This window comes from Haemaphysalis longicornis, unplaced genomic scaffold, assembly GCF_048455015.1.
Source record: "Haemaphysalis longicornis isolate Haplotype H1 unplaced genomic scaffold, Haemaphysalis longicornis Haplotype H1 scaffold_2, whole genome shotgun sequence".
Classification (NCBI taxonomy): domain Eukaryota; kingdom Metazoa; phylum Arthropoda; class Arachnida; order Ixodida; family Ixodidae; genus Haemaphysalis; species Haemaphysalis longicornis.
The window spans coordinates 193,385,358-193,529,536 of record NW_027526295.1 but is presented as its reverse complement, the minus strand read 5'-3'; the positions used below and the strand labels follow the sequence as shown (position 1 = coordinate 193,529,536).

Here is a 144,179-nt window from a genome sequence, read left to right as displayed (position 1 = left end):
GCGTAACAAACGTTATTGCGTGACCATTGGCTCCTAACGGTGTTGTATTACAATATATGAATATTATTGTGGTTGTTTCATTAGTATTAATATTATTGTGGCTATTCTCATTATTACTATATTAATATTATTATTCCCCACCTCAGTATATTTCCATCTTGAAGCCACCGGTCGTCGTTGCGGTCGCACAAAGGGACAACAGACCTTCAACAAGCTTCTTTTGTCGAGACGCTAAGTGAATGAACAACACACAAGACCCACGTGCAATTCACCCGTGGTGTTTCTGACCCAGGAGCTCGTTATCGCGGTCCTGCCTCCTAACTTGCGGAAACTGACAAGTTGCCGCAAGATAAGCGTTTGTTTTCAAGTTGACCCCGGAAACCACAGCAGCCGCTTTCTCCCCCTATCTTTCACACTACGCACGCTGCACCTGCTGCGGGCAAACAACTAAAAACTAGATTTACCAACTATGTGTGCAACAGTTTGTGTTGTGTTCTCATGGTCATTTTGACTGCTTGTAGGAACCTTCCTTTTGCATCTTCAAAGAATTTCAATGCTTCATGTAAGCTTTACGCTCCTGAAATGTGCAGACCGATTCCACTGGGATGTCTGAACATTTTATCAGAACGTCCGTGTCCTGCGGAACCAGGCAGCTGAGCTTTTTATATTGTTCGTGCATCGAGTTTTTCACTATAATTTTTCTTTGCAGAAACCTGACTTTCCTCGTGACCTGCCGCGGTGGCTCAGTGGCTATACGGCGTAGCGCTGCTGGGCCCAAGGACGCGGGTTCGACCCCGGCCACGCTGGCTGCTTTTCTGATGGAGGCGAAAAGCGAAAACGCCTGTGTGTCGATATTTTGGCGCTCGTTAAAAATCCTCAAGGGGTTGAAGTTAATCCGGAATCCTCCACTGCGGTGCGCTTCATAGTCCATGTGCAGCACACTAAACCCCATGTCACGACTCCTTTCTTGCTAGCTCGCGCAAGACAAGAGGTGCGACAATAGTTATTATTTTAACAGGGTGGTCCACCCGTGCGTGTGCACGATTGCCGAAGTCGCCGAATGTCGAGAGAGCCACACGTGCTCAAAGTTCGGTTAAACATTAAAAAAATACAGTTAATATGAAGGCATGGGAAGACGCTTACGCTTTGTGGGGCCCAGGATGTGAAGTCTGTACAGCCTTGTGACTCGCGACGTCGACGCGAACTGGATCCTGAAGCCTGTCACAGCGGGTCCCCCTAGCGTGATGAAGACGTGCGGCTTCAAAGAGACTGCCCCTAGCTGCAGGCTTCGTTTTCTTAACAACAGGATGTCCCGATCCGCCTACCGAACCTCAGATAAACGGCTGCGTTGACCCCATTGGCCCCTTTCCTTTTGATTCCCGATGTCAGCCCAAAAACCCACCACATGCGCGCGGGAGATCCCCCGCTCCCCCACCCCTCCGCCGCTGGGACGAAGGAAAAACAAAACAAAACAAAAAATAAACAGGGTGACTCAGGTGTGAAGGCGGAGGCACCAGACCACTAATCACTTGTACTTGTCACCGGAGAACTCGTCAGAGGCCAACTCGTCCCACCGGCTTTTTGGTCTGATGCCATCTCGAGATAAGATTCTCAAGGAGGATGCCTCTTCGTTCCTCGGATTTCCTTGCTCCGCGACTATGCCAACAAAAGCCCGCATTGGAAGGGGGGATTCGAAGGGGGTTCTGAAACGGTTTTCACAATGGTAACGACGAAAGACGGAACCCATCCTCAAAGACCGGTACACAAGGAGGGAGCAGAACAAAACACACGCTGGGACCAACAGTTTGATTAATGACATTGCGAAGGAAAAACAACGTCAGGGCATGTGCCGTAAGAAATAAAGTATTATGGCTGCTTCTGACGCATTTCATTATCAACACTCTACCAAATAAGCGGCCTGTTTGCCTGATATCGTTAGTGAGGCTGCACTCACGCACTCGGTATGACTGTGCTTTCGTATTTGATAAGCTTCTACCAGCTCCCCCTCGCACTTTGTGCTTCGTCTACAAATAATCTCAGTTTTATCAAAGAGCGGGGTGCAGCCCCACCATCGGCAATGGACAGGCAAATTGTCCCTCCGCCTGACGTGAAAGATGTATCCGGTTCTTTTAGAGGAACATTGAGACACCGTCCCGTCTGCCTTATATACACGTTATCGCACTTCAGCGGTATGCGGTAGATAACATGCATGTAGTGCACTTCTTGAATTTTGTGACATGGCAGGTTGTACACATGCTCTTTTATCATCATCATCATCATTTATTGTACCCTTAAAGGCCCCTTGCGGGGTATTACATAAGGGGGGGGCGAAATCATAGTACACACATAGCAAGAATACAGACAGTAGTACAGGAACAATTCCGACATACATTCGTGTAAAGTGAAGACCTACAGGCATGAAAAGAATAAAAAGGGGGGGGGGGCAAAACAATAGCACACACATAGCAAGAATTAAGACAATAAAACATAAACAATTCCGACATACATTCGTGTAAAGAAAGGGAAGACGAACAGGCATGAAAAAAGAAATGAAAAGAGAGAAGGGGGAGGGAGAGAGGTGACCAATTTTAAGAAGTCAAAGTTTCCTTAGTCCGCCAAAAAAAAAAAAAAAAAAAGCTAGAAAGAGCAATGAACTGACTGAGGGCGTCAACCGTATGGCATTTGAAACGCGTGCCAATGCCCTATGAACGAGCAGCCAGAAGGGCGCCGGCCCGCCGGCCTGAGTACGCTCACACGGTCACAAGCTTTTGGCGTCAGTGGGCCGGCTAATCCCTTTGCCCCAAGGAGCATGCAACAATGGGCGAAGCACTCGGAGTAGAGTTCCCCACTCTTTGCGCTCAGTACCCCAAAATATTCCCGGGAGGACAAGGCAGGGAAAGAACGACGACCGCAGACAGGTCAAGGAACGCAGCCCCCGTCTCCGAACAATGCGGGGCGGCAGACCAAAAAGCTGACCCTGCCGGAACTGCCATCTTCGAGAAAGGGGCGAACTGGAGGAAGTGCCTTTACAGCGAACCCCACGGAGCCGCAATGGCTCGCAAGGGACTCCCCAGTCTGTGTAAACACACGAGCTGCGTTCCGCAGGGCGGGGTTCGTGGAAGGCCGGCAGCGGCGAAGGGTTGCAAGGCGGCGTTGCAATGTAAGCCGTGTCACCTCTGAAGAAGGAGCCTTGCCGTCATCGGGACGCAGGGGGAGTAATTACATTTTTCAGACATGAAAAGAAGCAACCAGAGGAAAAAGCAGTTGGAAATGACGCTAAAATTACGCGTAGAAAAAGAACGAGAAACAGAATATTGTAGGTTAATTAAGGATATAGGAGCTTAGTAACTCACGGAATTTCGAAGGGTTATGCTCGGCAACGACAGATTCTGGTAGGGAGTTCCATTGTTCTATTGCTACGGGAAGGAAAGATTTGTTGAAAGCGTTGGTAGAACCGTGAAGTCTCTGAATGCTCATAGAATTGAAGAGGCGATGTGATGAGCGCACGGGTGGAAATAAGAGCGTAGAACGAAGGTCAGGGAAGTTATAATACAATTTATGGAATAGGCAGAGTAGTGAGATTTTACGTCTTGATGCTAAGAGTGGCAGTCCGACAGATGCTTTTAAGTGGGTGACACTGGTAGAGTGGCCATATTTGGATGAGATGAAACGGGTAGCGCGGTTTTGGACAGCTTCTAGTATATCAGCCAGGTACGTTTGGTGCGGGTTCCAAATGGAGGAGGCATATTCCAGTTTGGTGCGGACGAAGGTCTCATATGCTATTTTACGGATCGATGGAGGGGACAGGTATAACGATCTTCTAAGGTAGTTCAGGGACTTCGAGGCATCGGCGGTTAATTTTAGAATGTGGTTAGACCAGTTTAGTTTGTTAGTGATGGTAACGCCAAGGTAGCGGTAGCTATGGACCTCAGATAGATTAACTGTGCCTAAGCAGTATGGGAATGTAGTTATGGAGCGCTTCCGGGTCACATGCATGAACTTACATTTACTAACATTTAGACTCATCATCCAGCGTGAGCACCATTTGGCAATTAAGGTTAAGTCCTTTTGGAGGACGGATTGGTCGTCGGTGCTTGTGACACGGCGGTAAATTACACAATCATCGGCAAAAAGACGGATTGGAGATGAAATGCCAGTTGGGAGGTCGTTTATAAATATAAGGAAAAGAAGTGGACCGAGTACTGATCCCTGAGGAACCCCGGATATTACTTTGGTAGTTTCTGAGCAGCGATCACCAACACAAGTGAACTGAACGCGATCTGTTAGGAAACAGGTGATCCATGATAGGATTAGCGGGTCGAGATGAAGACACGAAAGTTTGGACACTAGTCGTTTATGAGGTACGCAGTCAAAGGCCTTTGAAAAATCTAAGTAAATGACGTCTGTCTGGAATGAAGAATCTAAGTTTAGGTGAAGGTCTGTGGTGAATTCAAAAAGTTGAGTTTCACATGACAGGCCTGGACGGAAGCCATGCTGATTGCTGAAGAAAAAAGAATTTCTTTCGAGGTGGTTAGCTATGTGCGAATATATGATATGTTCCAAAAGTTTACAGGCAATACATGTAAGTGAGATCGGGCGATAATTGGTTGGGTCGGAGCGCTTGCCGGATTTGAAAACAGGGGCTACTTTGTTTATTTTCCAGTCTTTCGGCAGAGTACCCTCGCGTATGGACTGGGTTTGTTTTCGCTTTTAAGTTTTGGTACAAAGGCTTGGCAGCGTACAAGGTGCCGAAAACACTACGTGCATCCCATGCCTGGTGGCCACTTTTAACACGAAAGTGTTTTATTCCGGTGTCGACCAAGATCTGACCGTCACGGAAATGACATCGCCAGAAAAAGCTCCGTTGACGCGGCGGCGCCAGGATTCGAGCCGTGGTCTCCGTCGCCGCAACGAGATGGGATAGACGCTTTACCCACTGCGCTATGAGCTGAAACGCTAGAAGATGTATGAACGCGCCATATATCCTTCCAATAACCTGCTCCATTTAGGTGGCGCTGCCGTCTAAGAGAGGCGAAGCGAAGTAGTGCATCACGATGCTAATGAACGCCGACGACGATGACTACTACCACCACCATGAAAAGCGGCAACGGAACAGGTTAGCAAAAGGCCCCACAAGATTTTTTGCTTTGGACTGGCCCGAATGTGTATTCAGTGCAGTGAAATAAACATTATTATTATTTAAAAAACAATTTCCCACCGCGGTCCAGTTTGTTGACATCAGAAAAGCTTACAAAGCAGCCCTCGGCCTCCCAACCTACACATCTAACGATCGTCTCCTCAAACTCGGCCTGCATAATACCTTAAGTGAACTGTTGGAATCACAGCGCGCATCACACCTCCAGAGACTCATATTGACACCAGCAGAAAGAAAAGTTCTCCAGGACATCGGACGCACTACCCCTTGTTCACAGCAAGCACCGCAACGTATTCCTCTCACCATCCGTCAACGCCTCAAGGTCCATCCTGTTCCAAAACACATGCATCCTACCTACAACCGGGGACGTCGAGAGGCCAGGGTGAGGCTCCTTGAAAAACGACACAGCTCAGACCCTCACACACGGTACACAGACATTGCTCGATCTACAGACCACAAGCGCACAACCCTGGTAGTCCTCGACTCAACTGGTAAATTAGCAACTGCAGCCTCCTATCGGTACCTACCTGTAGCAACGGCCGAAGCGCTAGCCATCGCTCACGCCACCACTACCCACCAACAAAAACCCTACTTGACCATCATATCGGATTCCCAACAAGCCTGCCGCCTATACCAAGCCGGCCTCGCACCCCCTCAAGCCATCCAGATCCTACAACACCTCCCCGAAGACATCGACATCTCTATCATCTGGACACCAGGCCACACCGGCCTTGCAGGGAATGAGGCGGCCCACGCCGTAGCCCGCGACCTCCTCAACCGGGCACTCCCAACAGCAAGGCCAGGAAGAACAGGACAAGCCCCACCTGTCCCACAGGCACTGACCCCACTCGACCTCACATACAGCTCCATTCTCTCTCATTACACAAACACAAGAAGGATATACCCACCTCCTCATCACACTCTTTCCAACCATCAAGCGTATATCTACCGGCCACTGCAAACCGAGACATACTACAACCACACCATCCTGTCCCACATCTCCCCATCTCTGTTCACCTACAATTGCCCACAGTGTGACATCCCACTCTCAACTTACCACCTAGTATACTCCTGTCCCCACCACCCTCACCCCATCCCATCCCCGTCCCCTGAGCAGTGGGAGTCTGCGCTGACCAGCTCGGCGCCGGAGCGTCAACTCGCGCTGGTGCAACGAGCCACGGATGCAGCGCAGGCCCGCGGTCTCCTGGACGAAGGAGGCTGGCCACACCCCTTTCCCTACTCCTTGAGCTCAGTAAAGAACGTTTTTCACCACCACCACCCGCCGCGGTGGCGCAGCTGAATATATGACGCTGTGCTGTTGAGCCCAAGGAAGCGCGTTCGGTTCTCGGCCGCGGCGGACGCTTTTCTGATGGAGGCGTAAAGCGAAAACGTCCATTTGTTCGAGATTTCGACGCACGCATATTAAAGGGGCCCTGAAAGGCATTTTGAGCACACTAAATGAACTAGCGCAACCGCTAGATTGGGTCGTCAACGTCCTCTGTGCCAAGTATTACTCTTTTACGCGCAGCGGAAAGCTCACACTTTTGTTACAAAATTTGTCGTTTTTTTCTCACCCTTTCCTTCGTGTTTTTGGACGCCGCCATCTTCACATGTCTACATCATCGATTCCCAGATGTTCGTCATGAGCTAGACACCCTGCTATTGGGCGGCTTTTTCACGTACTTCCGGCAAAGAGACGAGTCGTCTGCTCAGCGTCGGCTCACCGGCTTATCTGCCAGCGGAGGGCCGGAGTGCTTGGGCATTTTACGACAAACGAAACAAGTGTAAAACAAACGCTTAACCGTTTGTATTGAATGCAACACGGCCATAACACGACATTGATATTCTGTTACCTGAGTACGTTCCATAAAGAAAGCGTTGAAGCCCCGTGGCACTTCTTTCGTGCAATCGCAGAGAACGCCCTGAGCCGAATTCCAGGGTTTGACGCATACATTTTATTCAACTTCAAAACAATCCAGAGATGCGTTTCTAACGAACACAACGTCACAACATGCGTTGAAAGTCTGAACCACGATTGGCAGAGGATGGGTTGCCTCCTGCCCGTCGTAAATTCGGTACTCACCTCGCGCGCGCTTTGCGGGGACGAACAGCAAGTCACTTAACTCTGGCGCACAAGCCGATGGCTTTTAGCCACGCACACTGCACATACCCCATGCGAGGTTGAGTCGTACGTCGCTCGAGAAAGATAATCCAGACCATGGGAAGCACTATCCACTCGCAGAAGCACAGCGGCGCATTTCATCGCGAAACAAAGGCGTCCACAACACACACACCATCGCCTCCTGTAATGCCAAACGCATCTCGCACTTCCCAATGGGAATGAATGATACGCCTGCAGTGCCCACATGTCGCGAGGTGGAGCCCCGAGCTGAACCGGGATCACGGAACCGTAACTGACTTCTAAGCGGTTTGGGCCTTGTTGCCAAGGCAACCGATGTTTGAGATTGTCAAAGAAATGGCGCTCGCGGCCAGCGCTAGAAAGCTCAGAGCCGCGGCGGACAATGTTTTGCCAACGTTGCCGCTCTCCACCACGCGTCGCCCCAAGCTGAACTGGTCATATGATTGAAGCGTTTTGTGCACGGGTTCTGTATAGGTTTAATACGACTTTTTCACATGACGCCGGCAGGAATCACCACCGCCGCAAAATAAGACCCGGCACCAGCGGGGCAACATCTGATAGGGCGCTTTTTGGATAAACAGTGCGCGGTGCATCAAGGGAACGAGCGCACTAAAGTCCGATAAACGCCGATCGAGGGACTTTAGAGCGCACGACCGCACGACCCTCCCCGTGCGGCTGCGAGTTCGCCGCCGATAACAAGTCATGTGCCGCCAGCAACGCACACCGCGAAAGGGCAAGGCGAGGCCGCCGCATACATGCGGCCAGATTTTTCGTTCGCTTTTCCAGCCTTGAGCGGCGGAGTGCGGGATTCATGGTGTCAACAAAGCTTGCCCGTAGCAGACGACAGTGATGATCAGCGCAGTAGCGGAAGTACGTCACCGCTGCGGAGCGCAGCATCATGGGAGGCAAGGCTCGCGCGCCGTAAACAGCGGAGAGTAAGTCGAAAGGAGGAGGAACCGCGAAGCGACGATAATGCGCAGTTTTTTATTTGCGATTTCTCAGCTAATAGTCATCGCTTTAACAAAATTTTTGCGGGAGGAGATTGGAAATACATTGCTTTCTTTGGGTAGATGTACATCCATGCATCGGCGGAAGGTATTTCAGGACCCCTTTAAACATCCCAGGTGGTCAAAATAATTTCAGAGCCCTCCACTACGGCGCGCCTCGTCACTTGTCGGCGCGTTAAAACCCCACAATCAATCAAATCAACAATTTCAAACCTAATGCAATGCCTGGTGGTGTGTCCTTCAGTGTTTACATAGAAATAAATCATCCAGCTTAGCTATGGTTCAAGCCATGCGCGAGTTGGTGCAAGCTTCGCCAATTTTTATTTTTTTTATTCGCAGACTGAAAGTAGGGGTGCGGGTTGTATGCAAGGGCAGGTTATTCGCGCGAAAATACGGACGTACACCACCTCAACACCGCTGACGATCAGCACTTGAAGTGCAAATCGCGCTGACCTCCACTCCCCCCTCCCCAGCAAAAGAAAAAAAAACAGCTCCTTATGCACACCTGCTGCTCACACAGCCGTAACGAATTTACCACTGTAGAAACGAGCCTGAGACCGGCTTTAAACGCCAATTTCCGGTCAGGGCTTCTAAGCTTTTGTTCACACGGCCGCGGTGTAACGAAATCCATGTGACGAGAAGGCACCTGGCACGAGAGTTCCTATCTCGAGATCGCACTGTACGAAAAGGCCGGTGTGACGAGTTGGCCTAGGACGAGTTTTGCGGTGACGAGTGGGCTTGTGACGAGTGGGCTCGTTCCCATATGAATTGTCTAGGGACCGCTTTTGAAAAGCTCTTAGCACTAGTTTTCCGCGTGACAAATATTCCGGAGGCGCAAGATTTCCTTCTACGGGAAGGCCTATAACAAGTTGACATTCCTAACCAGTTCACCTGAGGGGCTGGGAAGTGGTTTGTGACACCCCACAATGAGACTTTCCTCGCGAATGTCTTCACAATTATTTTACCGAGAAATATGACAGTGACCCTGTTTGCACAGGCAAGTTCGATCACCCGCGCTTGCGTTTGTTTCAAGCGCCCGGTGACGTAAATATTACCAGCAATTAATATGCCGATGCTCTTGTGCATAATTTCCCGCCACCGTTTCCACCCGTTCGACTCTCAAGGGTCCATGGGCAGCACGGATGGTTATCACGGAGGGAGGGGGGGATGCATTACGCCTACCGGAATGCACGCACGGAAAAGGGACTATCGTGAATCAGTTATCTGCCCCACCCGAATGGATGCCCTGACTCTAGCAGAACATCACCATTTGGTGCGCCCAGACCATGGACCGGATAAAACCCAAGAACTTCGATGAAAGGCGTTCTGTTACTGCGCACGAGGACGCGGGTTCGATTCCCGGCCGCGGAGGCCGCGTTTCTGGTGGAGGTGAAAAGCACAAATGCCCGTGTGTTCGAGAATTCGGCGCACGTTAAAGATCCCCAGGTGGTCAAAATTAATCCGGAGACTTCCACTACTGCGAGCCTCATCGCACGTGCAGGTTCGGCGCGTTAAGCCCCACAATCAGACAGTCAATCAATCAATCAACTTCGATGCAAGCACGTGACGGTAGCGCGCATGGATTTGGGACAAGGCGCACACTATCATTGGCGTTTTCGGTGAGCTTCCCACCGCGCGTAGCTGTACTGCATCCGGGACGGTGACCTCGCTTTCTAAGTACATCCCAACTCTCTTCCTATCTAATAAGCACGGAAGCTACGAAATAAACGTAGTCTCAACAATAGTTACACAGAGCAAAAGTTGCCCTATAGAATATTCCTCGTAGGGAATTTCAGCTTGGTAGCTGTGCCTTCTACGATGCATTGTTACCTGATACCCAAATTACGATTTCTTATCAAGGGAGATTTCAAAGAACCTGGTACAAATTGGACGCACGGCATTGATTGATTATTTGGGTTTAACGCGCCGACGCTTCACAAGCGATGAGGTGCGCCGTAGTGGAGGGCTCCTGATTTGTTTTGACCACCTGGGGATCTTTAACGTTCGCCGAAATCTCGAACACGGACGCACGGCAGCGCGTAATGACAACCCTCAGGCCACGAGGAAATAATGCAGTCTGCAAAATTTCGTTTTATTTACTGACCTAAAACAAAAGGATTGCAAGAGCTGGAACGGGAAAACACTTGATTACGTCACTGCTTCGCAGTCTGACGCCCACCTGTCGTATCTTGACAAGTGCCATCCTCCCCTACAGGCCTATGTATACCTCGCCCGCCTCAGTCTTTTTACTTTTCCTGTTCCTATAAGCGACGCTCAGCCTTTGTCAAAATTTTCTAGGCCAAGCCAAAGGCTTTTGGACCGCAAATAATTCTAAGATCACGCTTAACCTTTAAATGTGACCAAATCATTTTATGACAGTACGAGAAAAAGGTGTTTTCTCAAGCTTTTTGGAATGAAATGTTCCAGCCTCATTCGAGACGTAAGCTTGTACATTGAATTTTTCGCGGCCTATGCACTTTCGGCATAGCCTAGAAAATTTTGCAAAGACTACCTATAAATTTGCCACTGTGGATTACACCTCAACCTTAATTTTGAGGTTGTCTTGTTTGAGGCTTTCGGCTGAAACAAGGTGGGAGGGGGGGGGGGGGGCGTGTTCATAGCTAGACGTAGGGGGCATATAAATAGTCATGGCAACTAGAATTTGCATACTCAAGAACCCGCGCAAGAAATTCCAGAAGCGGGACTCGTCGCAATACAGTGCTATCGTCGGGAATGATGCCAAGGCCGCTACTTCAAAAGTTGGAGTTGAATGTTTCCGGCTATTGGTTCTTTCCTGCTCAAGCAAGAACATCGGAGAAAATGTCAGCCTCCTGGATTCCAGAAGAAATCGTAATCCACGTGTTGCTGATTCTTCTGCTAAGCGATTCCGCTCGGTCATTGGAAGTAGTATATATATATATATATATATATATATATATATATATATATATATATATATATATATATATATATATATATATATATATATATATATATATATATATAGATATATATATATCCGACCTCCGACCACCTTCTACGTGGCGGCCGCTGGGAAAGAAGACGTTCTACGTCTCCCGCGGTAGTCGAGGGGCGGCGCTAGGTGACCGGCCTCAGAGCTCTTGCAAATATAAACCCCCGCTTTAAAGTCGAGAGAGAAGCCGCTGTGGGGATAGCGTAATGGCGAACGCACCGCACCGGTTATGCGGAGATGTGAGTTCGAGTCCCGCTCCCGGAAAAACGGCGGATTTTTTCTCGACTTATATTTTCGCTTATTTATCAACGAATCAAAGAAACGTGACAAGCACACGTCATTCGGCCCTATTAAATATTTCGAAAAAAGCCGAATAGCACTGGCAATGACGACTGCAACCTTGATATGTATCTTTACCGAGTCCCTCGTCCCGTATCTATATATATATATATATATATATATATATATATATATATATATATATATATATATATATATATATATATATATATATATATATATATATATATACGCTAGCCTGCTCCCAGCACCAATACCTACCTCCGTTTCATTTTCGGAATTCTGAATCATTCTCGTGTGCAAGGGTGGTGCATTGGGGCACCTGAACAGCTAAAACCGTTTCTTTCGTGTGATCTACACAACATCCGTCGTATTATGGTAAACGAATAAGGGAGTTATAATGGCTCCTATACTTCCATATTTACCAACTGCATACATCCGCTGTACGTATGTGTCGTTGGAACGCTGCAAGAACCGTTACTGCTACAAATATGGTAGAATTCCCAATATAGAAATGTATACAGGTCAATTGCTATCTTCCGCCGTCGAGCAAACTGTTACAGACTATTTCACACAAGCTGCAGCTGTCTTGCATAAAAACACACTGTTCCATGAACAATCCGGTTTTCTACGCGGTTGCTCAACGACCACAACTTCGGCGTCGTTTCGACAACGTTCCGGGAAACAGCTTGAGGATATTATACTACAGTCGAACACGGATATATCGAACACGGGTATATCGAATTATTGTCTATATCGAACTGATAAATTATCCCCTTGAAAATTATGTGTAAAAGTATAGGAATTCGTACGTTTATATCGAACCATATTTTTCCCGACATTGGGTATATCGAACGCCGCGCGAGCTGGAAGGTGCTCTTCGGTTGAGGTTGAGCAGGATGCGGAGGAATGCGCGGGCATGGCGAAGACTGGCTCACGGAACTAATCTCCCCTACCGGAACGAATTTGCGCTTGCCCAGTCGGGCCCCGCTACCGCCCGCCGTAGCGTTAGCGGACGGAGCCCGGTATGCTAAATCTCTCTAGGCACACAAGCCGGAACGCTCGGAAAATGTGACAGTGCGAGGTAGGGATGTCCTGACTGCGCACGTCCTTTTTTTTTTTTTTTTTTTTTGCCTGCGTACGTTCCCCGGCTTGCCGAAAAAGAGTTTTTTTTTTTCTCTATCTCTGGGTCTGTCTTCCCCCGATGTCGTTGCGGGAAAGGGAAGAGGGAATGAAGGCGCTAACGGCATCCTCCTTCTTTTGCAATTTGCTGCTGTTGCTGCTGCTTGTCGAGTTGTCCCGCACCTTTCGGAGATCACTGTTTCTCTCGGAGATGACCATCGCGAGCGCTTTGTTGGAGTCCGTTCAGAGAGCCTTGGAATTGTTACCTTCAAAGTTCTTGTGGTACGTGCGCGCTGTTCTTCTTTTGCGTGCGTGTTGTGCATGGGGTGCGAAGGCGCAGCGTACTGCTGGAATTTTCTAGTTGTGCAGCCGCGAGAAGATCGAGACCAGCGTCTTTAATTTCATTTCCAGGACGAAGAAGCAGGCCAAGATCAGCTTTTTTTTTTTTTTTTTTTCACGGAAATAAAGCGTCCTGTTGCGTCGTGAGTGCGGAATTAGTTGTCATTCTTGAATGCGACGATCGGTAAGTGATCGTCTACCATAGGTGAGGTCTCAGAGCCCATATTTTTTATATCGACTTTTTCATATATCGAACTATTTCGCGATCCCCTTGGAGTTCGATATATCCGTGTTCGACTGTATCAGTGTGTTCTCGCAACAATGTTTTCAACGGTAATGCGTCTCTTTAAGCTTTAAACTGTTCCTAAATAATTACGCAGAAGTTGTTACTTTGAAAGAAGTGTCTTTATATGGTGAATTTTATGGGAGCACATTTGAGCTTCTTCGTGGCCAATAAAATAACTAAGTTTCTCCCTTTATATATGTAATATATATATAGACACAAATTGTAGCGGAAACCGTGCATGAGCGCGGGGAACGCACAGTATATTAAGCTCATTGGAACCAATTTTTGCGGAAGAATTCTCATGACCCGCCATCCCCTTCTCGCACCGGATGCCGCTCCGAAAGGAATAGGACGAATGATTTGTGGAGCTTAGGGCGGGACGAGAGCGCGTTCATTGAAATCGCCCTGGGACCCTTGCCAGGGGACGTTATCCCCTGGAAGTCACGCCACAAGTTCAAACGTCATTACAATATATAAAGGCCCAGTTTTGCGTTAGCCGATTCTCAACAGGACTGCAGGGCATCATCGATAATTTTGCTACTATGGATTTCTCGGTTCTGATTCAGTTATTTAGGGTAGGGATAGTAATATTGATCGTTTTGCATCTCTGCCCGCAAGTCTCGTAGACGCTTTTTAAATGCCGGGTCGAACCGCCTGAAGGTTCTTAAGTGATCAAGATACACTGACACCATGAGGTGTAATCCGAGAAATCCTCCCTATGCCACGGTCAGGAAGTGGTTAAAAATATTGTATAACGCGCAGCTGGGCGGCATGAAAGGGTCCGTTGGTACCTATACAAACAAAGGTCGGCTTCTCTCTCATCGTTGTGCTGCTGCACTTTATGACCCGTATACCCTAAAAAGCGTTACTGCTCCGTCAAGGCTCTGTGTAGCAACGCATCTCAAAGTTGGCAACAAAGATGCGTACACTTAAAAAGTGACTCGAGCGTGGGGATTAATGATCTCTGCGATACCGCACATCCTAGGAAGAGGGGCGAGAGAATAACACGCAAAGTCCACCTGGAAAGTTAGAAGGAACGCTGCGGCGACGCTTAGTGGGGCATTGTTAGCCTGTTGCTGAGTAATACCACTTCTCGACGAAGTTAAGCGATGCCCTCTTGAATCAGGATGATCAATGGCCTGTTTTAAAGTGAACAGACGTGTTCAGCTGAATCGCTAAACGAGAAATGCCAGCCCAAAGGAATAGATTTATGCCAACGGCGTGTATAGTTTGTACAGCTGGTCGAATTTTGTACTGGCGTTAGCTGGAGCCGTCAGAAGGTCCTACAAACGCCGCCTCATGTTGTGGTATGGCAGAGGAAATTTAGGTGCGTTAACTGTCTGTTCTGATTTGAACGCAATGCTCCATACCCGTGAGTGTAATCACGCACGTTCCCTTAACGCAGTGGTTAAGTATTTCGGCATCCGTACACAGCACAACGAGTTCAAGCTTTGGCGAATATGGTTTACGAAATTGCAAAAATTACCAGTAAAAAATAAATAGGATGAATAAGGAGCTGAGGGCGTCTATTGAAGTCTTCTTCATCAATGCTTTAGTATTCTGTCTGCGTTATAAATGCGGTTAGAGCAGCGGCGATAGAAAAAAAGTAATTGCGTACAGTATACGTTCGGCACCCCATAACGAATTCATCCTACACACAGGCCATCCGAAGAAATAATTGGTCCGCTATGAATTGACGTTACCAGGGCCCTGCAACCAGGAACCACGTGATAATTAAATCGTGTATACAGATAGCCACATTTCATTTCCTGATTAACAATGAGGATTACAGAAATAGCTTACAGTATGGCGCATTTTCGCGAGGTGAAGAACCACAAAAAGGCTTAACGACGATGGGAAACCGAGTGCCCTTCGAAATCACAAGTCAGTGACCGGGACGTGCGTGTAATAAATACCGCCTTCATTGGTGTAATATTCAACACTACCCCTGTGCACGTCGCGCAACTGAGGGCAACATATACGTACAGTGCTGCTGCTGCGGGAATCGAACGAGGGCAAAACTATTAACTTGATGAAGGCATGGAATAAGAAAATTCCGAGTCAAAGAATGGTCTGGGGCATCGAAAGACAGGAATGGCCGGGGTGTATATCCTTCGCGTGTATATCCGCCATGGGTATCGATATATGCCACAAACATGACCGAAATGTCGTCAGGAAACGGCCCAAGAGCGAGAATGTCTACCTCGGCCTCCTGGTCAAGATTTACCGTTTCTTGGCTCGCAGGACTAACGCCAGGTTTAACAGGATCGTATTGAAGCGTCTCTTCATGAGCAGAATCAACCGGTCGGTGATATCTATCGCTCGTGTGTCCAGGTTCATGAAGAAGCCCGGGCGCGAAGGCCTCATCGCTGTCATCGTAGGCACTGTGACGGATGATCTTCGCATCTACGACCTGCCCAAGCAGCGTGTGTGCGCTCTGCGGAGGACCGAGCGGGCGCGTGCCCGCATCCTGAAGGCGGGTGGCGAGATCATGACCTTCGACGAGCTGGCCGTCAAGGCTCCCAAGGGCCAGGGAGCCGTGCTCATTCAGGGCCCCCGCAACGCGCGCGAAGCGTGCCGCCACTTTGGCCTGGCCCCTGGCGTGCCCCACAGTCACACCCCGCCCTATGTGCGGTCCAAGGGACGCAAGTACGAGCGTGCCCGTGGCCGCAGGAAGAGCCGTGGTTACAAGGCCTGAGCCCCCTCCTGATCCTCCTGGAGACAATAATGGGAGATGCCTTTGTCGTGCTGTGGACACTACGAGGATGCTTAAGATTAAGACAGACGTCTTCGTTGTTACATGCGCTCTAAGAGCAGCCTGAAATGGCAACGTTTAATATTCTTCGCCAGCCTTTTAACTGTTTGCGTGCTAGTCGATAGCTTGTGCAATGACACGAAGTGATTAATTGCCGCAGTGCAGGCCGGATTTCACGAAGCAGTCCGGTAAGAAGCGTCTGTGCAATCCGTGCCTTTCGGTGGCCCAAATGGAACAGTGTAATTATGGGGCGTTGAGTGATATATGAGCAATCCGGAACACTTTGAACACCGGTGTGTGGAAGGTTGGGGATGATGATCGAAATAGCGTGCTGTAGTCACCCATGGAAGTAAACGGCAGACACCCAGACAGCACTTGATAAAGAATCCATTGAGCAGTGGAGTCAGTCAATCAGTCGCGAACACACATATTCTTCTTACACTGCGTCACAGTGTAGTTCAACCTGGTCACAAGCTTCGGGACCCATTGATTTTCGTCCACACCTGTCCCCCGTCACTTCCGTACGTGGTCGAACCCATGACCACGTGGCCAGCAGCAGAAAGGCTCTCCGAGAAAGCCGTCGGGGTAAGTTCAATCAGTTATTGCCCCGCAAACAAACACGAAAAAAAAGCGCTTTATCAAGGGACAATGAAAATAAGTAAGAGGTATTCCGGCATCGGACACGAACCTGCTGTTTGGCCGAAGCTCTCGTAGTGTGCGCACAAGTAGAGGCAGCCGCAGTCTCACCGCATTTCCCACTGAAGCTATCCCGGAAGGGACGGCGACACACAGGGATGGACGTCCGCGCACGCGCAAGAGAACGACGGCTTCACGCAGCTTTTCGCTTTCCTCTCTTTATATAGAGGCCTATAGTACCACCGCGCGAAATTACTCGCGACGGAAAGAGAAGAGAAAAATCTGGAAAGGGAATTGTTCGAGAGCGAGGACGCTCCCTACAATGAAGAGTGAGCAGCTGGCTGAGACAGGCCGCTCCGGGCCAGAAGCTTCTGCTTCGACAGGAAACAGATAGTCACAGTCCTTTTTTCTTTTCACTTTTGCGGCCCATGGGGAGGACTGTGACGTAAGTGCGACCGCGCGTGCTCGGCGACTGTGACCGCGGTCCATGTGTGCACTAGACAACCGCGTCGGTGTATTATGCGCACATGCGTTTCCTCTATCTTTGCGCGCGCAAATAAAGATTCCCGTCAAACGACTTCGTCGTACGGAACCGCGACAAACGGCTCTTCGGCTGGGCGAGATAACTGTGTTATGCGCGGCGCGAAGGGAAATACCACGCGGCGTTGCCAGTCATAACATGCGGGTGACCCTGTGGGAACCGGCGTGCGTCGGTCGGGCGATCGAGGTCGTGAGGCATCCATTGGCATTTCTGCCACGAAGAGCAATTTCTATTTTCAACATTCGACCGCATTTATGATCCGCCTCGGCACCCAAACTTTCACACATATCATATGTATCGACGCATATCGACGGTAGTGATATTATGAGTCTGTGACTGTTTTTGCCGTGAATGTAAAGGCACCGCCAGAGGTAATTGTGACAAGGATTTGGGAATATCACGAAAATATTTCGGTAAGTGGCTTGATGGCAGCCATTACCGGTTTGCAGGAAGTTCTTCCTATTTGGGAGGGCCCCTTTGCACGCGCAGCAGTGCACCCAGGCAGCCCCCGGAAGAAGAAATTCCTATAAATTCTTGAGACCATGTCTCAATTAATTTTGGCGGCACCTGTACTTTGACCCTTTCCTTCCTATAGAAGCCAGCGTCCTCCGCCATCCGGGGGGCGACTTGTGCGAGCACCGGGAATAGGGAAAGCAACTCCACGGACTTGGGCCTCAACTTACACCCGTTTCATTCGTTTAGGGTGAAGTCCACTCAAGCGACATCCTATCAAACAGAAGCGGTGACTATACTCGGGGACAACTTTCTGTGGCAATGGAGACAACACTACGGCGCCAAGTGAAATCCCATTTGAATCGCGCTAATAAGACAGGCCGAGAGAAGTTTCGGTGATCCGCAGCTCGGAAAGAGTATAGAGGAAGCTCGCGCTGCAGAACCCATGAATCCTGCGCTCAATCCCCACCCCTTCCTATTCCAATATCTTTGATGAACATCGTGCAGGCTTTCGGGCGTGTGTCGCTATACTACGTGGCGCAGGTTTCATACCTGAGGATAGCAGTAGTACTGCATTGGCTAAGTTGCCTATTTACAGCAGGCGTGTCGGCACTTGGACGGCTGAAAAACGTAACGCTGTCTAAACACCTGCACAGTTGGCGCTGGTCGTAAAGTCTAAAAACATTTGGTCACTAACCATTTTTCCTGTAATGTGGTTACTGACACCGTAAAGTACATTGCATTAGCTAACTTTGCCAAACGCCGATGTATAGACCCATTCTCAGATTGGTGGTTAAGCCATCCCCTTTTCATTTTTGCTGACAGGACCCCAACTGGGCCTGTCAGCAAATTTTCAATTGGCTTCCAAACCAGGCAACAGAATTCGTGTTGGCTGCGTGTAGCCGCTAACTCCTCATCAACATTCCAATTGGCTACAACAGCCTCCTTTCTTTGTCACTTACATCAATGTTGTGGGAGCATGGCTGGCTTTACATTAAAAAAATAGCTGACTGGTATTCACGGCTGTAAATTTGATGTTGGCCTCACCTTGCACTTACTTGTTTCCAAGCCCAACACGTGGGTTGACCAGTGATGGTCCTGCCCGTCCAATTCACCAATTTTCATTTGGCGGTGACATGACACCCCGCCATCGCTAAAGTGCTCAAAAATTTCGCAAAAATGTGAGATTTTGTGGCTATGGCCAGGATTCGCACACACAATTCCAGAACCAGCAGTAAAACTCCGACAGTCAGGGCTGCCACGGCCAGTTGCAAACAGTTTGACATCGGTGCACCGTGAGCATTAGTCCGCAGGAATAATGTGTGCTACGTGAAAAATTGAAGCCGAAGAAAGAATGGGTTTTGTTTCATTTATTCATTTGGCGGTGACATGACACCCCGCCATCGCTAAAGTGCTCCAAAATTTCGCAAAAATGTGAGATTTTGTGGCTATGGCCAGGATTCACACACACAATTCCAGAACCAGCAGTAAAACTCCGACAGTCAGGGCTGCCACGGCCAGTTGCAAACAGTTTGACATCGGTGCACCGTGAGCATTAGTCCGCAGGAATAATGTGTGCTACGTGAAAAATTGAAGCCGAAGAAAGAATGTGTTTTGTTTCATTTATTTATTTCCTGCATAATCAGCTGGGAAAAATCTGGAAGCCACTCCAAGTAGTCGCACAACCACAAACATGCAAGCGAACCCCAGTCACAGGAGTAAACCTTTAAAACCGTGGCCGCATCTTTCAAGCCCACTCCAGCACTCAAAGTCACGCAGCCACGTACTTCCAAACAACATTTCGGGCTCTGTTAGCCGTTATTCGCAGTTCCTGAGTACGCTGCACAGTAATTTGTTCATGATAAATGTGAAAACAACACAGATGTTCCAGACATTGCACCCCAAACACGACAAATTGACACTGCCTATCCACATGTCAGTGAACATTTCTGTAAATTCTGTTTCATGAGAGCATGCCGTTACCTTTCGGGTGTTCGACCTCATATCCCAGGGCCTCGGGAAGCTAGTATTTTTACAAAAGCTAAGGCTGGTAGCAGGGAAACCCACAGCGTTTCGACATTTGAAAGTGAGGCACTGACTATTCGTATTACTCCTCGCCATTTTACCCTGTAAATACACATTTAAAAGAAGTTATTTGAGCCGGAAATAATCTTTTACTTCAGCAATCCCCCCTCTGTAGTCGAAAAGACCAGCAAAACATGAGCAAGTGAGTACAAATGGTTACTAAACATACAATGTGCAACTGACGGTAGTGTATTTTTCCTGATGACTGAAACAATTACAAATGATAGACCACTCAACAATGAATTTCTGGATGACTTCACTACCATCTCGCAGTTCTTTCCAGATCATTCTTCCAGTCTTGTCATTTCATGCACAGGTAACTGCTATTTGCAAAGGCTACAACCTCTTGGGTTGTAATCAAATTTTCCCGTTGCATTTCTTCTGGGTGATGCAGGATACGCGACGTGCCACTCCTCACCGCTTGCTAGCAGAGTTCGTCCTCAGGTTCCATTTTATGCATGACAAAGGTACAGCAAGTGCATCTTAGCTGCCACCCACAACCGACAATCTGAAGACTAATTCACATACTGACAACAAGCACTCCTAATGATTGCCTGGTGCTGCACAAATCCAGCACCGTATGAGCAGCTACCTCCCAAGTTGCTGGCAATCAGAAAGGTAAACAAGGTGTCCAGTAAGTTGTTGCACACAAGCAGCACCACATAAACCAACAGAGCGTACTTCCAAGCTTCTGGCCACCAGAAAGGAAAACATAGTACCTCGTCACTTGCCATACAAGGCCAGCACCATATACCTAACAAAGCGCAATTCCAAGCTGCTGGGCATCGGAAAGGTTAAACAGGGGGTTCCGTAAGTTTCTACACAAAAGCAGCACCACATAAACCAACAGAGCGTACTTCCAAGCTTCCGGTCGCCAGAACCGTAAACAAAGCACCTCGTCACTCGCCACACACGACCAGCACCAAAGTCAGCGCACACCGGTTTCATTACAGTTCCTCTGCACCCCTCATTTCGCTGTCACTGCAGTCACTGGAGCTGCTGGAGTCGGAACCTAGTGGAATCACGACATTGTCGATTCTGGTGTCGATTGCACCATCCCGCTCCCAGGCCTCTTTCTCAAGACTCTCCACATGAGCGCAGTCCCGGACCCAGTCTTCGCGAGTCACAAGGGCGATGGCTTCGTTGAGTAGTCCTTCAACTTCAGCGAGACTGAATGAACTGTTGTTGGCAGCAAGATACCCCTTAACCTGGCTCGATACCATTTCAATAGGGTTGAATTCACAGTGGAAAGGAGGAAGCCGAACAATATCATGACCAGCAACTCTGGCCAGGGCTTCAATCCAGTATCCAAAAAACTTGTGTGTGTTCTCATTAACCAGCCGAAGGAGTTCGGGCTTTAACTGGTCATCACACCGCGGGATGGTTTTTGCAGTCAACCAAGACTGAATGTCGGCCTTGCGCCACGACGTCGATCGCAGTTTTTCGATCTGAACACCGTGGTACTGAGAATGTGGTACTGAGTCCATGACAATAACACTCCGTGGCTCAATGTTGGGTAGAAGTTGTTCTGCAAACCACTTCTCAAAGCGTGGACCATCCATTTCACTGTGGTAGTCAGTGGAAGCACTCCTTGACGCACGGAAAATGAGACACGCCCTGTCCACAAAGCCCTTCTCACTTCCAGCATGAAGGACGATGAGCCGACCACCTTTGGCACTTGGTGCACGAAGACCAGTAGTGTACCCTTGCGAAACGCGTCTTCATGGGATGACACAGTGGGGTCCTCCCACACCGTTCCCTTGGTGTTCCCAGCATTGACCCAAGTCTCGTCACCCGCCGCGGTGGCTCAGTGGCTAAGGCGTTGCGCTGCTGAGCACAAGGTCGCGGGTTCGATTACCGGCCGCGGCAGCCGCTTTTCTGATGGAGGTGAAAAGCAAAAACGCCCGTGCGTACGAGATTTCGGCGTACGTTAAAGATCCCCAGGTGGTCAAAATTAACCCGGAGCCCTCCACTACGGCGCGCCTCACCGCCTGCGTTGCGTCGGCGCGTTACACCCTAAAATCATTCAAGACCCAAGTCTCGTCGAGGTAGTATATAGTCCTGCGAAAATGAAAGGAATACGTGTGAGTTTTTCCTTGGGTAGAGGGGTTAGTTAAGACAGAGAAGGAATTTATTGCTTGCGCCTAACATCATTCTACTACGCAGGCAGGTATGTTTAGTTTTTGGTTGCACCGCAAAATACCAAAATAAAAAAAAAGTTCGCAGAACGTACACCACCCACATGGCTAAAGAAATTTAGTCAGTGTGTGCTATTAGAACATGTTGGTACCTGTCCCTTACAAAAATGCTTTTTTACATTCTGTAGACGTTCTGTTGACATCCTACCAACTTTATTGCTATCCTACATACTCTTACATTCTATTGACAGTCGTCTGTAAAAAGTCTACTGAATGTATGTTGACACCCGTCTGTTGACTGTTGTATGTAGAAAGTCTACTTAATTCACGTTGACATTTGTCTGTTGACGGTTGTATATAGAAAGTCTACCTCATTTTTGTTGACATTTGTCGGTTGACGAGCTTCTGTAGGATGACCACTAAAAGTGTTTTGACACGCTTTGTCTCAAGTTGAATTTAACGCAAACATCTTTTTCCTTCGTCCTGGAGTCCGATTTCAATTAATTCATATTGGTTTTTGCTAAATACCAGGACAGGTTCACAATATTTGGGGACAAACTATTTACTTGACTTTAACCAAATTACGTTACTTTGTTTGAATCAGGTTTTAAACACACACACACACACAAACACACGCGCGCCCGAGCGCCTGCACGCACGCACGCACGCACGTACGCACACAGACACACATACTCTCTCTCTCTCTCTCACACACACACACACACACACACACACACACACACACACGTATCTTTCTCTCTCCCTCTCTCTCTCTGCATGTATCTTCACACTTGTGCAGCCCGAGAAAAAAAAAGTAGCAAAAGGGAGCAACTTTCACTGTTCGTACCTCGAGCCGCGCAGTTTCTCCTTCGGAACAACCAGTTCGTCCCTCAGCCGCACGGGTTGGTACTTCACGACCCGCTCGCTTTCACTCTTCACGGTGATCAACATGACTATTCAGCGGTTCCGAACAAGCGCCAGCCAGCGGCATCAACCACGCGCAACCGCTCGTCACTGTGTTTTGATTTGCGCAAGCTAAGTGCCATGCATGGTTGAAAGGAACGAATTATGCCAGTAAATATTTCCCGACAGACTACTGGACGTGTCTCCAACAACGGCGATAATCTAAAATCGCCTGCTATGCCCACCTAATACGGCCGGCGCAGATGTTTTGGTCGCTCTCGGCCAACCGCCAGCGGCGCCCCTCCCTCTTTGCGTACCTCCGGGAGAAACGCGTCAATCACCGGAGGCAGCCGAAACGCGGCGCGCAACCCATTCCAGATTTCCGTTTTGTTTAGTTACAGCTTGCAACAATAAAGTAAACATGAAGATATGTGCAATTGCTTACGTTCCAGTGTTTCGCGGTATTATATTTTGGAAATAATAACGCGTAGTTTTGTAAACATGCAATGAGAGGCGCGCCTCACCGCGGCATCGGCATCCCGCGGCTGGCGGGTATATATACATGAAGTGCACTGCTAGCATTTGCGCGGTGTCGGTGTCCTGCTTGCAAGCGCTTGTGGTTTTTCGGATGTAGTACGTTTGTGAGCTGGGTTTGTGTTGTTTGTTGCGTTGTGTTTCAGAAAGTGCGCGTGTGGATGTGTGGCTCCGCAAAATGTGAACCCTCGCAGACGAGGTTCCCGAGGCCTGATCTGTTTCTGCTTTCTTTTTTTTTTTTTCATTTTTGCTCCCACTAAACGATCTTTTAAAGGGCAATAATGACGACATTCTATTAAGCTGTATTGACACCACGGTCTAGGAATGGCCGGCTTTTCTCACTGCATCACGTTTCGAATATCCTGTCAGAAACGCTTCGGTTAGCAACAGCGATTGAGTATAAAGTCTACAAAAAACTTTCTGTAGAAAGTCTACAGAAACGTTTCAGTTCAAACACGGTGGCCAATGGTTGACAAAAAGTTGGTAGGCTGTTGCTAGGAAGTCTATAGACAGTAAGTAGACAGTCTACTCAATGTTGGTAGCTTTTGTCGACTTTTGTCAACAAACATTGAACTCAATGTTGGTAAAAATTTTTATGAGGGGTACCTTCCCTTGCTGAACCAGAATAACATGCAAAATACGAACAAGAGGCAGGTATCCAGAAAAACGCCAGGAAAAAAATAAAGTGAACGCCAGTATGCATGCGGAGCGGTGTTGATAAGTAACTCTCAGCAATAAAATATTTGGCTGTACGAGAACTTCCATCGAAATTTTTCTTGTTACATTTCAACTGTCAAATAATGTTACATACGAAAGTTTTATTTTAATCGCCGGAATTGACATTTATCTATCTGCCCGCCAAATCGAAACAGTAACCACGTAGCATTTCTGCTTTCGCATTTCTCGAATGGTCCGCAGATATTTCTGCCGCTACACGATAATGTCCTCGCTTTCCAGTAGCGCAGAGTTACGTTTTCGCTTCCGAAAAGCAAATCTAATGTCATTCAGAAGCCGACGCATCGTTCTGACCAGTGCTGGATTAAGGTGGGGGCTATGGGGGCTGCAGCCCCGGGCCCAACAGCTTCCAGAGGCCCCCTGCATCCGCGCCCCGCTCGACTATTTGTAAAAAGAAACTGCAGCAGGGTTTGTAGTTGGGCAAGTTGGTACATAACTTTAACAAAACAGCGCGAAGCACGGGACAAAGGGAAGATTTGTCCGGAAGATTTGTCAGCGCTTGTTTTGTCTTCATCTTCCCTTTGTCCCGTGCTTCGCGCTGTTTTGTTAAAGTTGTAAAAAGAAATGTCAATGAGCATGTTTCGTTGAGGGGCTCGGTTGTGATCCCGGCCATCGGATAGAAATCCGACGGCCGGGGCCTCAACCTCATCTCCACACAGATGCTGACAAATCCGTGACGGGTAGGGGCGACCCTGCGCAGCCCCGAATCTTATGGTAGACAACACTGGCGTTCATTTAAATGCAATTATTTTATTTTGCTCATACGTTTCTGAGAAAGCTTCCCGGACTAAAAAATATGAAGGAAACTCCCACTAATGTCTAAGACTTGAAAGTAGCGAGGCTGAACGCAACCTTCACGAACATCCCAACGGTTTAAGTCCACGATCGGACTTAAACGAACGAACCGAACATGAGATCTTAAACTCGGCTTTCGAATGTGGGCTAGGCTTTCGAATCTCGTTTTTTTTTTATCAAAGCAGGTGCCGTAATCCTCGCCCCACAGCCACAACCGAGTGAGCAAGCCGTTTCAGTCCCGGGTAAGTAATTCGCGGTCATAGCCGAGTGGGTACGACGACTAACTCCGTTGATCTACCTGACACAGGTCCGAATTCTGCCTGTGCCGGTGATTTCTTTTATTTGCACTGTTATGCTGAGTTTATTGAAACACTGGAATCAACGAATTGCTAAACAGCCTCGCTGTTTAAAGCTTTGTACACAGCTTGACGGTGTAAATGAACCCACTAAAAGGCGCCCCAAGCCCTCCGACGCTATTTTCGGTTAAGGGCGTTTCGGTACAGTCTTTTGGTTACACGGACGTTTCTGTGCACGGATGTGTCGGCGCAAAAAGGGGTTCAGGCGTGAGCATAATTGACTTATTTCCGCTGAAGGTTCCTTACTTTTTAAACCGAAGGTACATTCAATGTAATAATTGACAACTTGAGCACATGCTTACTGGCTGGAAAATCTGCGTACAAGGTTTTTGGCAGAAATTTCACAGTACAGCGCTTGACAAAGACTTTCATAGCTATCACAACCTTGTCAGTCAATGTAGTTGGTTTTGGAAGCGCATCAGTGCGATCTCGACGAATTTTTTTTACTGCCTGGAGAATTGCAGTTCCCAATACAGAAGCACGGGTGGTCGTCTCAAAATGTTACAGCAAGAGAAATGTGTTTATCGTAATGTTTCTATTGCTCTAAGGTTATCTATTTTCGAAACGAACTCTGAGACCAAACACTGCTTTCCGAAAACTGTTTTTAATTACAAACTGCTTACGCTGTACTATCTGCAAGAAGAATTGAAATCCTTAGTCATCATGTCGATTGTAAGGGAACTGCTGAAAGATATTCCTTTTGATGACCCAATATGTGAATTTCCGATTGCGAAAAGCAATAACAGGACGTTTTAATTTTTTTACTTATTCGTGTTTTATCTCATCGCTAGATTGTCTCATTTTTTTACCAATGTACAGTGTGAAGGAAGTCGTTCTTTGTTCCCATTTTATCATAAGTGGTTGAGTCAGACGTGACTGCATTTCCTAAATGTATTGAATGTAAAGGTTTATTTAGACGCGAAGTCAACGTACATGAATCGTATGGCTATTTCGATGTTAAAAGGCTGCGACTATACATGTATTTTGTTGAATTTTATGCGCCTATAACAAGGATTAAAGCGTTGCTTTAGAAGAAAATGCTCTCCCGTTCTTTGGCCAGTCATGCGTGGAATTGCGGCATTTCAGTTATTGTGAATTTGTAATGGACTGGTTAATAAACCATACTGACGTGCACATCAGGTGACAACCTTTAAATAATATTACGAAGGAAACTAAGTGAGTTTCCGGAAACCATTAAAATTATGTATAGTTTTTTCACTGATCATTGAGCGTAACATGTGGTATTCGAAGAGTTCAATGTCTTAATCCAGTCATCATTATCGTCATCATCGTCATTAGGGCCCTCACAATTAACTCAATGGGCCCCAAAGAGGTAGGTAGCCCCGGGCCCCGAAAATTCCTAATCCGGCACTGGTTCTGACACTCAGCTTCGGCAGCCCCATGTCGGGGTCACTGTTCACACCGCTGAGGATCTTTTCTGCAGTTGGCGCCTCGTTGCGAATGAAGTACTGGTGCACTTTCCGTCGGAGAGTAGCAAGGGTGAAGCTGTCGTACCGCTGTACTCTCGTCTTTTCCTTAACTGCAGGCGGTTTCCCAGTCGACAATCGAAGCCTTTTGCGCTTTGGGGACTTCGGGGTGCCACGCAAAACCTCATTCTTGAGCCGTACGCTCGCTTACGCCGGTAAGCTGGCTAACCGAACGAAATGCGGAAACGACGGAGAGTCCTGGTTGCGTCAGTCTCACTTGGGCGTACGCGTTGCGGACAACTTGCTTGGTCTGTTTTGACAGCTTTTGGTTGTGAAGCTTTTTGAAAATCCTTTGCGGCGAATTAAGTGGCGAGCTATAGGTCGGAAAAGTAACTGCTCTCGACCATAGAGGTGATCATGGAGATAGTACTGCCGACGAAGACGCCATTTTTTTTCTGAAGAGAACCTTTGCGCCACCAGTGGTAATTTCCGCTGCCAAACAAAACCGAAAATTTAAAAAAAAGTAATGCTAACTGGCGATTATAGTCTGACGATTTATTGGCATTGTCAATGCAAGGCTAAAAAAATAAATAATTTCATAGGTTATGCCCATTGAATAATGTTTGTAGAACTACCAACTTCGCAGCGAAATGTCGTGGTTCGGCCGGCCACTTCGCCCCCCCCCCCCTCCCGTAGCTTTGTCTCCATTGCCACAGAAAGTTGTCCCCAAGTTTCAGTTCAGTTCAGTTGAGTTTATTCCCAGAAGCATCTGGACGACTTCCTGGCTAAAAGCTGCTCGAGCAGCTTGACAAAGGCGCAGGAAGCCGTTACAAGGCATGGAGGACGGACCACGTAACACAGATGTAATCATAACTAACAGAAAAACAAAAAACAAAAATAAAACACGATTTCAATTTAACAAATCAGTTCTACAAATTTCATCAAAGATAATCAAAATTAGATGAAGGAAACACAGATTAGAGAAACAGGCCACGAACAGAATGAATAGTTTACATTATCAATAGGAGATTCAAGCACACTGTAAATAAAAATTAAAAATAATACGCTAGAAATATGTAGGAAAAAACATGATTCAGAACACAGTGCATAATCGATTCCAAACACACAGTAAACATACAATAGGACAGAAAATACAGAAGTAAAAACCAGTTAGGTTCAGTTACAATAGGCCAGGAATACAGAAGTAAAAACAAGCTAGGTTCAGTTACGATTGCAGGATGTATGTTCGAAGTTGTTTTCTACTCTACCCAGAAGTATGTTGGTGTCTATTTAGTGTCAAGGGAACATTATGAGATAATGACTGAAACTTGTAATTTGTACGAAAATGTGGTATAGCCCATATATCGGTGCAGCGTGTTTTAACAGTCGATGAGTAATGTTGTAATGATGCAAGAGAGGACAGGTAATTAACGATTTGAGGTGAGGAGCAATTAAAGATCTGTAATAATCGAAACTCATACATTTTATCGGCGCGAAGTACATTATTCACTAGAAATGCCTCTTTTGTCGTGTCGGTGCGTTTAAGATTTGATATTTGTCGTATAATTCTTTTTTGTATAGTGACAATCCTATTCATATTTCTTTTAGTTGTGGTAGCCCAAACCAGGTTGCAGTAATTTATGTGTGAGTAAAATAAAGCATAGTAAATTTGAAGCTTTGCTTGCTGCGGAAGAATACTACAGCAGCGCGACAGTACCCCTGTCACTGCAGATAACTTTTTACTAAGAGAATCAATGTGAGTGTCCCAATTCAAGTTTGAAGAAAAATATACCCCTAGAATTTTGTGGTCACTGACAATTTCCACAGGCTGATGTTCATAACTAAGGTGGTAAGACGAGGAAACTTGTTTGTTTTTAGCACGGAATAGGATGGCCTTGGTTTTATTGGGATTAATTTTGAGTTTATTTATTTTGGACCACAATGATATCTTATTCAGAAGTTCATTGCATTTTAAAATTATCCGATCTAAATTAGAACCAGAGACTGTAAAAGTGGTATCGTCGGCGTAGATCATAAATTTAACTTCGGGATCAATCAGGACAATGTCATTAATATAGGTATTGAATAACAGTGGACCCAGTATGCTACCCTGAGGTACACCGTGAGTAACAGGTAAAAGAGACGGTTTGTGGTTGTTAATAACAACACATTGCTGTCGGCCGCGCAGGTAAGACTCTAGCAAGGCTAAAGGGCTCCCGCGAATCCCGAATTGTTTAAGCTTTATCATGAGAATGTCATGGTCTATTAAGTCAAAGGCCTTACTAAAATCTAAAAAAAGACCTACTGTATATAAATTTTATTCAATGTTTCCAATGATGTTTTCTTTTAAAGTTAATAAAGCCAATTCTGTGGATTTTCCCGCTCGGAAGCCAAATTGAGACTCAGTTAGCACATTTTTTGCGTCGAAGAAATTTGTTAATCGTGAACATATAATTTTTTCTAACCCTTTAGAAAAAACAGGTAGAACAGAAATCGGTCTATAGTTCGATGGATTGTTCTTGTCTCCCCCTTTGTAAATCACTGATACCCTTGCTTTTTTCATGGCGTCGGGAAAAATTCCGTGCTCAATCGCCAAGTTAAAAATATGAGCAAGTGGGGAGGCGATGAAAGGCAAAACATACTTAACCGGTTCAATTTGAATGTTGTCAATATCCAGTGCCTTACTGTTTCGCAATAGCATAAATGTATTGTTTATTTCAATTTCATCTGTGCTTGGAATAAAAATACTGTCGGTAGAATTGCTAAACTGAGTGCTGATATCGGGTTGGTTATTATCAGCCACTTTTACATTAACAAAGTGAGTATTGAAGTAGTCTGCAAGTTCTTCGCCTGTAAGTTCACGGTTGCCTACGGTTAACTTTTGCACACCAGATCTATTGGTGTTACGACCAAGAACATCATTTATCGTCTTCCAAGCAACATCAGGGCGTTGTCGAGTGATATGCCCAAAGATGTTTTGATAATAGTTTATTTTGGAACGTCGCAATTCTGTGTTCAGGTTATTTCTAAATCTTTTAAACTGCTTTAGCGTTGTTTCCGAGCGTGTCCGCAAAAACGAGTGATAGAGGAAATTTTTGTTTTTTATCATTTTTATGTGCTCTTGAGTCACCCAGGGCTTCCGTATCTTTTTCGATGGCTTCACCACAGTGAACGGAAAATGTCGCATATAAATGCGCACAAAAGCCTGCATAAACTCCGTGTACGCATCGTTTACATTGCTTATATTAAGCACAAATGACCAGTCATGGTTCATGACGTCTTGATTAAATGATAGTAGCCTGTCTTGGGTGACTCGCTGAACAATCAACGGCTCAGATCGAGCATCGTTTTCCACGCATTGGGAGTGGTAAATGAGAAAAACTGGACAATGATCGCTTAAACCCGATGCTACTGTCCCAGCACTATGGACGGTAGTTTCAATATCGGTAATAAGCAGGTCAAGTGCAGAAGAGGTAGATTGTGTGACTCTGGTTGCACTTGAAATTAGGTTGGCAAAACCATAGGAAGAAAGCAGAGTGTTGAACTCTCGAGTAGACCAATCTTGGTCCAGGATATTTAAGTTAAAATCTCCGCCACAAACAAGGTAATAGTTGTTCTTGCTTATGTAATCTGATAGCCCTTCGAAGAAATCGAAAAATTTCAGTACATTCCCAGTCGGAGGGCGATAGATAACGCAAATTGCCTGCTTTTTGCACATTACAGTGAGCACTTCATAATCATCGGTGACACTAGTAAATTCTGATACAATTTCACAGTGTTTCCGATCTGTAACATAGGCGGCAACTCCACCACCCCGTTTATTATTCCTATTTATGTAAAAAGCATTATAACCCGGCAAATTTAATATTTTGGAATCGTTTTGATACCAGGTCTCCGAAAACATGATTATGCTAAAATTGAAAGAGAACTGGTCGAGAAGGAGAGCAAAAGAATCCTCTTTGTTGCTGATAGAACGTATATTAATATGAAGGACCGATTCACAGGATGAATCATAAAGCTTAACTGTGTGTGGCAAGCAAAACTCGTGGTAGGTCATGGCGTACATTGCGGTTTTATGTAGAAGCGTTAGCTTCTTCACTGCTCTACGCAGTCTGCAGGCGCTTCTGCACACGCTTCATTTGTTACTGGCAGCCTGCTTAGCAGAGAGTTTAGAAAGCTAATACTGTTTCGTGTATTTATTTATTTAGATTTCTAAAGAAGGAATGCCTTTAGCGGTAACGAAACCATCCTCAAATTTTGTGTGTAGCTGTCTGCGTGCGTACGTGCGCGCACGCTCCACAAACAATGCTCCGGTCAGCACTGCGGATCGGACTCGCACTGCAGTGATCTCCGAATTGGAATAATAAGCATTCGGCTGCGGAGCTTGTCACGGGGAAATATGACTGCATCGTTTTAGGTAGAAGTTCCGAAATCCAGGGGGCGAAATATTATTTCATCGTGGTTTGGAGCTTTAGTTACAGTTGGGTAATCGCCTAAAAAGAAGGACCAGACAGTTTACCAGACTGAGCTGACGCACCGTCCTGTGTCAAACCGGTCGTCGTGATTTCATTATTTTTTTTTTTACCCTGAAAGAGCCAACGGGAATTTGTAATTAATAGTTCTTTGCTCCCGTGTGCTATGTTGCGCCGCAAATAGACAGAGGTTGAAGAATTTCATACATATCCTAAAGTTGACATATATACCAACCAACGTCATCAGGCTTGTGCCTAGGACAGCTTGGCAGGGTTGTTATATTCGTTCCATACCCACAGAGACAGCTAGGTTTCCTGCGGTCATTTAACAACAACGCAGCCACCTTGAGCCGTGACAGGCACTCCAGTGTAAGCTCAACTAAGCCCGTCCGGTGAGCGGGGTCACACGGTGACATGAAGGGAGAACGCAGATACAGATAAAAGCTGTCGGCGAGTTGAAAGGTTTAGTATGTAGCGCCAGTGGCGTATCGTTCGCTCCTTAGAGCGGCAACGAAACTAAGCCGTTCGTGGCTTCTTATGCACAGCCGCGGCGCTCTCCCGCTTCCTCTGACAGGTAGTTTAATCTGAACGTTACTGTCAGATTAAAACAGCGAAAGGGCCAGGTCTAAGAAGAATGACCCTCGACCAGGGTAAATGTTTGCAATATAGCATGCGCTGCTCCGAACTAAATCCCATTCGATTTCATTAGAACGCGTGCTGCCGCAACGTCCCAGCAATATACAGTCGACTCTCGATAATTTAAAGTCGCTTAATTGTAATTTTCGTTTAATTGCAAGTTATGTGCTGGTGCCGGTAATTTTACACGTAATACAATGGGAGAAATTGTTGGATAATTCGAAGCTACAAGCCGGTTAATCGGCTAATTGCAAGGTATTTTGAATAAAAAGCAAAGATGTTACCATCATTTCTTGATAAAACTCAAAATTCTCAAACGCAAAAACAGCGCCGTGTTCTGTATTGACATCGGAGCCATCGCAACTGAGGCAGAGTACAGTCAATTGATAGAGCGGCAGGCCAGATGACACTCGCGCCAGCGTATGCATCTCTCTCTTTTAAAGTTAGCACCTTTTTTTGCTGTTCTTGCGCATAGCTACGAGTGGAAAGTTTGTGTCGGGGACGCTTCAGGGTCCGATTGTAGTAATAAGACACAATTATCATGGCAACCCATGTCCGCTCGACTTGGGGATGGAAGTCGAGATTCTTAACGGAATCAAGAGGGGGGACGTGCTGCGGATTAGTAACAATGCTGTCATTGTGGTCATTTTTTATTTGGAAGTTTGGTTAATTCGAAGTTTTTTGTGGACCCCGTGGGCTTCGTATTAACGGGAGTCGACTGTATAACCAGGGGATGTACCCAGGTATGCTGGATGAAGCAAATATCACCCCGACTACCAGGGGGGCTATACACTGCACACAAAACATTTTACACCATGTTTGACCGAAAAGGGTGTGAAAATGTTGTTCCATGACGAACACTTTTAAAAGATGTTTTGGCTAAAAGAGTGCGTAAGAATGAAAAAAAGGGTGTTCCTATGAAAACCCTAAAACAAGGGTGTAAGGTTGCTTAACGCCCTAAAACAAGACTGTGACCAGTGCAGCTACGCGTGTCAATGTGGAACGGCTGAGCACGCAGCATGACGTAATGACATATTCAACACGCACAAGTCCGACTTAGACCACGAATTGAGCAAAAAAAAACACCAAGGGGATGTATGAGGTGAGCGAGTACATACGTAATGAGGAATACATCTGCTCTTCTTGCTTTCATAGCCAGCAGAGGAAAGTCCTCCATAAAGTCGGTTGCCTTGTGACAAAAATGAGACATTTTAGCGCTAATTTTAGAATTATGCATTTTAATGTCAGCATATACAAGTCAGCATGCGGATTTGCATTTTTTAAAATCGTGCGGTAGTAGCTATTATGTTCAAGAAGTCACAGAATTGTATTAAATACTAAACACGTATTCCTCGTCATTTCCACACCAACAAAGAAGGGTGTTCATTATTTGAACACCCTTTTTCTCACAAGAGAAAAAGGCCATTGCTAAAACACAGTAATGCCTTTAGAGAAGCTGCCACATTGGAATGGAAAAAGGTTTTGGCCAACAAGTTCAGCGTGTAAAGGCGGCTGGTTTCCCCCATACTGTTTTGAAGTCGGCACCCGAAGCAAAGTTAGATAACATGAAAAAAGAATCGGATGGGAACGTACATGCACGTGCTTTTGAGCACCGTAAGAAAGCGGAAGTAATCCCGTAAATTGACAAGATTTCGCACATTATTAATAAATTTGCCACCAGGCATGGGGTGCACGTAGTGTTTTCGACACCTTGTAAGCCGTCAAGCCTTCGCCCCAGAACTGAAAAGCGGAAACAAAAGAGCACGTGCACAACCCGCCATGCCACAAAATTCACGAAGTGCACTATGAATGTTATCTAACGCATACGATAAGGTGTGCGATAATGTGTATATAAGGCAGACCGGACGATGTCTCAATGTTCCTCTAAAAAAAATTACGCCCACCTCCCCTCGCGGGAACCCTGGTGTGACGCGACGCTGAAGGGGGTTCCTTTGGCGTCGCATCAAGCAATCGTCGGGTACGGCAAGAGAGCAAGCGCAAGCGCAAGCGTGGACGACCGTCGACTGAGAGACCGGACGGAGCGCGGCACTCCGCTTCTATGCGCAGCGCGCCCGAAGGAGAGGAGACCGCGGAGAGAGAGAGAGTACTGCACATGCGCACAGTGCGCAGCCGCGCGCAGCGCGACCGCAGATGTTGGGAGAGAGTGTTCGCTATCGGAGAGAGGAGAGGAGGCGAGCGGAGGAGAGACGCAGCGGAGGACGACGGACGCACGCAGGACAGGGCCGCCGGCAAGAGATGCTCCTCTTAGCGTCGCATCTAAAAACATGAAACATATTTCACGTGAAGTCAGGCGGAGAGGCAAACTTGCCTCCCCAGTGCCCACAGTGTGGCTGCACCCCCTCTTTGATAAAATTGAGATTAGCTGTAGGGGAACCACAAGGTGCGAGGGGGAGCTGATAGGAGCAAATCAAATGCGAAAGCATAGTCATACTGAGTGCGTGAGGGTGCCGTCACTAACGCTATCAGGCGAAGATGCCGCGTATATGGAAGAGTGCCGATATTGAAATGTGTCATAAGCACCCCGTCATACTTTATTTCCTACGGCGCACGCCCAATGTTCGTTTTCCTTCGCAAGTTGCTAGTCCCAGCGTGTGTGTTGCCCCGCTCCCTCCGTGTGCGCGTCTTCGAGGCTGGGTTCCGTCGTTTTATCATAATCAACCGGCACAGACCGACTTGCTTTCGCACTTTTGTATCCCTTAAAATGTCGTGATGATTTGTCCCCCTGCACTGCAGTTAATCCGTAAAAAAACGTCGAATAAAGAGACCATTTGAACAAAGCCGTTTAGTGGTAACGAGGGTTTACCTATGTTAGGTGATACCCGTAGAACCCGCTGCTCTCTCCGTCCACAATGGACATAGGAGGGTTGGATCACGCTAGCGAAAGCTCGGGCCCATGAAACCTCGTATACGAAACCTCGGGTGGAAGGGTGGAGCATGCCCGGGCACCAAATGAACAAATGAGTAGATCTGCCCGCGTTGGTTAACATTGATCAACATTGATCAACATGTTAACCAATGCCAAGTCATGTCACGTAGGAGGAGGCAGGTTTTTTAGAGGAACAAAAGTTTATTACAGGGAGTAATTTTTACGAGAGATGGGACAGGCGCGTGCAGTCGACATCTTTTTTTGTTTTTACAGAAATCATATATATAGCTCCTTGTGCACAGCGGAAAACATATCTGAAGTTATTTTGTGGAACAAAAATTTTTCCTTCCTCGAAAAAAAAAAAAAACATTCCCAAAGTGGGCTGGGGTAACTGGCGCGTTGAGCGGCTTGAGAAAAATTTGAAATTTCCACCCTTGTAACACAAAACATCCTGCAACTACCTCTCCTAGTTATTTTTATGTAGACTTCGCACACTGTGAAATGATTTAACGTATTCGTGTTTGGAGTGCAAAGCGAATTTTTTTAAAATAGTAACTCCCGAATCGGAAATTCTTTTTGAAAATTGCCCAGGTGTGGGGCCTTTTTATTGTGCATACAAAAAGCTAGGAGATTCAAAATTTTCAGTGTTGTTCTACTATTCTTGTTCAATCTTCGTGCCCATTTTAATTTATGTGGTCAAGACGGTTAAATTAAAAAAAAATCGCTCTACTGCGGCTTGGTGACGCATTTTGGTATATTTTGAAAACCAGTTATAAAAAGGCCATCCTCAAGTGTTTTTAAACTTTCACAAATTACTGCCAAAGTTACTTCGCATCACCTACATCAGAAACATGTTGCACTATTTTTGTTGGTTTGCAGCTATAAAGCTCCAAATATGGTCTTGTGAACAGTATCGCGGTGACGTGCTGCAGTGGATCGGAAGAAACTTATGTCTACAATGTAAAGCGATAAATAACCGATGCAAAGAGAAAATAATTAAAAAAAACATTGCGGTAAGCATGATTTTTTTGTAATTGGTCCTGTATCGAGTATATTGCACCTAAATCTCATGCTGAAGCTCCGGCTTTCGAGCCCATGTTTGGTCATTATATATATATATATATATATATATATATATATATATATAGCAGGTAAGAAGTTCCGGACTACCGTAGCAATAGGTCAAAACTTGGGTGCAGACACTTGGAAAACACTGAACAAGGGTTTTATTGTTCCCAACAGTTGCGAAAGGAGAACCTTTCTTCTTCACGGGTTATTTTAGAATCATTTAGAATCATATTTTAGAATCATAGGAACAGATAAAGAATTTGGAAAGAAAGAAAGAAAGTGGAGAAAAAATGCCCGCCAGGTGGGATCCGAACCCACGAACTCCAGAAGTTGTGGGAGGTCGTGGGTTCGGATCCCACCTGGCGGGCATTTTTTCTCCACTTTCTTTCTTTCTTTCCATTATTGTGCGCTTTTGAGCCATTATTGTTTGAGCCATTTTTGTGCGCTTCGTCACTTTTATGTTTTCTTTTTCTTTCTTTTGCGTCAAAAGTGTTAACGTCACCGTTGAAACTCTCCGCAAACGCACGCTTGTGCATGTACGAATGAACCGATCATCTATCATATCCAATGCTCTTGAAAAAGGAATGGCCCCCAGCTTTTTTCTTCCCGGATTACATGCTACACCGATGCCTAACTATCGTTTTGCCGAAACCTCACTGCGGTGAGTTAGTTGGTACCTGCGAGTCAACTTTTCTCGGATGGCTGGGAAGTAATTGTGCTCCCCTGGCGTTTGTACCCTCCCTTTGATATTCCTGAAGCCACGTTCAACGGGCCACGCGGCGTCACTACACATCGCGAACCTGAAATCGCTCCTCTTACACGTGGTTTGTTCTTCTCCAACTATATCCTGTCTGTGAGGTGACGTGAGCCATACATAAAACATTGCGTGTTTTGTTATAGATGAGCGAAATCTTGCCGCGGTGGCTCAGCGGCTAACGTATTGTGCTGCTGAGCCCCAGGACGCGCTCTCAATCCCGGCCCCGATGGCTGCTTTTCAGATGGAGGCAGAAAGCGAAAACGCCCGGCGTGTGTCGAGATTCGGGCGCACTAGCTTATTTAGTGGCTCTAGGGCGCACGTTAAAGATCCCCAGATGATGAACATTAATCCGGAGCCCTCCACACACGCGTCATAGCCCAGTTGTAGCTTCGGCGCGTTAGACCTCACAAATAATTGGTTCGTTCGTAAACCGGAATACTAACGCTGTGCTGTGACTTCTTGCGGCTATGGTGTTCATATATACTGGTGTTGATATATAATCATCTGGTGTTCATATATAATCAACGTGTGAACCACAGTGCACAGCCATCACATCGCGACAGCTTCGTTTCACCCTTGCACAGGGCTACAATGATGTCATATAGTAGCAAGGTACACAGTAAAGGTGCGGAAGTTATAAAGCTAGTAAGCTAGTGGCATACTTCAAAGCAGATGCGCCGAATCTTCTACCGCGCAGGTTTGATACGCAAATACACTATATTTGCGCATACGTAAGCGTTTTGCATTCGCTGCACCTAACGTCCCTGTACTACGTGCCGCTATACGGCCCATTTGCATACTTGGCTGACGTTACAGCTTCGTGCCCGGAGATTTTGTACAGCGAAGCTAGTTCGTTCTGCAGTGACAGGAAAAGCAGAGTTCTTGCATGCACCAAACGGTCTCGCCGTCAAAGATCCGCGCTGCACAGAACATATTTTCCGGGTGCCTGTACAACTGGTTGCCTCAGCGCTTTCAGTACTAGGATGAAGACCGATTGTGGGCTGTCCCAACTAGAGAAGTATTAAAAATCGGCAAGTGCAAATCGAGAAGCCTTGTACCAGCAACCTTGCATGTTTTAGGGGCGAAGCCCCTCACGGATTCTGGCTGCTGGCGTCTCATGTCGACGTCGTAACCGTCGTCTCATGTAATCACAGTACAAAAACACCGGGACACTCGCTTACGCTTCGCGCTAGAACGCTTCGTGCTTCAAAGACGTGATACTTTTACAGCAAAGCTGTATACCTGTGGCCCCAACGGTTTCATCTCCGTTGGCAAAAATGGCAAGGCGCCGAGAATACGCTTATACACTGCATGCTTCGCCTTTCCCCATGTTTCACATTAGTGGAGATGGCCCGAGATTGTCCGTCTTAAAGTTTGACGAGTGCGTGATCACACCGGTCGCTTTCCCGCTCCGGAGACAGTCTTCGAACGATCTCTGCCACCGCGGCTGCGTCTGTTCTAAAGTGGGTTCAAGCCATTATTCAAACGTATTTTTTTTTAAACCATACTAGTGATTAGTCGCGAGGGAGCGAGATAATTTAGAAGGCTTAAAGCAAAAGAAAAATAACCTCGGAAAACAAACCTGCTGACAAGACGCCAACAATGGTGCCAATATTTGTTGTTGTTGGTTGTTGAAAATACGCCTGAAATCGCCAGCTCGGTGATCACCTTCTGACAAATAGTGTATCTCTTAAAGCGTGCTGCAAGCAATGATGAGTCTGCCTTGACCAATTAAGGTCAACGGCTTTAATTAAACACAACTCTGCTTGCTAACTAACTAACTTGAGGCGGCGCAGTCAAATATCTCCAACAAGCAAACATTTAAGGCTACTGCCTGCTAACTGCTAGAGAAAAAAGAATGTAACGAACTCCCATGTCGTTGTTGGACAGATGGGGGGAAATAATTAATTCGTTGTGTATTAGGACGCGGCGAGGGGTCGTTTGGCCTCGGTTGTATTAAAGCTGCACCGAAATCTTGCATTATTTTTCTAATTTTTCCCATTCAGCCGACTTGCATACAGGCGGCCCGCGTAAGCGAGGATGCACCGTCAAGAGGAAAACAGGCAATTCAGTTGTGTGACGTAAACCACCAAAACCATGCGCCGTAGTTCCTGGCTGCGTTGTCGGGTTCAAGTGACCGGAAAATCCGGCGCCCTGCCGCTAGCGCTGTCAACGGCTGTGGCGCCGTCAGCTACATTTGCCCACGTTGTTCTTTTGATCCGCGCAAAGAGAGTCGAGAGGGGAACCGGTTCCGGGCAGTTTAAACCCCCGAACGCAGTTGGCACAGCTGGAGCCGAGAGCGCGAGTCATTGTTTTTGTCCTCATATTTTGTTTTGGCAGTGTCTGGCGCAGCGCGCGACAGCGCAAAGGCACTCTTTTAAATGCATGAACACACAGTTATTAAAAAAAAAGCGATAGACATTTTTGTGCTATTTAAAACACGAAAATTTCGGTCTGTCTGTCCGTCTGCTCCTCGATCCAGTCACCCGACCAATGCTTTACAGAATACTTGAAAGAGAAGTTTGTATAGGCTAAACTTTTACAAACCACTGAGTTTGGAGACGCACCTCGTGCTTGTGGACATTGTTCAGTAACAACGAACCATTAGGGATGTTTGAGAGAATTCGGGAGAGAGACCGAGAGAGAGAGAGAAGGAGATAGATAGATAGATAGATAGATAGATAGATAGATAGATAGATAGATAGATAGATAGATAGATAGATAGATAGACATGAAGAGAAAGCACAAGTTTGATTCAGTCGAAAGATTGCCTCGTTAAAATCATACTGACACCACTTTTACTTAAACTACGCTCAAATAAGTTACATTATTAGAAAAAAGGGGAATGGCCATGCGGCCCACTAGCTCATTTTCCACAACAGAACGTATGACGTCATACCAGCCAGCTCTGCGATTGGCGAACGCGGGCAAAATCAAACGCAAATTAGGCAGAGCTTATAAGCTTGCCGAACGAGCTATTTGCGCTTAAATTTAGGGCACATTCTTTTTAACGCTGTAAGAATGGTGGCACGAACAATGGAAGTTGCGAAAGCACACGTAAACATAGAAGTACCGATGCGTACTGCTGTTGGTACTGCGCGCACTAGGCTTGATTTAGCTGCACAGGACTGCGGGGCTTTGGGGTTGTCCAAGGCGACCCTGGCCGATTGACGCCAGCAATGGTGTCTTATGCGACCATATTTGTCGAGCGAGCACTCTGTTTCACGAAACGATTTTTTTCACCCTGAACAAAAACAAGCCAGGTTTAAATACGGTCAAAAACAAACCAAAGGCAGAAAATGGCTTGCCACGGTATGGTGGCGCCATCAAGGTTCACTAATGGTAAACAAGGCTTTCCAATCGGCTGCGGAGCGGTCGGTTCCTGTGATGTCATTCCAGACCACGAAAACACACGATTTAGCGGGGAAATCAAAATTTTAACGTAAATTGATTAATTTCTCAGTGAACAAAACATCGTTTGCATCCGGCAAGCGCAGGGGACACTATATAACACGAAATCTATCGAATAAAACAAAGTTTTATTTTGTCTTCATGGCTTGTTTTTATTCACTGAAAAATTAATCAATTTACGTTAAAATTTTGATTTTCCCGCTAACTCCTGTTTTCGTGGTCTGCAATGACAACACAGGAACCGACCACTCTGCAGCCGATTGGAAAGCCTTGTTTACCGTTAGTGAACCTAGATGCCGCCACCATACCGTGGCAAGCCGTTTTCTGCCTCTGGTTTGTTTTTTACCGTATTTGAACCTGGCTTGTTTTTGTTAAGGGAGAAAATAATCGTTTCATGAAACAGAGTGCTCGCTCGACAAATATGGTCACGTAAGACACCGTTGCTTGCATCAATCGGCCAGTGTCGTCTAAAACTACCCCAAAGCCCGCAGTCCTGTGCAGCTAAATCAAGCCTAGTGCGCGCAGTACCAACAGCAGTACGCATCGGTACTTCTATGTTTACGTGTGCTTTCGTAACTTCCACTGTTGGTCCCACCATTCTTACTGCTTTAAAAAGAATGTGGCCTAAATTTAAGCGCAGATAGCCTGTTCGGCAAGCTTATAAGCTCTGAATAATTTGCGTTTGCTTTTTCCGGCCCCCGCCAATCGCAGAGGTGGCTGGTATGACATCATAGGCTCTGTTGCGGGAAATGAGCGAGTGGGTCGCATGCCCTTTCCCGTTTTTCCTAATTATACAGCTTATCTTAGCGAAGTTTGCGGTAAAAGTGGTGTCGGTATAATAATAACGAGTCAATCTTTTGAATGAACAAAGCTTGTGTTTTGTCTTGATGGCTCCTTTAAGGGTCCGAGCTGCCTAACGGCGCCTCCCAGTGCACCTCAGAAGAGATGAGAGGGAATGAGTTGTGAGGACATTGCCAAATGATATGAGAGACTGTTTAGGGGGCTCCGGAGTTGCCTGTAGTCTGGCGCGACAAGGGAGGGTAATGGTTTGGAGGAAGCACCAGTATCGTTCCTCTGAGCTAGACAGTGACCAGTGGGGTGGAGGGTAGCGCCGGCGAGAGAGGCGGTAGTGGCAGCTAATTTCCTGGAAAGTCAGAAGGCTGTCGCGGGTTGACTGGGCGCCATGGGAAGGGGTGCGACTTGACCCAGCTCGGACGGTTAGCTCTCGAGCTGCAAGGGTAGCATAGCGTCTTCATTTCCTTCCAGCCCCGCATGGGCAGGAGTCCAAATCAGCTCTGCCTTGGAGGTGGGAGGATTTCGAAGAAAAATTTTGAGACTACCGTGAAACAATTTCCTGAAAAAGCTGTCGCGTTGGTCGCGCGTCTACATCACAATGAAGCCAAGCCATGCGCGGGCGTCCAATACTGTGCATTCCCAACAACACGACACTGTCAAACGGCACACCGTCTTCTCTATCAATGCGCAAAAAACGTATGCTGTGTGGGCTGAGATGAAAATTTTTCTGATGTGTCCTTTGGAGGACATTCCCAAGGAACACTGCGGCCCAGCAATGAAGAAGACACGCTCTTCAATTTCGGGTTGCTTACAGATGGAACAGTCGCTTCCCCATGACACTGAGAGCCCCCTTTCCTTCATCCAGGTTGCGACTGAAAGTGTACCAGTGTGCAATTTAAAGAAGAAAGACTCTGCTCCAGGCGACACTTCCATTCGCTTAACTCGTTTTAACACCTCTTGTCCTGCACAGTAAATGAAAACAAGCCGGATGGGGAGTTTCATTGGGTGTATGTTCCGGCAAATACTCCAGCCTTTGCTCCGTACTGGGCAGTCCATACAGCACTATACGCCTAAACACTCCGTCAACCAAGTAACGGTCTAAAGAAAAGGGCCCTGTACACGCAAAACCAAAAGTCGGTTTAGGAGCTTCCGTACAAACAGGTGAATCAGCCCCAAAACACCGTGAGGGATTCACCGAAACAAATTCGTCCTACTGCTCATCTCCCTTCTTTTAATAAAGTTATCTCTCTCTGTCCCCCAAGTGAACCCCCCCCCCCCCCAAAAAAAAAAAAAAAAAAAACGCGATGCAGCGTTTTCGACATTCAAACGTGAACAATGCAGTACTTGCATCACAAACCAAAGCTTTGCCACAAGGAAAAGATTACAGGTAGGGGCTCCAGCGAACACTGACAGTCGACTTCTTCCGCGTTTCTCCCTCAGTGCTTGGTCCTGCCCTGTCGCGACAATATTCCAGTGGGTTTCCCAAGTACCTTACTGGGGCCGCTGGAGTTCACAGCCATTCACCGTGCCAAAACCACAGGCGTTTGCTCCAATTCACTGGACTCCCCGGGACCTCACCAAAATGCTTCACTGTTTCCACGGCGAACATCACACTTTCTCTGTTCGAACAAACAACGGCAATGTCACCAGCATATATACGCCTCGAGATTCGCGATCGCTGCGCCGCCTGCCGCCGCTTCTCCGCGGCGTTTGCGGGATTAGCGCTGCGTGGCTGATAGGTGGTCATGCAGTGTTTTGGTTCTCTTTCGCTTCTCTTTGCCTTTCCGCGCTCTAAACAACTTGTTATGGTGACGTCTGTAAGCTAACTGCACATTTAGGGCACCTAAATAAAACAGCTGCGTCTTGGTAGAGCGCTCTAACGCCAACAAGAGCTACCCGGGGAGGCGGTTCTGCGCGCTTCTTGGCCGCTCTTGCGGGCGTCGGCGATGGCAGCAGCATATCACCGCTGTCACCTTCGAACACGTCAGCACAAGTGAATTCTATTTATTGTCGCCTCGTTTAGGCCTGATATTGGCACTGTAAGTGGTTAGTTCGTTTTGCAGCGCAGACAACAAATGCGGCTTTGCTTCGAATATGTACGCCGTAGAAAAATATGTTTCGGGGACGTGATAACCCAATAGCTGACAAAAACTTGTGCCTTTTATGGGAATATAAGCCACGCGAAAATGTTAAGTAGACTCAAAGGCTGTGCATTGTCAGATATGTGCCCACTCATGCCTTATAGTAAGAACCAAGGTATATGTTAATGAAACCACGGGAAAATGAATGGTCTGCAAGTAAGGAATAAATAGAATAGTCGTACGGGAATGAAAAAAAAAGAAACGAGTGCAGCTTCTGAAATGCTAAAGACGTTTGTTAGAGCAAGGTAGTATTCACCAGACCAACTAGATGCGAAATGCACTGATATTTCGCTAGACATGGGGGGGGGGGATGAGGAGGAGGACGCTCAACTATCGTTGTTTACAAATGCGGAGCGGGATCAACGTATGAACGTTTTAGTAATCACACACACAAGATGCGTGTTCACTTTTCGTTTGTTTTTCGCCTTGAAAAACGGCTGATCACTCGGCGGACTCATTTTTTGAAGAATACAGGATAGGCAGTTCACAAGCGATACGAGGTGTCGTTGGAAGAGTTGATTGATTGATTGCAGGGTTTAACGCGCCGACGCACGATGAGGCACGCCGTAGTGGAGGGCTCCGGATTAATTTTGACCACCTGGAGAGCCTTAACGTGCGCCAAAATCTCGTATACACGGGCTCGTTGGAAGAGTGTCGTATCTGATAAGGGCCTCTGATTTCGGTTTATGCTAGATTCTGCAGTCTCCCTGTGTCATGACTCTTACGACGATGTTTCGAAGAAGAGTTTGGTCACGGACGCGGATTACTCTATAAGCCCATCTTCGCGCTTCTCGTGGATGATAAATGTAACAGATGAATCTTTGGGAGCGCTCACCTCGGGACAAGACGACCCAGCATTAAATTTGCCGTCGTGTGCTGACTCTGGAGAGTAATTTTGCATTATCCGTCGTACTTCTTTGGTACAATGTTTGTGAAATTTATGCCGCATTGGCTTGTTCATGGTACTGATCAATATCTGATATGTGATATTGGCAGGCGTAACTTGCGTGCTGTCAGGTATGAGTGCTCCGCTAGATTTTGTAAGTGCACAAAGTCGATTTACATCATCGTGTGTATGGCCGCAACATGACCATCGGAGGAAACACTGCTTACGGAGACACTGCCCCTAAATTTCAGGGCAGCGGAATTGCAATCAGCTGCATGCAAATGTTGGCTTCGGGACGCCGGACTGTGACACACGCCCGGCGCTCATTTAGATCTCACTAAGATCGCGTCATAAACGTTTATACTCTCGTGAACATGCCACGCTTGCAAACAGAGTGCCTGCCCCACGTTATTCGGTATTTCGAACACGGACAAACGGTAAATCGCTGTCTTGAACGAGCCCCAAAAGCAACGGCGACAGGGGGGAGCGGGCCGGGGACTCCCGCGCCTGCTTTCGAAACGGGCCGGTAGGGGGATTTCAGTGGCGCCCCTACAGGCCGCGCTCGAGGCGTATAGGCGAGTAGTTTGACCTCTGTCTCCTGCATTTTAAAGCCGCTAATTTTACTATTATGAATTATACTCAGGCACAGAGCTCAAATGTATACACAAAGCATAAAGGGCCGAGGGGGCAGCGCTGGCACTCCGAACCCTCGATGACCGCTTCCAATTTCTTATTCACTATCAACCGTGTAGTGCGGTTCCGGTACGCAGCGCCACTCCCCGTCCAATGACAGAACCAATGTGGATGTTCTCTAAAGTATAAAACAGGATCTTATGAGAGACTCAGTTAAAGGCTTTCTCCAGGTCGAGCTGGAGAATCGCCATGCCCGTGTGCATTGCATCGCAATATTCGAGCAAGCACCTCGCCTTGTAGATATTCGAAAATATATTACGACCCCTGATGCTACACGTCTGATGTGGACAGACAATTTGCTAGATTTCTATTTAAAGGGGCACTGACACAAAATTTTGAAGGCGAGATAACTTCGGAGATAGATTGGTGGGAACACACTTACATCATCTGCAAAATATCAGCGGCGAATACAGCCTAGAACATATTTAAAATCAATTTTAAAGTGTGCGAAACGCAACCGAGCAGCCAGCCGAGGACCACGCGCAATCGACATCCCGAGGATATTGTGTAAATAAACAACATCCAAACACGTCACGAGTTTGTGTTTGCCGCTTCCGCACTGCCGGCGTTTTTCGCCGGCTCGCCCGGCTCGCCGCTCCAATCGGAGGGCCGGAGGGCGGAGCTTCTGCTCTCGAGAACGAACGACTCGATCGTTGGCGGCGGAGGCGCCGTGATTTCGTCAGCTCATCCGGCAGCTGGCCGCGACCAAAGTTCTACAGCGATTCCAGGCACTCTGTTTCTATTACTGTTCATTACCATTGGATGCGAAAACGCGCCGGAGGCACGAAAAGCCCACTGAGCTAGCCACACGGTCGCTGTGCAGACGGCGGCCACGGCCGCGAAGTGGCCCAGGCCGGCGCAGGTAGTTCGAGTGATAGCTTGTTACCGCTGCACGAAATTGTCCCCAAGTACCGACCATGGTGGCTTACATGAGAAAGGAGTTAATGATGCGATGGCGGGTTGCATTAAAAATTGTCACCGGCACAGCTTACGAAAGCGGCACTCGAATATCCGCCGCAGTGCTAAGCCGAACACATCTGTAGGCGGACCTGTAGGCAGACCGGCCGGCTGCTCCCAGCGCGCGTCTTGCCACCCACCGTCTCGAGCGTCGCGCGTCGTTCTTTAGCCGCGGTAGCATTTGCACTCGCAGCGCCTGCGTCACATCCACGGTCGCTTTTTAATTAAGCGCCTCACGAGATCGGTACGTGGGGGCATTCGCAGAAACTGCCGTCGATGCGGATTCGACAGTGCTACGGCGGCTCTGCTCTGTGATATCCCTCCGACGGTCACGTGGTCAGCTTCGTTCACACAAAATCCACAAAATCCATCGTTTCGCGGCACTCGCTGAAACCGAAACTGCGACTGGCCGCATTGAAAATGCCTCTAATTAAACAAACGTCGCACGCTGAAGCAAATGAGGTTTCAACAGGTTATAAGTATGTCATTAGCTACTTATCGCAACAAAAAAAACAAGATGCAAAATTTTTGTGTCAGTGCCCCTTTAACCTGCTCCCTAGAACCTTCACAAAAAATTGCATTCAACGTTTGTTAGCGAGACTGGTCAGTATGCCTTAACCTCCCGTAAGTTTTCATTGTCGTCTGTTTTCGGAATTAATATTGTATGAGAGGCACAATAATATGGTGAAAGCGCTTCAATTTTGTAAGCTTGATTGTACATGTCGGCAAGAACAGGGGATATCAAAGATTTCAGCCCGTCAGGACCCGGCGACTTGCCCGGATTTAGGTTTTCGATGGAACACTTAACTTCCTCGACCAAGAAGGGTCGTTCAAGCCATTCTCTTGTTTCGTCATCCCTGTGAGGCAACGCGCCGATAAATTCCCGCGTGAATTTTTCGAAGTCAGTTTCCCTGAAAGCGATAGCACTAAACAAATTTGCCCTCCACCTCCTGTTTTTCCGAAGTTATACAACCGTTCGTGTAGAACCGCTGGTTCTAGCGCGTGCTAACGCGGTCCACTTTGTGGGAGATGTGAAAGGCTGAGGAAGAAACGATCCGAGCCTGCCAGTCATGGAAAACTTTCAGCGGCAAGTTCGGAAATCCATGTCAGGTGCAACAGCCGGGTCTCCGATGAAGGGAGTGGGGCCGCCGGGTCTGCTGTTTCAGCATCCTTGCACCACTGGTGCAAGCTGGGACAATTTCTTTCTTTATTTTTTTTAAATACCGATCCGGCAAGAGTTCTAAAAGAGAGAACGCTGTTTGTTCTTTTATGTACTTGTTTTTGCACTTTGTTTGGTGAATGTTTCCTTGCGCTGGACAGTGTTGACATGTACGAGCCATGCCACCAGTTGAAGTAGTTTGAATCCTGGAAAGGTCTCGGCTCAATGTACTTTGTGTTTGTGCTCTTCGTCCAGGCAGCAATGCTTTGGCAACGGGAGCTCAAAACAGCTTCAAAGAAGTGATGCCACAAAAAAAAATGGCGCAAACAAACAACCTTGTGGGGGGTTTGCAAAGATACGCATCGCATATCTTGCTCTCAATGTTACGGCCACCTGTGACGTCAATGCCCGTTGCCCCATTTGCGGGGCGGATCGTTTCGCGGACAAATGAAGGCCGTGAGTTGCCTTAGTGTCAGTGTTGAGTCCTTAAGCGAATGTTGTCCTACGTTACAGTGTCCGGTCACAAATTATTTTCATCGTACACTGACCGTAGCTTACCATTTGGAGTACTGCTGCTACAAGTCCGCAGCATGCTACAACGCTACCGAGGAGCAATCACGGGCATTCCCGTGAGGTAGCAAATTGGGCGAGTTGAGGTGCGTTCATGATGGTCAGCGCAGAGGAAAAATCGGACAAGAAGAGTAAGGACGACAGAAGCGCTGTCTATCAGCTGAAGTTTTATTTAAAAAAAAAAAACATGTGTTATAAAGCAAAAAGGTGGGATTAAAAAACAACAAACGTCTCAAAAAACATGTGTCATGCAACCACTTAAACACCCCACTTATCTAGGAAGACGACCTCATCATTTGTAAGTGAAATTGAAGGATGGCTCACGCACGTGTCTCCGCTCTGTATAAGCTTATAAGCTTCGGATATTTCCTGCGTGCGCTGGCTTTTGCTTCTCATCACCACTACTGTCCGATTAAACAGCGAAGCGCAGCCACACTCTTTGCAGTGGTGGGACAAGTGCGAGGCTGGCACGCCCTTCAGTGAGGTGGCATGTTCTCTTAAGCGGACGTTTAGGCATCGTCCCGTCTGGCCCATTTACTTGCCACCGCAGGGAAGCAGCGGAATAGAGTACACGACTCTAGAAATGCAGTTGGTGAAACGTTTTTTGTGCTTTATGGTGCACTTTTCACCACCACTAGCTGCTCTTCCTTCCTGCAACTTTCTATCAGTTCCGGCACACACACTCCCCAGCTTCTTGCCTGAACGAAAGACGACATTAACGCTATACTGGCTGGAAATCTTTTTCATGCGGTGCGAAGTAGAATGCAGATAGGGAGTAACAGCGATTTTAATTCGCCTATCTGAGAGCGTTGCCGCTGCGTTTGTGCTTGCTTCCGTCGTTTCAGCAATCGCTGCGACGCGGAAGCAAGGGCCAAGCGCGGGAAACCTGCCGCTGTTATTACGTATCTGCATTGTGTTGGTCATTAAGGGTAACAGAGTGGATCCCTAGAGAAGGCAAGTGTGGCAGGGGGTGGCAGAAAGGTGGCTGATAAGATCAAGAATTTTTCGGGGATAAATTGGTCGCAGGTAGCACAGGACCGGGATAATTGGAGAGCCATGGGAGAGGGCTTTGCCCTGCAGTGGGCGTAGATAGGCTGCTGCTGCTGATGATGATGATGAACCCATGATGAATTCAGACGGACATGTTGCTGGCTTGCCCGCAATGCCCCTCAGTATGGTCAGAGATGACCGCTCCACACACCAATATAAGCAAGAAGCAGGCACGGCGACAGTGCGCATTCCTGCTCGCTACTTAAGCCAGCAAAGACGTGCACAGTAATTTCCCTCTCCGCTGAGCCCCCCATCTGTTCATTCACTGCGAGTGAATTGACCCAACGGCCCTGGTATGCTCCTCTGGAATTGCGCTGAGACAGCCCCACACCTCCCTGTACACTGTGAAGCCACACAGTGCGCCCGCTTCAGCCAGCCTGACATAGCCACAGCGGCTACCCTATCGGACCAGTTCACCTCCTGGCTCACATCTGGGCGTGGCGGGACCTGAGCTACCAAAAAGAAGGCCCCATAGTCTATGGTTTTTCATGCCACCTTTGCTTCAAGAAAGCTTATCATCATCATCATCATCATCATCATCATCATCATCATCATCATCATAATCATCATCATCATTTATTTTACCCTTAAAGGCCTCTCTCGGGGCATTACATAAGGGGGGGGGGAACAATCAAAGTACAAATGTCAATGAAAATACAGTTCATGTATACAGTTTTTGAATTAGCAATACATACAGGTAGGAACAAATAACAAAAAGAACACAGAGCATGTAGAACGAATTATTAACAGTCAATTCGCAGTCCAAAATATACCGGTGGCAGGAAACAAACAACGAAAAAAGAAGAACAGCGATTAAGAGTCAAGGGTGGCTAGTAATAAATCTCTAAATTTAAAAGCAACTTGTTCGCTGACAATAGCATCAGTCAATCCATTCCACTCTTCAATAGCCGTAGGAAGAAATGATTTGTTAAAAGCGTTAGTAGAACCAAACAGCCGTTGAATACTCATGGAATTAAATAAGCGACTCTCTCACTCTGTCACCGCACACAACGCTGAGCTCAAGTAGATGGCCAGACATCTTTGCACACAGCACCACATATTATTTACACAGGTACCGGTGATGTTTACAATAGAAGCCTAGTGGGGCAGAACTACTAGCACTTTAACAGGCATGCCAACATTATCACACCTGCTGACACCCACCGCGGTGGCTCAGTGGCTAAGACGTTGCGCTGCTGAGCACGAGGTCGCGGGTTCGATTCCCGGCCGCGGCGGCCGCTTTTCTGATGGAGGCGAAAAGCAAAAACGCCCGTGTGTACGAGATTTCGGCGCACGATAAAGATCCCCAGCTGGTCCAAATTAATCCGGAGCCCTCCACTACGGCGCGCCTCATCGCCTGCGTTGCGTCGGCGTGTTAAACCCCACACTCAATCAATCAAATCACACCTGCTGACGCTGAGACCCTAGCGGGATACTCGTCTTCCACACCCAATTCGGCATGTCGTTCATCTGAACGGTTTGCAGAAAGTGTGCCGCTTGTTTTGTGACAATGTAGGCTTGGCCAGGCATTTTCATACCCCCATTCGAAATTACCTTGGCATCCACTCTTCCCTCCACGGTTTATACATCAGCACACTGAGTCCCTGGACATGATGACACAAAGGAGAACATTACGAGTTCAAAATATTACGAGCTTAAATATATTCTCGGGTATCCTGTCTTAAGACTGTACGTACATTCTTCCTCAAAGAACTTCGCGCCAACGCCGCACCTGCCTACTCCTCCTTCATGCCTTCTCGCGAAATGATATTGCCGTCATCCCTAGACTGGGAAATTAACGCATTCGAGGTCTTTAAGAGAGAGAGAGAGAGAGAGAGAGAGAGAGAGAGAGAGAGAGAGAGAGAGAGAGAGAGAGAGAGAGAGAAAGAGAATAAACTTTCATTCAAAGCAAGCGCTGATGTTTGGGGCGCCAGTCAGGTGAAGGGCCTCCTAGTCAAGGTAGCCGTGGGCTTCACTGGCCGCTGCGGTCCTCGCCGCCAGCCGGCGCTGGTGGAGATTTATAGACGCCACTGATTTTCTAGATGCAAGACTGCAAGCCGTGCTCGTCTGTAGAACAGTCTGTGGCTATGGTAAAAAAACAGAACACCACTGACAATTCACTTTCCCCCAACAACCCCTCCAGTCTTCTGCTCCCTATATTCACTGATGGACTGGTGGGTGGCGCGCCCATTGAGAGCTGCAGACTTTTTTAAAGCGAAAGCTTTCTTATTGGGACTGACGGCGCCCTGTAAAAAAACTAGTGCATTTCCCCATATACCGCGTGGTCGACCGAATAGCTCTGATAAAATCTCTGGACACACGACGTGTGCGTGAAACCGGGCTTCCATTGTGTCAAAACGGTTACTTGAAAATCGCAAAAAGGAACGCTTCTAGATAAGACAATACAAGCATCGATCATGAAGAGGGAGTACAATAGTGTACCTTTATCTTATAAACCTCGTATCGGTGTGCATCTAGATCGTTCATAGATTCGTTTACTGAGTGCGCGAGAAATCTTCGTGTGGGTTCGTTGTTCGTTTCCGATTTCGGTCTTTGAAGTTAGACGATCCATCGGACGCACTTTTAGCGAACCTTTGACGAACTTTTAGTGAAAATTTTGACGCAGTTTTGACGGGCTTTTGACGTCAGAAAGCTTTCGTGCTTATCCCAACTTTCTTTAGGAAGGGATGTTAAAGTGCTTTATGTGATTTTGAAGTTTGTTAGTTTGTTTGCATATCTGTACAAACGTCGGCACGTTTCTCCGCGTTGGCTTTTTGAAGCCGCCTAAGGCTCTCAGAGAAGGAAACGCTATGAAACATTGCTGCCACAACAGTGGGCGTACGAAGACGAAGTGTCTACAGTCAAACAACGTTCACCACGACTAGCACCGGTGGCACGGTTCGTAGGTGTCAACATGCTACAAGGTCTCAAAAGTCTTATGTGGTTATTGCATGTTTGTTTAAAAGGTCAATGCAGCTAATAAACAATACAAAGCAGTGCCGTAGTGGAGGGCAACGCAATTATTGATAAAGCGATAACGCGTATAGGGCAGCTCTTATACACACACAAAACTTTGTGTGACGCGCTTTCGGGACCTCGGTAACGTCCAAAGAAATTGGTTGCTCGTAGTCTGTCCTTCACCCCCTCACCACAACCTCCTTTCACACATGCACCTCTCCCCTCCTGCCGGACGTGCACTAGGGTCTACCCATCGATCAACATCCGTGGAAACGCAGTTTTACAGCAGCGACTTCCGAGCCACAAACTCTAGTGTTAAAAGTAGACATGTGCATAAGATGTAGATTAGTATATGGTCCCTTGGGCTGCTTTGGGGGAAGGGGGGGGGGAGAGGGAGGCGCAGACAAACTGTACAAACTTAGCAATGGGGCGTAATAAACTCACTAACTACATTTATTCCCGTGATTGGTCGCCTCGTCATCGTTGCTTATAGAATACATGTAATTGAAGACACTTACCTTACGCCGCCCAGTCCTTCGTCCCTTGTTAAAGTTCAGAGTGGCGTCACTTGTGTGCATGAGATATCGAAAGAGAACGGCTGGTAACGGCACCTAGGGGCCGCAAACTAAACTACATAGCAGTTGTTAGTAGAATGGTTGCGCGCAGCTAAGCGTATTGTTCCATAGCGGAGCCACAAATGAGACGAATTTTTCGCGCATGGCTTCGACAGACAGCCGTAAGTCAAGCACGGCAAAGTAGTCGTGCGATACAGCCTGCTGTGCCAGACACTGAGCTAACCCAGCAGACAGCCACGACGAACGCATAAAAGTAAGAAGCGAACGTATATACGACCGCCTTTACACGCGGAGGCGAACATCTGTTGGCCCATCTACCGGAATGAGGCGTACACGGGCAGGTGATATGCACGCGCAGACGTCGAACTGCCAAAGCACGAGACATCAGCTCACTGCGCAAGACAAAGGACAGATGGAGAACTTTGTTCATTCCTCTCCCTTGTTGTTTAGCGCCGGGGATGAAAATTGCCAGACGGTTGGTCGACCCGATACTGGGAGAATACCGCCCAGCTGCATGATTGTGCGGCGACATTGCGGCGATACAGGTATACCGCAGAGTGCAGTTTTGACGGCTGTTCGTCAATATTTTAAATGCAGAGCATTTCAGTAACTCACGATGTCACCCGCGTTGACGTCCGTAGTCGTAGTCCGCACCGTCGTTGTCCGCACCCCTCCCCCTACACTATATAAAAAAAATACTATCCGGCACCTGGTTTCGATCCCTCGACCCTGCGGGCGGAACGCAATGTACATGGTGCTCTACCCACTGCGCCACAAAGCCGACACAGAATGGGAGGCTACGAACGCGCCTTATATCCTTGACTCATTCAAACTACGTCAAGAAGCTGCTGATACAACGCATTCACTACCACCAACTCCACAAACACTAAACGTTAACGCAATACACCCACCCCCTATGCTACGCATTTACTCGAGTCCCCCTCGCGGGGAGATGGACCCAATTTTTGTATGAAAATTTCCTTTGTAAGACCCTAGTATTTCATGTGCATCCTAAGGCGGAAATGCCCGCTTGTTTAGGCCGCCCGCTCAAAGGGAAAGAAGGCTTGATCACGAATTATATGTAGGCAGGACCGTTCCCTCCTGCCCTGCTAAAAGTGCTGGCATGGCTGATGCATGTTCACATTATCAAGCGCATAGGATACCTCAAGCACATTTGGGGTGAAATATGGGTACATAAATGGGATGTACTAGCGCTATTATAATTAACAATATGCGTTGGATTGATTTTTACGATGTAAAAAAAAACTACATATTAAATACCTTTGGTTGGGAGGCTGAATCGAGGGACAGACAGACAGAACGAACTTTCTGCCTTGAAGTAGCCCAAGAAAGACGATCGTGTATACAAGTGTCTAAAAGAAGTAAATGAAGGGTATGATAACATCCCGTATGAGCTGTTTGAAAACGTGGAGGGGGAGACCTTAGACGCACTACTCCATTCATCGAACGATGCATAGGCTAAGGGCGTCATTCTACTTGAGTGGAAACACTCCGCCTGTCTCCAAACCGGGAAAACAACGCACAGGTATTTGCGCACTTATACACATTTTCTTGACTCCCGCAATATGCAGGATATTTGAGCGAATGGTGGCCACTCGATTATCCTGATGGCTTGAGCACAACGGGAAATACCATGCTGCTCAGATTAAATTCAGACCGCACCTAGGTACGGGGGATGGATTGCCTGTATAATGGCCTGTATGATTCTGGCTGCATCTTGCGTATTTCACCCCGCAGCGACCTTTTGCGGATTGGGGTGGCCATTGACATTTCCACCAATTACAACGTAGACCACATGGGGCCTTGGGGGGTTTCACTTCATATAACCAAAGTTATACACTCCTTCCTATGCTAAATGACGTTTTCAATACGGGAGGACGAGAAGCTTGTCGGCTTGTTTACATCGCATTGGGGGGTACCGCAAAGTTCTGTGCTAGCGCCTCTGCTGTTCAATATAGCATTTGCACCCTTGCCATTGAAACTGCAAGATATCCGCTTTGTGAGATTAATCTCCAGCAAGACTAGATGTACACCATGCCTTTGCGCAGTCAGCAGGTTTGAAAATCTCAGCCGAGAAACCTTGCTATGTGCAAGTGGCTAACAAGGAAGCGAGAACCTTAGCCTCCAAGGCTAAGTCTCGACTTAAAATTGGTTCAGTCGCCATAACAGCCAAGGAAGGAAGAGCTGCAGGTGCTCGGACTTTAGATCCGCCAGTCGGGCTCGGGTATCCACTGGCTCCGAAAGATATTAAAAGACTCCTCGAAAACCTTGCACTTGATCCGGCGGATTGAAACGCGGAGTGTAGGAGCCCGCGCGGAGGACGCTCGACGACCTGTACGCGCTGTTCTTTAGCCGCGCCTACTTTACCAGGCACAGTTCCACAGGCTCACCGCGCAAATGGACAAAACTTGAGGGTATTAACAGAGAGGACATGCCCACCGTCACGGCGCTTTCTTGTCTTAGCCCCATTGCCACCTTACACCAGCACGCCCATCTACATACTATCACCGAGCTTGTAAACCAGTACGAAGAAGCAAGGAAGCTCAAACATTTTATATACCAATGGTCGCCGAGCTTCATTCGCATTTCTGTAATGAGCCTCCCGTGACTTCATTTTTAAACAACCTATTACCATCGCGTTATACAAATATAACAACCAATAAGACAACGAAACTTCGTCGCCATGGCCAGCCAGGGCCGACCCGGGATACCACAGTCCTTCAAGGTAATTGCGTAGTGTACACACTGCTTGCTTTCTTGTTAATGTCACACACCCGGAACTTAAGGGGTCATGTTTTTACTCAGTAGGGTGGAAGCTTGGGCGTGTTGGTAATTCATTTTGGAAAAAAGTTCACAGCGCGGAAAACGAGGACGACGAAGAACACGTAAAAGCGCGGTCAGCGCTTGTCCTGTGTTCTTCGTCGTCCTCGTCCCCGCGCTGTGAACCTTTTTCCAAAACACGCTGTTACGCCACAGACACTCCAGACCCCCTGCTACTGGAGCTGCAGGTCGTACATGATGCATATAAAGCCGCAAGCGCACTCCCTAACATCACGGGGGCGCGTATACACAGACTCACTCAGCGCAGTGAAGCCCCAGAAGTAAGTGAAGAAGACCCTTCGAATCTGCCAGAAGATCCTCGACAAGGCAGCACAGCTAATGATACGTGCACATTGGGTACAGAGGCATGGTTGGAATATCCTGAACCCACTAGCGGACTATTTTTCCCTCTCTAATTCCCCACCTGAACCGTCCACTAACCCCTTTAATTGTGATCCGCACTCCCGCCTATTAGGCCGAAAAGCCCCCCTTCCTTGTTATCCGTGCTCCCGCCTTTTAGCCAGGAAACCTCTTCTGAGACGGGACACGCGTGCCCTGATTCCCCGTGTGTCTGCTACCTCCTCTGTAATCTTTCCCGGGGGGAGAAAGTTTCCCTCAGGGGGCTTCGGGCTGGGGTGGCCCTCACACCTTCAGTCACCTGGACTTAGAGTCCCTCACCAGAAGACCCAGGAACTTGGCCCAAGTGTCCGGCTCCGGTGGCTGAAGCTGATGCCAAGGACCTTCTGTGGATGTGCGCGGAAACAAGGACATATCGGGACAACGCGCTCAGAGGGGCTGCTCTCCGGTCAGATAAACCGGATGACTACAACCACTGGGTGCTGCAAGACAGGTATTGCAGGTTGATAATTAACTTATCACAGCAGAGCTGTTTAAGCTTTCGAATCCGCCGCCCAGTGTTGCAAAAAAAAATACAAAGAAAAAATACCGTGCGCCTCGTGAGGAGCACCCGGCGTTGGCCAGGCTTGCGCGTGGGTTCGCGCCACGTGAGGAGCTTGCAAAAAAATTAAAGGAAAAAAGACCGTATGTGTAACCTGCAGGGATGAACTCTTTAAACAAGACCGGCCCATCTCTACTAACGTGAAACCTGGGGAGGGGCGAAGCATGCAGTGTATAAGTGTATGATGCGGTTTTGGTGATGCGGTTTCAAAGTTATGATGAAGTGCGTAATGCGGTATTGAGGGTCAGCGCTCGACATCTTAGGCCTTGGCGCGTTGGCGCGTTGGCGTTTTTCGCCACGGAAATGTAACCGTTGACGGGTAGAGGTATACAGCTTTGCTGTAGAAGTTTCGTGTCTTTGAAGCACGAAGCGTTCTAGCACGAGGCATTGGAAAACGAGTGTACCGGTGTGTTCTTTAAGTACGCGTTTTTGCCCCCGCAGGTGAAACGTTCTAGCCCGAGGCGTTGAAAAACAAGTGTCCCGGTGTGTTCTTTTATTACGCGTTTTGTTCTAGCGCGAGGCGTTGGAAAACGAATGTACCGGTGTTTTCAGTAGCGTCTCTACATGAGACGACGGCGACAGGAGACGCCGACAGCCCGAGCCACTAAGGTAATTCGCCCCTAACATACCGAGCGTGCATGAGCGTGCGCCTCGTGAGGAGCGCCCGGCATCGGCCAGCTCGATCTTCGAAAACACTTCGCCCAGTGTTCGTGGCGTGATCTCTCACGTGCTGTTCTCTTCGTCAGTTCACGCATATTTGTGCCTGAAGTGGGGGGCACAGTCGCCAAGTTCGCGCTACAGACGCTGAGTTCGCGAAGCTTGTTGCCTCGGGTTCTATAGCGTGCTAAGTCTGTCCACTTTGTGAGAGATGTGAAAGGCTGCGGATACAACGATCCGAGCCTGCCAGTGATGGAGAACTTTCAGCGGCAGGTTCGGAAATCTACGTGAGGGGCAACAGCCGGGTCTCCGAAGAAGGGAGAGGAACCCCCAGCTCTGCTGTTTCTCCAGCCTTGCACCAGTAGTGCAAGCTGCGCCATTTTTCTTGCACAAAACTGGACACCGTATCTCTCCACCATTGTTATCACTTTTCTTGCTATATGTTATTTTTGTACATACTCTTTCTCCTACCTCTCCACCTTCTTCTCGCTTCACCTCTTTAAACCTTCTTAAAAATCCAGAACCGCCAAGACCCGATGGCATGTGACCAGACGACGACGACGTGTTCCCAGCCCAGTAGTCCGACGCGGTTCCGGTTACCTTAGACGTTTCGTCGGTGCCTTGACGAGGTCGTGTCGCGGGACCAGGTATCACCCACAGAGTTTCTTCGCCGTCGGAGGCTGGGACAACAGAGCTACGCTGCGTTGGCCTCTTCATCGTCTTCTCATGACTATATGCCATGAAGCAGAAGCAGAGCGAAAAAAAGAGAAGCGAAAAATATGTGAAACTGAAAAAAAAAAAGCTTTCGGCTCGTGCTGCTTCAAGCAGAACGAAAAAAGACACAAACAAAACACGCACCCCATCTTTTGGTCGTCCTTGCCTACGTTGGGGATCAACTCTACGAAGTATATGGTATACCGTCTAGGGCAATTTATTACGCAGCCTAAACAGATGGCGCGCGAGCCGCGAGAAAATTGAATGGAACAAACCCTCATTGCATTAATCGCGGGAGGAAACAGAAGGGAGGGGTGGACCATGAGAGGTGGGAGGGGAGGACAGGAAAAGCAGCTACGTGGTTGGGGCGGCAGCAGACTACCGTCTTTAGAGATTTGCAGCGAAGCAAGCTATACGCCGCCAGTTTTAATGCGTAGCATTTTTGCCCAGGGAACTAGCCCAGTCGTCGCAAGCCCACTTGTCACCGCAGAAGTTGTCACAGGCCAACTCGTCACACCGGCCTTTTGGTTCGATGTCATCTCTAAATAGGAATTCTCGGAGACGGGGCCTTTTCGTCATTTGGATTACGTTGCACCGCGACCTTGGGACCAAAATACCTGAAGGGCTGACAGGGAAGAGGGATTGCGAGTGGGTCTGAAACTGTTGCCACAATGGTAAAATCGTTACAGCTAAGGGTCGCGCTAACTGGAAAGATGCCAACGCGTCGTGCACCTGTGTTTGACGCGTGGGGCCGATATAAGAGCAGTTTTGCACAAGGAGTTCGAAACGCATATATTATGCCCATGGGGTGTGCCTTTTCGTTCTTTTGATTTCATTGCGCCGTGACTTTGTGAACAACAAAAAAGAGCCCTGACCTAAAAGGAGCATGGGGAGTGCTATGGTCAACTGATGCCAGCTTTGACAAAGGAGCTTCAGGGTATAATAGCTGCTGTCCCAGAACCATCCTATTCCTCATTACATTAGGTTCTTGCGATTTTTAGCGGTTGGAAAATCATGGAGATCACAAAACTCAACCCTATCCACCGATGCTTTTGTAGCACGAATTTATTTATTTATTTCCAGGGTACTGCCAGCTTCATTTAAGAAGCCCGAGCGGACAAACAATGATACAAAAACAGGGAAACAGGAGCAGTTAGACAACTGCGGGAAATAACGCGCATAGAACAAACAGAGGAACGCATTTTGTTCGCGTGGCAAAATAAAACAGCAATAAAGAACGGGGAACTTCAAAGACGACAACTTTGTCGCTCGGCATAACATCAATTGAACACGCAGATCACACAGGGAAGCAAACAAGTGGAAAACACAACTGCAAATAATTTAGAAAGAACCCTGAATAAGAAAAGCATTTTATCAGGCGCAGCCAAACACTACAAAGATACAGGGGGAATGTCGGACTGCGTGTGGTCGTTGATTGCGGACATAAATGATTGTACATTATCACGCTCTACAATTTCCGCAGGCAGTCTATTCCATTCGCGGATGGTACGCGGGTAGAATGAATGTTTAAAAGACTCCGTTCGACAAGAGAATTCCCTAATCTTTTTGGAATGTTGCGCACGCGTGAATCGCCGAGTAACATGTTCAATTTACTCGTTTTTACTTGCCTGTAGTTTGCCATGGTACAACAAATACATGTACTTATGCCGCTCACGATATCGCCTGAGTTGAAGACTGTCTAAGTTATCGCTTCGCAAAAGGGTGCTAGGCGATATTTTCCAGCTGTAACTGTTATGAATAAATCGCGCTGCTTTACGTTGAACATTTTCAAGTTTGGTGATGTTAAGTTTCGTATACGGGTCCCAAACGACAGAAGCGTACTCGAGGACCGGACTGATGTACGTTTTGTAGGCCATCAATTTTACTTCACGTGTTGATCTTCTCAATGACGGTCTTCGGCCATAATGGAATTTTGGAAAAAATTCCATGATGGAAAAATTCCATGATGCCATGACGGAAAAAAATTCGCATTAGGGAGTACAGTAATCGCCAGCCATTTTTTTCTTCTTTCAATTACTATGACTCAGCACAGATCCACATCAGCATCCCCAAGCAAAAATGACATTCAGCGGGGAGATACTTTAGTAACCGCTTGGTAGGGGTAATTAGCATGACCCTGCGATGTTACTCCACGGGAGGGGCCACGCCCTGTGCGTTTCATCCAGCAGCCGTGCACAGACCCTTGAATGTTGCTGAGTGCTCCAAGCCTGCTTAGGCGTTCACGCATACAGGGGCGACTGCCGGTAATGATCACGTGCTGGTTGGGAACGACGTTGGCCAAAACGTCAGTCGAGGAGCCCTTCCAGAAGGAGACAACACCGAGCCTTTGAGTTGTCGGCCATTTTAGGCGCGAAGTCCATTAGGTGCTCGGACTGTCGGCGTCTACTGTCGTCGTCGTCGTCTCATGGAGTCACGATACTTAAACACTGTGACAGTCGTTTTCGAACGCCTCGCGCTAGAACGTAACCCGTACTAAATGAAAAGTGTATAATGGATAAAACCGGTTCAAAATAAACTAACATGATTTAAGATTTGCGCTTTAGCAGTCATCAAGCACAAGCAGCTGACTGTTTATAGACGGGTTATAATTTGTGTTACCTTCATATACCCACCGGCTCTCGATGCGAGGCCTGATCGTGTCGGGTGTTCGTTTGAAGCAAAAAAAGGCGAGGCCCCGGCCCCCAGGACGCGGCGCGGGCATTGCACTGCGCTCGCGTTGACCCCTGCCACTACCCCAAACGGGGCAGATGGGGCATGCAAATTGCTTAAATACGGTTCAATGCAAAAGAGAGCGCCACCGTCTGAGAAAGCGCGCGATATCTCCTCCCACCGATGCTTCTCCGGCGCCCAATCAGCGCGAGCAGTGTGGCAAGAGAGAGGCTTGTTTCATGTTAGCGGAGATGGCCTGCTTTTTTTTTCTGTGCCGTCCTTCGACCAAACTTTTGGTACCATGGACGCCACCTTTCAGATCAAATGGGTAACTAGTGCTTTCATCATAAAATGGGGTTATGATCGCGGTGGTATTACGTTATTGTGCTACTCGGAACACACATTGACATCATAGCCGAACACGTGTTAAGGATGCAGGGCAATGTGCAACACGATATTGCATCATCGCAGGCATTCTCGAAAAACAGCCTGAGAGCGTATTTCGTAGAATTGCTTTGTCTTACTTTAATATTGCTTCTAAGATGTAATGCTCTCATAAGGATACTTTTGTGAACGTGCAGACATGAAGGTCCTTTGGTTCAGGGAACGGCGATGCTTTTTCCCTCACGGCTCGCGCACGCTCGCAGATTTCATGAGATACTCCGGATTTTCATAACAATTGTGATTCACGCGTGTCATTCGAGCAGCACGAGCTCTTGCCGTCACAACGACCTCGCTGGCCACGCAGTAACCAACACGACAGAGCCGCCGCTATCATGATGAGGGATCTGAGCGTGGAATAAACACCTGCGGTGTTTTAAAACAAGTACAACCGGAGTGGCAGATTGACCAACGATTCAACAAACAGCTAAGGTCGACGAAATTGGGAAGGCTATACCTAGAAATCAAAACGACGCAAACGCATGTGCGCCTTACCATGTTTGTTCAATGGAAGCTTAATGCGTGCAGGACCATGCAACGCCTTCTTGGCGAAAAGGAAGCAACTGCATCGGCTCTTCGCCTCGGCTCTTTCGCCGAGGGACTTCATAATTGCCCGCTACTTTCACCTCTCTCCCACTTTTTTTTGTTTATTCGGGCGAAAAATAGAGAGCTAAATATGCTTTATTCTCGTATCGGCAAGTGACGAGGGGTTTTATCACTGTGGAGGTGTTGCACTACGTTGGAGAGCAGCTTCAGGGACGACAAAGCTGTTTGACGCACACAGGAATCACTCGTGCCACGTGTCTGACGTGTCTAGTGCAACTGTCGTAATTTTCCATTTTGTGGAATTTGCCGCTATTGTTAGACACAACTGCGCGATGTCATCTTTCGGGTGTTGCTCTGACGATTGTTTGTAAGCCCAGCTATGGCTGCCTGCAACACGCACTCAGCGGACAACCTACTGATAGCGCAAGGTTTTAGTATGCCAAAGAGTTTGAAGGACCACTATGATTACATCGGCACTAGCAAGGATTTTTGCAACGTGACATATCGCTGCAAGTACTGCAAGAAAAACGTACGGGGCAGGAAGCTCCCATTGATACAGCGGGGCGGGATATAAGTTGCAATAATAAATTATCTTTATGACAGACACAGACAGACAGACAGACAGACCAACATTGTCGCGCTCGATTAGAAGACTATCTGCTTTAAAATTAGCTACAAAGAGACCCTGCCGCCACTGTTCCGCATGCTGCGGACACTGGGCAGCCGTACCCCTCGCCGCAGCCGCCAGCCCGCAAAATAAGAGATAAACACAAAAACGAAAACCGGCTAGCGCGCGAGGAGCCCAAGAGTGAGGTCCCGCCGCGAGAAAGGGACAGGACAAGGGCGCTAGGCGTCGTTTTGTTTATTTCCGTTAAGAGCCCGGGCAAAACCCCCACAGGTCTGACTTTAACCACTCATTTTTGTATGCGTGTGTGTGTTGTGCCAGCGCGCCCGACACAACTTCGCTGTACCCGGCGACGAGCCGACGGCGGAGTTGATTCGCGCCTAGGTCAAACCACCCGCGGTAGATGTGCCCCAACTTGGCGGGAAAGGCGCCGCCGAGTCTGCTCTCCCTTTCCCATTGTGACGGCTGGACCAAGTCATGCCTGGGAAAAAGGACCCCCGGCAGACATGCAGCGAGTAGCGCCTGGAGACGGCGCCGCTGAGTCGCCTTCCCTTTCCCTGTCGTGGCGGCTCGGCTGACGCAATCGCTTCGCCTCCATTCGCCGGATTCAAACTGTGGCCAGTGATAGTCCCGATTGAAGCGATTAACTGCACGTGGCTGCAACGGAACCCCGGGGGTATAATACTAGCCCGGAAGCAGCGGTGGTGCGGCGGCATCTAATCGGAGGCACTGAGTTGAGAAGTGCTATAGCCTTTGTCTGAACCATGTAACGCTCTTGCTACCTTTGTATATATTGTATATAAATACAGCTTCCATTCCCGGTCGGCTCGACTACTTCGTTGCGCTGCTCTGCGCCGCGTCGATTAGCGGACTGAGCAGGGTAACGTCGCAACAGTGGTGACTGAGCTGGGATGGCTCAGTCCCAACTGTGTGTGTGTGTGTGTGTGTGGGTGTGTTTGGGGGTGTGGGCGTGGAGCAGGTACCACTCGCAGTTGAGGGCCGCAGTGCACCCAGTTGCTGCCGGTGCTTGGCAGCCGTTACAGCACTGTCCAACTGCTCTCCCGTGCTTTGTGAACTCGAAAACAACGTTTGCAGACGCGTTTTTCGGAGGCGTGATAGCTTGAACTTACGTTGCTTTATTGCCGTGTTGGTGCGTTGGTTGCACAGTGGAAATCTAGGGAGTCGCAACAAATGGACGTGGCGATGGGAACCGAGCCTATGCCGTTTCTATGGGTGTGCAAGCGAGTGCGTAGCCGCGTACTAATCCTGGTTCAGCGATGAATGCTGTAATCCGTGGCTGCCGCTCAAGCATGGGGAGGTATTGCGCACCCGTGCAACAGCAGCCCTTCGTTATTGGACGTAGGCATCTGCGGGCACGCTGTGGAGCACCTCCTGTTATTACAGACTCACATACAGTTCTGCGTGGACTCAGAAAACCCTATACATTTAACATTACAGCATAACGAAACTTGCCACTACTGAATTAGCTGCAAAACTCGCATGAATTGCATGGCTGGCCTCTGCTTCTGGATGCGTGGAAACGGCTACAGGGAACCGGAAAGCGCATGACGTTGCCAGGGGAAGGCTCTCTCCTCTAACAGGAAGTCTCGGAAGTGATCTCTAGGACTTAGTCAAACACGTAGCAATACAGTTCCCGTCACTGCGGATGATTGCCCCAACCGACCCGTGCAGCCCCGAACAACCTGGACAGACAGTACGACTCGTAAAAGACTGACGGTGTCCGAAATGACCCCACCGTCCCAAGATTACCCACACTTAATCCGTGCTCATCCGCCCGTTTCCATGCGATTGGGCATTCGCCTTCCTTCTTGTGTATATGTTTGGCACAACAACCAGTGTATCAAACAGCGAATGATTATTAAGTGCGGAGCACTTTAGGAACTCGCCTTGTCGTCGTAGCTCACTCGCTGCATCCAGGGAGTTTCGTTGTAGCACTGTCGTCGCCGAGTACTCCAGAGGCTTCGAAAGCCAAGCGGTTTATATAGTCATAAGCGTTCGAAACTCGTGAACCGCTGGCGCTTGTCGAACATCTCCCCGTTGTTTAGCGCAAAGAAACCTGTAGGTACATTTGAGGCACAAGTTACGTAATTACCCGGCAACGCCCGCGTTCATTTTGTTAGGAACACTCGTTGGGTTGGTTTCTACGATAGTAAGCGAAAAAAGCGGCCGCGCAAAAAAAACAAAAAAAAAATGGCGGGTTCGAAATTACGCAGAAAGGCTCCAAGCGCGATGAAGAAAATGGTGCATTCGAAATGCCGCAGAAAGGCTCCATCCACGCAGGAAAAAAATGGGGCGGTCGAAATGACGCAAAACAGCTCCAGCATGCGAAATTAAAGCAAGCACAAAAAGAACATAACTCCTGCTGGCGCAGCTTCAGGCAGGGGGCGCGGAGCAGTGCGAAGGCGGGAAATTTCATTTGCATGGGGTAATACAGCTGTGAGAGGATAACGGCGGTACAGCCCATTATGGCGAATCACTGCTCTGCACTTCCGACAGCTTTCACATTGAGTGGAATGGCTTTAATTTTTTGTCTTGTTCGGGTCACCAGCATAAACTGGTAGATGGGCTCGGCAGCAGGGCCTGCCAAATAAAAGAAAAAAGACGCCCTCGATTAGTAATTAGCGCCAGAAGATCTGTGCCACAAAAAAAAGTTAAAGAGAAGAAGATGAATTTGGCGCCAAAGGAAGGAACGATATATCTCCGGTCTCCTCGAATGTCTTCTCAGTATCCGCTGTGCATGATGCGTTTTGTAGCTCCGGTGTTGCGACAGTCTGTTAAACTACCATGGTGAATCTAGAAAGCGTGGTAATTGCATATTGGTACTCACTATTTCTCTCCTAAACGACCCCACGGTGAATTTAATTCTGCGGAAAGTGAAAGGTTAATTTTAGGTGAATGGCTAAACAGAAACCGACAGCATATCAGAAGAAACGATAGAAGGAAGACAAAGAGATCACCATCTCCGTAAATAAATTTGTTGCTTCTTTGATTTCATGCTGTCGAGGCTTTTCTTAACCAACATTACTTCATTCTGGATTTTCTTACCGTTGCCCCTACGTGCAACGTTCGTAGTTACAGATCATTGTCGTTCTTTTGGAGGGACCCTCATTGAAGTTCATTTTCAAGCTCCCTAGAGGAATGCACGTGATTCCGCTAGAATATGTAAACAATGGGAACACGTGCCAGTTCATCTAAAACGAGCTTCGGCGGTTCGTTCCCTGCTGGCAGGAAGTCCTTCTGGGGATAAAAGTCAACAGCTATACGCCACAGCCTTCTATACGCCACAGCCTTCACGGTGAGTGAGCCGCGTGGATCGAGGCCCGACGTTGCGTTTTTATGACTTCGTTGTCACGGAGCATGCGGTAGCGATGGGCGCGTTAAAGGAAGTAGCGATAGCGGCCACGAGCCCTCCCGAGCTCGGCGACTGCACAGAACAGGTGCAAACCAGCTGCTGCTCAGTGGAATGCCACCAAGAATTACGCGCAGGAACAAGCCAAGTTTCTTTTTACTCATGCTGTGTTACTGCGCCATCACTTCGGTGCACTTTTTTTAATTACGATAGTATGCCCTTTGGCATAAGGTCCTACAGGTACAAGTTGGCACCCGTTTCCCGGAGGCAGTCTAGAAGACAGCGGTGGTGGGTCCCCCACAGCCATCGCTAAAGATCGGGTGGTCTCTCAGGATTCAGGCCTGTGCCGCGAAGGGGTCGGGATCTCGCTGCACTTAGGGAAGGGCACGTCCACAGCAGGTGATTGGTGTCAGCGTCTTCGGCAGGAGCCGTACAGAGAGGTCAGTTGTTGGTAAACGGGGCATGGTATCGCGGTGGCCACGCCGGGGTTACCGCAGGAGAGAGGGCCACCCCAAGTCGAAGTCTACGCAGCAGGACCTCCTCCCACTGCTGCGTAGACTTCGAGTTGGGGTGGTGCACTTTGTGCTTATTCCTGAAAGACGATTTTTTTCACGGCCAAATGTGCTACAGAGCCAACCAGCGACGAAAAGAACCCTCAGAAAGTGCATCAAAACGTATTTCAGCTTCTTTCCCCACGTGAGGTAAAGACTGAAAGGTCTTGCAAGTGGTCACAATTGAAAAGAAAAGTAAGAAAAGCCCGCTTATATTTACCTCAAGCAGGGAGGTGTGGTGCCTTGTTGGAACCGGTATCTTTCGGAGCTGGTTGGTTAAGGTCCTACATGATCGAACTTCCATACAACTACTCCTGAAGATTAGCAACGTTTCAACGGCCAATATCTAGCTGCAGAAAATCGTTCCCTCATTAAAACGCTCATGACATGCTGCCGCTCCGGCTTTTACTGGCGTCACGCTTTCGTGGCGCGAACGACTGGCGTTGCGCCGACATGGCCAGTAGCCAAACGGCCTCGGATACCGAATTATTACCCGGGGAGTATGACCAGCAGAATGTTAAATTGTTGCAAGGACAAACGATACTTTTTTTGTACTTTGCAGGGCATTATACAAGGAAAGGGGTAAACAGTGTGCTTAATCCGTCACTCTCCAAGAAATGCTATGATCATAAAGTGGTTTGAACACAGAAACGGAGGAACATATGGTAAGGCTTCTGTGACAGCATGAAAGTTACTGAAGCACTTTCTTACCGTTTAGCTATGAGTTAACAGAGCTGGAAATTATTAGCAAGGTTTTTTCGAACTTTATTTCCATTTTGTGGATTGTGGCCTACCGAGCACTAAGAAGACTGTAACGAAAATAGAACTGACGAATCCCCTAGATAACGTAAGAAACAGTTACGTAATAGATTGGCTTAGTTGGCATACCATACTTGGTAGTGTTGAGCACAAAAATACACAGGGACTACGAAGAGACGCTTTTCCTTGTCCTTGTGTATTTCTTTCGCTGTGCTGTAGCAAGTAAGGCTGTACGCACGCGTCGACAGTCGTCCTGACAGGGTTTCCACGGGTGGTGTTAGCACAAATGTTTTATTTTTAAGCTGAAGCGGGATTGGTTGAGTTGTTCCCCTCTTGCGGCGGGTGTCCTCAGTCCGGGCATCCATGGGCACGTGTGGCCAGTTGCAGCAGGGATATCAGCTCGAGCTGGTACCCAGGTCACCTCTAGCCAACTGGCCCTCACTGCACAGGCGTTACGTTGGGAAGTGGTGGTAGGGTTGAGGTGAGGTGGCACTCCCAGACTAACAGATATAGGGCGCATGGGGATGGACAGTGTTTGCAGTTAGGAGAGTGCAGGGTACAGCAGGCAACATATCGACACGCATGCGGTGGGGAAAGGTGGTAGCCTGAAGACGCTGTAAGATTAAGTCTCTCTTGTTGATTGATTGATTGATTGATTGATTGATTGATTGATTGATTGATTGATTGATTGATTGATTGATTGATTGATTGATTGATTGATTGTAGGGTTTCACGCGCCGACGCAACGCAGACGATGAGGCGCGGCGTAGCGGAGGGCTCCGGATTAATTTTGACCACCTGGGGATACTTAACGTACGGCGAAATCTCGTACACAGGGCCGTTTTTGCTTTTCGCCTCCATCAGAAAAGCGGCCGCCACGGCCGGAAATCGAACCCGCGTCCCCGTGCTCAGCAGCACAATACCCTAACCACTGAGCCACCGCGGTTGTATGAAGTCTGTCTTGGGAAAGTTCGGATGGGGTGGAGTGAAGTGCTGGCGTTGTCGGCGGAAATGAGTTAGAATGTTAGAGTAGTGTGGTTCTATGGGCGGAGAAGCACTCGGGTCTTTAGCTTCCGAGGGTATCCCGGGTATGAGGGCGCGGGAAGAGGCGGGGGCGCCTCGTCCCCACGGAGAGCCATGTGACCCGGTGTCCTCACGATGTGGATGAGGGGTTGTTAAGTTCGGGCACCTCACTTAATGATTAAAACCGCCCGGCAGCTAGGTACCGCTCGTTGATGGTGACTTGCTTCCTTGTATTGTGCTTGTTTTCGCGCCGGCCGGTCGAACTTAGGCACGAGGGGCGCGAGGGGATTCCGGGGCAGCCTTTTTTTTGTTCTCCACGCTTTTGTGTTCGCCCGGGGAGAGGGCTCGTAGAGGACTTACACAAACGCGTCTGTCACCCCCAAAATCGCTAGAAGCGCTGCTAGCCTTTGAAGGAGGATTTACTTTCGTTCGTTTGGGAAATCGGCGGAGGGGGGCCATTGACTTTTTATTGACTGCGATTACCGCCATGGGAATGCCCGCAGCGGACGGGAGCTGGAGGTCATTCAAGGGGTCAAAGTTATGAAGGGGGCAATAGACGGTCTGTCTACCATGGTTACACTGCTCAAAGCTACTGGGCAAAGTTTCAATTCGTTCCACGTCTGACGACTGGGTGGCTGGTCGCATGGTCGCATGGTCCTGTGATGTCATTCATAAATGCAAGTGACAAAAATGTAATTTTTCTTTTTTTGCTATCGCCGTAAAGAACATTCGACATCTAGCAATCGCATTGTAATGGCAGGGATAGTAGCGGTAGTACTAGTAGCATTACAAACAGAAGTAAGATGGAAGGAGTCGTACAAATAATTATATTCGCAGAAAAAAACAACACCAAGGTGACTAAGATGGCACAGAGGTATTATTTTATTGTGACCGATGCATATGGAATGGTTACTGGGCTTTCTCGGTGGGTACCTGCGAAAAGTGCCCTATCGAAAATATGGCCGTGACAGGACTCATTGCTATGATGAATTATTGTAGTGATGATGCCATCGCGGGGCCACTACAAATGTTCCCCACGGTAGTGAATTCCATCCTGACTACATTTGAGGTAGGGCAGGGGTTGTACAGGAACCTAAAGTATCAAAAGTAGTTGAAACTGCGGTGTGCGTGTTGCTTGGTTTCTTCGAATAGGATACGCGCGTTATTCAGAAAAAAGCTGTTTCTTCAACACTCGTTTATTTTTGTTTCTTCGACTCTTGTTTCTTCGGCAACACTTGTTTCTCGCGAAATATAGCATGTGACCATTAAATTTGCATAGTGATGACAATGATGACTATGCGAAATTCATGCCTCCGAAGTCTTACATTTTAAGGCACCATCTGGCAGTGTCGAAATATTGGGCTTCCTCGATTAACCAGACCTAAATAGCACACGGGCAGTCCGAGAACTGCCCTCGGACTGGACGCTCCGTAGGATTACATGAGAAAATCGAGCGCTGGATCACGTTCCGTGCAGTCAGCGGACGGCCCGGGACTGACAATCGAAGACGAGGCCCATTATCGTGCCGGCTTGAGACACTGGCTGCGTGAAAGCCGCGCACCTCACAGTGAATAGTTTCCTCGAGGCTGTGCGGAAGCAGGATTCGTCAGAGTCGGGATCCGTAGTCTCTTTCGTTTCCCCGGATAGACGAGTGCCTCCGCCGTGGAATCGGGGGCGGCGCGCACGACCGCGCCGGGTGCAGCTCGGCGCCTGGCGGGGGCACATGCTGCGGTGACGGGAACGTCGAACCTACGCACAAAGTCAGATGCGTACACTCTCCACACGAAGCATATACCACAGCATGCACGACCCTTAGAAACCCGTAACACTGAATGAGAGATGGTGGGGTAGCGTGTTTCCTTTGTCGGGATGTTCAGACAACAACTATACATTCGTGTGTCCTGCTTAAAGTGCTGTTCCACCTATCCACGAGTAAACCCCGGTTAAAGAAAACGTACCATTTCATCAATTCATGGGTGGTTATGTCACAGTAGTTGAGTTATGTTACAGTAGTTGAGGCTGCAACCTCGCTATCCGAAAATGTGATCCAGTGAAAAACATTCCAAAGTTTGCGGTTTATTTTTGTGCTCTACTGCAGAGGTGGTGCAAACCTTGTCCTGTGGTGCCACGCCGAAGTCGCCTAAATGGCGGATACCTCGCCAAATTGACTAGACAAAAGACAAATTGACAAAGTGCCAAAAGATGACTAGCATAGATCCTTCGCCATGCAGCCTTCACTAAGGCACACACAGTCAGAACGATAAGCAGCTCACTCAAACTCATTCGCTGTTATATCTGTCGCCGTGTACTGCACACCTGTGCGGCAAAGGCTGTTAAGGCTCACTCGCATTTACACTCAACACGCCATAACTTTTTGAGATTCATTCGCCGCGTAGTCACAGTAATAAAGTTTATTACTGCCCACCAAGCATTGTCATGGTAGCTGTCTTATCAGTGCGATTAGAGCAATGCTTAGTTTGAATTAATGAAAGTCATGTCATGCGAGAAAAGAATGGCTGCAGGCTTATGCTAACTTTTCTGATTACCCTCCTTTGCGGAGGCACTGAGGGTAGAAAGCATTGAGAAACCCCAGAAGGAGAAACTATGGGTCGTATTCCCCTGCCTTTATTAAAAGGCTATAGTTTTCTACAAGCAAAGATCAGCAGTCATTTAAGTTGATCGGCCCGTTAATTGGTTTTCGGGTTGATTGCTGCCGGCAGAAATCTGTGTGGTGAGAGGGCATTGCTCTTCATTGGTGTTTCTATTTTTAGTTTGCTTGCTTGTTAACTTGCTAGCATGGTTTTAAGAGCAACGCGCTTGGATTCCATGACGGCATTACAGCCAATGCCGAAAAAATGCAGCCATTCTTACCAACCTGTCACACAAGGCATTTTCTTTTCACTAAATGCAATCCATCTGCAACGTAGGCGGACATATGAAGCCAGAGCGCATGAGAATTCTAAATATCGTTCTGTACAGGCTGCCTAGGTGGAATGGTGTGGACGTGGGTGTGTACAAAACGTTGGGCCGAAGCTCTGTATTTGGGAATATTCATCTGGTTCATAGCAAAGCCTGCTTTATATTCCGACACTGTTCTGAGCCTAAGCAGCTCCTTTTTTTTATGTTTTGGAAGGAAAATAAGGTAAATCGCGCGAGAGATCTTAAATAATAAGACTCTAAAGATTTGCAAAAAATGATGAAGGTGAGCGCACAAAATAAAAAAAATTCATCCTGTACATCTCCAGAAAACAAAGGCGAAAATAATAGACCCCGGAAAACAACGTCGGAAACATAAATAGAAAACCGCGAAGACAGACCAATTGCGTAACGCCCGCCATCTGTACAAAAATGCGTAATTGACGGAGCTATGGCAGTCAGTCGCTATAACAGTGTAAAGGTTCATGACCGGTGAAAAGAAACAAAGGAAATCTATAAAGAAAACAATATAACCCGACGTATTTGGCGATCCATAGCCGAATCTGACAATAAAAAATTGGCTACGTCTTATCTCACGGCAGCCGTGACAATCACCTCCGGGAAATTCTCACGGCAGTTTCCATAAAATCTGGCTGGCCTCAAATTCGCTGAATAATATCGCGTCCCAACGTAACCTAACACAAAATAACCTCCCCGAACCTAACGTAACCTAACCGAACGCATCATAAACTACCCAAATCCAGCCCAGTTAACTGCAACAAACCTAATCTAACCCAGCCCAACGACACAGAACACAACCTATATTAAACGCAATGCAACCCATTCTAGAAGTCCTGTGCGTCGACCTCTTGATATCGTAAAAACCACAGTAAAAAAAGCGTTAGCAAAATCACGCTGTTCGAAAAATTCCGAAAGCTAAAAAAAGAAAAAAAAAAAACACTTCGCAATGTCGCACTCGAACCTGAGCCTTCTCGTTTAAAAAAATGGTAGCATCTCCACTCCGTGGATGATGGCGAGGGTTCGGAGTACGGGGACTCGATATTTCATCCAAGTTGCGCCCCGAGTGACATACGATTTCCGCCCCGACCGTCATTCGATTTGAGGCGTGAGTTGCACCACGATTATTCCCTAAATCGCTTGATGGTGGTGTGCGCCCGGGTGGACGCGGACGGACATTGGGAGATCCTCATGTACTCCGCACCATTACAGGCAAGGGACTAAGCCGTTTGACTCTCAGGTACTAACTCGCGGTCGTAGCCCAGTGGGTAAGACGACTGACACTTACTCTGTCTGGTCTACCAGACACAGGCTCGAATCCTGCCGGTGTCTGTGTAATTTTTTGCGATTGTAAATGCTATGCGCACGGACGCGGACGGACATTGTGAGGTCCTAAGGTACTCCGCACCTAAAAGTAAGTACCATACGACAGCGCTACCGGGGCAGCTGCAAACAAGGTTTTTTAGGGAATATTCATCCCATAGAATCTCCGGGCTGCGTGCTTAGCCAATGAGAGGCGACTGCCGTGAGAAATTTCTGGCAATAATTCTCACGGTTGCCGTGATAATAGATATCACCTAAAAAATTCACCATGAAAAAAGTCGCGTAGGAATACCGTGTATTAGTAGACACTTTTTTATATATTTATGCAGATTTTTTCTGGTAACTGTGAGCTATGCATATTTTTGGAGCGAAAGCTTTAGTAGGCTACATCTATCAAGGTCATTCATCGCGTCGCAATGACCCTGAGCCGCCAGCGCACAAGTTACGTATTTCTTTCTTATCGCTTTCCTGGCTTGCAGACGTGATGAAACGGCGGCTTCGGCTGTGCCTTATCGTCCTGCGACGGCTGGGCCTTCAGTGCGTGCGGCTCAGCTTAAGCGGACCGCGTGACTAGCGAGGGTTTAACGACTGACCCTGCGCTGAACAAAGAATAGAGAAGCACACGATACACGCACAAGAAAACACTGCTTTGCTGGTGGCTTTGCCGGCGCTTGGTTCCTTAGTCTCGGCATCCATGGCGCACTGGCTGGGTTGTCTGTGATGGCCCTTCAGCGCAAGCACAACAATGAATCCAATCATCCAGCAGATATAGCTAGACGGCAGGCCGCGAACTCCCAAGCAAAGGCAAGCTTTCACGAAACACTGTGTGCATAGACTTTGCTTTTGCTCATAACAACTATAGGTTTAGAAGTGTTCAAACTGAGCCATTTTTTGTTGTTGCTGTGTTTGCGCTGAAACAATTGTACAATCCTCTGACGGGAAAAACCTATTCTCAGTTTATGTTTTCAGTCGTCTGCAGCCATTTTGGGCACCTAATATTCGTAATTAGGCTTCAGCCAGTGACGAACGGTGAACACTCAGATTGGGGGGATTTCGCCTTCAGGCTTGCTTGCATCCCTCCAACGCTAACCATGTCTCTATTAGCGCTGTACCTGCAATGTCATCGAACGCTCTCCGTCCACAATGAAACAGGAGAAGCGGTTATTATTGTTGCAAAATATTTATTTCTTGAGAACTGTACATGATTTGTGCTGGTGCATCTTTTATGAGCTCTAATTATACACCATACGAAACTATTGCGCACTTTTTAATGGCATACTAGGAGGCGAAAAAGAAAAAAAAAGATGATTAAAGAATGAAATAAATTAAACAGTCTTCATGGCAAGCACATTCTCTTTTTTTCATTCAATGGTCAGCTACAATAACTAAGGAAGACATACACACGTGGCCTCGCGCAGAGCGCCAAGAAAATATAGCGCGCAGATCTAAAAAAAAAATCAAGGTAAATTATACTTTCTAAGAGATTTGTCGCGACGTGGAATATGATGGCGGTTGATGGTTGCGTTCTAACACAGACAAACGCACACGTTTTTTTTTTTTTTTTTTTGCTCAATCCACCCATTCAAGACAAGCGGGAGACGCATCATGTTTCGTATTTGCGAGAACGATGACGATTCTCACTAGGACCACTCTTGTCATCTGACCTCCTAGCTCGCTGCCTGCGTCAGTGTTGAGCAGGGTGACCTTCTGATTCATTCATGGTTATTGTGCAACGAGTCATGAGGATCTTACATCACGATACATCATAAATCATATTTCATCGTGAAATAACGACGCAATGTTACGCGCCACAACAGTTTGCACTGTGTGCAGGTTTAGTGATTCAGAGAGTAATCGGAAAGTCGCAAAGCATGATGGAAAACTCCCTCCTCCGCCACTTCTACATGTTGTAAAATTCACGGCGCATACCTCCAATCGAAACGAGGGTGTACTGCTGCGTATTAGTGAATGTTTCTGTCTCCAGCTAAGCCACTTTGGAAGGACTTTAATGACATCTACGCACACGTCGAATAGATTGGACAGCAAGTGTCATGCGCACATGTATCTTACATACTACAATACAGATTAGTGGCGTTGCAAATTATTACGGTGACATATATCTTCAGTCAACCCCCAGTGAGATATCGAGACGTTCATAACCACGCACTTTGCATCTCTGATGGCAGTATCCCTGTGATCATCATACGTTCTAGAAGACGGTTTGAAGAGGCAGAGCAATCCAAGTTAGTTAACTACGCAACAGCGCAGTGTCTAGATTGAACCTTGGCCAGAAACCTGCCTAAGTTTGTGACTAAACCAATCAGTGTATACCACAGCAATCAAAAAGTTATTATCACTGCCATTATCGAATGACAAAAAGAAATATATCTAACCTTGCCTATCTCCGTGTGATGTACCGCTCCGCTGGTCATCCACCTTCACATAGTGAAAGGGCTGCTCTTTTTTTTTTTTTTGTCGCACAGCACGTATAGTCACCTTTATCATTTTGCGTGTGTACGTATGCGTGCGTAAGTGCCCTGTATCTAATCAGTTGCAATTACCCGTCTTAATTAAATGTCTCTCTTGCATTGAAATTTCCACATTCTACATCCGTTTTGCTTAAGCGGTGCAGTTGCTTTCCTGGCTGGAAAGCAGCTTGCAGCTCGGTGCTTTTTTTTCCCCCATCCTTTCGTGCTCATACCGCGTGTCCAAACATCTAAAGCTAGGCCATATGCGGGGTGCGGTGATTGTCTGATCGCCGGATAATGTAGCTGCCCCCTGACGACGCATCCAGCCATCCGAGCTGAAAAACAAGTTGACAGCGCACACGAATAGCTGCGCGTGACAGCTGACGGGCGTTGTTGAGCAATGTCCTGCTGTACGCATCGCCCTGGCGCGATCGCAAGCCATTGCCGCGACCGGAACTGGCCCGTTAACGAAGGACGCGTTTATTATCGACGCTCGCATACGAGTACACACGGCCGACTATACGGAGACCTTGGGCATAAAAACTTCCATCCTGCTTACTCAGTTTCGGCTCACCCATGTGTCAATGTGAAAAGAAGCATGCAGCACACAAACACGGAAGAGAGAGATTGATGTCATGACAAAGGAATGACCTCCAAAGGAATGACCCAATGTCATGACAAAGGAATGACCCAATGACCTCCAACCGCTCCTGTCCTGCGCTGCTCGAGTCCACAGTTTACCCCGGAATTTCTCTATTTCATCCCTCCATCGGATTAATGGCCTTCTCCTTCTTATAGACCCGTCTCTTGGTATCCACTCTGTTGCCCTAATTGTCCACCGGTGTGCAAATTAACAATTGTTAATTTGCAACATAGTGCACCTCTTGCTGCATTCTCCCAGGAGAACGGCTTCCTGGGCATGGTTAGAACACGGTTTTACACCCGCCGGAAACAGCTGCACTGAAGAGTATAAGGACGGATGCATCATGTCGTCAACACACACTTCTTAGTTGCACTAGGCCCTATCTTAAGGCGTATTTTTTCAACTGCACAATTCTGACTAATCACGCACCTCTGCTAACTGACCTCTTGTTTGCGCTTGACTATGTCAATAATTGTTTTGTGAATATGACTCAAGGCTCACTGAACGATAATTACTGCCAACTTAAATTGAGGGTGTCTATCTTTTTGCATGACTGATGCGGGGGATGGGAACAGTAACGCCACGCAGTACCCGGTTAAAGCAAAATAGAAGGGAATAGGAAACTACTTCGCTTTAACCGCTTTTTCGCTATAGTTGGACTTTAAAAGAGCGCAAGCATCGAGAAGAACAATAAGATAATTTTATTTACATTTTCTCAATGAAGTTGTCGAGGGTACCCTGCACGCGTTTCGCGAGCCCTCGCTTCAAACACCGGCCTCAATAATGTCCAAGTGGGATCCGACACCCGCTTCTGAACTCAGGTACACACACAGCGTGTCAATGGTTGCAACAGGTGACCGGAGGTCACTTGGATGAGGTGCGTCACCGGAGTCAACTTCGGGGTCCGAGCGCTGTCATCGGTGATCGTTTACTTTTCATAAACACTGCTGGCGAGTTCATAGATCGAGAGTTCTTCAGTTTCGACAAAGTCTTCGTCCACGAAGGCGAAATCCATGCAGTTCAAGCAGCGTGGTACGAGGTTTGCAACGGGGGCAGACTCCCTAAGGAAGGCTTGGCGAGCCAGAACTGCCAACGAGCGCGAGCAGCCTGCCTAGCATAAAAAAACCGGGGGTTCTCGCTTGGTTTAAGACGGCGGCCGAGCAGCCCTGGTTGTGTGATGCGGGGAAGTGAGCTTTCACGAAAGGAGCCGAGGTGGACAGAAGGGCAAACCATGCTGGCGGAGGCGCCCGGTTGTCAAGAGTTGGCGGTTTCTTTCAGCTTTGATCCACCAAAAAGCTCGAAAGGGTATTGAAATATAGGACTTTTGTTTCTTCGGTGAAAAATGTTTCGCTATATCCGCTGATTCGCATCTTTTTTACTTCGTTAAAACTGGACTAAAAAGGCATTGAAAATGCGAAAATTGGAACGGGGATCTAAAACCACTTCGTTATAACCGCTATTTCGCTGTAAATGGGTTTGTTATAAGTGGACTGCACTGTATTTAAAAACACGTTCGCCAGGGTTAGACACACAACACTACATTCTTCCTGGAAATCACATTGCTGAGACTTTTCGCACAAAAACCTGCCACTGAGTTACCCGCCGTATACGATAGCGTCAATGCTCACAGAGGGAACACGTGCCCTAGGGGGACTATAAGTGCGTTGAATACTGACTAGGAGTCGACGATGTGTACGTGGGCCCGTAGCTAAGTGGCTCCACCGACTTGAACGGCGGGCTGGGGAATAGCTTTTCCGTCAGCGCCTGGATGTACGAGACATTCTGGCCGAGGATCTTGGGGTCGCGTTCGATGGGAGGGGCGGGCATCTTGACGTTGGTCTGCGGCCAGCTGCTCCGGTGTTCCGACGGCTGCTGCAGCTCTGGATCAATCTGGGAATTCGAGCAAACAGAAAAAAAAGTTGAGGTGACTGTAACTGTCGACATGTGACCTTTTGATATAACAACTTGCGCCATTCACTGAAAATAAGTTTGTTACACATTTTTACTTTATTTTCATCGTTACGGGTTTAGAAAAGTGAAATTGTAAGGGTTTAACGAGCCGAAGCAGCGCCTGGACTATGAGGCGTGCCGTATACATAGTGGAGGGCTCTGGAATAATTTTGACCACCTGGGGATCTTTAAGCTGTGCCGGGATGTCTCTGCAGGCGGAGGAAGCGGCCCTAGCCATTGCACAAGCCTCTGCAGAAATAATCATAACAGACAGCCAACAAGCATGTAGAGCCTTCTCCAGCGGTTACATATTCCGACCTGCCAGAACAATTCTTCGCCAGCATCCTCCTCGGCATCCCGTAAGGATTATTTGGGCTCCAGCCCACTCCGCCGTGCCTGGCAACGAAGCTGCCCATCAGCGTGCCCGAGAGTTGACCCACCGGGCAAGCCAGGAGTTTGGCGAGCAGTGGCAGGTCTGCCCCCTCTTGTCGTTCCACGAAATCACCCAGCATTACCGCCTGGAACGAACACTATATCCCCCTGCGCACAAAAGCCTCACTAAAGAACAAGAGAGCCACCTCCGAGGCATCAAAACTAACACATTTCCCCACCCCACTATAGCGGGGTTGGGAAATGTGTTACCAGGTCATGCATTACCACTTAGTAAAAGAAACTAAGTACCTAGTCAATACTGGGACATGTAACTGGTTAGTGTTCTGTTAGTAAGTGCCACGACCTTTTTTTTAAGAGTGTAAAGCCCGCATTCTGGCCCCCGCCCTGTACTCCTCGCAATGCCGCTTCTGCGAGGCTCCGGGCACCCTCTGCCATATCATGTGGGGCTGCGATAAGAACCCCCACCTACACCCCTCTCCCCTGCCCTTCCCTTCCCCTGAGCACTTGGAGAGAGCACTGTCCAGCTCGTACCCAGACGACCAACTTTGGCTGGTGCAGAGAGCCCACGAAGACGGACGGACTCAAGGGGTCCTGGAAATAGGACTCTTCCCTAGGGCTGACTGCTTTAGAAACACGTTTACTCCTCCTCCTCACCACCGGCGTTTTCGGTTTTTGCCTACATCTAAAAGGAAGCCACTGCGACCGGGATCAAACCCGTGTCTTTGGGCTCAGCAGCACAACGTCTTAGCTACTATAATGCCGCAAAGGGTGTCCCAGGTATCTCCTGACAGCATTGTTCTTAAACTGTAAGGGTTTATGTTGGCAAAAGAAAATTGTTTCATTTGCTGTCTTTATTCATAAACGTTGTTATGTGCCAACTAATCCCTACTAGAAATGAGTTCAGGGGCAATTTTACGCGTTTTAAGTTCTTGAGAAACAACGTAGCACAGTGCCGGAGGCATTACAAATATACGCATTTGCACTACGTGATTCTAGGCGAAATAAACCAGGCAAGAAAGGACGGAAACATACAGCAGCTAATCCTGCTTTAATAATGGGTGGACACTCCGGAGTGCATCAGGGAAGCCAACGAAGAATAAACCGCCAAATGCCAAAAGTGTACCCTAACATAGGGGACGGAGCGGTGGTTTGTGGGCATATTGGGACAATTCAAAGTAACATGCTAAGGGCAGCACAAGGGCAAACACACACAGGGTGCTGTTTATTTTGCCCTTGTTCTACGTTTCGCTTTTCGTGCTTATCAGAAATGTCCTTTGGGTGCAAAGCTTGCACACAGTTGTCGCCTGATTCTTTGACGCATACTTGTCGAACGGGGTGCACACTGGTGCCTCTAAACGATAAAGTATACTGAAGAAATGTAAGCGACTCGTTAGACATGGTCGCAGGCTGCTGCGGTAATATTTAGTCGGACGCATGAAGAGAAAATCTCGTTTGCCTCCCACTTCCTTGTAACCTCGCCATGGCACTTCTACAAGACGTACGTGCCACTGAGGTATCGAGTGCGGTCAAGGGAGGCGTCACTCACGTAGTCACGTCCCAGCTTGAACCTGAACGGTCTTCTGCACCTGTCAGGCAGGTATGGGAAGAGGATGTCAACGATGGGACAGATGAGCTTTGGATTCATGGTCTTCGGGTCGTTCGGTGCTTGAAGGGGAAAAGAAGAGTGTGAAAGATGAACAAATCTGGCTCCCCTAGCAGGCGTAGAAATTTTTGATAAAAATTGAGGCAGAACACATACTTTTGGAGATAGTTACCAGCGAAAACGCGATTAGCATTGCATTGGTGACACTGGGTTACGTTACCGTGTGTACGTGACCACTATACCATGAATGCTCTGTTAGAGGTTACAAAGATCTGCTAGAGCACGGGATATATTGCGAGTGCACAGTTATCACATAGCGGAACCTCATCCTGCGGTGATCTTAGGGTGATCATTCTCATTGACGACGGGGGGTCTGTTCTAGCAGTGCTATTCCGGTTGTGTGACGTGTTGAACAGAATTCATGTTTACCACCCTTCTCCTCCAGACCCCGTCCCCACTCCACCCTTCTCTCCTTCTCCCTCCCTCCCAAGGTCCCCCCACTCTATCCACTCTCCTAGCCCCTCTGCTCCCCCCTCTTCACTACCACCAACCCCACTCTGCCCTCCTCGCTACGTTGTCTTCCTCCTCTGCCTCCCCTCCAGCCGACCACCCTTGCACTTCCTCTACATTCCTTGCAACTTCATCCTTTGGTTCTCTTTTGCCGAGGCTGTGGCTCGGCGCAAAAGGCTCTTAGACAGCGACATACTTCACAGAGGGTGAGACCAAGAATGTTGACCGCATGAACAAGAATTTATACAGGCTGTAATGAAGAATGAATGGTCCACGGTAGCCCAATCCGTGCGTGGGTATGTGCCATGGACTATCAATCTGCGAGTGACTAGAGAGGAGAGTTCCCCAGACAGGTTGATTGCGCTGAAACTCGCGGCACTACATACAGTACCGCCTCGCGTGACGCCGGCGTCCCCGACATATTTGACATCAGTTCCAGCACCAGTCGTTCTTCTGAATGGTCGCCATTCACCTGCCGTGAGTGACTCGATCGGGAGCGGCCCCGTTTCCAACGCGTATAGGGGATCAGAGAAGTTACTTTCGTAATTTTAACTCAGCTGTCGGGAACTCGCGCCAAACGCCGCTGACGTAGCTCTTAAAGATTCTTCACGAGCCATGTCGGTGGCGCTGAGGTCATGTTTGTGGCCGTTTCGAGTGTTGCCAAGCGAAGAAATTGACGGCTAAACTCTTCAAACTCTTCAATGAATACCACCTATACGGCCAGCTTACCGTAGTTGCGCCAAATCGACTCATTTACTGGCGCCAGAGCTAAAGATAGAACGTGCCCTTTCTGGTAGCGTGACCTGTCAATGAAGTATCGAGTTCTGGTCCTTCTCGACGCAGAGCCGTGTGGCGGAACATCCCGTACTTGTGGCTGATCCTGCTGCTGAGCTGTCTTTGTGGGCTGAATATATACTGAGTGGGCTGGCTAGAGCGGCGCATTCGGCCAGGGGAGAAACATCCAGCAGCAGACCCTCGAAATGATTGATTGATCGATCGATCGATCGATTGATTGACTGATTGATTGATTGATTGATTGATTGATCGATCGATTGATTGATTGATTGATTGATTGATTGATTGATTGATTGATTGATTGATTGATTGATTGAGTTTAGGGTTTAGGGATTGATTGATTTTAGGGCGCGCCTGCTCGCCTGCGCGCCGACGCAACGCAGGCGAGGAGGCGCGCCGTAATGGAGGGCTCCGGATTAATTTCGACCACCTGGGGACCTTTAAGTTCGGCGAAATTTCGTGCACACGGGCGTTTTTGTTTTTCGCCTCCATCAGAAAAGCGGCCGCCGCGGCCGGGAATCGAGCCCGCGACCTCGTGCTCAGCAGCGCAGCGCCTTAGTTACTGAAGTCCCTCGAAATGCCGCGAGAGAAGCAATCAAAGCCTCGATTTAAAATGAAGCCATACAAATTCATATAAGCATCCTTACTTGCAAAAAAGCTGGCAGGAACGCCGACTACGAAGCAAATGAGGAACGCCACCATTGATTGCCACAGATACGAAACCGCGTAGATGTTCCCTTCGAGGTCCCTGGTAAGAAAGAACAAAAACGTTAAGGCAGTTTCACTCAACTAAAAAGTTTTACCAGCGTTTCCCTTGGGTTATTCTTGAGAGTACATTGTATTTGGGTAGTTTTTTGCAACGTCGCCTGCATAACATTGCCTCATACAGGCGGTGTTGTTCCTACTCTTCCGTCAATGCAGGTTGTGGCGTCCTCTGTTGACTAGTTTCAGTATCAGCCGAGCGTTGATACCCAAAGTGGTCAAGAGAGGGTGCCGCTGCCCCTGAAAAGGCCTATAAAAAGACACTGGATTGAGTTTTAATTAATTAGGGTGATTGATGCGTTAATTCATGATGTTTTCCTTATTTTATATCATTGTGTACTTACTTGCGGCCTAGCAACGGCCGCGTACGTGGCAATGGCGCGGCGCAAAGATCCCCCCCAACACTTTGCATATGAGTAACGTGGGCCTTTGTGACGCAGTGGGAAAGACAATCGCTTCGTAACGCGAGGGACCCCGGTTTGAACCCGACCAGGGGAAACGGTTTTCTTTTCGAAGCCTCTGTTTGGGTTCATGGCGCCATAAACCCGGAGGAACCACGTAGAAAAGCAGGGCTCCTCAAGTGTTCCGCACTTAAAAAGCGCCAAACCAGGGTAGTCACTACTCAGAACGCTTTGTACCGACATGTCATGGCGATATCTCCTTGATGGGGACTTGCCCTGTTCAATTTCGTACAGCTTAATCAGAAACCTAGCTGTACAAGTTTAGATTCCTTAAAAAATAGTCTTCAGCATTGAGTTTGCTAGCTGGTGATTCTGCAACAGTTTCTTAGATCTTATGTGTGTCTGTAAACTTCAGCCAGCCGCTTCCCTTGCCGTGTTCAGCTATAGCTAAGGTCTTGCCTCTGGAAACGTCCAATCTCCCCAAAACCTCAAGCGCAGGCAGGACACCCGAATGATTTCCTAGAAATCAACTATAGCTGTGCACGCAGCATCCCTAATTGTTATTTTCACGCATACGTCTCGGACCCGTACATATCGGTATCGAGTTGTTTTGCGGAGGAGCATAAAAGACGACAACTTCTACATTAAATTTTCTGTCCCATGTCTGGGCAGAAGATAAAGCCTATTGGAAGAAGCACTAACTTTTCTATTCACTCTGGCGACCCCGTAAAGCTGCTCTCCCAACCACGAGATCTAGCAGTTGTCGGAAATTAGATGAAATCACCGTCGGTACACGAAACCCAGCGAGACGTATTTGGCCCTTAACGTAAATTGCACTTCCTCATTATAAACGTCTACGAAACAGGCTTCGACTTAGCTGACAGCACCGGTTCCACTGACTCGCGAATTCTGCGTATAACCAGAATCATGAAACATTTCACTGAAGAGCCTTCTTTTTTTCCAGCAGGTTCCATATTGTTTGGGGCTGCGAAAAAAACCCCAACCTACCCCCCTGCCCTTCTCCCCCCCTGAGTACTGGGAGAGAGCACTGTCCAGCTCGGACCCTGACGACCAGCTCTGGCTGGTGAAGAGAGCCCAAGAAGCCGATTGGTTTGAAGGGGTCCTGGAATAAAGACTCTTCCCAAAGGTGAACTGCTTCTTTCGGACGTTTATTCCTCCTCCTCCTCGAACTCAAGTAGTATTAATTGGCAGGTAGAAAGGAATCTACGCACAATAGGTACTCACAGGAAGTTTTAAAAAAATCGCACGATTTTACCGGGCTTGCTGCACGATGCGAAGCACGAGCTCAATCGCGTAAAAAAAACATCCCACATGGCTCCATCGTTTACTTGTCATTTCAAATGAAGCGAAGTTACATATAGCATGCCAAGCCCTTGTTTACAGCCGTGCGCCGTCTCTGCACCATCTCTTTGCTTGTGCATGCTCACAATGTTCGTCCTTACGTAGGCTTCAAGTTTGGAACGAGTGACATTTTCAAACGACGATTTAGAACGCTCATACACTGTAAAGTGATTTTAGGGGGAATTTTCACTGTCTATAACTTCAACTGTTACACCCCAACAAAAACACAATGCCCTTTTAAATTCTGTATAATAAAACTTTATTGCTGTTTTAGTGCGTTACATCAATGGAAGGTAGTTAATACAGAAAGGGGTCCCAGAGTACATACTGTTGTGGAACCCCTTAAGATGTAAAGGGGTAGGGGTTTTCTCGTGTTCCTGCTAGGATTCCTTAAGGATGCAAATCAGTTTACAGTGTAGCACAACCTCTTCGATGATACTTTGCTTTGGTGTAGATTCATAAGGGTGTGTTACTAAACGGCGTTACATTTGTTTTATACAAACATTCGTTTCCAATTGAAACTCTTGTTCTGAATTCAGCTTAACGGAAGTGCGCCAGAGAAACCGACGCCAAAAAGCCTCCTCGCTTCTTCTTTGAACTTCATGTGTGACCTCGCAAAAACGCCGGCACAAAAAGCGCTCCGGCAACATGTATTGTAAGCATGATGTGACTAAAATTATTTCGAAGTTTATCGTTTCTGGAGCTTTTAATTGGCTTTGCGTCACTGTAAGAGCACGGCTGATGCGTTAATTTGCTGCAACTTGTTAGAACACCAGAAATATCAATTCAGAAATGCTAAGCTTGTTACCAGAGACATTATTGAAACCGACCAATTTTCCGCAATCAAGGCTTTGTCTGTGAAGTCATTCCTCACTCGAGTTTTGTACCTGGAGTCATGCTTCACTTACTCTTGCAACACGGTTTGGTGCTCATACAGCTCAGTTCTGTTGGTCACGTTCCGATAGAGCGACGGGCAGCCCTCGACAGAGACCGGTGGTGTTGGATATACGACCGGGTTGATCAGGCTGCCTATGTTCATCCACAGAGCAATACCCAAGGACGTCAACAAGCCAAGCAGGGCACCCTGGGGACAGCAGTTAAAACTTTAGTGAGGAACATGCGCTTACAGACTGTAGCAATCGGCACATTAAGACATTTCCGCTGGAAAGAAAAAGGTACCGAACATCACTTGCAACAAACAATACCAATCAGAGAAATACTTTATATGCGTAAAAAGAACATGTTTTGTTGTTCACTATAGTTGCTCGAATAGGTTATTCTTTCGCTTGCCATCTTCAAAAATGTGTACAGTGCGCAACATCCTTGTCTATAACACTGAGTTCAACTGGTTACCTCTCAAAACTGCGGACTCAAACTTGTCACAAAAGATGTTGAGGTCAAAATATATGGTCAAGGCAACACAAGACAATGATTCAGAATGACACAATTGTTTTCTTCAAATGTTTTTCGGCCGAGGCAAGATAAGGCTATAAGCACGAAACCTGTGTTATAGACAAGGGGGTTGCCCTATGTACAAGTTTAATCATCACAGTGATCAAACTCAAAGGGTCATAGGATGTGTTGCCAATAGGAAAGGCATTTGGTGTGTGTACATGTGGTGGAAGCACTGGTCAAAAATATGAATATACTTTGCATATCCTTGCAAGGTGTGCCATGAGTTAGATTTCAGCAACGCCGAAGTTGCCGAATGTAGATTTCGGCGGCGTGATGGTGTCTGGCACTCGGCCAGCGGACAAGAAGACAGGAAAGAGCAGAAGGACATAGTTTGGATAGCTGGACGTTAACAGGAACGGCTGTGGGCCAACAGCGTTCAAATGTTGAGGGCCAATAGTGTCAGTGAGAGCCAACTGCGTGGCGTCGGGGCGAGGGGGGATGGCGTGCGTGGTGCGGTCGCCGCATACTACTATATCGCCAAAAGTCAGTATCGACGTTGGGGGCACCGTTGCGCCTCGAGGGGCTGAAAATGAAACGTAGTGCGATCTCACTTCTGTAGGTGGCGTGCGCCATTCTTCAGACCCACACTCCCCCCGGGCAAGATTTGCCTTGAGGCCGACAATGATGCCCTCCATGTTAAAAATATGGGTCTATTGCCTTCTCCCGAGCAGCGACTAGCACTTTGCTCGGGTCGTCCGAATGGAAGTCTATTAGTTTTTGCCCAGTTGGGTGGGATTCCTATCGTCTATTGCTGATAAACTGTCACACCCAGTGAGAAGCAGTCTCTCGAGTTAGTCATAAATCTTGCCGCGCTTATTGTTCAATGGTCCATTAGACTTTTCAAATACGGATTGTCCACGCCTCCTTCTCGACATCCAGACCAACTTATACCTCCACTCAGCCCTCCTCCACCATATGTACCCTACCCAATGTTGCAGCACCTGCCCGGAAGCCTGGTTGTCATGGGAATGCAAACAATTCCCATGCTTCGCACCAAATCTAAGTCCCCCGTACGAGCAGTGGGTGGACTGGTTGCCCAGCTCTGACCTCTCGACCCAGCGCATGTTGATAGAGACGGCACGAGCAGCCAGCAAGGACCAGGGAATCCCGGACGGGTGCTCTCACAGAACTTGGCGAATGTGGCGAGTCAGTCGTTGCGGGATTGCTAAAACAAGGAGGCTTATGGACCACCCGCCTTCGGACTGCCCAGCTGCTTTGCGATTCAAGGTTACTAGTAGCTATAAAGGGTTGCTGCGAGGAACTTGCAACCCGTTCTTAGAGAACTGTGTAACCCTGTGAAATCGCCCTGCGAGTAGTATGTCACACCGCCTGATAGCATCCCGGCAGGAAATAGGCACAGTGCGTCCGGGTGAAAATAACGCTAACTCTGAAATCATAGTGCCAAAAAAAGCCAAAAACGCGAGCGCTCGTCAACTGCTCTAGTGACCAGGTCGCCTTGATGCTTTAGACATTCGCGAAGACCGCCGCGTAGATGAGGCGCGTGGAAGTTGTCTCGGGATAGCCGAAAACAGGTTAAAAAGCAGAGGTCAGAAAACGCTACCTTTTCTTCATCATCGTTGGTAGTCTGGTGGCCACTCTGAGCAGGTAATTGATAAACCCATGTAGCCTAATAACCAATTTACATTATACTTTTATATATTGCAATACAAGAACCGTTTGATTTATTGGACGCCGCCGCACTGATGGAACCACTCAGCGACGAGGCAGTAGAGGATACTCACAAAAACCTCTCCTAGGACCCACACAAGAGATGTATGCGTACGTTATTCCTCTATGTAGAGGGGTGGGGGGTCCCTTTCAAGAAAGGTGTCACACCAGAGGGCACAACCCATCAAAAATGATTTTCCCAGACGACAACATATGAATCCCTCCAGACAACCAGACGGCAAACTCAGACCACAACCAATGAATCCCTCACCAGAAAGCTTCGCGTTCAACCCGGTGACCGTCGTAGTTAGACGGAGGGGTGCATAATGTTTTAGTTTTGTGTCTTTAACCATTGTGGATTTTGTTTGGTTATGGCTTCTTACTCATGAATGTTGTTTTTTGTTATGATCACTCGGTCTTGTCGCGCGGCATGGCACGAGTCCGCGTGGGTATGTGGGTGCCCGTGCGTCTAAATGGTATATAATTTGCACGATTTCCCGAAGTTGTAAGCAATTAGATAGTTACGAAGTTATATAAAAGAACGTGCTGATGCAGCACTTCCACATTCGAAGCGCACATTGTGGCTTTGAACAATTGCAGGTGATAACGGAAAAGCTGCGGCAGCTACGCTGGTGCGTTACCTTTGACGACACGTGCGGGATGAACATGCCCATGGAAAAGAGCCCAAGGAGGGGGCCGCCGATTCCGCTGTTGATTGCCGACTGGGCCTGCGGAGTATATTCGAAAAAGACCATTTTCACCATTGCCGTTTTATTGCGGTAAGATGATTCATGCAAAGAACTGTCACTGTAACAACGCGTTACAAAACTGCAAATGCTTGCACAATCATGTTGTGGTTATTCCAGTGAGGTTAGGAATGGCCTCCAGGAATGTTTTTATGAAAATACTTTGATCATTCTTTACAGACAATGAACCGGATATGAGGTTATTAGTATCCCACTCGAAATGCATTTTCTTGAGCGGACGAACCAACCTTACAGTGCGCCCTTTGCGAAGTCCCCTTTTAACAGCCTTTACACACAATATAAGAGCAAATAAAAACATTACCGCCAATACGTCTCCAAGGTTCTCAGCGACGGCGACCAACGCTATAGACAGGGCTCCGAAGAACACGCCTGAGGAAATAACATGTTTCACCACTTCAGCCTTCACGGCTTCATTTATATCTTGGTTAAATGCTGTTGGTATTTAACCACAAAAGAACAAGTGCAGAATTGCGAATGGGTGCGAAACGTGCTTTCGAACCCTGCGGCACATACCGAGCGCGATCATAATGTTGGATCCTGTTGATTGCTTGATACCGGGCCTGAAGAGAGCAATGACGTCAACGTAGAAGACAGTAGCCAGGGCGTTTATTCCCGACGACACTGAACTGCAAAGTCAACAATAAGCCCATGTAGTTACGCGATTCTGGGTTATAGATAAGTTGAAGTTTATCGATAAGCGCTTAACATTCTTACCTGAGAGAGGCCATGAAGATTCCTGTTACGAACACGCCAGCCACTCCCGTGGTGTGGGCAAGAGCATCCATCACAAAATACGGCAGCAGCTGCGATCAGGACAGTCGTTCGGAGCTTGTTCACAATGTAGTGGATTGATCATTGCATGCAAAATTGCTACGTCGGTAGCCCTGTAGTTGGTATCGTAGCAAGTGGCCGCTATTTCTCTAGCAACCCTCGCGTTTGTTACGATTGTCATAGCGCTTTAAATTTGTCAATGCGAATATATTTTTTGGCCCGTTGATCGGGCCGAAAGAACCGTCTCAGCTAGGAAAAGCTTTCCCCTATCCTCACGCAAGTAGAAGCACTGCTCAACTCACGACCCCTTTTTCACACATTCTCGGAACCCTTTGAACCACGGCCACTAACCCCAAGACACCTTCTAATCGGACAACGGCGGACCATGCTACCTTATGAATATTTGGCCTTAAACTAGGCAGAGCAGCAGTCAGCTGAGACACTGCGTAAAAGATGGAGGCATCGGGTCCAGCTATTGGATGCGCTTTGGGCACGATGGCGACAGCGAGTATTTCCTAGAACTTCGCTCTGCACGTACGAGAGGTGGTACATCACGAGCGTCAGTCACGCTGGGAGACGCAGCGCAAACATCACCCCCAACATTCTTCATACGGTAACGTGTGCGTCTGTGGCGCAATGGGTTGGACATCGGCTTTGTAACTCGTGGGACCCAAGCTCGATCCCGAGCAGGGGAAGCGGTGATATTTTAGAAGCCTCTCTTTGGGTGCGCGACGCCGCGTGACAATAATGGACAGATACCGTGACCTCGTACAAGCTACGACGACAAGCCGGAACACTAAAGTGCTCCGCACTTGAAAGCACAAGTTAAGGACCGTGCAAGAAGCAACGCAGGAGCACGGAAAAAAATTGAAGCCGTTCCACTCAGCGCGAAACCTGCAGGAAGTTCAGAGTAGTGATTCTCCATAATGGGCTCTAGTGCCGTTACCCTCTCACTGCTGCCACCCAATACAATTCAAATTTCCCGGCGTCTCAGTGCTCGCGTGCCCCCTGCCTGAAACTGCGCCAGCGGGAGTTCTGTTCTTTTTGTGCGTTTCCTCCCACACGTGCTAGCATTGCACTGCTACTTTTTTTTTCACTTACTATTGTAAGAACCAACCCAACGAGCGTTCCCAACTAAATGAAAGCGGGCGCTGCCAGTAAGTTACGTATATTTTGCCTCAAATGTAACGGCAGTTTTCTTTGCGCTTAGCAACGGGGAAATGTATGACAAGCGCCAGCGGTTCACGAGTTTCGAACGGTTATGACTGTATAAACCGCTTGGCTTTCGAAGCTTCTGGGTTACTCCGCGACGACAGCCCCTACGACGGAGCGCCGTGTGGTTCTACTTCAGTCCAGCGAGCGAGGTTCGATGACAAGGCGAGCCCCTAAAGTGCTATGCACTTAAAAGCAGAGAGTTGCAGCTGCGGCTGTGAGTGCGGTGCTCGGCAAAATATCAAGCACTCACTCCGCTGCCCAGCCGAAGCGGCCTAGGAGCCACTATTACTCGCAGCGCAGAACACGGATTATCACGCGGCGGAGTCGGATTGGGCGTTCATGCTTTCGCATTGACAACTCATAAAAAGCGCTTAGGTGTCCTAGGGTGTTCTTGCTTAAAATCTACAAACTTTATGTTCAAACTCAAGCCCTCCGCTCAAAGGTTTCGAATAAGGTGCACGCCAAGGTAGAGAGGGCAGAAAGAATTTACACCACCTCGAACTTTTCAGCAAATGTACAAAACCGAATAAACGTGCACTTTTCTTAATTTGCCTTTTTGAAACATGGCCTCTGCTGTTTCATGACTTTTTAGCCTCTCAAAAAGTTCTTGAACCTTGAAAATGTTTTCCAGGAAGCTCTTAACACTCACCACATGAAATTACAACCTCGCAAAGCAACATATTCGGTTTTTCACAAATCTTTAGTCGTATCGTAAACAAAATGTCATCGTCTGCCAGCCGAACGTAACAAGCTACACTGCTTGCCAAACAGCAGATGATTGCCTCAGCCATGTGCCGACGCTTCAGCAATCTTTAGGACTTCTTTTCATACGAAAACTTGTATCCATACTATCCTCTTGACGAACATTCTGTTTAGTTTTAGACACTCTTCACAACATTTATTGAATTCAGAGCTACACAGCTTGTCTATATAATAGACAAGGTTTATGGCCCGTTCAGGGTGGCAGGGCATATTCACAAATGCACTATACAAGAGGTAACATTATCATCACCTTTAAGCGCGAAAATATTCGACGTATAGGACGTGAAGGACAAGAACAGGTGCTGTGCGCTTCTGTCCTTGTCTTTGCTGTAGCTCCTGTCCTGGTCCTTCACGTTCTTCGTCGATACTTTTCGCGCGTAAAAGTGTTGATCACGGAGTACCATTTAGTTGCAATGACGGTTCACTATGGAGGAAGTAAAATCAGTTGCACGTGGGTGCTCACCACATATGACACTGAGGGTGTCTTTGGCTTGTAAGCTATGGTTTCGTACATTGGCTTGCAACTGAACAACGCAGACGGCCTATGCACTCAAAATTGAAACTTTCAGCTGCAATACTGGGTGCTGACTCCCAATTTTCATTTCTTTTCTGAAATCATTTCTAGCAAAAATTGGAAATTTTGCGAAAATGCGCGAAAGTGATCAAGCAGTGGCCGTCCCTACCTGGTCCGCCGTGTCTATCCTCTTGGTAAGTAACGGGTCGCAAGTTGCGTAACGGGCATAGACCATCAGCCCGCAAAGACAGCTCAGCAGCAGGATCAGGCACAGGTACGGGATGTTCAGCCACACAACTCTGCGTCGAGAAGGACCAGAACTCGATACTTCATTGACAGGTCACGCTACCAGAAAGGGCACGTTCTATCCTTAGCTCTGGCGTCAGTAAATGAGTCGCTTTGGCGCAAATACGGTAAGCTGGCCGTATAGGTGGTATTCATTGAAAAGTTTAGCCGTCAATTTCTTCGCTTGGCAACACTCGAAACGGCCACAAATATGGCCTCAGCGCCACCGACATGGCGCGGCCTGTGCCACTGCACCCTCACTCCGAAGAAAAAAAAAACACCGGCGTGCGTCGCCTGCTCCGTTTCAACCCGATTCTCAACGGTGGTGTCAACAGAGATGTTATTACTCGCACTCACATTGGAGTCGAGGAATTACTTTGCGTTCTGTGGGGTTGAGTTTGGAACGTCCAACACACAAAATGTGCTCAGCACGGACAGGTACCGCCATCCCGCGGAGTCCGACGTAACCAGTGACGGCGCACTCACATGGTTGCCTGCATGCGTGCCTCGCCAGTGAAGATAGACTATAGGGCACCTCCGATACGCCTGCCGGGTGAAGCGTTACATAAAGTAAGAGAAAGTTACACTCCATGCTTACACTCCATACACTCCATGCTTTGTCCCATGAGCTGATAAAGTAAGCTGCAACTTCTATCTTTGTTAATCTTGATCCTATTATGTTTTCACCCCCTTAACAACGGCAGGCATTGAACCAAATGTTATAGTAATTGTCTAAAGTCATCAGCAGTGCGTTGGCTAAATGATGGTCTTTAGGGGTTACACGACACAGCTGTTGACGCATATTCTGTTAGTGGGGGCTCCTGGTGCAATACTACGCAACCAAGGCTTAATTCTGGCTTTGCTTGTTTACCTTAAGCAAAATATTTTGCCAATATTAAAAGTAACAAGCTCTCCTTGGCGTTTGCATACAGGCAAACCAGACAACCAGCCGCTCGGCGGAAGACGACAACTGTTTTTTTTTTTTTTTGCTGTATAACTAGGCTTTACACCAAACCGTTACTGTTGACTGTTGACTAGCCAAATAAACTATGACCGATGCACATGAGCAAAGCGATAATCGTAGATAACAATTAAGGCTCAGAGTGATATGCTTCGTTAAATCATACTGTCACTCTTATTAGGCAGGCCGCGAATGCGCGTCTGCGCGCTTTGGCACCATAAATTGCACCTTGAAATAATCGCTTAGGGAGCCCTATATAGAATTTTTCTTTCTTTCCCACCGGAGGCGAAGGTGCATGACTTTTCCTGTTATACTTCCTACCATAAAGGGAACCTGCAACACTACCGATAAATTCTTACCCTCTTTACTTCGTACATGGAAGTGCTGCGAAAGCAGTAGTTATCACCACCAGGGAGCGGCAGTGTGTGATTTGCTCGTTGCAGCAGATTCACCTTCTTCTTCCGCTTTGCTCTTGTGGCTTTCTTTTTAAACTGGCTATCGAATACGTTTGTTGCTGCACATCAAAGAAAGCCGGTCAATAGCCGCTACACCGCTGTAATGACGTAATTCCAGCGGCCGAAGAACGCCGAGAGAGGAAAAGAGAGAAACATAGAGAAGTAGAGACAGGGAAAGAGAGAAAAAAGAGAGAAAAAGAAAAAGAGAAAAAGAGAGAAAAATGTTTTAGCCTTATATTACAAAATTTTGTATTACTCAATGCTATGTAACACTTATCAATTTATTTTGTACTCATTATTCATGACTGACCATCATGCTGCTGTTTGCTAACTTGAAACCAGTCGGGACCACGTAAAGCTGCTCGAGCTTTCAGTCCCGTACTCCATCTTTTCTAAGGGAATAAAGCTGTTTGATTGATTGAGCACGCTTCTGAGTTATCTGATGGGCATATATAGTCGTAACTTTTGGCTGAGGTACTTTGCGGCCCTCAAATATAAGTACCGGATGTGGTGGTTGACTACGTTCTGCAAATATTTAAGATATCGAAAAAATGTTGAAAAAAGAGTGTTGCAGGGTTTCTTGAGGTTCCTATAGAATGCGTTTATTGCTCTACCTGAAAGAAGGCCGGCCATTCTCTGTGATATAGCTCAAGTGACGTCACTCGAGCGCGCAAATATTGCCCAGACCGAGAAAGAGAGAAAAATCCTTGAACAAGTTTCTACACTACATGATAGACCCAGAGACGTAGTGTTTGACTGGAGTGCTTCGTCAGCTCCCTAATGTAAGTGCTGGATGCGCCTTATTGACTGTTCCGTGAAAGAATTTCGGAAATGGAAAGAAGTTGAAGTGTCTCTTTAAACACTTCAGTTAATGAGCCTCATGTCACAGGAATGCGAGGAAACGACGATAAATCCATTAATTACACCATTTGCTCCAATTACTCGCTAGAGCTGCTCAATAATATCATGCGTATCACACTGAATGGGGAATGGCCATGTCACCAGACTTGAGAATTTTTGCAAGCGAAAGCGTCAGTGGCCACCGTTGGTAGAGTTGCGCTTGCGTTCCCGGTTGCGCACCTCAATTGCGCAGTAGCCAAACCTGACGCTGCACCGGAGCCGATTGATAGCCGTTTCGCGTGACTCGTGAAGAGCCGTGCTGACCATGCCCGAGGAGCAGTGACTGGACTGGACTGGACTGGACTGGACCGGATAAGACTGGATTGGACTGGATTGCTGAACCTTAGCTCACGCTACGTATATCCTGGCATAGCAGAGCTAAGCCACTACTAATTTTTATTAGAGGTCTGCAGCCGGCTTGTCGCTTAGTTGCAACTCTGCAGAGATAAAGAGGAAAGAATCAAGGCCCTAAATAAGTAGGGCTGGAGAGTGAGAGGAAGAGGGGAAAAAAGAATAGGTATATAAAAAAGAGTTATAACGTTCAACATCGAGTAACTTAAGCTCGGATGGTCCGACTGGGAGCATACAGTTCCGAATTGTCTCTCAGCGGCGCAAATCTCGGTGCAGTAGAGAGAGAGAGATAGAGAGATAGAGAGAGAGAGAGAGATAGAGAGAGAGATAGAGAGAGATAGAAAGAGATAGAGAGAGAGAGAGAGAGAGAGAGAGAGAGAGAGAGAGAGAGAGAGAGAGAGAGAGAGAGAGAGAGAGAGAGAGAGAGAGAGAGAGAGAGAGAGAGAGAGAGAGAGAGAGAGAGAGAACGATTTTTAATGGAGTCGGATGATATTAGCCGGACAATCAAACAATGCCGCGAGCACTTCACATAGATGGAGGGTACGGCCATGGTCTGGGTAGGGCGTAAAACTGCGCTCACGGACGGGCAGCGAAAAATAAAGAGAGGACGAGCGCAGTCCTGCGCTCGTCCTGTCTCTTTTTTTTTCTGTCCCGTTCGTGCGCGCAGTTTTACGCCTAAGTACGGAGAACCAACAAGCCGAGTAACATGCTTTACTGAGAATTACTTCTACGGGGAGCTTTTAAAGTTATGAAATCATGATTAAGTCCCTCAGCCTTCTGTGCGAGGGGGTCCCTTGCTTGATTACATATGAGATACTCGAGCAAGATGGGCTCAACTGTTTTCGGTAATCCGCAGTTGCCACAGCGAGGGTGCCACAACAAGTAAGGGTGTCAGTGCCGCAGAAAGTTGTCACAGTGAGCCATTTTACACTGGAGCAACTCTACACTGGAGCACCTCTAATATCAAGTGTTTCACTCTATTAACCTAAATGGGAAATTAAAGCTGTTATCGCTTCCTTAGCTATGGAAGTGTTTGGGCACGTTTGTTCATGCTTCATACAAAAACAGCGCTCAAGACGGGACACAAAGAAACAGGCAACACACACATAGCGCTGCCAACAAAGTGTTTATTTGCCTCTCACCAATATAAACGAAAATCTTTGTGTAACCTTGTTCTTTATATTGCTGAGAGGCAAATAAGCACTTTGTTGGTAGTCAGCGCTATGCGTGTGTTGCCTCTTTCTGTTTTTCGGTGGTGATACCGGCATTAGCGCTATACCGGTGCCACCCTCCTTCCCGCAGCTCAAGCAGAACATCGTATACGCACATCCTTGCCCTGGTGATATTCTTGACAATGAGGTAGCGTAGAACCATCATCTGGTTTGTGGCGTAGCTGGCTGAGTTGGAGAACCAGCCGCCGATGATCAGACCCCAGACTGTGGTGCGAACGGTCAAATCGGAGCTCGTGCTAGGGCGTAAAAAATGGCGACAGGTATTACTTAGCCTATGCAACACTCATAATCCGCGAAAAAATGACAACAAACTGCTTAGCAAGGCGTGTGGTGTTAGCAATCGGTCATGAAATTATCTAGTAACCATTTGATTTTCAGATTGTTTCGCTGGGTTGATGTATGGCGTACCTGTCCACACCACGACCACGACCAGCTTTATACATAGCGACCTGCCCATGCTCGGCCATTGCGCGTGTCGAATTTGTTATTGCTCGTTTGGCTTTCTTTAGTTCTTTCCGATGCCACTACACCGACTTGCGCTGCATTTTGTCCCCATTTCTCCGCTGTATACGCGTTTGTTGGACCTGCCTTTTTTATTTCTGATTTTTTTCGGCCCGTTGTGCTTAGTCTTTGTCGACTCAGCCTGGAAGCTAGAAGTGCCCGCCTTCCGTTGTTGTCGACGGTGTGATTCATTTTTTTAAAGCAAAATTGTTACTTCACATAGTTGTCGAATGCACGCACCAGGATATTGTCCGCAAAAAAAGCGTCCACAGCAGCTTATAACCTTTGTTAAATTGAGCGTTCCACGCTTTCCATGCCGCGCGTAGATCAGAAAAAATAAAACGCAAAGAAATATTCAGCGCGTTCTGCTCGATACCAGAGTCAGAAAAAATAAACCACAAGAAGCAGTTGGTGCGCACTGTTTCATTTAGTGCAACAGAAAAGGAAAACAGAAAGGAACACTCGCTGCTGGTCAACTTTCGGTTGACTTACGACACGTTTCATGGCACGAGTATAAGAAAACACAAAGAACATTGTTTTCGTTTTGCTACAAATACAAAAAACGATTCCGCAGTCCTGGCTGTCTATCAGCGTCTGAGGAAGTAGTGTCGCGAATTGAGGCTGTAGGATCGACATTGGCAGAAGGCTCGGCGACAAAACCTAGCCAAAAGAAACGCTTTGGCAAAAAAAAAAAAAAGCTAAAATATCCTGTGCAACTTCTTCGCACTGTCCTTTCAGGGGGCAGATCATATACGCGACGATATTTGCTGCGGAGAGCTGAGCGCGACCAGCAGCCACACGGTAAAAGCAAATTCTTTTCGCCAGGTTCCCACCGCTTCATTACGGGGCAGTGGCTTAAAAACATACTAAGGAATTCAACGTACTATATCCTGAAGATATCCTGAAGATAAAACATATCCCGAAGATAACTGTGCGTATCACCGCCGACATTTGTCAATGACAACTTTGCCGTTTTTGGGCTTGTAAAACACAACGACGAAGCTCCTACAAAAGCAAAGACCCCAGATATGGCGAAAACGCCGCTGCCGTTGCAGAGATTGCCGTAGATTAGTGCTAACTTCATTGGAAAAAAACGATGTTTTCGTGCAAGAATGACGACGATTCAACGCACAGAATGGCCCTGTTGGAGCTGCTTTACACACATTCAAGCCTTCCCCCTGAAAATTTTCACATGCACACATGAGCTTTCCGTAAAAAGAAAGCTTCTAGACGTAAAGCGAAAGTTTTCTTCTATAAAGCTGTCTTATGTTAAAATGAACCAGAATGCTCAAAAATAAAGAATGCCTGTCGAGCAGGCAGATATAGCGGCAGTGCGGTTTATCTGTGTACGTTGAAGCTTGAATAGGTAAGAAGCGGGTCTAGACCGAACAGTACATTTTCGGTATTATAGGTACTGATCGGTACAAACGCTAAGGTCGCACTACGAGCAAGGAGAGGCTGGCGACGCCGGGGATCAAATTTAGCAGCGCCTGACGGAGCACGCCGTCCGTTTTCGGCACGCTGGCCCTCGTTGTCGCCGGCTGCTATGGGCAGGTCGCTATCTATACAGCCTGTCGTGGTTCACACTATCTGTGGCAGAACTAGATGCAGCCCACAGCACTCGCCGTTTTTTTTCCGTAACGGATCAAGGTTTGCTTCTATATTTATGCAATAGCGATACCTAGCTGTTATCTCCTCGAACATTTGCCTTCGCATTTAGCAAAAGCTTTTTTATATCAGCACGGCTATTCCATGGTCTTCTCTTGCACTGATTCTTCTCAAATGTTTGGCTGCTTTTTCAATTACTATCGAAGCTTCAGCCGCTAAAAGCCATTTATATTCGGAATATTGCCCGCTTAGCTTTGCTATCGCATATGTGAACCCAAGACCTTTTCCTATGTTAACAAACTCATCCGTATTGCTGGTAATGATTCTCCCACAAAGAGCCTGCATTTATTACCTCAGCCTTTATCGCTTTTTTCGCCCGAATGGTGCGGGCTGCAGTTTCGTGCGAAGTGTAGCTCACGTCTGCTCACCTGTCGAACTCCACTCGTGATCCCTGCTTGGCGAGTTCCCATGCGTGGTTAAAGCCGCCGATCTCTTGGAAGCCCATGCTGACCACCACAATGAAGGCTATGAACATGATCAGACACTGGAAAGTGTCCGTGTACACCACTGCTTTGATTCCACCCTGTGTAAGAAAAAAAAAAAAGCAATAACACTCGAGCTGCGTGGGCGACATTGCAGCCAATGCACACTTGCTGAAGGTTTTTTCGCTTGCCCTTTTGCTTTATTGGCTTCTTCTTTTATTTTGTGCTAGCAAAACATTAACGTATGATTGGGCACATTAAAAATAAGCACCGTCGAGGTAAACTGAAGCTTCGTCCAGGAGCACCGTCGAGTTGCGTATGGCCTGAGCCCCCGTGTGACGAAAATCGGCGCTTGCGCGCTCCTACCCGCAGAGCAGCAGACGGTACTTGCGCTAGCGGCAAATTTCCAGGTGATTTTCATTTGTGTTTAGGCGTACGTGGCGTAATAATTTCATAGGATGCTGATGACGATGACCTGCGTTATGTGTGCACGTGCGTGCGTGCGTGCGCGTGTGTGTGTGTGTGTGTGTGTGTGCGTGTGTGTGCGTGTTAGGGATGATTACCCCAGGGGATTCAAACATATTACACCATGGGTTCAAGACATTCCCTTTGCTACAAGCGAAATTACATTTCCACATTAATTAAATTACGTTTCCACGTTTCCACATTAATTAAACATGGTGATCGGTTGTACCCTGTCCCTAAACCAACGTAAAAAGTATCAGGTTACCATCGCTTACTGAAACAAGGCGTAGAATTTATCGATGAAAATATTTTAAAATAAAAAAGCAGGAAATGTTGTACCCAAAGCTCGACCCTAGGCGGTTAGCGACTTTAGGTCGAGGCCCTACGGCGAGCTCCATTAAGCAGTTGGTCAGGAGACATGCGGGAGTATTTTAGGGGAAGAAGTATAGATGCGCCAGTGTACCAAGGAAGCGCCTGGCTTGTACGCACACGGGAACGGAAAGTCGTTTGCTGTAATCAATCTCCCAATCTAGTTGCAGTACGGCGCAAGGTACGCAGCGTGCGGCGGCAATGTCTCTGCGGAGCAACATATAGTGCTAACTTTGCACGGTCTGTTCTTTGATTATATGCCCACAACAGGAATTGTTGATGTAGTTTAGGAGCCACCAGGCGGCCTTAATGTCTGTTGTTTTAAGCTTTTTGGCTGTAGCACTACATTAATTTTTTTGCTTTCAGCGAAAGCACAAAAAAAAAATAGCTGACGGTTACGATACTCCCTAATGCGAAATTTGTGTGCAGGCTTCTCGGTCACGGCGCATAGCTGCTGCGCCTCAGGAAGTGATCGCATGAATAGCGAACGCACGGCGGCGCGCGCTCGACGCCGCCGAGCATGCTGTAAAGTCTGCGAACCTCCAGTACAAATGTCACGTGGTTCGGATGAGCTACGCAACAGGGACGACGAGGAAGGCCCCGAAGGACCGATGAACGTGCAGAACGCAGCGCGTGTTGGGCTTCTGTGCTTTTTGTGAACTTGAAAGAACAAGACGCTTGCTTTGATGGATGCCTGTTTTTTTCGTTTCCTTTTTCAGGCGCCACTAGACGCCGAGGCCAGGGTTCAGACACGTGTCTGGCGCGGCTTCGGAATATTGCCCTCCCCCTCGTACTTTCGGAGGAGCGTCTCACCCGCATCGGCAAACCACCCTCCCCCTTTCAATTTCGCCACACTCCTCCCCCCCCTTTCTTTCAGTCTTCGGTCTTCCCATCGTTCTCTGGGTTATAGTGGGCACACCATCAATGAACGGCGTTCGGGCTCGCTTGTTCACTTTGTTGCATGAACGTTTTCTTGCTTTCTCAATACAACTTTTTTTTTATTTCGAGCCTCACGCGACGTATGTATCAGCGAAAGGTGAGCTGTCAATTTATTTGTGTGAATACTTATTTATTTATTTATTTTACTGCTCGCCGTAATAAATAGAGTCACTGTGGCCTGGTGGTTCGAAACGATGACGCCTTCGCCTTTACAGCACCATGGCGCGCGTGAAGATAGGTTGGTTATATCACACAAAAGCACGTCTAGTCCCCTCCTCCGGACAGCTTTTGCTCTCATCTCGCTTTCATCTCGCTGGGGGTTTGTGTCCGAAATTTGCTGGCTCAAATGTTCTGACTTCTTTGCCTGGGTACTTTTCGTAGGTGTTGACAGCAAACTTACAAGGCTGGTGTATATGGTGCAGATGATTCCGAGGACGGCAACAGCCGCCCATAGTGGCAGTCCCATGACTGTAACGGAAAACAATATAAAATAGTTACTACCTGTCATTCTACACTGGGATTCATGGATTCAGTTATTCATGGATTGGTGTTTTCTTCAAGAAACACGCATCGGAGGAGACCCAGCGTCTAGGCAAGCCAAAAAAGGCTCCTCCCCAACTTAGCCGTCTGGGTCCGGCGTAAGGTGTTCCATGTTCTGACAAGACATGTTTCTATTGGTTGTGTTTCTCCCACAAAAATGAAGCTCAGCAAAAGGAGCCTCAGTGTTATGATTGAGATAGATTATTCCCCCGCAGTTTTTCCCTCGCATCCCATAGTTTTCCGTGACAAAGAACACCCGTAATCCAAATTATTGTAATCCAAAGAACAATGTCCCGAGAGTGTGAATAAATATGGTGTTGAATGTTTGCAGGCGGCTTGTATAGAGGATATAATATTTATTCACCTTTTGAAAGGGCCAGTGCCGGAGCATACAGAGAAACAGCCAAGTACAGTGCCTATACAAGGATAACAAAAAGAGAAGGTTACAGTTGTAAACCTCAAAAAATAAAGTTACGAAGCATGGTATACAGAAAACGTTACATGAACTTACGCGTCACACTAGGGAGCTGCTGAAAGGAAAATTCCGTGCACCATTTTCGTTATTAAATTCAAGCTGTACATCTACGAAGGTTGAAGCTGCATGTACGCGTTGAAATAATTCCAAAGAGCTCTGTTCCTTCCTGTCATGATTGGCAGCACTTTCTCTCCAATCCGCACGCTATCAAGGTGTAGCGCGCTGATTCCGGCGGTTAGGTGACACGAATTGCGAAAAATAAAAAAAAAAGCGTGAAACTGTCGCAGAAATTTTATGCTGTAAGGCGCATCGCTGCGAGAGGCTCGTGCGTTGTTTGACATGGTCTTATATCAAATTTTGCCGCTATACAACAACGTCGTGGCTGTCAAAGAAGGTACTTTTTTAACAGCGAAGCTGTTGTTGCTGGCCGTAACGTGTGCGGTGTGCGGCGTTATAAAAAAAGCGGGTCTTAGTTACTCCCGCCATTTACCGCGCACGTGAGCATGCGCTTTACGAGGACCGCCCGACGTCTTCCACGCTTGCGCGTGGCGCTCGCACAAAAACAGTCACGTGCGTCCACGCCTCAAGGGCGAAGCACAAGACAGCTTGCGCTACAGACGCCCAGTTCACGAAGCCGGTTGCCGGCGATGTTAGCGCGTGCTTAAACGTCCCACTTTGGAAGAAATGGGAAGCCTGCGGACAAAGCGATCCGGGCCCGCCAGTCATGCATGAGGCACGATATAGGTGGATATGACCTTGACTACTACTACTACTACTACTACTACTACTACTAACGCACTACTACTACTACTACTAGTACTACTACTACTTCTACTACTACTAACTACTACTAACGCAGACCAGAGCGAAAATCGACGACGGAATCTTTTTTTTCTTTCTTTTTTAATTCCTCTGATGCCCTGGGGCAAAATGGCGCAATAAAAAAAAGAATATGTAAATCAACAATTTCAAACCTAATGCAATTTGTGGTGGTGTGTCTTTCAGTGCTTACATAGAAAACAATCCTCCAGCTTCACTATGGTTCAAGCCATGCGCTTGAACCATTGCTATTGAAATCCCGCAAGGCTACTTAAACTAACGCAGACAATTCGGCAAAACGACCACACAAGTCGATCTTCGGAAAAGGGCAATGACAAAAAAGTAAAAGTAAAATTGTCATGTAAAATGCCGCGGTCCAATACAATGCTGAATACAAAAGTGTTAAAAATGAGAACAGACGCTTCGCGTCTGTCGTGTAGCCGGCACGGCGGCACGTAAAAGTAAACACATTACACTACTGTACGACCCATGACAACAACCCCTTTTAATCAGCGAGTATCGGTTATATAAACACGAGCGCAGTGGTGCCATCCATTGTGTGTCCAATGACTCAGAATGCCATCTGGTGTAAACGCGCAACACTACAATGTCCAAAGCCTCCTGTGCCTGCTTCGTGAACAACTCGCGCGGGTTATCGAATCATAATCAATCGATTCGAACTTTTACGAAGTGTACTGCACTGCACTGCGCAGAACCGCACGTACGCGGATTTTCCAGTCCAGTTCAAAACTGCATATAGCAGTTCCAACATTCGCGTTTACATATTCGCAACCAGCTTACATCCACCTAAGAGCTGGCAGCCTTGAAAACAAGGCTGACCGCATCACCAAACACTCAGCTGGCAGTCGTGAGCTTTCTGGCCTTTTCGCCGCACTGCGAAGCACGTGAAAGTGATCGAATGTAAACGGAGAGCTTGGCACACGCCCTAGGGTTCACATGCTGCGCGATTCTGAAACTCTTAAGCTCGGCTATTCTGAGTGACCACGCAGACACAGAAGCAAAACAGCCCGGCAGCGTTATATCGGACAAATCGTAAGCACAGGAAACTATGCGATCCGACACAAATCAATGGAAGCTCTCTGTACCATTTTTGTTTAGTCTGACTAAGGGATCTCTCAAGGTTTGCACAGAACTTCACGTGGTCCATTAAGTCCCGTTCACGGTGAAACCGTAAACCATACATTAATAGTCGTCCAGCGTACCAAGGTGGCCTTCGATGAGGTGCACCGCGGCATCATCGGCGGCAACGTCAGGTGACAGCAAATGAAGTCACGCCGTCAAAGATGACTGGCCGCACAGCCACGCTGTAGACGGCACATAATGCTGTGCGCAGCTATCTTGTTTCAGATAACCCGCAACCATACGAGGCGATCAAAAGGTCACACTTTGTGGCTAGTCTTGAGATTGTAACGCTGAAATCGATTTGTGCAGTTGTATAGATTATGTGAAACAACAGCCGATGCCACAGCACCTGTGGCATCGGCTAATGTAAAGTAATTGAGAGCTGTACCCTTACTTCACAAAAGGCTAAATAAAGTTTTTTATCGCTTTCCTTATTCAAGTTTTGTTTGAAATCTTGGACAAGCATTGGTTGCGCTACTGATTACATTTAGAAGCAGAGTTAAGCTAAGATGTACGCAATGTTAGAACGTGCAGCTTCATGCAAAGACAAAGACTCGTCATTACTGTTATCATTACTCAAACTCTAGTCATACGCGCGCACACGAAAAAACAGCACGATTTCACTGCATGAAAGAGAATGCCAACGAGCGATAGGAAAGGACGCGGAGAATTCAGAGACAAGCACAATTCGCGTATATAGCAAGACTAAAAAAGCATTTTGTCCTTACCATTTGTATCGTGTACAATGCCACGGCTATGAGCCGTATGGTCCGGTTAAACCTTAGTTCCAGGTACTGAAGATTGACACAAAGCAAGAGCACAGTTAAAGTAAGACTGCAACAGCAATACAGAGAAAACACAGTGGCACAGTATTAATGGCAGTTGCACGTTTTGTTTCGCTAGCCGTTGATGGTGATGCACAACAATATGAACAACCATATTCCCATAAACGAACCTTGCTCGCGGCCCAAAATGAGCGGAGCAATGATGACGCTTAGCTGAGCACATTACTTTATATGAAATTATTTCCGGAGCTTGCATTACGTGTTCAGCTGTTAATAAAACGGTTCCGGGATTGATAACTTGAAAACTCGAGGATAGCCCAAGTGCATAATCACGCTGCCTGGCTTGGACGATAGTCGATTTTATCCACTCCACGAAAGCTGGACGTTACTTGAGTTGTTTCGGCTAGGTTGAAAAGGATAAAAAATGTCCGCTCAGGAAAGGCTATTCAACAAAGCACAAAGGAAGAACTCGAGACACGCCGAGTTCGCAAGAACTCGGGAATTTTCAGATTTCACCAACCTCACTGCTCCCTATGCGAGTTGTTCTATACAGATTGGTTTTCATTAAAACCGAAGCTTCGGTTGAGAACTTGCCAAACAAAACGGAAATTGCTTTCAGGTTTCGACTACGTGTCGAGCTACTTGACGGTTTTGGTTTTTTTCACTATTATATTAGACAGGTAAAGTATTGCAGTTTTTTTTTACAGCACCAAAGAGAACCAATAAAGAATTTGAGGGGAGGGGGCAGTTTAAGGCGCATATTCTTTTCGCTGGCTGGCTGGTTCTGAAAAGGGATGTTCTGAAAGGCTGAACATGGGATGGGGCATGAGGGTGCCGGTTGAACATTGCTTTTGTAGCCGATTTAAAAAAAAAAATCACCACACTGCGGTATGTTCCGCAGCACGTCAAAGGCACCCACGTAGTCAACCTGCACCTCTATTCCTCAACACAGTGGCAGGGCTACAGCGAGTAAACACCGCATTTAAACGTTTTACGTCCACGAAACCACGCTGTTGGTACAGCAGGCACAAGCAAGGCAGCTCACCTCGTAGGCGGTGCAGACGTTGAGGTTGTAGAAGATGGGCATGTAAAGATACGCCGTCGTCGGCACCACGAGGAAGTACGAGAGAAACACCAGAATGTACATCGTGCCATTCACGTAGACCTCGGACGCGTTACCGAGCAGGTAAGCCGCCGAAATGAAGCTTGCCATCAGCGACGTTCCGGCGGGAACCATGGGAAGGCTGCGGCCTCCGGTCAGCATGTCCCGGAGGGATTCGCTCTCTTCCGAGCCACCAGCGAACGCTTGGTACAGTCCGATGCCACCCGAGCCCAGCAGTGCACAAACGAACACCGCGTAGTCGTACGATGTGAACCGGCTCAGAAGTTCCGTCGATGACGGGAGAGTAACGTTGTCCATGGTGTTGCCTGTCTACAGTTGCCGGATGTAAGTCAATTACCACTAATAAAGACCAGGGTGGTGGTGTGGCCTTGTTTTGCTTTCTCTTTCGGCCTTCCTCCCTTTTTCGTTGTCCCTTTTGTGAGACCTGCGAGGAAGGATAAAAGGAGCGGAGTGGAGACGTGGGGTTAGAAGAAGCAATGAGGAGGTCTTTACCAGATGACATTGATGCAACAGTTCATGCAATTCTAGAAAACAAAACTCAACTTAACAAATGGGCACTTGGCAGCTGGTGCCCAAGTACGTGCAATCTGCCTGCTGAGCGAGTAAATAAATTTTGTTGAGTACAAAACTGGGGGATCAGAGGGGTGGAATGGGATGTTCCGTGGGTCCTTTCCCAACTTCATGGCGGCCTGTGGACCCTAGCGCCACTCTCAGCCAGCCGGACGACTCGTAGTTGAGACTCCGCATCGGAGCTGAGCTTGCTCCGGCTTGTCAATTCTTCACCAAGTCGTTCTAAAAGCGCCAAATTCAACTCCTTGCTACCCCGACGGCGCTTTTTTGTGGAGCTGATGGCAAGATTGAAGATCGAATAATAAAGCCCATCTTTCAAATGTTTAGAAACAAAATATCCAAAACGCTATAAAACGTTGCGGCCTTTTCGGTTGCACCGTTTGGCGGTTACCAGATGACTGGCCTTGCCTTCACTCAGGCCGCCACGCCCCTTGACCACCCTTCGAACTAGATGAGTAACCTCGGGCGTTTGGTGATCGTGGAGTGTATGATACCGGTAAAGGAGTGGTTTTCGAGTAAAGAGCCCAGTCAGCATGAGATGCGGTGGACGGGTGTACTAGTCAAGGTAAGGAAAAGGAGGGATTTCACAGATCGTTGATATTTAGTGGCAGAAAAAAAAACACACTCAGCTTTCTCTGGAACTGCTTTTAGGTATGACCAAGCAAAGACATAGAAACCAGAGGAAGGCGAGATTGTAAAGATAATGACCCTGGGACCTGAGTACACAAGGGGGTGGTGTCATCGGCGTGATCAAGCGACTGAAGGTTGGGGACGTCGGAGAAAGCTCTTGCCAGAGGTAACAACCAGAGATTAAAATACGGCAGCTTGATGGGTGCACGGGTAAAGGAGACGGGGGGAGGGGAGATAGGAGTCCCAAGGCGGGATGGGTCCTGTCGATAGCGGAGGAAAGAAGAAACAGAAGAGTGGAGACCGGAGGCACAGGTGGAATCCGTCAGGGTGGGAGGATGGCGTAGTAAACGCGGAAATCAAAAGAGCTGCGCCCGTGCCCCGTAACCAGCCCATAAACCTGGTACCCCTTGGGATGAAACTAACTTTTCTGGAGAATGTGAAACAGGTCTGAAGTAGACGTACGGGGGTGGGATCCTATCAGAGTGTGGGGAAGAATGTTGGGTAGAGTCCAAAATATCCATGAGATGCTTTAGTGGCGCGCGTTCTATGCTTTTCCGTAAGGGTAATGGGGCGAGATTACCAGACATGGGGATAAAAGCGATAATGGAGGTGATTCTTTCATCTGGAACTGAGCCATTTTTACAGCATTCATTTGTTATGGACAGAATGATGTATTTTTCTAACCGAGAAGGTTCTTCGCGGTCGAATTGAAGATGCGGTTTACGACGGGAGTGGTACCTGCTTCATTCTGGGACAGGGCGAGTTCCAGCACGAGTGGGGTGAAGGAGCTATCGATACCGCTATTGGGAGGCCATGTGTGCTCGAGATACCGAGGGGACTGGGGAAGGAATGCGTAGATCTGTGACATGTCGAAGAAAAGAACCGGCATCATGCAGTGAACGGTGCGTATGGAAGTGGGGAGGGGAGCCGACTGAGGTTCAAGGGGGAATCGAAGGAGGGACCAGGGCTATTTTGTGTAGGTGGGACAATGCGTCGTGCTTCTAGTATGTTTCCGCAGCATCGAAGGGAATAAAACTCGTTCGCCCGACATGCTTCAAGAAAGGAGAACTCACTTCTTGTTTCGAAATAGGGCTGTAGGTTTGACGGTCACGATAGTTCTTTCTTCGCTGGCCATTGATTATGGAAGCGTGATGCGACTTCAGCAGTAAAGAAATTGTGCGCAACTTTCTTGTACTTATTGCTTTAAAGTTATGAATTCAATCATAATAACTACCTCCGACCTCCTCCTAGAAATGGCGTTTGCTCCGCGCGGCTCGCTTGCAGAGTTAGTGACTGAGCATTTGTTACGTTTTGGTTGTCTTCATGTTGATGCTGAATGTCAAGGTTCTCTTCAGAAGGTGGGTAGACCCCTGACCGACACAGATACTTCGCATGACAATAGAATAAGAACGGCCTGGGGATCGACTGTTAGAATGAATCGAATGAGACTTTTCGACATGCCCAGAAGCAGGGAAGTTTCTGTTTATCTCCGGTGGAATATTTCCGCTCAGCTGGAGTGATTCTACGAGAGGTGTATTATATTGGAATGTTATGTATCTATTTTATTGCTGTCGGGCAGCTCCAGTTCCATGATCAGACACGTTTACGCGTGTCAGAGCTGTTCTCACGCATTTGGATCAAGAAGACAAAACCGGGAGAAATCGCAACAGTGCTTCTTTGCTTTTTATAGAACATAGCATTTAGTTCTTCGTCCCGGGTGAATGGATGATCCTTCGTCAGGGGACTGGGGCCAGGCTCTACTACCTTAGCCAGACAATAAACAACCATGGAAGAATATAAAACTAAACCCAAAAGTTAGCATAGTTGTGCGACATTAACCAACCGGTGCAATTGTCAGTTGGTGGAAAATCTTTTGCAGACACAACATGACCGAAGACCGATAGGGGTTGGGCCTCAGGGATACCTGAGTTTCATTCCTGCCTACACTGCTGTAAAGTGTAATGTCACCGATATAGCATTGCAGCCAGGTGTAACCACGGCGGAGGCCGTGCATCATTTGCTGGAAGGCAGCTGAGACAGATTCCAGACCAAATCAGACCCATCTAGACAGAAATAGCTCCAAAGGGTTATGAAAGCTACGAGGCCATGGCCGTCTAGATGTAGGACTGGATAAGGGGTGGACCCGATATCTATCGTGGACGGATGGATGGGAGACTTTTATTCAGTATCAATTGATGGTTTTTTAAACCCTTGCTAGGAGGCGGCCAGTATCCCTTGAGACCTGGCGGATTCCTGAGCTTGATTGAAGATCTTCCATTGAGCTTCTAGGTCTGAGCTGAGCACCGGAGTTAGAAAAATGAGTAGCTCCTTGGAGTGAATAGAGCACATTTCCTCACTGAGGCAAGCGAAAGCCGTCAATGACGAAACCTTGATTATTTGTCAAAAGAAAATTTACGTCAGAAATCACCCCTCGATTTCTTTACTACCATAAGGGTTGTCGGAACCCACTCTGCCAATCTACGCTTGGACACGTGCTTGTGTTTACGTAAGAGTGGGGAAGTAGCGCGACCGGCGTATCTTCAGGATCGCACACGCCAGGAAGCCGTTGCGCGATTACTCTTGCGCAGAACTGTGCGCGGTGGCCCGGACAATTGTTTATAACGGGAGTCCGCGCCTGCCCCGGGGGCTCTTTTGCTTTCAGAGACCGCTACTGACGACTGCGCCAGACACCACCCCGCGAAGCACGAGCCACGGATTGGGTCCTGCCAGCTTGGGCCTTCTGCAAGATCCCCCGTGGTCTTGGGTGGTCATGGCACCGGTCTACCGCCGCACGGGCTGAGCGGTGGGAGCCGCTGTGTACGGCGCCTGTCTTCACACACAGTTCGACGAGAGTACCGGAGACCCCAGCTGAGGACAGCCAGCGCCGGCCATGAGCACGCTGCCGCCGATACTCGGGAAAGATTAGTAGGTCTTCCAAGACCGTCCCGGGCGCTGGTCTTCAACCGTCAGGCATCAATTGTTGTGAGTGGAGAATATACCGCGGTGTTGTTGAACCATTGCTTCAGCGTACGCTCCTTGCCAGTAGAAGCAAGGCCGAACTGCTTCTGGGGTTACACACATTCAGATGCGGAGATTCGCTCGAGCACACAGACTTAAAGGAGCGTGATCTCTGGAGGTATACTGGTGGACGTTCAGCCAGAAACGGCGTTGTAATGAATGTTCCTTGGGTTAACCGGCGACCGAACCCAGTTCTTGGTAGTACATCGCGAAAGTAGCCCCCAGTTAAACACTTGTCGGAACTTCTTGACGCCCTCTGTAAACCGCCGCGAAGATGGCAAGGGTGAATGACGCACGCCCTGGTGACGGCTGTCATTCTTCTGATAAGCTTTAGCGTCTGGCACCATTGGAGGTGTTCTCTTGCCGGTATCCCACTGAGTGTATAGGCCGACAAGGGATCTGCCAGATGGCACTACACGAAATAGCTGTTACTCGCTATTTCGTACTTTAACAACCAGTGAAAAATGTCCACAGACTGGTATACAGTGGCGCCGCCGTAAGTAGTCTGATAATTATCTGGGCATCCTGGAGCGTGGTTTGTGTGGCGAAATGTCGTTCGAATATTTCCTCGGGCAATGTATAGGTACGGAAGATACCGCGCCTAAAAGAGGAAAGCAAAGTTCGATTCTCCTCTAAGTCAGCGTAAAACTCGACGCGTGACCGTGACAGCTGCTCGCTTTCATTGACAACAGCAACGTTCTCGTCAACTGTCGGCCTTACGGAGCAGCGCACGTGCGGTCGAGTCCGCCCTTGAATACGACGGAAACGGAGCAGTGGCGGCTGAGTAACATGCGTGCCGGAGGGACCTTCTGCCACGGCGGCCATAAGTTGCCGGAAGTGTATACCGACCGTTGCTTTAAGGGAGTCATAACGGTTACTGACTAGAGTAGCTGTGGTTCTCTAGTGCACAGAAATTCTCGGCGTGAAAACCTTGACAGTCTCCCTACTTTACCCGGATAAGTTGATCTTGCCCTCTCCTGGTAAACGATACTGCTGTCGGATGTTGAACTTGGGTTGTGTCACTGATGATTTGAGTGACGCTGTCAACCATGAGTGCCGATCCTGCCATGAACAAGGAGCACGCGAAATCGCTGTCAACGCGCAGCAACGAAGGTTCCCGACTTGTTATAAGTGGAAGGGGTTGTGTCGTGCTTGCGCGAACAGCTAGCATACGACGGATGCGCTGGAGGGATCGTTCCGCGCATGCGCAGTACCCTCGCTCGTTTCGCCGCTTTCTACCGGTTTGAGGGGCTGACCCTCCCGCCGGTCGACGCTCCCGCGATATTATTTAAAAATTCGGCGGCTGCACTTTTCAGTTTTGCGTGTGGCCCTGCAGTGTTTAATAAACAGTCCTCCTTCTTGGCATCATTATTTTTTCCCCAGCCGCTGTCTGCTGCTCTGGTCAGTTTCAAAACTAAATTTCTGGCAAAGAGATATTTTTGTATCTATAGATTTTTAGTATCCTTCAACACGGCATCACTAATATGTTATGAGAAAATTATGTTCCTATCATGAATAGTTTGGGAGTTCCAACAAGTTTTCTAATCCCCACTCTCGTACTGAGAAGCGGAAACCAAACTGCATTGTTCCAAAAACCAGTGCTATTAGGTATATATTTACTATATTAATGCGAATAACTGTTTGCCGAGTACCCCGACAGTCAAGACCGTGTAACGCCCTGCATATCCACAATAATGCAGATTTCGCGGATGTCCCACCATTCATCATTATAATAGCGTAAATGGAGATAATTGGTCGAACAGAATTTTGACAAAGCAAAAAATAAAAATAAATAACAAAACAGCGAGAATCGCGAACCGTGTAACGCCCTTCGTTTACACGAAGATGCGGATTTGGTGGGAGTAACACTTGTAGCCGTTGTAATAACGTAAAGGAAGATAGTTGGCCACGCAGAATTTAGAAAAACCCAAGCGAAAAATTGCTGTAAATTGGTGTAGGTGTAATGGCTGTAGGTGTCGCAAAAATGCAACACCTTTCTTTTACAGCGAAAAATTGGCTATAAAGAATTCCCACTACAGACAAGCGGTGTAAGTGTGATATGTATTCATAGACAATTATCCTAATTTCTGCAGATTTCTTTTTTACATTTCTTATTCTCGGACTTTTGTAATGTTATTAACTATTATCCTTCTTCTTGTCAGGGCATACATTATTCTTTTAAAATTTTAAACCGCCACAAAGGGGATTCCCGACGCTGAATTGTTCACTTTTGTTAGGCTTTATTTTCGCGACTTTTGCAAAAGCTCAATGGCGACAATTATTTTGTTTGGTGAATGTCAAGTCTTCGTATGCATTCTGAAATTACCTTAAACAGGAATTTCGCTCCTGTCATTAGATTGGGACTCGCTTAAAGTTTTTCAGCCCTCGCCCTCACGCCCTCATGTTGCGAAACTGAAACTAAGAGAGAGAGAAATAATGATTTATTGGAGAGTTTAGCTTCAACCGAAACAGGAGCTGGCTACTCCAGTCATTGGAGTATACAAAAGGTGCGATACTTGCCCTAAGGAACCGCAAGGTTATGATGAGTACATTGAAACAGCAGCGGCTGAAATATCGCATGCGCGCTCAGTAACTGCTTGCTCTGTGTAGTACACAAACACACACACATATATACATGATTCCTTACAGCAGCGGAATATAGTCCAAAAAAAAACCTATATACATCCATATACAAACAATACAAAATGGCCACGATGCGACACAGATACTTTCCCCAATATACGTAACACTCTTGTGTGTTTCCACACCCATTCAGAGGAACGTTCACGCATTTAATAGGGTTCGCACATATTCGTCACTTGAAAAATCTCCCTCAAGGCAAGGAACGCTTTCGTTTGGTTGCGTACATTGTTCCACGAACCCAACAGTTTCGGCAAAGATAGGGGTGTCTGAGATAGCAGGCTATCTGCTCGGTCGCATATAGAGGGCACTCAAGCAGGACATGATGCACATCTTCAGTTTGGTGTCCACAAGCACAGCAGGTGTCATCAGCAAATCGAATACGCTGAAGGAATTTCTTCGTGTAGGCCCCGTCAAGACGAAGGCGATGTAATAACGTGTCGACCGAACGACCGAGATGAGACGCACAAGGGTATGCAAGGTACGGATCCACTTGGTGTAACAGCGATGAACGATATTTATCGGTCAACCTGGTTTCCAAAGTAATGTGTGTCCTTATTTTTTTCAAATAATTTTTCACATCACCTCTGGTAAAAGGCACGGTGCTACACGTGGAATTTGAATGAGCGGTTGCTGCAAGTTGGTCAGCTCGTGAATTTCCACTTATTCCAATGTGCCCGGGAATTCACTGAAATGTTATTCTCTGAGTTTTTCCTATTTCAATTGCCATCACATCACAGATGTGTCTTGCCAAGAGATTGTGATGACTGTAAGCCGGAATTGAATTTAGGGCTTGAAGAGCCGCTTTTGAATCTGTGAGAAGTGCCCATTTATTCGGTGAAGTCATGGTAGCAATAAATTTGACTGCAAGATATATTGCGTAAAACTCTGCAACCGTCGGAGATGTGGAGTGCGAGAGCTTGACCCCCCTTATCGAAGTGGAGGCTCGGTATTGTGAAAGCTGACGACAACGAGGAGGTTGTCGACGATCCATGGTGTATATATGCACATAATCAGCATAACGTTCATCCTTGTAATTGAGCGTCGTCTGCCTTGCTGCCACTGTAGATATAGATCATTCTTTGGGCATTCCGGGGATATTTCTTCAAGTTCTCAATCCAACGAAGTATTTTGCCACGAATTCCCATTTCGACAAGGCCTTCAAGAATGTCGTAATGACTTGCGGTGTCGAATGCTCGCCTAATATCCAAAAAAAGCAGCTATTGTCATGTTTCCTTGAGAGCGCTCTTGCTCAATGGACGTCACCAAGTCTAGTAAATTGTCCATAGTGCACCGACGTGGCCGGAATCCCGACATACATAATGGAAAAGACCCAGATGTTTCTAAAAACCAATCTAATCTATAAAAGATCAGTTGCTTGGTTTCGCAACTGGCCAAGCTGACAGGTCGAAACGAGTCGATCGCTCGTGGTGATTTTGCTGGCTTAAGGAGAGGTACAATATTCGATAAGTTTCAAGACTCGGGGATCTCCTCAGAATTCCATAATTAATTGAATAAATGCAGCAGATGGATGGTCATACGGGTACCAAGATTGCGAAGAAGAGCGTAGGTGACACTTATCACAACACTCTGGAGTTGACGTCTAGTCCATCGTCAAACGTTAATTCTAAAAGTCCTCATCAACGGCTAGTGGCTTGCATCCATCTCGTACCGTGAATCGGCCCCAAAGGAAGCTCTCACCTCCGACAATAAACGCCCCGATAATATATACAAAACGCGAAATTCAGCGGGAATAGAAGTTCGATAAGCTAGAAAGCTGCACTCGATGCTTTTGTTCTACACACGCTGCCAGTGCACTTTTAGGTGAAAGGAAAAAAGCAAGTGAGTGAGCCTACAGTCATGCAGAAGGCAATACTTTTCTGCTAAAGGCATTTGTCATTGACGCATAATTTAATTGCGTTGAAGTTCTCGTCCATTGCTGGAATAAAAACATCGGCTGTAGCACAAACTGAAATTCGACTGAAGTTGAATAAATTCCTCGGCGCTTTGTTTTATGTTCCGATGTTTCAGGGATAGAAATGAAAATTAGCTGAACTTTCTTATAATCCACGGAACATGTCTCAAGTAAGTCTGCTTACGTCCCCGAAGGTTCGACGGTGGGACGGGGTGGGTAGTGAAGGTGTTTGCAGTAAGCAGCAGCACGCACCTCGTTCGTTTCCCCTAGGGTGAGCTTCGACGCTTGCCCATGTTGACGCCCGACGATCAACCGTGGCCTGCAGCAGTCTCGGATCGTTTGTCACACGTTGTGTCGATGGCGGCGCAGAAAAGCCAGAGCCGCGTGCATCATATGTAGATCAGCAACCAACCGCCACGTGCAATGCGGCTACGTACGTGCACAAGCCGTATACGCGCGCCCGATGCTTCCGCTCCCGGCGTGGGGGCCATTTCCATGAACCTGACACGCGGTGTGGCTACGACGGCCAACCTTGGGGGTATGCCACCATGGGACGCTCACAGCCGCGTTGGGTATGAGCTAATGGGCGTGCATCACGGACTACATCCTCCCGCCCGCACCGCTCACGTGTGGACGTGCCTGAGCTTTCACTTGCGCGTTGCTCAATTCGTATTGCGCATTGTTTCCAATCTGCAACGATTGCTTAGCGGGCAACGAATAAATAACCCCGAGGGTCCTCGCTTTTAGGCCGCTGCTGTACAACAAAACGAAGCGTTGTGTATTGGGGATACTTTCACGCGAGAAGGAAAGTTCTGGTGACGCAGTGGTATCCTGCTGATGCCTTGCTGGAGATTGGAAGTCCTTTCATAAAGCTCCCCCGTGCGTACTTGACATTGGCAACTCGATCAAGGTCCCCTTTCGCTCATCCGCACTTTCTTGATCGGTATGCAAGCGGGAATGAGATATCCAAATTAATCAAGTTTCAAACTCGGTGGAGCCTTCTTTTTCCCGCCGGTGCACGAGGGATTTAGGGGACGACAGCCGGCGCAACTTGGAAAGAGGTGTCCATTTATTGTTTGTTTATGGGCGTACTTACTTTCTCACACAATTCCTCGTTACAAAACAAGAATTCCACCCAGTGACTTAAAGCCGCTTACGCGTACGAATGCAAAAAGCATTATAGTGCCGCAAATGTATTGTGTTGGAGTAATGCTTCTAGGTGTAATTAAGGCGCCGCAGGAGCAGCCGCAGCGCGGACAGGGAGTGCGGCGGTGTGCTGAGCAGTACGACCTCACTCCCCGGTGACTGCTGCGCCTTTGGGTGAGGCAGCAGTTAAGGCTCAACGCTTCGCACTCCCGTCGCTGGGTTAGGCAGTGGAGGGAGTGCGCGAAGTTCGGCTGTAGGTCGGCGGTGCTGTGGAGTGGGGTGCGCCCCAACTGCGCAGACGCGGAAAATCACGTTTTCTCTTTCGTCTCTGCAGTACTGTCGTTCGTTCTTTCAGATTCTTACCTCGTGACCATTTTTATGACCGTCTCTCGGTCACTCCACCGACAACTTCTTTTTTCGTAACTGTCAAGTAATGAAGTCGCAGGAATACAAGCGTACACGAATTTCCTTCTAGGCAGTGATTACAATAAAGAAATCTCTTGCACGCAGCGAAAATCCTTATCATGAGCGTAAGGGAGCCCTCACGTCTGGGCTACGCGGAATAAGTTATCTAGGCGCTTTTGTAGCGCAAGCTACAGTACGCTACCTCGGGCAGTCTTCCGGCGTGACCAATTTTTCCCTTGAGCGCTAGAGGTAAAACCACACCCCCTTCCGCAAGCGTCCGGCTCAGAGTAGCGGCCCGATAACTGGGAGAGATAGCGGCATGGGAGAGATAAGCGAGGAAGGAAAGGAGACATGCGCGGGACCCGTGCGCGGGAAGTGGCGGAGGACGGCAGGGAGGCCGCAGCGATAAGCGCGCGCCACGATGGAAGGCCATGAGCGGCGCAGAACCGTGTGCGATAGCGGAATACGAACATCCAGCTGTGGTCCCCCGTGAAGCGGCGAGGCTAAAACAAGGGTAAAAACGCTACTGTTGCAAACAGCTTCGCTGCCTTAAGTCTCACGCATTAGTGTAAGCTTCCTTCCGTTTTCTAGTGCACATTTCAAACCCAAGAAACAATTTTATATTTTTTCTATTAATTTGAAATACAACAGCGAGAAGTCTCTCTAGTTCGCAACATGCGGCACAATTCTGACACATCTTACCTTTCCTGATATGGCAAATCTTATGGCACATCTGGCATATGGCACAGCTTAACCAATGCCAAATCTTACCTTTCCTCTCTATAAAACAATGTCTGGAACGGATCATTTTAGGCACTAGAAAAATTCTTGAAAGGAAACGCAGATGGCATACCTTAAGGTACGTCACCCGGCTACTTCGCTCCGGAAATTTCCGGGACGAACTTGCCGCATCAATTATATGTAACGGGGGCCACGGTTGTGAGATCGTTTGCGAAGTTTTAGCAAGTTCAATACACTGCGTTGTCTATTCCTCCCCGCTGCACAGCTGAGAATATCGCACAGGTGCTTCCTGCCTATTATTCGCACTTTGAAAATTATAGGGAATAAACCGTTGAGTTTGTTATACGTAGCCTGTGGTTGCATAAGGGACCCGTGAAGAGGCAGTATGTACTTAAAATATCCCTGGCCAAGATCCGTACGACCCAAAGGTTGCAGGTCACATTAAAAACATTCGAGTAATGCCGCATGATGGTCGAGAACTTGCCGAATAATAAAAAAGATCATGAGCCATTCCACTGTGTGAAGGTGGATGACCCGTGAAGCATTTTAGCAAACGACATAGAAATGACACGTACTTTACGCTAAAGATATGAGCAAATTTCATTACGGCGGTCGTCCCCAAGAACGACGCATGCATACCAGCACGCACTTTATATTTTGATTCTAGTGGTCTTGAAAAAGGCGCCTATTTATACCTTATCTACTTAAGGGGCATATTACAAGGGGTGAGACGTAAATCTTATGATAAGTCATGTTGAGATTTTGAAAATGGTTCCAATTGATAACTAATGCTTAAGGTGCATATTCAAGCAATGTAACGTATATGCTTGATGTCACATTTTGAAGGGCGTGCGACTTTGGAGCCTGGCGCCTCAAAGACACGAGGAGACTCGAGAGTTTCTATTCGCAAACATGAAAAATACGTGGAACCCTAAACATATCAGCTTCGCACAAAGAAGTTCTGATGACCGTTTCATCGCTTTTTATTTATTTGCGCACAATCCAGGTATCCCCACCAGGCGACCGCGCCCTGATCGGGGCCCCCAGAAGCTACAAGGACATTACGGAGTATTGCCCTACGCCCCAACTTAGCAAAGAAGCGGTCCTGTTCAGGCGATTGTACTGCAAACGAACTCGTTTCCGCACATGCCACGTACCCGGAAAACTACGGCTTGCTAGTAAACACCCTGTAAGAAATGATGTGAGAGCATGCGGGCATTGATGTACCACACATTACCGATAGTAAGCACAGACCGGCGGGAGGCCCATCTGGTCAGCCCCGACCCTGAGGATGAGTTCTGGCTGGAGGACAGGACGAGGCGGGTGGCCAGGGCCCATGGCTCCCCGGACTAGGAACTCCACCCACCCAGGTCGGAAATTGGAATACAGGAGGACAAGGTAAGGCGGGCGGCCAGAGCACATGGCTCCCCGGACTAGGAACGCCACCCACACATGTCAGAATACACGAGGACAAGGTAATTCGGGCGGCCAGGGCCCATGGCACCCCGGACTAGGAACGCCACCCACCAATGTCAGAATACAGGTCGGCCTCTTTACACAATAACGCTTATTACAACTACTACTGCTACTGCGCCGTCGAAGTTAATCATGCGATTACTTTCAGTATCGCAGTACGTCTCGCCTGGGATCCCCTTTGACAAAAAATAAAAGCATATTGCAAGCATTATGATAAGGTGAGCGACAGCGAAAGTGGAAGTGGATGATTGACAAGCGCGTCATATTCCTACTCTCACTTCTTGGCGCATGGGATTCTTGAAATGCGAGGCATTTATTGCAAGCATATATAGGTATACCGCATTGTGAGAACGCGTGGGGGCACACCCTGTGGACAGTTCCAGGCGCCTGCGAAATACCATTGCCACACACGCTCACATCAGGGGCGCGTGCCACGTGCCGATAGACATCATTGAATCCGCCATTCGTTCACTTCGGAGCATGCGGGGGAAAGGCAAGAGCTCAGGGGGTGAGGCCGCCAGCTCGCTGTTGTCGTTGAGAGTGCGCTTCCACCCCAGTGTTCGACCATGGTTCAGCGCGCATTAGTCAAAAGCCTGCTGCGGCCGCTTGTGTCTACCGCTATAACGCCTACCCTTGTTCCTTTCCTTTTTCTACAGCTACTCTGAGATCTTACGCAACATTTACTTCACTCCATCTCCTACTCTTATCCACTTCTTCCTCTAGGCGGTGTCCAATTATACGTACACTGAAGTGATTTGTAAACATTGCGGGATTACGAGCAAAAATTGTAGTCTGAAGTCTGTAGGCCATGTTTCGACCGCTTTCGCTGCGTTACGCGACTTTGTCCACCAGAAAAATCAATTCGAAAATGCTGTTTACCTCCTCTCAGCATCCTCGCCCATTTTCTGTGGCGTTTTGTATGACGTGAGAAAAAATGGCTCGGCGTGACTGCGCTACTGCACGGCTCACCGACCCTCCGACAGAGTCAGTCGTTCCGGCGTTTAGAAAACTTCAGTTCGCCGGCCGCCGACGGGGTCGTCGCAATTCGTTCGCTCACTTGAAACAACTAAGCCACGGCACGTTTGTGAATGGAATAATGTTTTTTAGTTTGTTAGTTTATGCACTGTATCACGCTTTAAGTTCAGGTCGCTATACACAAACGCTGCACTAGCGCACATGCGAAGCTTCGCTTACTGGTACGCTAGTAGGAAAATCTAAGGCCAACTGAAGGCGGGCGAAAAGTCAGCAAAGTTAATATAGGTGCTAAGTAAATAAAATCAACCGAAACTTTTACCGTACAGCGTAAAACTAGGGCGCAGGAAACACTTTTTTTTTTGCGCTGGGTGAACAAGCACAGCGGTCTGTAGCACGACCACACAACTGCGAACGCTTTTCCGTCTAAGGAATGCAATTGCAAGGCATAAGCTATTGTGGGAATTTCGGGGACGCTTACTGTAGGAGCGCTGTACAAAAAATAGTACGTCATATAAGCTGCTTGAAACGCTAACACTAAATAAAAATGTGAACTGGCTATATATTACATAGTTTGCATTTGCATCACCGTAGCGTTGGCTTGTGGCCGAGTGGTCTGGAGCGCAAGCAGTGTCCTTTTTTGCAAGTCGCAAGTTCGAATCACCCAAAGTACATTTTTTTAAGTTGATTTTTTCGTTTTCGGCGGATGTTTTCTGTACCGATTTTAGCATTTTTTGCGCTGTAACGTTCATCTCTCCACGAGCGAGTTTGCAGTACGCGCGCAGACTGCCACTGACGTGATAGCGAGTTCTCGTAGGCGTGCTGTTTCCATAAGCACCGACTGCTTGCGGGCAGTGGGCGCAGGCCAGAATCAGCAGACCCTTGGCCTGGTGCGAACAGTCTTCTGACGATACAGGTGAGACAAGCTTTAAAGATGGAGGAACAGCGCATCGCATTTGAGCGTCTGCGGTGACGCGGAGGGCGTTCATCCATTGCGTATGCCTCGGCTAGTGATTGCTACGATTCCAAGCCGTCCTGGGAGGCTTATTTTAGGCATTTTACAGCCGTCAACATGGCAGAAGCGCGGTATGGCGATTACTGAGATATCGAGAATACCCATCCAACGATAACGTCGGACGTCAAACATGTTGTTTCACAGAACAGAAACCAAAACTTGTTTAAATGCTAATCTTGGACATCGTCCAATCACTTAGCACCTTTAACTGACGTCACTGCGGTTAGCTGATGCAGCCGCCGCAAACCGCGCATGGTAGTGTTTCTTTTTTCAGGCTTAACAAAACAAATACCGCCTTATCACCAGGATAAACGATGAAAAGTGTGTTCATTTGAGCCGGTCTACGCAGTGCAAGCAAAAACAGGAGCTTCACAAAGTCCCTTCAGTGTCCCTTTAAGGTGCCCTTCAGTAACTTGGTGAGCTCTCAAAGACTTAAAACGCTGTTGTTTAAAGGAACAAATAACATTATTTCATTTAGCCCAGCGTATTCCAATCGTAGCCACAGCACGACAGAGCGACAGTGTCGGTAGCACATACCTCTCAGCGACAATGAGGCGCCTGGCAGGAGTTACCACGCACGCATGCTACAGGGCATGAGCCATGTGTGCCGGATTTGCGATGCCGCAACCGGGACAACCATGAACGACGACAATTCGTTGTCACAGGCACGTGTGGTGAGCCGGCAAGCAAAGCTGGGCATGGAGATGACGGGGAAAATAACAAAGGGATTTGCCGACAAAGAGTTTAATGAGTGCCTTGAATGTGCGGTGAGTTGTCAACGTCAGTGAGAAAGCAACACATCAGGCGAACTTATACGACACAGTTTATTGGCCTTCAACAGAGCGCCTATACTTGTCCCCGCCCACCATTGTGATCCTGACTGTTACGTGTGTTTGCGTGCGTCGCGGTGGGGTAACAGTTTTGGGTGAGGACATTCTGTAACACTCGCTGCGAGAAACGTCCTTGCTGTAATCCACCCTTACGACACAAAGCAATGTTCCCGTCGTTATGCAAGTTATGTGGGTCGGCGGGCACGTAATCGTGTAATGCCTATACGTATTCGGCCAGGAAATTTCAAAAACAAGAATGGAAACGCGAATGACTCACTGCAAAGCTAAAATAACTGCGCATTGGGGTAAATAATACTGAGGCAAACAAAATTTACGTGTTTACCTCTTTTTGAAGGATTAGCAAGAGTTTGAGCCCTTGTAAATTCGCTAGCCACCCAAAATATTTTTCAGAAGACCTGTACCTATAAAATATGTTAGTTTATGCCTTTGGGCACAATATCGCACATTAAACAATGCCCGGAAGAAACGACTGGCGTAATTATAAAGGAACGAGCTAATTAATTGAAATTTAAATTGAAATTTATTCCAACAATAAAATGTTACGAGGAGGAGAGGTAAAAATAAGCAGTGGCTTAGCTCGGCTATGTCAGGATATACGTAGCGTGAGCTGAGATTCAGCAATCCAATCTAATCCAGTCCAGTCCATTCGGCCAGTCCAGTCCGGCCAGTCCAGTCCAGTCCAGTCCAGTCCAGTCCAGTCACTCCTCGCGCATGCGCAGCATGGCTCTCCAGGAGCCACGAGTAACGGCTATCAAGCGGCGCCGGCGGAGCGGCAGACTTGGCTACTGCGCAACGGAGGCGCACAGCTGGGCACGCGCCGGCGCCAGTGCGTCTGCAGCGGCTATGACGTCACTCCTCTGGAATGTGCATACCGGCGAATGTGCAGACCCAATTCTATACACACCCGTAATCCAATTGTATTACATTTCTAATCCAATCCAATATAATCTAGTTTAATCCAATCCAATCCAATCCAACTCTCCTCGCGCTTGCGCAGCACGGCCCTTCAGGGTCACGCGAAACTGCTCAACCTCGGCCAGTGTAGCTTATACGCTGCAAAAGCTGTGGAAACAGTTTGAGAGGCCCTGACCCCCTGGAACACGGGGCGGCATACAAACGGGATAATATTTTATGACGTAAAAAAGCCATACAAGTGTTTAAGCATTAGAAGTAATACTACGGGACATTACAGGACGAGGACACTGAAAAAATAGCAGCACCAAGAATGGGAACTTAAAGTATTTCGGAAAGAGGTGCAATTTTAGGCTAACTGATTAGCATTCAGGAATGTTGAAAGATATCAGCCTCTGGTAGCATGAAATGAAGTGAACCTGTGCTACTGAAGTGACATAGGGTAGTCATTCTGTAATTTAAGTTCACACACAAAAGTATTACCGGCAGGCGCCAACTTGCAATGTTTTCCTTGCGTGTGCTTAGATGTTTCTTCAATGAGTGTGAAAGTCTTATTCGTATTGTATGTTAACAATTCAGTCACTGGCAATTATGATAATTATATTTTTTAGCACTACCATGCAAAATTATTTTCATCCATGCCCCTTATTCAACAAAACTCCACCTTCCTTCCCGAACATCGTCATCTTCTTTCTTCTTTTTTTCATTTTTTGCGCTATAGTAACAACGCACAAAGATGCGAACTTGTTATGAGCTAAGATAACTACTTTAAGAACTGCTTCAGGAGTGCATAGTATGTAAATTTGGAATTTTCTACAAAACCAGGATGAAGGTCTGTATGGGGCACTCCGTCGCAGATGCGAGAAGCAGAAATATAGAGTAATGAACACAGGGATCAAACAATTTTCGAATAATTCCATCCGACCGACACTTTTTCAAGCCCTTATGGCTTGAAAAAGCCCTTATGGCTTGAATTATACCTGTACTTTTATAATTGTTTATGACTTACCAAAGTTAACGCGCAAAGAAAGATTTTGTGTCTGTGTTTGAGAGCTTGCGAGCGCGCTTCTCTTTCGGTTGTTCCTCACATGAATTTGGAACATACGCTCGGTCGCCGTTTACGTCATCTCTGCTAAGCGGCTGATAGCTTCATTTTTTAAAGCAAATCTTTTACCTCTACCCCCCAAGGGTTCTTTCGCGACCATTGGTGTCACCAGAAAACGTCCGCAAACAAACAACAGAATTTACTTCACCGCCAGGAATCGAACCTGGAACTAACAGAGAAACAAAGCAAGAGCCCGTAGTCTTACCGATTCAGCTACGAGCCCACGCGGAGACGGGGAAGACAAGTGGTGCACTGACCAAGCACATCTATGGGTTTAACCTCTGCATTCTCGCTAAATGCCACGCGATAGCGAATAAACGAAGCTCACACTAACCCATGGCACCTCACTTCTAGTACGCCAATGGACCTGTGGCTTCCAGTGTTCGCATAAAAAATATCAGTTCCTTGTCGTCCGCCCTCACGCCAGATGATACCTCAAGAAACACATTCAAATACTCCTTGATGGCCAGGCCATCACTCCAAGCCCCAGCATCAAAATCCTGGGTCAACATCTTCAGGCCAACACCAAGGGTAACGTATCCTTGCAGTGCGTCAAACACAACATCAATAAATAATACACATGATCCGGCAAGTTGCCACCAAGAAGCGAGGCCTCAAGCAATCCGATACCTTTCGATTAGCTTTCGTCCTATCCAGAACCACTTACGTCAACTCCCTGTCTTCTTCTCGGCAAGGAGGGCATGAAGATGCTTTATATAATGATTAGAAAGGCGGTTGAGCAAGCCATTTGCCTTCCCATGAGTGCGCCCAGAGAGGCTGCTTAGCACGGGGCTTTAAAAAGCTGAGAGAAGGTCATATTTCTATCCAGAAGCTCCGAATGAGCAGAACTGCGGCGGGTTGCCGAATCTTTTACCAGATTGGCTGGGCAGCACAGAATATCACTCCGCTTGATGTACTCCTGGGCTTTTGGCGACAAGAAATAAATATGCTCCCTTTGCTTAGAAATATGAACCCCTCAGACTATGAGGGTCGCCGACAAGCACGGGCTCAAGCGTTCAACACCACCCTCGGTGTGGATCATGCAGTTATCTACACAGATGCCTCCAAACATAGAGGGCAGCAGTACGCCATCATCGTGGTTACCTCCAGAACCAACCTCCTTGCTTGTGCCTCACTCAAGACGGAAGACATGATGGCAACAGAAGAGGCAGCCATCGACTTGGCTCTCAACCAGGGGTTCGTAAAGTAGTCACCAATTCCTAACAAGCCTACCGGAACTACCTGTCGGGTTTGGTGTCCCGACCTTCACTGCGTGTGCTAAAAAAAAAACCACTCCCCAAATGGGTCCATTCAGCTCTTTGGACACCTGCTCACGCTTCCATGGGGGGCAACGAATACGCCCACCAAGCCTGCACTTTCAGCCCCGGTGCTATGGAGCTGCACGAGGACAGTCACCCGCTTGTCTCGTTCAGGGACATAACCCAGCATTATCGCCTTCAGAGGCAGACTCTACGTTCGCCTTACCCTGACCTTTCCATAGAACAACGAACTACCCTACGGCTCATAGAATCCGGCTCCTTCCCACACCGGACACGTGTTCACTTAATGCACCCGAATCGCTACGACGCTGCATGTAAATTTTGCTCATAAGTAGGAACACTCTGCCACATAATCGGGGTGTGCTACTTTAGCCCTGAGCACCCTTCTCTCCGTCTGTCAACTACCTAACAAGAGCAATGGGAGATGCTGCTGTCCAGCCCCTCTCTACCTACCCAGCTTCAGCTGGTGGACAGGGCACAGGCGGCGCGGACTGAATATGGGCTACAGTGAAGAAGCAACCACTCCCCTCGGCCGCACTCTGGGCCGTTCAGAAATCTGTATAGAAGTGTTTCCTCCTCCGCCTGCTCCTTCTCCTTCTCCTCCTCCACCGTTTCTGCCACCGATCTCATCGCCTCCGTCCGCGACGGCATAGACGGAGAAGTGAGATCGTCTGACACCGGGTTTGAGCTTTTATTTTATAAAAAAAGTTTACACTCATGTGCTACACCAATACAACTCAACCAACCACCGTTCATGCCTCATGCAATAATTTAACATGAGGAATAATATCTTTTTGAAGTAATACAGGGTGTGGTTAGGTACATTTCACTTCTCTCATGTTTCATGATTTGTAGAGCGACGTGAGTGAATTTATGTGATGTCGCATGGGTAATCGTTGTGGGTGCCATTTACAGCTTTGCTTTCCAACCACATTCACCGAGTGGATTGGCGCCAATTTTTTTTAGTTCTCTAATCAGTTTTGAGGTCAGTTTATCAAAAAAATATGACGGCCCGGTCGGACCGTCAAACCTTCGCGGCCGGTCAGCGTAGGTTTAGCATCACGGCAGATGTGTGATCGCCGCTTTTCAAATCAGGTCTGATAACAATACCTAGCACAATTTTTAACCGCACCAAAATCTACTTTCTCGCAGGTGGAACTTCTTTTTAGCGATCAGAATGTTTCGGAAAAGCGGCGACAAGCCGTTGCTACCATGGTCTGAGGCGGATCGAGCCGCAGCGATATTAAAAAACTTGGGTGGCAGCGGAACATCCGAGTCTGACGATACAGCCGACATGTCGACTGCGCGGGCGATTCTGGACTATGTGCAATCGTAGCAGACGTTAAGGCAAATGCCCCTTACGTCACGGATTTTTGATTGACGTTAGCACCAGCAGTTTTTGCACCCACAAAATCGTGACGTAACGCCATCCGGCCTGCATTGGAACAGCGATTTGGCGCGCGACGACCGAATTTGTATCTGATTATGATGATGATGATGAATAAATCTTTATTTGTCAAGCTGGTCCAGATGTTAGTGCACCCTCCCGATTGGAATAAATACGTTATAATTTATTCTATGCTGGCGGCTGAACGCTTTTGGTTCGATTTTCGTAATTACTGGGCCGATAGGTATTCTTTACAGCATAAAAACCGAAAGCGAGAAAGTTAGTGTTAGTACTCCTTTAAAGAAAGCTGGATAACGTTGAAAAGTGTCGAAAGGCAACAGCATCCAGTAACATGACAAACCGTAAACTTCCGCGGGGTAGGCTGATATTACATTATAATTTAAATCTATTCTGCCATACTATAATTTAAGCTAGCCCGAAAACACATGAACACAGGTAAAAACTTGACATTGTTCTAGTAAATCTAGCCACGGCACCACAAAAACATTGCGCACATCCTTAAGGATGTGCGCGAGTTTTTGTGCGCACTGCATTCGCGCACTGCATACTGCGTGAATGACCGACGTTGTGCCTGACGTCTACGGAAGAGATCTTGCGCTAGGTGTATTTCATGACGTTGACAATGTCGTGTTACTCCCGTTGCCGAAATCGGAGCAAGGCCTCTTTCGCACGTTGTCTATTCTCTGAATGAACCACGCCACGTGCGTGCCCGTGCAAGGAGGATGTCGTTCGCGATACATGCCGGAGTGCCGCACAGCGCCCTTGACGATTCTATTTGCGCGCGGTATCAACTAATGTGAAACGTGCCATGTCGAGAGGAAGTGACGGTGTGTTCCTTGCTGGCTTTAGAGTGTGCTCGCTTTAGCTGGTTTTGTCTGGTTTTATCTCCCTTGGACCACGTGCGTTTTCTACCGAGCATAGCGCGCATCTATACCATCACAATGTATTCGTTCCCGCTGGTTATAACCAGCGTACCTGCCAGACGAAAGCGTGTGAGTCGCAGCCGGTATTGGTGTGACGCACTACGTAAGCGTTGCTTCTTATTAAACAAAACGAGCAGCCTCGGGATGCCTGCCACTTCCATCGAATCATGAAATCTCAGAGTCAAGTGTATTAAGGCGAAGGGCGAAGAGGAAGGACAAAAACGTTTATCATTGAGCAGGATATGTGACACACGGCCGCTAATTTTGTCCACGGCGTCGGCCCAAGACACAACCGGTGTGTACTGGTACTACACCAGGTCAACATTATGCAAAAGGCGGAATTACAAAACTGACACCGTCATGGGCATACTTGCGCCAGCAGGAAAAATGTGTCAGTGATTCAATAACTATTTGCTTTAAAGCGTGACTTATAAGCTTCCCTGTTTTATGAATTACGTTAATTAAAAAAATGGCGGTACGCACGGCTCAAGATTTACTGGAAGAATTTTTTATTGCAGAGTGTTAGTGGCGTTCAACCTCCACCTATTTCGCCTTGAAATTGTGCGTTTATTTCCTTTCCCAAATTGGAGCATCCCGGACGGCGCCACATTCCGAGGGCGGCCCAAGTGCCCCTTACCAAACCACGGGCTGGCTACGCTATCACTGACGATATAGCGGTACGCTGAACGCAGTATACAGGCAACAGAAGAACGTGCAAATTCCGCCTGGCAAGCTCCTTTGCCATCAATGTCACAGAGAACCGCCGACCATTACCCATCTACTTTGGTCTTGCGCGGAACTGGCAGATACCAGAGAAAAGCACATGCATTCGCGAGTACTAAGACTCAACGAATGGCTCTACCCAAAGGACCAAGTGAAAGACACTCTGCTCACGATGTGGGCCTTCGCCAAGGAGGCACACCTCGTGGGAAGCACCTAAAAATGTGGACTATCTTTCCTTCCCTTCCCCAACCCTCTCCTTCTTCGACCATAGCGGTGTCCTTAATTGCGAAATAAATTTATTTATTAATTAATTCATTTCCTGGGCTGTGGGCACGGAAATACAATAAAATTTTCCCGCAAAACAGGATCGCCTTCACGAACGATCGCTGGAAATATTCAAGAAACTTTGGCGCACTTGTGCATCCTCCCGAGAAATACGGCTATGCAATGGCGTATGTGCTTAGCGGTGTTTCGCTGGGATCGTAATGGCGACCTTCGGTATAGGGAGCATTTAGTCGACTCCTCGATAGTGAGTACGTCCAGTTTTCCGTGCCATAATCGTTGGGGAAGATAGCAAAAGAATCGCCGAGTACAAAAAAGGGTCGCAGTCGGAGGAGCGGTGAGTTGCTGCGCTGCTACCGAGGCGCTCTCTGTCAAGCCCGTCATTACGCTGTAATATAGAGCACGTTCACTCCTCCTCGCGAGAGAGAAGTAGTGGAGCTTAATACTCCCTTCACTAATGCGAAGAGCGTTATCAGGGCTCCGAAATTTATCCGAGCTGGTGAAGCGCACGCAGACACCTCCACTTGGTTTGGCATTTGTTTGGCATGTATCTTCTCACATCCGCATGTTTGCCGACGATTGTGTTCTATACCGCAAAATTACTAACCCTTCTTATCAAACTGCGCTCCAAAATGACCTTAACCGTGTACAGCATGTATCTTCTCACATCCGCATGTTTGCCGACGATTGTGTTCTATACCGCAAAATTACTAACCCTTCTGATCAAACTGCGCTCCAAAATGACCTTAACCGTGTACAGCAATGGTGCGACCTGTGGTTAATGGAGCTTAATCCCACTAAATGCAAACTCGTTTCTTTTCAACGCCAGCGTAATCCCTTGTATTTTTCTTACGTAATAGCTAACTCGACTCTTGAACAAGTTCAATCCTATAAATACCTAGGCGTCACCTTAACCAGTGATCTTTCATGGCGCACGCATATCACGAACGTCATATCATCAGCAAACCGATCTTTGGGATTCTTAAAGCGCCATCTGCGTCATGCCCCACTGGACGTCAAACTTCTCGCCTATAAATCTTTAATCCGAACAAAACTAGAATATGCCGCTCCCATATGGAGTCCGCACCAGGTAAACTTGATCAATGAATTAGAATCTGTGCAAAACCGCGCCACTAGGTTCATTCATTCCTCATATTCATATGACATAAGCATATCATCCCTTAAACGCGAAACTGGTCTTTCAAATCTTTCAGTGCGCCGCCGCATCACCAGATTTTGTTTGCTACAGGCGTTTTTCTACAGCCCTCTTAATCAAGCACCCTACATCGTACCACCGACGCGCATATCTCCCCGCACTGCCCACCCGTATCAAATTGCGCGTCCACATGCTCGCACTACTACTTTTTCTGCCTCTTTTTTCCCCCGTGTAGCAGTGGACTGGAATGGCCTTCCCTGTGACGTTCCGGCCATCACGTGTTCATCAACATTTAAAGAGAAGGTCACCACGCACATTTCCATTTGACGACCTGTGAACATTTATCTGTTACCCACCCCTTATGTAATACCCCCTACAGGGGGTCTTTAAGGTATTAAAGTGATGTGATGTGATGTGATTATAAATTACGAAAATTGCGCTAAATGGACAAACAGAGGAAGGAAGGCAGACAATGCGCATATTCTGTTTTCCATCCTCTGTTTGTCCATTTAGCGCAATTTTCGTAATTCATAATACACCAACTAGCCCGACAGCACATTTTCTTTGGCAAGTTCACCGTACTAATGCTTGCAATGTGAAGAAATCTGTCTATACTATACACGGCAGCTGCTGGACGAAGCAAGAAGGGTAGGCTTTAGTACAGGCCTTTAACCTGAGTAGGCTAGGCTTTTAGCGGACAAAATGGCCTGTGAATGATCCATCGAGGTAGATGTTTCATGTGTGTGTGTGGAGGTGGAGTGTGGGGGGGGGGGGGGCGCATTGTCAGAGGCGGAGAATGTTGCATCCCCGACACCCGATAAGGAACAAAACCGCAAGCGACAACTGATGCTTCCGCACCCCGTCACCCTGATTAAACAAGTTTTGAACAACTTCAACCACGGACAATTGTTCTGCCCACAGTCGTCCGGGGTAGTAAAGGCCGTGGACAACGCGTGGCAGCGTTCCCAGTTGTGGCGTGGTTCTGCAGCATGGCATTTTCTTGCGCTCGTACGGAACGCATGAACAGGTGTTTGCCAAGGTCCTGTCGGATGCGTCCCGCACGCTCCCCACTTATCCTACCTCGCATAAAGCCACTTCCTCTTGTAAAATATGCTGTTGGGCTAGATGGTGCATTGCTTAAGAAAAACGAGCGCTAGAAACCAGGGCAAAAAAAAACCAAGAACGAAGAAAACGAAGAAAAAACGAAGAAAACGAATAGAAAACGAAAACGAAGATGACACAGAAGTGGTTCTGTCTCGTCGTTCTTCGTTTTTTCTGTCCTCGTTTTAGATGCGACGGCATCTCATTCACTGGCCTTGTCCCTCCATACCATCTCCATACGGCGTTGTTGTCCGTCCACACCCCTCCCCCATTCTCCTCGCCGCGCGAGCTGCGCTCTCCACCGCTCAACCCCTCTCCTCTCCGACAGCGAAGACTCTCTCGCGAGGGGCATTGGATTGGATTCGATTGGATTTGGCTTGGCTTGGCTTGGCTTGGATTGGATTGGATTTGGATTTGATTTGATTAAAGTGGATTGTGTTGGATTGTGGTGCGTCATAGCCGCGCCACGTTGCGTCATAGCCGCGGCAGGGGGCTCACGGCACGTTTCACGCGATGGGAGAATCAACCTAACGGAAACAACAACGGAACCCCCTATGCGTCGCATCTACACAGGGGTTCCCGCGAGGGGAGGTGGGAGTAATTTTTAGCGCTCGTTTTCCTTGAGCAACTTCCTTTTGCCCGGACATCTCATAAAGGTCCCGCTTTCGGCGCAGACGACTCAAATATCTGCCCTAATCTAGCTTCCGGATCAGCCGCAAAATTTTTTCTTCCGCAGCATTCGTACGCAAGTTAAGCGTTAGCGTACATGTGCCATCAAAAGTATTTTGAACACGGCCTCGTAAATTCACACAAATTTCTTCTTCCGGAAACTGCCTGGCTGCATTGGTGCGCGTTTAAAGGAGTCCTTCCTAATAGAAAAAGCTTTCTGTAGACCGGTAATGGTTGTCATAAAGCCATTGAGATAAACATATTGTGATATTCACGAGTCCTTATTCAAATTACTTATGACGGCACCTGTACATGTGTCGAACGTCGGTTGGTTATACATTGGTTACATCATTAAAGGTCTTGATTCATGCCTCCTGTGTCAACTTCTGCAGACTTTCCGAGGGCCACGGGGGAGGGAGGCGTTAAAAAGTTGCAAGGGCTGAAGCCTTCTGATATTTTGCTTGGGAAAAATAGGTTGGCAGCGTTAGATCCTCACTGTTGACTGTGAAAGGGAACAGGATGCGCATCGGTAAACCGGGCTATCTTGCTCTCACTACTATTCGCGATTGTGCGAAACCCAATCAGGTTTGGACGATGACCACACGATGACAACGTTCCTTTTGCACCATGGCATTAATTCGTCTTCATTTGGTTCATCGCTTCCTTTGACAGCTACACTCGTTCTTCCGAATTCACCCGCATCCGCACAAACATCCTTGCCGCATGTTCCCTTCATCGTCCTGCTCGTCAGCGTCACCGCCTAATTTTTCCCCCCACAATTGGGGAAGTGGGCGTTATACTCTTCGTCACTGGTTTCCACACTTCGCGCTGATTTCGTCCTCATGCTCGTGATTTAACTCGTTCGTGGTTTAACTTGTCGTCCTTGTCAGACTTCCGCCCATTATACTCGTCGAAGGGCGGAGATGCACGGAGGTCAGTTAGAAACAATATCGCGGTCACATTACTGCGCGCGATAGAGCCGCACTCCTTTATTTTATTTCTCTTCAGTATTCGTTCGGGAGAAGTTACCAAAAACAAGAAAGTAAAGCAACAACAACAAACACGCCTGCGAAATTTAAGCGTTATGCGAAGCAATTTTATTACAGCGCAGGTTATTAGCTTTGCAGTTTCAAAAACTATTACTATGAAAAATACAACAATCCGCTTTTAGCGGACACGAGTTGCAGCCGCTAAAGAAAGCAATGCTTTATAGAGCACCAACATATCATGGTCATTTTCAGCCATCTAAGATGTTTTACACAGTCGCAAAGCTTAAAATTTCGGTCGATTTACTCAAACCCGATAAAAAAAAGTGAAGGAAGGTCGCACTAATGCGTAGCACTTGAAGGTAGCGAACAGTAGCAACAGTAGCAACAGTAGCGTTTTTCCTCTTTTTCGCCTCACGGCGTTGTTTAAGCCTCGCAGCTGTACGAAGGACCACAGCTGGATGCTCGTCTTCCCCTATCGCGCACGGTTCTGCGCCGCACGTGGCCTCCTGGCCTTCCTTGGTGGCGCGCACCTATCACTGCGGAGGCGGCCTCCTCGCCTTCCTCCGCCACGTCCCGCCCACGGGTCCCGCGCATGTCTCCTTTCCCTCCTCGCCTATCTCTTCCCGTTATCGGGACGCTGCTCCGTGCCGGGCGCTTGCGGGTGGGGGTGTGGTTTGACGTCTAGCGTTCAAGGGCAAAACTGGCCAACCCGTGAAGACAACCTGATGTAGCGTAGTGTAGCTTGCGCTACAAAAATAATAAAAAAGGTCTCTATATACATTTATATTTTGATTGTTCCACTTAAAAGCGGAGTGGGAGAAGGGGCACCTAGAGGTCCGTCGTTTCAGTTTTTAAAGACGATAGTCTTTCTTGGGCTACTTGAACGCGAAAGTTTTGGTCCGTCCGTCCCTCGATTCAGAAGGCCGGCCAAAGTGAAACAGAAGCTCCACAATAGGTTCACAGCCAAATCCAAATCCAAACCCACAGCCAAATCCAAACGTCTAAGTCAGCTGGCAATGCTTATACTCGTCAACGTTGTTCGGCCGAAACAAAATATTACGCTTATCCGGGCCAAGAGATCAATACATAAGTGATATTCGCATTGTTTTTTTGATTAAAAATACACGGATGGTTGATTTAATGAAAAAAAACGTCCGCAAAAATACAAAAGCGACCGACAGTGATTTCCCTAGCGGCATTTTACGAAATCAGATGGCAACAGCAACAAAAGGTTCCACTAGACAGTTTTCACATTCCTCTTGGAACGCACCTGGAGTAAGTAGGGTGTCTCCATTGACGCGCGTCTCCGCCATATGGCAGCGCTGGCATCGAGGCATTCGGCGTGGAGCAGTAGAACGGGGTAAATTTAAACTGACTTGAGGAAACCTCTAGCGTGTCTATCTTGGGAGGAGCGGGACGGGAGAGGAACAGCATGAGAGGTGAACGGAAAAGAGAAAGGAGGCATTTGCTTGGCAGAGGCGTAAGACGACTATCGTCTTTCGTCGACATTTGCAACGAAGTGAGCAGACACGGGGCCATTTTTTTCGTAGCGCTCTTGCACACGCTCTCAATTACATGCAGAAGGTATCTAACCTGGAGTGTTAGGATGTGAATGTGGCATCCTGCAGCTGACTGCGAAGTCGAAGGTTCGATTCTCAGCCCAGAATCCGTGTTTCTGCAACAGGTGGAAACAATACACACAAAAGTGACGCCGTCATAGCGCTTTGTGTGCGTTTCGGAAGGCCGCATACCTAAAAATTCACTCGAAGTCATTGCACAGTTCCCGCTCCGTAGGCTCGGCGCGCAGCTGCATTGAACCACAAATATAAATTGAGAGAGCTTTCGTTGGAATGGCGTAAGTTGTGCACAGCATAATACTTTGTTCTTTTTGGAGGGAGGGGGAATATTTGTATTTCCGCACCTGACTAACGCTTCAGGCTTACGCAAATAATATTTTCTTCGTCAGGCAACAAATGTCCTTTAACAGCAGCATGCTTGTCAAGAACACAAAAAGGAAGAACAGGAAATAGAAGCGTTTCCATAAAAAAACATATAAGAGAATTTTAACTATCGGGATTTCTTTCTTCCCGTGACTGTCCTTCCACCCCCCCCCCCCCCTTTTTTTTTGCGCAATTCTTGTTTTTAGTAATATGTACTGCGCCATGTGGTGGCGCACGTGCGCACGGTATTGCAAAAATTAGCCTGTGAGTTCTGTGAAAGTGACGTGGGAAGGCGCAAATGTGGCTCAGGAACATTTTTATTACTTTTTTGTTCAGGTCGGGGCAGTAACGGAACGCGAAAACGTTAAGCGAACAGTTGTGCACTCTTCCTGTTTTTACAGGAAAAAAAGAAACCACCTGTTGTTTTGATGATTGGGCCGTATCTGCCTGCGGACGGCTCCAGCCCCGCTCAATCAAAAAGGACTCTACCAGTTGCAGTGCCGCCGGTGGCCTCACGCATAAACCGCCCGACCAGCTGTAACAAAAATCCCAGTCAAGTGTAACGTGCGGTGCGCCGAGTTCAAGCGATCCAAATTTTAGGTGCGGAATACCTCACGACCGCACAATGTCCGTCCGCGTCCGTGCGCTTAGCATTTACAATCGCGAAAAATCACACAGGCACCGGCAGGACTCGATCGAGTGTCTGGTAGAGCAGACAGAGTTAGTGTAAGTCGTCTTACCTATTGGGCTGCGACCGTGAGTAAGTACCCTAGAGTCAAACGGCTTACTCCCTCGCCGTTAACGGTGCGGAGTACCTCAGAACTTCCCAGTGTCCGTCCGCGTCCATCCGTGCGCACAAGATGAAAAGCAGCTTGTATGTAGCTGTTTAGTGGAAGCGGTGGAGGTGCGTCGTCGTGCATGTGTGACGGATATGGGTTGTGTGTACACACATAACCATTGGCCTTCAATAAATATCACTTTCTAATAGCGCTGCCTCTCATTACAGTGCTGTATTGCCACTTGTGAACGTTTTTATAAGTTGCTTTCTTAGCTTAAAGGGACCCTGCATCACTCTTTGAGCAGTGCAAGTAAACCTGCGCGACGTTTAGATTACACTGCCAGGAATACCTGAGCCAAATATTACACGTGCACGTGAAGCGGTGAGCACGGAAATCCATGTGAAAGACGCGGAAAAACCAACCGCTCTCTCTTCAGTTGTCCTCATTATGCAACCCCTGGCATGGCCTAAGGGACGTCACATAGGCCATGACTGCCCGATCGGCTGTAACTGGTCAACTTCGCGGCTAGATTCTCCCATTTCCGTCGTCGTCATCGCTGTGTACGAACCTCTTGTATGAACCTGTAGGCACAGTTTTGCCGTTTCTTTTGTGTTTTGAGTGCGCGCGGAGTTTGAGTGATGAGCTCAATACACCCCTTTCAACGGGACCACTCGACTACAAACGTTTATTGCTTCAAAAACGCCCTACCAGCCCGAGCGCGCACTTGCGAGCAGGCACCCATGCCTGCTTTTTTGTGGCACCAGACCGGAAATAGGCCCCTCCGCGTTGCAGAGAAAAGGAGAAAACTACCCGGCATGTGATACATCGAACGCTGCCGAAGAGAACGCCGCGAGCCGCCCCCTCTCCGGGTGAGAGCGCGCAGCTTTCGTCGCGTTGTCCGCGGTCGAGTTGAGAGGGAACGATTATGCGCGATTTCTCATCGCGCGTAGTTTCGTTAATTGTGAACGGATTTTCATAATTCTTGCGGGAGGAGATTTCTGGGACAATAGACTTTATCCCAAAATACATTACTAGTAGTCGATTGCAAGTGTTGCAGGGTCCCTTTAAGAGATGGCGTTGGGTAGAACCGCTCCGTTTTTCCTCGATCAACGCACCGCATACCGGTACGCGCCGTCGTGGGGCCCTGTGCACCGCGCCGGTTTTGGGGCAAAACCGGTACGTGCTTATCGAGGACGCTATAAGAAACGCCGCCCGCCGTCGCTGGGTTGTTCCAGTGTGGCTAACTGAGCCTCCATGCCCAGAATCAACGGCAGCGTTCAGTAAACAGACCCAGTGAAGGGGCTTTGACGATTCTACATGAGTCAGGGGCGTTTGTTCTGCCAAAATATTTGATTTCAGTTTTCAAATACGCCAACGGCAGCTTAAAAAACAACAAAAAAAAAACGCCGTGCCCAGAGATAATTGAACTTCCGACCTCCACAACGTGAAGCCAGATTCTACCTAGCGTCTATTCCAACAGATGGCGCATTCATGCAAAATAGACTGTTGAGTTCAAAAAACACATAAAGGAACAGGAAAGTCTGCGATTCACACTTTTTTAGCTGGGGACAAGTTTTTAAATATCGTTTTTATTTCGCATACAGACAAAAGTATGTTGCCGCGCTACTGTATGTCATGGTTGCCCGCAATATTTTTAGAACGACACATACGGCTCGTAGATCTAAAAATTTCGATTTAAAAAGTTCTAGGGCGTTATCATTAAAACTGTTTCTCGTTAAGGTGCTTTAAGTGGTGCCCCTTCATTTGGGATAGATAATATACCCTCGACAAAAAACGGTTGTCTGTCCCATTAACGTGCGCTGAAATCTCGAACACACGGGCGTTTTTGCTTTTCGCCTCCACCAGGACCGCTGCCGGGAATCGAACCCGCGTCCTTGAGCTCAGCAGTTTTACTGGTCCAAAACTATTTTAACAGGGGAGCTGTTCACGCTTTTATTTCCGCCGTGGAGCGTTACCAGAAAACTCAGCCCAGCTGTGTGCCGCCTCGCGTTGCCTAGCAACCCCTTGCTATAGCTGCGCCTACCTCAGCCTGCCTTAATAACGCTTACAGGATCACGTAACATCCCGTAAACCTAGTCACGTGACCTAAATCACGTTACACTGTGCCCACCTCGCATAACTCAGATACCGCTTGTATGATCGACGTAACATCACGTAAGTAATGTGACCAAAATCACGTAAAATCACGTAAAGCTAGTCACATGACATGTTCTAGCGAAAATCACGTAACACCACGTAAAGCTAGTCATGTGAGATGTTCTTGCCAAAATCACATAACATCACGTAAATTACTCACGTGACACGTTCCCGCGAAAACCACGTAAACCCGGTCACGTGACATGTTCTCCCCAAAACACGTAGCATCACGTAACAACTGGTCACGTGACATGTTCCCGCCATACCATGTAATGCTAGTAACGTGACATGTTCCCGGCAAAAGAAAATGAGGCCAGTCACATGACTTGACCTAGCAACAGTGATTCCTCGCCAACCACCGGCGAGAGCACCGAGCCACATCACATCCTCACACCCCACGCGCTCCGCTCTTCTCTCTCCGAGCCACGGACGTGAAGGCGGAGCTTGGCAGCCGGCGCGGCGACAGACCTCTCGCCTCCTCTACTTCGTGCGTACGTGCTGCTGTCATGGGAAGAGCGAAGAAAGTCCGGACGCCAGAAGAAAAAGGGGCTTGCCAAGAAAACCAAACAAGCTTCGCTGTTGACTCCAGCCTTGCACCATTATAGTGCGAGCTGCGCACATTTTTTTTACAGAAGGAGGTACCATAGTCTGTGACTGCATTGGGATCGCCTGTACTAATAAATGGAAAGAACAGTGCAAAACAGTTTACGTTGGAGTAGTGCAAAACAATAAATGGAGAAAACTGTAAAAGCAAAAGAAGCAGCAGTCAATGAAACTCTTTAGACTCGATCAGCAGTCAATACAAGCTAATACATTCAAATGCAAGTGATCTGATGTGCTGTAGTAATAACAAACGTGAAAAGAGCAATAAAGTTCCAGCAGTCATATAAAACACTTCATTGAATACATACAACCTTACACAAAAATACATATTCTGAATAAATGTACTATATCTATTTTAAAAATATTCAGAGAATTGTTTGCTAATCCGTAACATTCTTGTGAGTGAGTGCGAGTTCTGTACAGCCAAATGCGGCTATGAGTAACAAAATGCAGTGAACTCCTGTTTAGACGAACTCGGTTGAGGCGAATTCTCGCTTACGCCAAAGAACGTGGGAACGTTTGTTTGGTTTTCCATAGACTCAATGCAAAAATATCGCTTAAGACGAACAGCCTTCCACGTACTTTTCGATTAAGACGAACAACTTTTGGGGTGACCACCGCTGCTGGCGATTCTGGGTAGAGAAACATTGCAGTCTTGAGGGGGTGCAGCGGGGCATTCACGCGATCAGAGGGAAAGAAAAGTAAAAGGAAACCACAGCGGGAAGCGAATTCGCTCTACGGAAGAAGGGATGGAGCGAGAAAAAAAGACACGCGGATAATGCTGCCACTTTCCCCTCCCTTCAACCCGCGGAGCCAGTGGCAGAGCAAAGGAAAAAAAAATTGCGCCCACCTCCCCGCGAGGGGAACCCTGTGTAGATGCGACGCATCGTGGGGTTCACTTGGTGTTTCCGTTGGATTGATTCTGAAATCGCGTGAAACGTGTCGGGAACGCGTATGATTATTATGTTTCATGATTATTATTATGTTTTATTGGCCAATCTTGGTCAATCTCTCTAAGTGGTATGCTTGGGGCTTCGCTGTCACAACGACCTTTACTCCATCATTGTTGCTGTAAGTGGGAGCTTCTTTTCTTTTATTGCAAGTGTTAATCATTGCGTTGTATCAGTAGCATCTTGACGTAGTTTGAATGAGTCAAGGATATAAGGCACGTTCGTAGCATTTGATTCTGTCTCGGTTTTGTGGCGCAGTGGGAAGAGCACCATGTACCTCACGTTCCGCCCACAGGGTCGTGGGATTGAAACCGGGCGCCGCTATTATTTTTTTTACAGTGTAGGGGGAGGTGCGGACAACGCCGTATGGAGGGACAAGGCGAGTGAATGAGATGCAGTCACATCTAAAATATTAAGGGTGAGTTTGTGGCCGCTCTGCTCTGTAGGAGAGAGGTGCAAAAGTAGAAGGATAAAAAAGTAAAACAAAAAAGCGACGACGGAGACTTCCTGTTCGCAAACGTAGCAGCTCTCGAGACCAACGCTGTTTCTGAGCGGGAGCATGTGAGTTCGCGCGGGTTCATGTCGCGAGCCCGACCGTGTCACCACCGAGAAAGCGAGGCGTTTTCCTCTCTGTGATGCTGCGTTGTCGCTTGAGGTAGCGGGTGTACGCTCTCCGTCGCCGCTTGGACTAGATAAAACAAGGCAAGACCACTTGAAGACAGTCTTCTAACAAGTTGCGCACTCAAATAGGTGATTTTAAATGCGGAGCATTTCTTAGGCTCCCGATGTCACTCGTAGATGTCGGCGCCGTCCACACGCTCACTGCGCATGCGCGTCGCGTCGAGGCGCAGGTGCGCGTCTCTCCCCCGTACCCTCCTCGCTCTCAACAACAGGTGCGGCGGTGCGGGAGGAGCGCGTGTACCCCGTGCGCTCCGTCGCTCTCAACAACAGCTGCGGCGGTGCGGGGGGAGCGCGTCTGTGAGCGCATGCGTCGTAGCTACCCGTGCGCTGCGTCGCGCTCAACAGTAACGGCGGCAGGGCGTGTACACGTGATAACGGCGTGGTGGGTGCGTGGAAAGTTCGCGCGCTTGTGTACGGAAGTGTGCGCATGCGCGTCTCTCCCCCGTACTCCTCTCCCTCGAACGCGGGCGGTGTGTATATAAGCGGCGGAGCGCGCGTTCGGAATTCAGTCAAGGGCGACTTTGCTTGGCTTTCGCTTGACTTGACACTTTCCTTGACGGCACCAAGCAATAAAGACAGACTTTAACTTTACACTCCTTGCCTTCGCTTCTCCTTCATTCAATAAATAAGAATAATAAAGACGAAATAACAATTAAGCATTCCCAAACCATACCCAATTACGCAACATTCACGCGATACCCCCACCACTCTGCGACGCATTTACTCGAGTTCCCCCCGTGGGAAGATTCAAGCGGGTTTTTTTTATTTGTCTTTTTCCTCCATTGTAAGCATAATTCATTCACCGTCTTGAGGCAGCATATTTTCATGCACCAGGGCGTATTGCCGATTCTTTTTTTTGGGGGGAGGGCTTCTGAAAAGACGAACTTCTGGTGAGACAAACAAATTATCATAATTCCTTCGAGTTCGCCTTGTAGGGAGTTCCCTGTTTGTTGGATTATTTTGTCCTTTTTAAGTTATCTTTTTTTTTCGCCAATGACCTCACTTTGCACCTTCATAGCGATTAAGCGCCTTTACGTCGCTAATCATGTTTTTTTTTTCGAAGATGCAAGGCGTACTGCAGAGCTGGTCCGTTTACACAATTTTTAATTCATAAAATTCCAACGTCATTTTGCGCACTTTTTTCGTTTATTCTAACTTTTTGGGGGAGATGTATAAAATGAATATTTTTGATTTTGCCAGATCATTTTCGGGAAGATTTTGTTCTTTCTATTTTTCTTCTTATGTTCCGGTTCTTCAAAATTCGGTCCGACCAATTATCCCCATTTACGTTATTATAACGATTAAAGGGGTTACTTCCGCCAAATTTGCATTTTTGTGGAAATGCGGGCGTTACATGGTTCGCCATTCTCGCTATTTTTAATTCAAATTCTGAACGTTCATCTGCGGACTTTTGCTTTTTTTTCTTCTGTTCTGGGGGGGGGGGGGGGGAGGTGCGTAGGATGCATATTTTTTATTTTGTCGGATTGGTTTTGTTAAATTTTTTTCGGTTTTTCTGATTTTCCGGTTCTTCAAAATTCTGCACAACCAATAATCTCCTTTTACGCTATTATAATGATAAAAGGTGTTGTTACTTCCCACAAATGGCAATAAACGTTCAATCAATCAATCAATCAACAAATCCATCAATCAAATCTACATTTTTGTGCAAATGCAAGGCGTTACACGGTTCGCCATTGTCGCTATTTTTAGTTCGTATTTTGGACATTCTTTCGCGGACTTTTTTCGTATATTCTTCTGTATTGGGGGAAGATGTATAGAATGCATACTTTTTGTCTTGTAGGATTGTTCTTGGTAATTCTTTTTCTATTTTTTCTTTTAATTTTTGGTTATTCGAAATTCTGTCGACCCAATTATCTTCGTTTACGCTGTTATAACAATTAAAGGTGTTACTTCCGCCAAATCTACATTTTTGTTCAAATGCAGCGTGTTACGCAGTTCGAAAGTTTCACTATTTCTAGTGCGCAGCACTTTGGTGCCCGCTACTTTAGTTGGACGGCGGCGTCGTCCTCTTTAACGGGCGAACGAAGGGAGAACCGAAGACAGAAATAAAACGGAGGAGAAGTGGGGCGAAAATATGAGGAGGGCGGTATGCCGAAGCGGTGCGCGGCGCTCCTCAGCGGTGACTCATGGGGAAAGTGTGAGGGGGAGGCAGACAGACATGTTTGGCGGTGGCGACGCGCCACGAGGTGACGCCATTGCAGCGCGTGCCGTCATGCGCTCGACGATGACGCGTTAACTTCCTGAGACACACTACGCGGTCCGGTCCCCTCCCGAGACGCAGATCGCGATCACTTCATGAGATGCAGTTCGCGCCGCCGCTGCAGAGGGTTACCGTCGCTAACATTTGCGCGGGAGTTGCAAACGCGATTTACAACATGCTCGGTGGCGGCGACGGGCTGCGAGATAACGCCAGAGTAGCGCGCCCCATCATGCGTTAGCTCATCACGCGATGACTTCCTGAGACGCGGCAGCTATTCGCCGTGACCCAGAAGACTGCAGTTTACTCTGCGCACAAACTTTGCATCAGGGAGTATAGTATCATCAGCCATCTTGTAATTCGTATTTTGAACGTTTTTTGCGGACTTTTCTGATTATTTTTTGTTTCGTTTGGGGGGACTTGTATAAGATGCACATTTTTCGATTTTGTCAGATCATTTTTTCCCCTAATTTTTTTCAGTTTCTCTATTTGCTGGTTTTTCAAAGTTCTGTCCGAGAAATTATCTCCCTTTACGCTATTGCAACCATTAAAGGTGTTACTTGCGCCAAAGCTGCATTTCTTGTGGAAATGCGGGGCGTTACAAGGTCCCGGTTGTGGGAGTGCTCGGCAAAGAATGTTACGCATTAAAATGAGCCCAGCATCACTGACGTATAACGTCGCGAACGGTGGTGTTAACAGCGAAGAAGTTTGACGTTCTCTAATCGGTATGCTAAGTTTCGTAGGACTCCTCAAAACCGGCAGAACGATTGCGTCAATTCAATTTCGCCTTGCACTGCTCGCGCCATCTATTGAAACCTTTTGTGACTCTCGAATTTGGAACACTGTCACAAGGGGGCACCGCCACCGATTTTTTTTGCGTGTTTTCTTTTATTGCAATGGCAACAATCCAACAGCCATGTATTTTAATTAAAAGAACAATAAAAAAATTACTCTCACCTTCCCTCGCGGGAACCCCTGGGTAGATGCGACGCATAGGGGGTTCCGTTGTTGTTTCCGTTAGGTTGATTCTCCCGTCGCGTGAAACGTGCCGTGAACCCCCTGCCGCGGCTATGACGCAACACAACCCAACACAATCCACTTTAATCCAATCCAATCCAAATCCAATCCAAGCCAATTCAATCCAATCCAAGCCAAGCCAATCGAATCCAATCCAATGCTTCTCGCGAGAGAGTGTTCGCTATCGGAGAGGAGAGGGGGTGAGCGGCGGAGAGCGCAGCTCGTGCGGCGAGGAGAATGGGGGAGGGGTGTGGACGGACAACAACGCCGTAGGTTGGGACAAGGCAAGTGAATGAGATGTCGTCGCATCTAAAATATCACTTATGTATTGATGTCTTGCCTCACACATGCTTAATGTTTTTTTTTATTTGCGCAACAATGTTGACAAATATTAAAATTGCCACCAGATTTAGTAGTTTAGAACAGCTTTGCCAATTTAAGCGTCTCGTTCAAGCATCCTTTTAACTTGCTGCATGTGTGCTTGGCACTTGCTCTCCCCGTTGCTAGGGTATGAGCGCCCCCACATCGCTCCGACCACGTTACCGCATGCCGTCCAATGAAAGCCTCGACCAAAAGCAGCTTCGTTCTTAAAAGTGAACAAAGGTAAAGAAGAAACGACAAGATGACAATGCGGTAAGAAAGAAATGGCGAGAAACAGGCATAGCAAAAGGTAGCTTGAACCATGAAACATTACATTTCGTCAAAAAGGACGTCCGTAGTCAGTACGTATTTTGCGTAAAATGAATCTATTGTTCTGAGCAAATCTGGTGACGTTCGTTTTGACAAGTTGAGAAAAAGGAATTAAAGACAAGGGAATCTGGTTCTTAAGTAGGCTTGCAGGAATAGACCAATCTTATACTTTACAAGGGCTGAAACTGATAGAATATTGGTGGTTTTCGTGAACTGCATAGCATTCATATTGAATAAACTGAAAGTGAGTATTCTCAAGGCTTGGTTTTGTACCGTATGAACCGAGTAGTGTACGTGTTAACCATACCGATATGCCGCAGTTGATGTGCGAGTAGACAAACGAATAGCAGAGTGAAAGCAAAATAGATCTGCTGAACGTTGAGCGAACTTTGACGAGAACTCTTGTACCATAGGTCATTTTCTTCTTGACATTAGTAGCATGTAGGGGAAACTGGAGGTGTTGATGCAGATGGGTGTCAAGGAATACACCGCTATCACCGGCAGCAATGATATTATGGCGAATGATAATAGGTGGAATGCATGTTGGAGTTCTTTGGGGTGAGCTAAAAACTAGAAATGTAATTGTATTATTGTTGATTTTTAGTTTGTTGCGATGACACCAAACTAACAAACTCTTTAGGTGATCGTCGGTTTACAAACCAGTCTTTCTAAGCATGTATCGGAGGTAATTGTAGCCAGTAGCATGCCAAGTTCACTGCCAGGCTGACTTCTCTTTATCATTGAAAGCATTTCTCCTCCCTCTTCCTGTCGGAGTTAGCGAGTGTCGTATTGTCAAAGTATAATATACAATATGACGAAGGAAGACAGTTAGGTAAATCGTTGATCTAAATTAAAAACAGGCGTGGATCTAATATAGATCCTTGTGGTACACCTGTGTTGGATACTTTTGGTTTTGAGTGAGCGTCTGAGACACAAAACACCTGTCCTTTTTCACGTAGGTAACTGTTAATCAAATGTTAGGGTGGAGCGGTTACCTCCAATCCTTAAAGTTTAGTAATAGGGATATTCTGGTTAACTGAATCGAACGCTTTAGTTAGATCCACAAATACAGCCAGCGTACTTTTCCTTATCAACTGAACTCTTTAGTTGATCGGTAAGCGCAAATAGGGCTAGTTCTGTTGAGTAATTCCTACTCGAAACCCGAATTGATGCCGCGAAGGAAAATAAAATTTGTTCAAGTATTTTTTTCAGTCTCACCTCGATTAGTCTAAACTGTTTACTTTAAAATGGAAATATGCATATTGGTCAGTGTTATCGAACAACGTATAATCACCCTTTTTAAATGGAAGGCAAAAGCTCGAATTCAGCTTCAACTAAAATTGAAACATGCTATAAAAAATTGATCTCATGAACAACAGTTCAACATTTCAAAACTAACTGTAGGCAAACTAGAAGGATGAGTAGTAACAATTGCCTCGTGCACTTTTGTCTACGTCGCAAAATTCCAGGTCAAAACCAGACATTTCCGCGAATAAGCCTGCACGCAGCAGCTACAAAAACAACAGTTCGCGGGAAATTCCTTCACCAGCCACCAGAGAGAGTGAGAGAAAAAAATAATAATAAACGTTCATGTTAGTTGAGCTGTCGCGCCGGCTTGCTACGCCAGATAACAGAAGAAAAAAAGAAAAAATATAGAAATGAAAAGAATTCGGGATGCGCACCAAATTCTCAGTCACATACAAAATGTTTTTCACAAAAATCTGTGCATTTCTGCGCCCCGAAGAAACACCAAGAGAGCTTTGGTTGTACACGCAGCCTGACTGGGACCCGACCAAGGACCCAAAACAGCCCTCAAGTCAAGTCCCGCACCAAGTGGCCTGGTCAAAGATAATACAAGTTTCTGCCTGCAAACTATGTATTTTGAAACACATGCATATAACATGGCAGATGCATTCGCGTGTGTCACATGTGGAGCAGAAAGGTGGAGATTCATACTGGATTTTGTAGAGCTTATGTGTAGGCCACATTCAAGCGCAGTCTACGCAGAATGGCTTCCTCGCGCTTGCTAAGCCCTGGTGGAATCCTGAAAGTACCCTTCGGATCAATCAGGTGAAGAGGTGCGTATTGCTGCCTTGCGTCAGTCCAGATAGACATCTGCACTTTCCATGGGCTTTATGAGGCAAGTATTTCGGCACCAGCCACCAGTCCCTGTTTACCTGCTGTTGTTTCTTACGTGATATGCATCTTGCGGTTGTGGGAGACGCCCAGGCACAATAGCCGAAATGATTCGTACCACTATCAGTATAGTCGTGGTTAAGTCCATGGCAAGAAAATATTAAAAGCCTCTCTTCATTCTTTGCAACTCAGAAGCAGCTACTTTTGGCATATAAAACAACAAAACGACACTGCATGGCCCAGTTTCTTACAAATGGCCTATATAATCACTGATATTCCAAAACTATAATGCTCCCAACGTACCGCTTACTCTGTCAAACGCTGATAGGCATCAAAGCACAGAATCTAAAGAATTCGTTCTTGAGCCCGGTGCCAAGCTGAACCAGTTGCCGAGAGGAGGTCGAATTTGTGTCCTTAACGGGGGCTTTTGTAGGCTGCACAACCACACCGACGGTGCGCTCACCTGCCGCAGTGGCTCAGTGGCTATGCGGTAGTGCTGCTGAGTCCAAGGACGCGGGGGCGATTCCCGGCCGCGGCGGCCACTTTTTTGATGGAGGTGAAAAGCAAAATGCCCATGTGTTCGAGATTTCAGGGCACGTTAGAGATCCCCAGGTGGTCAAAATTAATCCGGAGCCCTCGACTGCGGCTGTCCTCATCGCCTGTGTGACGTCGGCACGCTAAACCCCCCCCCCCCCCTTCCCCAATCAATTAATCAACGGTGCGTGTCAACCTTATCGTGATTGTTCTCGTATCTCCCTCCCACTCTATTACCCTGCCCACAAAAGATCAGCCTGTATCTATTTGCACCTACGTTTAAGTCTGAATGAATGAATGAATGAATGAATGAATGAATGAATGAATGAATGAATGAGAGTTACTGTTGTTGTAATGCACAGGAAGCCACACTATACGCAGCCGTAGTTGGCCGCACTGTTCGCAGTGCACTCTTTCAGTGTTTACAAGGGTGCTCGTTTACGACCGTTTTCCGGCGCGTGGCGATGGTCGTTGAGATACAAGAGATGGAAATGTGCGAGATAAGGAGCTCCAGCATCCTTCCGCTGGCCCTGTAGGCCAAGTAAGTGCCGGATGTCTGACGCAATATTACGGCCTGTCAGGGTTAAAGCACAATAGCGTCTGCACCACCGCCTAACAATACAGACTGACTCGAGCTGAGCTTTAGTGTGCCACTGCCTTTGTCCGTTTCGCCTTCTGAACAGGATAAGACGTTAATATAGGTTCCAATGAGTAAATGTAACTTTATTACGATCCATTGTTTTTGTGTGTGGAAACAAGAATAAACAACAAAATGAGAACTGAGCCTCTGCGTGTAAAATAAAATTGGCGGGTACAACGCGTATATGTGGGAATCAGCGTACAGCAAAGCGCTGGCGAGTGCATCGAAAAATGCGTGGCGTAACGAGAAACGTTCAATGCCTGAATTCTCCTGCAGGCAAACACGTGATCAGCTAGCCGCACGTGGATAGTGATGAGCGGGGAAGGTGACAGCTAGGGAGACAGCACGCCGCATACATCTTCCATGAAGGACGGTAATCCCCAGTTCCTCCGTGTTTTCGAATGCCGAAAACGGAGGAGCTCCAAGTCTCCAATGAAAACCAACGGTGAAGATCGTTTTCACGTGGTGTTGTCGCTACCAGCAGTCACAGAATCAGGTGCTTACTGTACAAAGGACAGGGTGAGGAAGTCTTTAAATTTCTTTTACGCTGCTGCCGGGCTGATGTAAAGGGTTGCCAAAGCGACGTCCAATCAGCCACAATCGACTCCCACAACGCGCACGTCGCCCACACCGTCAGCGAGAACAAGCTTGCTCTCTCTGTTGACTGACAGCGACAAACTTGATCAAGCTGACTGCGAGAGTATCAAATGGGATGGCGCGAGGCCTAATCGGCGAAGGTAAGGATGGGAGGGGTTAAGTGTGGCTCACTAAGGAAGCCCCGCGGGCGGAACTCCATGGTGATTTAAACGGGCCCTGCAGCACTTACCATCGACTACTTGGAATGTCTTTTGGGGTAAAGTCTATTGTCCCAGCAATCTCCTTCCGTAAGAATTATGAAAATCCGTTCACTATCACCGAAACTACGCGCGATGAGAAATGGCGCGTAATTGTTCCCTCTCAACTCGACTGCGGACAACGCGGCGAAAGCTGGCGGCTCTCTTCTCTTCGGCGGCCTTAGGTATATCACAGGCCGGAGAGTTTTAGATGCGAAGCATCTCATGCTCGGGGCTGTGTCCCTCCCTCCATTGCTGTCTTTGTTGTCCGCCATCCGCACTCTACTGCGCATGCGCGTCTCTTCAGCCCCGTCAGCGTTTGGGCTGACGTCAGCACAGTCCATTATAAAATGAAATAGTTAGGTGGCGCCCGGTTTCGATCCCACGACTCTGGCCGCAACGGGCGGTACGTGGCGCTCTTCCCACTCCGCTACAAACCGAGACTGGAGCATGTGCTACGAACGCGCCTCATGTCCTTCACTGATTTTTAACAT

The 144,179-nt window shown here is 47.6% G+C and overlaps 2 protein-coding genes and 1 pseudogene across 6 annotated transcripts in view; 1 reads left to right on the top strand and 2 right to left on the bottom strand.

Annotated features, from left to right (window-relative positions):
• Positions 1-51,879, bottom strand: part of LOC144169720 (sodium-coupled monocarboxylate transporter 1-like) — a 96,225-nt gene extending 44,346 nt beyond the window's left edge. The window contains exon 1 of one of the 3 annotated variants that reach the window (XM_077699035.1): positions 51,640-51,879. The gene's annotated coding sequence lies outside the window, so the exon portion shown is untranslated. Of the gene's footprint in view, positions 1-16,766; positions 17,012-51,639 lie in introns of those variants that run through there. The other 2 variants (XM_077699036.1, XM_077699034.1) reach the window with 2 other exon arrangements.
• On the top strand, positions 15,441-16,045 carry LOC144167583 (large ribosomal subunit protein eL18 pseudogene; annotated as a pseudogene).
• A 15,821-nt stretch (positions 51,880-67,700) lies between the features above and the next one.
• LOC144169717 (sodium-coupled monocarboxylate transporter 1-like) lies at positions 67,701-130,307 on the bottom strand. 3 transcript variants are annotated; one of them, XM_077699031.1, is made up of 18 exons: positions 130,259-130,307; positions 130,101-130,182; positions 102,503-103,004; positions 101,401-101,466; positions 98,600-98,651; positions 98,096-98,163; positions 95,869-96,023; positions 93,427-93,567; positions 89,317-89,446; positions 86,600-86,688; positions 86,399-86,511; positions 86,187-86,254; positions 85,760-85,846; positions 82,904-83,079; positions 80,118-80,218; positions 78,109-78,227; positions 75,896-76,109; positions 67,701-68,600 (listed from the first exon to the last, which is right to left on the bottom strand). In XM_077699031.1, the coding sequence occupies exons 3-18, from the start codon at positions 102,875-102,877 to the stop codon at positions 68,458-68,460; spliced, it is 2,097 nt and encodes a 698-aa protein (XP_077555157.1). In that variant the 5' UTR covers positions 102,878-103,004; positions 130,101-130,182; positions 130,259-130,307; the 3' UTR covers positions 67,701-68,457. The 3 variants fall into 3 exon arrangements, with proteins under 3 accessions (XP_077555157.1, XP_077555156.1, XP_077555155.1); XM_077699030.1 differs by lacking the exons at positions 130,101-130,182; positions 130,259-130,307 and adding an exon at positions 111,538-111,880; XM_077699029.1 differs by lacking the exons at positions 130,101-130,182; positions 130,259-130,307 and adding an exon at positions 111,606-111,879.
• Between the last annotated feature and the right edge of the window lie 13,872 nt (positions 130,308-144,179).

Excerpts from the sequence above, each read along its gene's own strand:
- LOC144169717 (XM_077699031.1), bottom strand. The coding sequence starts at position 102,877 with ATGGACAACGTTACTCTCCCGTCATCGACGGAACTTCTGAGCCGGTTC. Across the intron at positions 85,847-86,186 it reads ACCTTGGAGACGTATTGGCG|GCCCAGTCGGCAATCAACAG; the intron begins GTAATGTTTTTA and ends TATACTCCGCAG. Across the intron at positions 68,601-75,895 it reads GTACACATCGTCGACTCCTA|GTTCGACGTTCCCGTCACCG; the intron begins GTCAGTATTCAA and ends CTTTGTGCGTAG.